Below are 144,179 nucleotides of genomic sequence, written 5' to 3' on the forward strand. Positions count from 1 at the left end.
AGCATCTCTATCACCTTCACTCACAGAGAAATCAAGTTCAAAGGGCAGAACCAGGGAAGCAAAACCCCCCTGCACATCAAGCAGCTCCAGCTTTGAACGAAACTGAGAATTTCTGGGGGTGTTTTGAAGTGCAGATTGCAGCCAAAGGCCTCGGTCAGGTCCTGCTTGCCAGCACCATCCTCACTAAGAGGTGGCTACCACGCTGGGATTGAGCAGCTGAGGCTTTTGAAGCATAAGGCTCTGGTTTATCAGGTAAATAAGCCAGGGAAGTGATAAGCCACTCTCTGAAAACCCTTCAATAATCACACTGATATATGCCTTGAACTCACACTCCTTTCAGACTTCCCCGGCTTTTTAATGACAGAAAAGAAGATTTCAGTTTCAGAAATATTCAGTGTTCTCCATTGTCAGTCTCTAGCTTAAAAAATAATTAAGTTTACTCTCCTGCTAGCCTGTTATCAGGTCAGTGCAAGATGCTAAGAGATCAGTATGCCACGGTAAGAAATATTCCTGTCTATTTAATGCACTAATTCAATCTCAGTAAAGAATGAAACCCATGAAGTATCTATTTATAAAGTAAATATAGCAAGAAGAAATCAAATATTGGTCCTGTTTCAGGCCATTAGCTGAGAGGATGCTGGGAAGGTAATAGCCATGATTTTTATAGTGCTAAAAAAGAAGTGGTTTGGTCCGACCAGCCTTTGTTATTTCTTTTTTTTCATGCCAATAAGTGTCAACCTGAAATGTTGTGAGGAGAACTGGACAAGAATCACCTCAGTTGTAATCTGAGAAAACACTCCCAGGATGTTTTGTCCTCTTTATCACATCCAAAGGTGGATGCACACAGCGTTCAGGAAATTATTGCCCACTCCCAGCAGCTCATTTCAACATTTCCTTCTGTAAATGCAGCTTTGTGGACTGGCAGCTTTCAAAAAGTTATTCATTCTGCTTGGAATCTTCCAGGAATTTGCAACAAAAGCCAGGGCCTCCTAAATGAAAGTGTTTCCACTCAGCCATCCTCCCTTGGTGCCTCTAAGGGTGTTAATTGGATTACTTCATGGAGATTATTTTCCAGTACAGTTTAGATGTAAATATATTGGGATGTAGCATCTCTCATTCCACTGATGGGGGACTCCAGAACCCACAGGAGAACAGTTTTGGCCCATGGAATGAAGCTGACATGGACTCTGTGGTGCTCACAAAGCACCACCAAGGCATCAACCAAAATTTTCAGGGAGGAGAATTAAAAAAAAAATCCAGCTTTTATCATTTAGCACTTACTTTTTAAATTATTATTTCCTTATTTTTTGAGCCAAAGCAGCCCATTATGTCCCCTCTTCATCCCCTAACACCCAGTGCTGAACTGACTCCAGTCTCACTCCTCCATTCTGCAAATCCAGCAGAAACTGTCCTGCATTCTCCACATCCATTCATCACACAAATTAATGCAGAAGTTTCAACTGCCAAACTAATACTACTGTAGAGTGCAATTAAAAATGCATTTGATTCCACTAATATTTCACAAAAAACATTTTCACAAATAGCAACTCCTTTCAAAAGAAAAATAAAATTACACAGTAAACATCACCAGAGCTTTAAATAAAGGGAATTGCTATTGATCTCTGGGTATCCTAAATTCAGTAAAATACTGTGGCAAAATTGTGTTCTAATGAAACAGTAATTTAAATGTCATTAATTTCATAGTTGCCATTCCTTTTCTGCTACACTGATCCCTAAATTAAGGGCATTAATGTCTCCCATGTCATTTAGGGATTTAATTATTTTGATCCAGATTTAAAGATTTAGAAGTGTTTTGTTTGGAATTTCCTATATACTCTCCTAGGAACCATTCAACCTTTTTGAGAAGCAGGACAGGAGCTAATGGCAGTTTCCAAATAAATCTGTATTTTTAAATTTGGGAAGAAACTTCAGGGTTTTCCATTTCAAAGTAACCAGCTCCCCTTTCTCCCTTCCCATGGCAGAGCTGCACAGCTCAGGAAACTTGTCACGAGATGATTTCTGAAACACCTTTCAAATATGGGATTCTTGCTACTTTATAAAAGCAGGCATGAAAAACAGAGTTAAATGTTAAACATCACAAAATCCTGGCTGTACAGTTTGTGTCACAATCAAAGACCTTCTCACTCTTCACAAGCCCCTGACAGGAGGCTGCAGCCCAGTGGGGGTTTGTCTCTTCTCCCAGGTAACAAGTGACAGGATGAGAGGGAACGGCCTCAACTCTCACCAGGGGAGGTTTATATTGGAAATTAGGGGAAAAATTATTCACTGAAAAGGTGGTCAGGCATTGGAACAGGCTGCCCAGGAAAGCAGTGGAGTCACCATCTCTGGGAAGTGTTCAAAAATGTAGAAGTGGCACTTGGGGACATGGTTTAGTGGGGAATGTGACACTGCTGGGTTATGGTTGGACTTTTCTAAACTAAATGACTCTATGATAACTTCAATGCACTGAAGTTACTGCTGCTTCCTCCCCACACACTGCCTTTAATTGTCCTCACAGAGAATTTAAATAGTTCAACCTGGAGCTGAATTCTTCATTTAAGTGGTTTGTGTCTTTACTGGATAATCTCGTACATTTGCTTCATTATATCAATAACAGTAGGAAATTATTGATTTTTCTGAAGCCATTAAGTTCAATTAACTTTTCAATTCAAATGGAAAAATGGTAAATTACCTTCATTTGATGGTAAAAACAGTAAGGGAGGGGAAAAAGAAAGGCTAATACCCTAATTTGTGAAGTATGTGAGCAAAGTGGTAAAGGTAAAGCAAACAAATGAATATTCGTGTAATAGCTCTAATCAGCACTACTCAGCATTTAAAACTGGCATCATTATGCTCACTGGACTGTGCAGCTAGAAGTAGTTGTGATGTTGTTTACCCACTTAATCTTGTGAATAAATTATAGCAGAATAAATAAGAAACAATAGGGAAAAGAGTGGAAAATCATTAGGAACAAATTAAGCTTCTGCTTATCCTCAGCCTAAGGCACACCCAGCACACCCCAAAAGTTGTTGAATATTGAAATGTAGAGAAGTTGGAAAAACGGGCCCAAAACTCTCCAAGGTCTTGGGAGACAAACCTGGGCAAGCAGGTAGGGAGAATCCCTGGATGTGTGAGCCCTGCCTGTAAAACTCAGGGATATGCAGATCCACAAATGATGAAATAAAAACATGATTTAAAAATCTTTTAAATCATATGCTAGTGATCAAGGAATATACAGTAAGTCACCCGATTTAGACTGGGTTTTACTTATTAACAGTTAATGAATATTACATTTTTGCTGCTGTTTACAAACACCAGATAAAAATCCAAGTACAGACCAATGAAATAGTAAAATAAAACCAATTATGTAGTTATTGAAATAACCTTTTTAAATATTTAGATCCAAGTGTGTATTTTAAAAGTTTACTGGAAAACCACAAAAAAAAAAAAGAAAAAAAAAGTATTATTTCATTTCAGTTACTGCTCTGAGAAGAACAGACTGAAAGCTTTCAGATGCCTTTTTCCCCCAGCAGAAATAATATCTGGTTCTTTCTCTGTTTACTACAGCACCAGAAGGAACTTCGCAGCAAGCTTTGGGCTGAAGATTCTCTGAGGAGCTTTTCCCTCCACCCAGCTGGATTTGCACACACTTCAAACCAAGTCCAGGGAAGAATTCCAGAGCTGTGATGAAGCTTTTGGGATTCTGACATGAGAATATACAAAGAAATAAACTGCCTGCCTGAGCAGGCAACACTGAGAACTTCACAGCTTCTGTGTTCAGGCCCTGCAGAAGGTCCTGTCCACCTGGGCAGGTTGGGGCTGGGATTTGGGAAGTCTCCAAGAAAGCTCTTGTGCTGTTCCTCTGCCTCCCCCTGTTTCAGTGCCCAGCCATGGCCAGACTATTGATTTCTGCAGTGACTGCAATCAGTCAAAACGAGGAAACAAGAAAGAAACCATCCATCCTGACACAAACCCACCATCAGATATTATCTGGGGCTTGCCGCTGATTTAATTTCTACTGACCCAGTCATTTGGGTTGGCTGGAGCTTTTGTGCATGAGTAAGAGTTCACTTTGTGCCCAGCAGTAATCTCAGTGTTATTACTGTGTTCATCATCTTCAAGGCAGTCTAGAAACAGCAAGAAAACATTTTTAAAAACTTATTTCCATATGTTGAAGTTTGTTCTTTTTGTTTTACGTTTATGGAGTGATTTTATTAATAATAGGAAAGTGTCTAGTCATTTCCTGATCAAGAATCATGCTAACTAACTGGGGTTTTTGCTGAATAATTCACATTTAATGTTCTTTTCCTTTTCCCCCATGTGAATTCCTCCTCTCCACTTCATATCCACCTGCAATGAACTTTACTGCTTAATCCTATAAAACCCAGATACATTCATTTTTCTGGATGAGCAGTATAAACTTTGAAATTATGTATTCCCAAGGCTTTCCACCACTGGCAGCCTTCTTATGAGCCAAAGAGATTGTGCTTAGATCCTCCTCCACCTTTCCTTTCTTTCTGTCCTCTGCCCTTTCCAGTTTTTGTGCCTGGATACCTCTCCAGTTGTTTCCTTTTAGCTCCACAACACTTCAAATTTTTTGTGATGCTGCTTCCTTTGACCATAGCTCCATAGCACAGAAAGATCTATACTGGCTATATATAGTATCACTATCTACATATAGTGATATAAATATCTATATATAGTGAAAGATCTATCAATAGTGGTATATATGCATATAAAAATCAATTTTTTAGATAGATAAGCAGAGGTATGGGGAGTGTGTACCTGGATCCAAACCAAGCCCTGGAGAATGGCCCACCAGAGAGAAATAAATCAGCTATTCCCACACCCAGTGGTCAGTGGCTGTTCATGGCACAAGATGTCAGGAGCTTGGGTCTCTTGTGGCCATGGGCTCTCACATTTCTGTGGGAAAAGCTTCCCTCCAGCTGCTTTTTTAGGACACTGATGTGAGATGAAGACCAGACCAAAGATACTAATGGTTTTGTCATCTTTTGACAGCTTTGCCCCTGCCTATCACAGCTGTCCATGAGCTTGGCCCAGGGTACTTAAAAGACTGCCCTGAAGTCTGGGATGAAGGCAAAATGCTGGGCTGGTGGCTGCCTACCAAAATCTGTCTGTGACTCAGTGTCTTCCTGGGAAAAGCCTTTCTGAAGCTCTCCAGGATGACTGTGCAGACCGCACGTGCCACAGGCCATCCTCTGGGAGCTCTCTGCACCGCCAGCTAAAGCTCACCCAAGCAGAAGGCAGATGTTCTCCAAGGCAAGCATAAGGCTGTGGAATCAGCTGCAAACCTTAGGAGGAAATTCACACCCACCCACTCCAGATGCAGCATCCAAGCCTCGATTCTCCCCGCCTTAACTTCGGCACCCAGCAACCGATGCGTTAAAAACCAAAAAAGCAACTCTGCCTCCACGATGACAAAACCAGCCAAACAAAAAAAAAATGCTATTAAAATAAAACACCCCATTGCTCACACTTGTCCTCCTGGGGAGAGATGACAGGATAAACTCCACATGAAGGATGCCGGTCCCGCTGCTTAATGTGCTCCAGGACGGCGCTCTCAGGTGAGAGGGATGAAAACAAACTAGGGCAGCAAGCAAGAGGCATCCCAGCCCGAAGTTTTCTGGCCCAGGGCTGCTGCTCATTAAAACTATGCAAAAATTGTCACTTCAACATAAAGCTAAATGCAATTCAGCACTATTGAGTCAGTCAGGAAGGTTTTTTTGCTAAGCCTGATACTGGAGGGGAACCTTCAAGTGCTCCCATGGATAAGCTGAGCTAGGGCTGAAGAAAGCCCCCAGCTGGGGAATTCTGCAGTGTCATCATGCAAACACTTTGTTTGCTCTTTGCTTCTTGTGCAAAGGATCTTTGCAGGTTCTTGCACTGTGAAGTTTTTTCCCAAATCATTCCATCATTTTATTCCACTTCCCCAGTAGGGCCGGCCACCAGATCCATTTCTTTCTTTCCTAATGCAACCATTAGTAACAGAATAATAACAAAGCATCTATCCCAGATCTCAAAACAAACAAGATCAGATCTGCTCTCTAGACTTCACCACTGATTTGATTCCTAGTGAACACTTCCAATCTTTACTGCTCTAAGTGTGGCTCTCATAGGTGTCAGGAAGATATTTTCCATTGAGCATTTTGAAAGAGGTGGTGTGTAAGACGTGTTAAGTTGTAACAATCAGACCAAATGTTTCTCTCTACCAAGGCCAAAGTGAAATTCTAATATCCAATGGGAAAAATAGCCCAACACTATAGATATTTGCCTATGACTGTACTTATTTGTCATTGAACTGATATCTGTGTTTATGGTTGATTCCTGGCTGTACTCTCTTCATCTCTGACACCTCCAACCACATTTTCAGTCACAATCTTTTTCCTAAGTAACCTACTTTTATATGAAGTTTGTTATTTGCCACACAATTACTATAGTTCTACACACACTAGGAAGTGAGGGAGAAATTGTGGTTAAAAACACTGAATTTAATGGATTTAATGTCTTTGGGGATCTTTTCCCCATACAAAGGACTCATCCTCTCAGAGCATCACCTGCAACTGGGATTCTACAGATGCTCTACAGATGCTTTTTCTTTGGAGTTTCTGTGATTTCTGACCAGAGAACAAGTAAAATTAAAAAAAAAAAAAAAAGCAAGCCGCCCTTCTGCTGAAGAGCTGAAATAGCCTGAAGAAGCAGTACCTACTCTTTAGCCACTATTAATTAACTACCTAAAACATGGTATAAGTGTTCAACTACTTTGTAAGTATGCACAGGGGGACTGAACTTTTAAGAACATGGTTCTGTGAAAGCAGAGGGTGATTGGAGCAGAAACATCAAGAACAGAGAAGTATCACACAAACAGGAGTTCACTGCTTAGCAGGTCCAGAGGGAGCCAGGAGAGAAAAAGAATTAACAAGTAGAGGTATCAAAATGTGAGCAGATTCTTAAGCAGCTGTGATGAGATATCCTGTGAAAGACTTCAGCAGCTAAAAGAAAGTGAGGCCTGGTCTCCGCTCAGGGACAAAGTTCACATGTTCTGAATCTCAGTGATATGGATCCCTCTCAATATCACATTTTCTGATCAGATCATAGAACCACAGAATGGTTTGGCCTGGAAGGACCTTATAGAAATCTCATTCCAACCCACCTACCATGGGCAGTGACAGCACCCACTAGATCAGATCTCACAGTAGGGGCTCCCATCTGGGGCAAAAAGCAGGTTTTATCCCTGATTTTTATTTTTGATAGGCAGGACCAGCTGGATTCCCCATCATTTCACAGAAGCCTGGGTGTATTTCTGCAAGGAGTGCTCTGGTTCAAGCACAAAGCATCGAGCCTGATGAAAAGGATGCTGAGTGACGTGCTCTGGCCCAGGCTGTGCAAGAGGCAGGACTCGATGCTCATCATGGCATAACCTCAGCTGGCTTTTACCATCTGGGGACCTGTGAAGCAGAGCCTGAGAGAAGCAGAGGTCCTGAACGTTCCTAAGGTCTAGTTGGATCTGTATCCAACCTCACCAGGCAGCTGCAGGTTCTGGAAAGGAATAGCCAGGCCTAAAACAAAACGTGCTTCTCGTGGCACTCTCCCAAAGGCCATTATTTGAAGGGCAGTGCCCCTGTAAATACACACGAGCTTGTGGCTTGGTTTCAGCCTCAGCCCACACCAGCCTGGTTGATGTAAAAAGAGAGAGGCCACAGGATCCTAAGGTGGCACTTCCACTGAACCCAGCACAATCCCAGCCAGCCAAATGCCATTTAACATCAGATGATGCAATTCCACTGGGATGCACTTAAAACGAGTCCCAGCTCACTTTCCCTAGAGGACTGCAATTTATCTGGGCTTACAGCTGTTGCATTCACAGGATAAGATTATGAAATAATCCTTTCAGGAGCATTAGGAGATATGGGTGGCCAGAGCAATAGAGCTGTGCCGATGTCCCGGGAAACGCTCTGGCTGTGAACGGGATTTGGGGGAACGAGCGCGTGTCCCGCAGGATCTCTGTGGATTCCAACGTGCCTGCTTGAAAGGCTTGGCTTCTCCCAAGGCTGGGAATTGGGAAGGGAGCCCACTGCACGACCAATGATTCATGGGAATCAACAGGAGAATAAGCAGAGGAAGAATTTAACGGGATGGTAACGCGGACTCGGTAGGGCAGAATTAGATCCCCACGATGGTCTCTGTAAATACAACAGCTCCACAGACCCTCACACCTATGTAGTCCGTGAGCACACTGAGGATTCCCAGCAGGTATGGAATTACTGCCTATTATTCATTCCTCCTTAGTAATAATATCAATTTAGCTGTTAGTTTTTGTTTTGACTCAGTGCTTAGGAATCAGCAGGGCGATAAAGCTATTTAAATGGAAATACTATTCAAATACACAATCACCTGATTGGAACACGAACAGCTCCTGCTCCTGAACATTTCTCATATAATAGCTGCTTTTTCCCTCATTAAATGCAGAAATCTGATTAACATTTAGATCACACGTGCTTTACTCACAGCAATTAGGACCAGATAGCGGAGTTTTGTTAAACTATGTAGGATTTTTGTGCTTTATCACGAAGGGGAGAACAAAGAAGCTCCATAGCACTACATCTGGTCCTATCTGCTGCTTCTGTTCTATGCACACTCTCAAGGGCAAGTGTTAAATTTAAAGAGAAGTCTGTAGGGACAAACTTAGTGAGGAAAAAATTGGACACTTGGATGAACTCAGCTTTGTAATATAGTACAGTGATTGGTCACACTGTAATTCCATGCACTCCCTGGCAACACCCAATTAAACAGTCCAAGGGGTTAAAACAGCTAGAGATTAGGAAATAGCTGCTAAAATAACACGTACCAGGCCCGAAAATGAAAACCTTTTCTGTTCTGATCAAAAAATAATAGTAATCTGCAATTCATAAGGTTCAGCTCAAGTTAGAAAGGATCAAATCTCGGTTGTTCAAAAAGCTTCAGAAATATAACTGAAGAGGTAATTTAGGATGTCCACCGCATTATTTTGCTCAAGCTATGTTGTCACATACTTCACAAGCTGTCATGTTGTTCAGCAAATGCAAAACGTGGAGCTCAGCCCTTTCAAGTAAGGAGCACAAACAGAATTAAACGGTAAAACAAAACAAATGAAAGTCTGCCTGAAGAAGCCCCGAGTATATTAACATTTCCTGCAACACCCTGCTCTGACTGGTCCCAGAAGACACTCAAATAATTTTAATGAAGCATTTTCCAAGAGTAAACTTGACACAAATGAATAGGATGGAAATGTGTTTCCCAAGCAGACAGGCCCAACCTTGATGTTTTCCCGGGACAGCCCATGGTTTTGGAGCCATTCCCATTTTTTTGGAGGTGCTCCACCCTCAACACCACGGCAAACCTGACCTAATGGTTTGGCTCTTTTGGATCACCAAAAGCACAGTTTTGTGTCAGGTTCTTGCACTGCCCGAGCACTGCAGAGCCCAGGCTGAGAGTTTCTGTCATCCCACCTCCACTGGATGCGCTGCCAGAGCCCCCCTCATCACCAGGAACCACAAAATGCCATTTTCCACACATTCCTAAGGCTGGGAGCTGGCATGTGTGTGCAGAGGGGAAAAAAAAAATAAAAATCTCCTCTCCACAACACACAAACCCAAATTTAAAACAATGCAAATCCAGTTTCTCTCTTTATGGGTCACCTTTAATCTTTCATACAAGCGCTAACTCAGGTCAAGGTTGAAGCGACTTAAGGAAAGGACTCGGAGTCCTTTGAAAGAGCCTGCGAGTACAACCTTGTGTTTGCATTTAATTAATCAGCTGAAGCTTTCAAATCTCCACTATTATCTCTTTAATAGAGAGGCCCCCTGAAGGCTTTAGCAGCGAGCCCACGGCTCCCGGGGCACTCTGATGCAAACCACAGCCAGCCGCAATTCCCAGATTCCAGGGAGGCACGCGAACAAAGGAGCTCCAGATTTGGGAGACTAAATGTTAATTGATGGTAAACAGAGTGAGAGTTAGTGGCAGTGATCAGCTCCCCCAGTTGCTTTCCGGGTAATGTTGTTGGTGGTTAATGAACTGTGTCTTTTCCTTTCTCTTTTATTTTTATTTTTTTTTTAATCCTGCAGATGTCCGGCGTGCAGGAGCTGTTCCTCAGACAGCTCCCAGATGAACAGCCTGGTGAATGTCTAACTTCCCACGCAGTCTGTATTCCTCAGACACTAATTAGTGATATTTCAGGAGCTGTAAATGATGGAAGAGTCTCCTTCCTCCCCCCCTTTTTTGTTCAAGATGTGTTAATAATCTAAACCAGGCTGCTCCTGCCATCGTTTCCCACCCCACTAACCTGATGCCCACCAAAATGCCTCCGGGTCAGAAGGGCAGACAGGAGCTGCCTCACAGTGGCCTCCTGCCCAGGGGTGAGCTGCAGCTTCCCTTCCTTAACAAGAACGTTAAGAAAACCAGGAAACATTAAGGAACACATCAGAAAGATGCAGCCTTGTTGATTTGTGCTATCACCCACATCCCAAAGGAAGCAGCAGCTCCTGGCCCTGGTGACAAGTGCCAGTGAGTCACTGTGCTTTCCACTCTTGCAGCTTCTGCCTGACAGGGGGACCACAGCATTTCGTCATGACCCAGCTGAGCCTGCCTAACAAAAGCAGATATTACTTTTTTTTTTTTTTTTTTTTTTTTAAATAACTCCACTAACTCTGGGAGAAATTCTGGGCTGGGAAGACAGTAACTATTTCCTCTGCCACACCTGAAATTGTGTGGGTGATAAAACTTGACTGGAACACCTCTCCTGATGTGCACCAGTGGGACACAGGATTTGACAATAGTCACTGACAGAGAATGCCACTCCCCTGAGGTAGGTGGAGGTGCTAAATTCCATTATCATTCCTATTTAAAATGTGTTCCTTGTTCCTTGTTTGCAAGAGGCTTGTGTTTTCTTGGGACCAGTGGCAAGATCAAGGTTCATTTCCCATGGATGAGTGGATACCCTCAGGAACAGGCCAGTCCTGACAAGGACAAAGGGCTTCTGCTCCTCCTGCTGTTTCCAGTTCTGACTCCCCATCTGTCCTGCCCACAGACAGTGAGTGTTTCCCACAGCCTAAAGAAGAATTGAATGTCACCGATTTGTAGCAGAGGGGAAGGAGCAAGACAACATTAATTGAATTAAATTAGTTCACAGGCACTTTCCTAGCAGAGCACGTAGAGCCTTTGGACATCTTCATTTCAGAAAACGCTGCTCATTATTTTGGTGCTGCCACATGAAGCATCCTCTGGCTTTGGCAGATTATCATCAGCAGCCATTCCTGCATCCAAGGCTTTGGGCAGCCCTGTGGGAGGGTTTTCCCCCCACATTTGCCCAATCTCAAGTCCCTTTCCCCCATTCAACAACCAAACTACTAACACGAGAGAAAACCTAAAGAAGATTCTCTTTGTCCTGCTATTCCCCATACTGGAAGGTACTATGCAAATACCTAAAAAATGTGTTTCTGAGCCTGTTTTATTTCACATTTCCCAGTAAAGATCCCCTCCTTTCTGCTCAAGAACCAAGGTTGTTAAACACATGGGAGAAAACTACCCTAAAACAGCCTCTGAGAGCTGATCCCAACTCTTATTTAAAAGCCAAGGTGTGAATTACTGTCACACGGCTGGCTAAATTTGGGTTCCAGCTTCCCAAAGCACTGCATCACATCTGTGGGGTCCCATGCACCCTCTGCCAACCCCAGGAGTTGAGGGGAACCCAAGCACCTCCTCTTGCATACAACTGTGTGAAATCAATATGCCCTTTGATTAATTTTCTCTAACAACAGCACACCACATGATAAATCAGTTCAGAGGAAGAGATGACATTTTTATTGCTAACATCTGATTTGTCATTTAGTCTTTCCACAGAATGGATTAAAAATAAGAACATGTGCATTTATTTGGAGGTTTCCAAGAGAAACAGTAGCAGTTGAAAGATGGAAAAATTTGTGTTGGAGTTTTCTCACCCTGAAATCCCCCTCTTCCATTCTTCCTGGCAGGAACCAAATGGTTTGACTATGGCTGCCTTGCCCTCAAAGGGAAGGAAAAAGAGGCACCTTCCTTGCCTGAAAGACATCCAGACTTGAGGTCAATTATCAGCAAAGACAAATCCTTCTGTCATTTTCATGAGTTAGAAAAATCAAAGCAACTTTGATACCTGGCTTGTCTCCACAGCCTTCTAACTCCTGGGAATGCTATCAACTAATCTGCCTGTGCTTTTTAGTTTCCCCTCATTAGCACTACAGATTAAGGACACAACCAGCACACCTTCAGGAGAAAAGCCTGGAGCCTTCACCATGTGCCCACCACGTGAAAAAATGTGGTTTCATTTCCCTGCTCTTCCCAAGAGGCCTCAAGCCTTCATTCCCTCAATCACAGCAGCTCCTGCAGCGGACCCAGCTCTGCCTCTTCCAGCCAGGCTTTGGCAGGGGATAAAAACTGAAACTGCCTCCATCTTTCATGGAATAAATGTAAATAAGGAGCTCAGAGTAGGGATCAGGGCTGGGGATGCTGCAGGATGGGAGAACAGAGGGCTTCAGGACACGTTTCTGGATATAATACTCATCTCCACATTTGTAAGGCATCAGTTCTCCCCAAACTAACACCTCAACACCTAATTTTGGGCCCTAAATCCCTCTAACACTTCTAAGAGCAAACATTAAAGAGGGGTAATTATTATTTATTTTTTTTTTTTTAGCTTTTACTCCACAGGGCATCTTTGTTTGCTCTTTTTCTCCCTTAAAAGCAAAAGCTTTCAGCAAAAACACCGCTTCCAGGGCTCACTGCATTACAGAGCAAGGTCAGAGGTCTCCCCTTCAAAGCAAGGCTTTTACATTGGAAACACTGGGAATGTGCTCTGTGCCAGCAAGGGGGGAAAATAAGATTGGCTGGAGGACCACTCATCCTAGATTTGTTTTCCCCTACAAAGGCTCCTGCAATGCTGAGGCAATTTACTCACAGCCCTGTAAATGTCACCACAGATATTTGGGGATGCTGGACTTGGCTCTTTCACCTGAGATCAGATCCCTGCTGCTTTGGAATAAAGCAGCCCCTTTAGCCCTTTAGCACCAGGACACAAACCTGTCTGTGCATCAGACTCTGCTGTCCACATCACAGGAATTATTCTGTGCTGAAGGAGCAAGAGTGGCCACCATGCAGAACCTGGGATCACAGGCACAGGCTCGCCCTTCTTGGCAGAGCTGCCCATGCCAAGGAGGGAATGGCAGGTGTGTGACCTGCCTTAGGGACACTCAGACACAGAATCATTGTGGGATGCCCCACAGAGATCCCCATCTCCGCAGAAAAACCGTGTATTGCATAGCAGAGGGCCTTGGGCACCAAGGGTGACCAGAAAAACACAACATGGACACACTCCATTAATCTCCAGGAGTTACATCCATAAACACCCACATGTTACTCACAGTTTCTTCAAAATACCTATAAAACTTTACTGACACTCCAAAAACCCACCACTCCCTCTTCCTTCCCCTGATGACAAACATCAGTGCAATGACTTTTGAAGGAAGGGAAAAAAATCAAATAATAATTAAAAAAAAATAGATAAGTCAACCCCAAAGTAATTCTGTCAACAGAGTAGCCCTTAACTTAGCAAAGAAAAAGGTACTGCTGCACTTTCCTCCAGGTGACAGCAAGCTAAGCAAGCACTGCCAGCAGTGAATATATTGTCCAGACATGCAGCCAAGTAGAAGATGGGAGGAGGAAGGGCTTGTCTTTGGGTGGCAGAGCAGTAATAAAGCCTCGCCAGCAAACTGCTTTAATGGGAATTTCTGTTTCCCTTGGGAAAGGCCTAATCATTTGATTGCCAAAAAAATATTTAAGGATTACTACCCAAAATAATTTCTTCTGCTACTGTGCCATATGCTTGTGGCTCTAACCAGGCTAAAAAAAAAAATAATTACATACTCTTTACTGCAAATATGGCCAGTTGCAACTGAAATATGAAGCTGTCAGACACAATTCCCATTACAGGCAGTGCCTTGCAACCCTCTGTTGGAGATGCTGCATCTCATCACAGCTCATGCATCGTGTGAGGCTGCTCCAGGACCACGTTTTGCCCAGGTGAATTATGAAGCACATCATACCCAAATGTCAGGAAATTCGATTTAGGTTTAAGGGTACATCTATTCCTTTTGGTTTACTTCTCCACCTAAAACCAAAGGGAGATGATTAAATGTGCAGAAAACCTCAGGCTGCTCCTAAGAGCCAGTTCTTTGGTGCAGTGAAATTGCCCCTGGTCCCCATGGAGCTGCTCCTCACCCTCTGGGGCCAGTGGGTGCAAACAGGCTCTGCACACCCCAAACCCACAGGCACCACAAACAGCTCTAGGATTGCTTCAACTGCTGTAAGGAAAACAAAACCCCTGCCCACTGCCTTTATTCTGGACTAAAACCCTGCAGGTCTTGACTGCACCAAAAGGAGAAAACACAAATATTTATATATTTTGTCACCATTTATTTTGCTTTTGTAACTTCAGCACTCCTTAAAAACTTAAAGCTGCAGGCAATGGCAGTTCTGAATGGCAGCTGACTTGTAGAATGGCTGAAGAATCACCCCAGAGGACCTGGGTACCTTGGTTTTTTCCCCTCTCTTTCCTTGTTTTTCATTGGCTAATTCAAGAGCAAAAGCTTTATTTTCCTGCTCATTTGAGCCTGGTGCTGCACTAACACAGAGCAAAGTCCTTGCTCCTAAGACTGCTGCTCAAGAGGGACAGAAGAGCAAGTGGAATAAGCAGGCAGAAGAACAAAGGAAAACCAGCATTTATTGAGATGTTGTGGGCACAAATGTCAGTTTTCAGAAGAGGAATAACAGGCTCTTTTGCAGATGCACGTGGAAAGCCACAATCCTGAGTGATGTGGCCTTGTGACCCTGCTGGAGCAGGGAGTCAGACTAGATCACCTCCAGTGGTCCCTTCCAACCTGAACCATTTCTGTGACCATGAATATGATTTCTATCAAGGTGATGGCATTTTTCCCAAAGAACACCATACATGTTATTGCCAATCCCACAGAAAGCTTGGGCTTTTTGTCAGTTATTTTATTTTTCCTTAAGAAAGCACTCAGAAATGGTGATGTTATCTTTGCAGAGAGAAACAAAAAGATCTTGCATTCTGTTTCCAGCTGGATAATCTTCCAAGCCATCAGTACCCACTAAAACATTTAAAACAATTTATATACTCTTTATACTCTCTAAAAAGGAAACAGCCTTTAAAAGCTGAGTTAAAGTCTATAATTACCCTAACTCTCTGCATCTGGCATTCAGAAGAACCCAAATTAAACACCACAGAGCACCTCAAGTGCATCCATGAAGCAATGAAGGTGGAATTAACTCCAAATTAAATGGGACATCTTTGGAGATTGTCATACCACTATTCAAAATGCATAGATTGCAGCTATTTATATTATTGCATGGATTATTCCTCTTAGAGCAAGGTAGGTATTGTGAGAGTTTGCTTCAACACTTAATAACTTTACTTAGACACCAGAAATGCTTAAATTAGAAAATCCTGGAGCTGAACACCATAAATATCGGAGAAGTTCTAGGCTGGATGAGCTCCAAAGTCTGCAAATTGGAATTTAATCATTGATCTTCTGGTGACTTAAGACTTTTCTTCCCTGCTGATAGAGAAAACGCAAGCAGGAGAACACACACAGCCACTACTGCTCTGACCCACTGAGCATCTCCAGCACGGTGAGATTAGGAGCTGCTGTCAAATTCAAAGTGTGTGACTAAGGGAAACTACAGAGAAATTCTTCTGGGGTTACTTTAGATGTGCTCCATCCCACTGCAAAGGATTTAGAGCTGCTCTGCTCTTTACCCTCAGTGCAATACAGCCAGAGACCCAAACATCCCACAAGGAGAAGATTGAAGATCTGAAGGCAGCAAATCCAAGGTGGGTCACACCAGACTCACACGCTGGCCAATTGATCTGTGTGGATGCAGCAGCCTTTTCCCAATAATCCAGTGTCAGACACCCAGGAACAAGCAGGATTTCTGCCTACAGAAGTCAGATTTACAGGCCTAATAATTTAGCCCACGAGTTTAAAATTCAACTGGGCTGCTCTAAGTTCAAAGATGCGAACAGCACTCACTGTGCAGCTGTATCAGAACACCTGGAAAAGCACAGCTGCACCTGAGGAAGCAGGACAGTCTGTCTGAAGGATGCACATGACATTTTTGAGCCAGCAAGAAAGACAGGCAGGATGCAGAGAAGATTGCACCTGCTCCCAATCACACCCATCTTTGAAGGATTTTGGGTGCTCAGGATCTGAGGCACGTGGCAGGGAAGCCACAAGCCACACAGATGTTTAGCAAAGGGCAGCCCAATACCACCTTCATGGCATGCCCAGGGCTCTGCCTCCTCATCATCTGTCAGAAGAGGACAGAGGTGAGAAACCCAGGATGGGAATTCACCCTGCTCCAGCCTGGAGTAGTGCCATAGTTGGCAGCTGCATCACCAAAAAGGAAAGGAATAACAAGTCACTGGGAAGACAAAGTCTCACTTTTGCAGCTGGGAGAAGGCTGTGAGCCAGGTGAGCCGTGCTGCAGCCACAGAGCAGCCTGCTCACAGCAGCCTGCAGCACAGCCAAGTTCATCAGATTTGCAGATGCTATTGATTTATCTGTGCAGTGCTTTATAAACAGTCATCCCACTCCCCACACAGAAACAGCAACAGCTAATATATTCTCAGAGGATAAATAGCTGAGAGAAACGATCTGGGGGATGAATTTACATTCAGCCAGTAAAGAAATCTCATTCTAAGAGTCTGGAGTGTAATTATAGCATTTCTCCTTGATTCCCTCTCCCTTTGCAAGACCGTGGCAATTGTGTGTGGGTAACCAAAGCCATTACAACAAATTGGTTAATTTCAATGAATATGCAACAACACAGCACATGTAAGTGTGAGGGCAGGACACAGAAAGGGCTCCTAGAGCTCAGGAGGACAACGTGGCTGCCCTCTGTCACACACTGCCTGGGCCTATAGCCAAGAACAACACAAGCCAAAATGTGACTGCAGAGGTCTCCTGGTCCTTAGCTGGGTGTCAGATTATTTCAGCTGATTTAAATGTCACTCTGCTACACGTGCTTTAATATATTGTTTGCTGTAGAGCACTGATGATAACATTTGTAGTGGAGGCAGCATCACCCAGCTCCCTTGCTCACCTGCTCCTTTTCCATCTCCTCAGTGTACAGCCATGGAGGTTATTTTCCTGCATCCTTTTACATTTCATTCTTTGTCTGTCCATAGCCTTATCTTGCTTTACCATAAATTGTGCAGCCTGCTGTCTTGGGGTGACCTGGGGTCACCCCAGGACACCTGCTTATCTGTCTGTGCCCTTAATCTACGGGATGGATCCCAAAGTATTATAAGTTGCTTACCTCCTCAGCTCCAACTCATTGTTTCCTAGTTCTGCATCACTATACATATATATATATATACACACTTTTTTTTTTATCCTGCTGTAAATTCCCCTTTCCAGGTTATTAACATAGGAAGCTTTTACAATTCCTTCTGTTGTCTCCATGCTGATAATTCTAAATTACTTCAAGTCTTCTAAGGGAAATCCTAATCTCTGAAGTACAGGCTAAAGACACCTGCTGCCCAAGGAGGATCAGCCTCTAAATGCTAAAGATGCTTCACCAAACTCCCAACACATTTTGACTCCCTTCTAGGTACTAATACATATTCCTAAAAAGAATTCATTCAATACTGCATATGATTATGTAATTCTGAACAAATATTCAATTATCCCAGTTCAAACCAGTTTCCCATCTTATATCCTATTGAGGTTCTTAGGGGTTTTCTCTAGGTCTCCCACTCCAAAGTCAGATTTAAAAGCAGATTTTTTTCAAGAGCCTGTTTATAAATGTTATTCCCTAAGGGTCCCTGAAAATTTATCAGTGCCTTCCCACACCTAAAACAATACAATTCTACAGTTTCCTCAATCAAGTCATTTACATTACTTCTAACTCTTAAGTTTTCCAGTATAGCTTTCAATACTTAAGGACTGCAGGTAATTTCTGGTGTGATTTCTCCCACTCCACCCTGCTTGCTTTCTTTTAAAAGCTCAGAAATTTACATCTGTTTCTTATGGCATACATCTCCCATTTCCCTGGCAACAAAGCCAAAGAATTATTGTTTTTTTATTTGGGTACTAAGCAATCAAACCAGTCCTACTCTGCAAAGAGTACATGCACATGTCTGTGTTGCATCAATGTAGTTACACAGTATTTCACTCTGGCCTTAGTTAGTAAATAACCTTTACAAGTTCTTGAAGCCCTGACATTTTACATTCAAGGATTTGACAAATGTCTTAATATTTCCATCTATCTTTTATTCACCTTCCCTTCAGTCTCCACATCTGCTTTCCACCTCATATTTATTCCTCCTCTTTGCTTCATAATCTTCCTTATCAGTGTCTTTTATTCTTGATACATGCTTTATCAGTACTGTGATTATTCTTATTTTTCCCTTCTTCATTTGCATTGGAGATATTTTAAATGGCTTCAAGCTACCTGATGGAATAAACTCAAAGCAGTTCAAAATAAGACAATGTCCAGCAGCACTGAGCTTCTGTTATATTTATCACAGTCCTGTTCATCCTTACTTCCAGGCTCTCTTCTAGGGAATTTCAACCTAAAGGCAGACAAATAAGATTTGTATTCCCCCACCCAAAGCATTTACAGACACTCATCACCACCCATCTAAATGTCAATTGACTAAATTACAGCCAGCATCCTTTGGATACCCTCTCACCTCACCCAGCTGTGTCCAGGCATTGTGGAAAAGGAAAGGCCAGATGTGACCCTGATGTGTTTGCACAGCTCCCCAGGGTGACCCATTCTCACACGAGGGCTTCCAGCCTGTCCTGAGGGTGATCTACAGCACACAAAGTGAGGTGAACAAGGACCAGAATTGGGCCCCACACCCTCTGGGGGTCCCTGGACCTGTGCAGGACCTGCTGAGCCCAAACACGAGGTGCAGAACGTGTCACAGGTACCTCCATCCCCTGGGAGCCAGCTGGCACTGAGACATCACAAACAAAAAAACCTCTTGCAGAGGGAGCCTTGAAACTACAGATGGTGAAAACCAGGAAAACCTGAGATGGAAATGGAAGGGAAGACGGATAAAGGGGCCAAACCTGCATCTCACCACATAAAATGACAATTAGAGCCCATCATCTAGAGAGATGGCACACAGCACTTCTGAGGACACATTCCCTCCACAAGGAGTTTACCTCATTGTTTTTTGGCTTTCCCCCGAGCTCCATCCCCTAAAACACCAGGTGACCTCTGGCCTGAGCACACAGCTCACCAAGTGCCAGCGTTTGTGTTCTCCCTGCGAGCTCCAGGTCAGCTGTCCCCACAGCTGGCAGCATAAACCACGTCCCCACCTGCAGCTTCCTTCTCAAGAGGCTTTTAACCAGAGCTGGGGCCACTGGCCTGTGAGTGCTGATCACCCTCCCCTGATGAGGAGGAAAACACGTCAAAAAATGCAGCTGTTTTGGGGGGTTGGGAGTCACCAGCATCATTTTCCAGTTAACACTGGCAGTGATGTACTTGCTGCCCCAATAGATGCTGCCACAGCCCGTCCCTGTGCACATAAATTAATTCATCAGGTTTAGAGGAGGTTTTCATCACCATCTACCCACACAAAACACATTGACTGGAAGATAGTCCTGCAAGGCTGGAGCCAGGGAGCAGCTTGCTGCTGGATCCAGCCCAGCTAATATGGATTACACTCACCAGCCGCCCAAACGAAATTCACGGATGCTTGTACATCTAAGGACCCTGAAAATAGGGTACTAAGTGGGCTACAACGTTTCATTGAAGCTATGACTAATTTTCCAACTCGTAAAACCCAGTGGGTCTTAGTAGGCCATGCAGGCAGGCCTGTCAAAATGTTTCCATACTGCCTGAAAAAAATTGTAATTGCCAAATAGCTTTTTTCTGGGCTTGAAATTCAGTATTAAAACCACGTATTACCCAAACACAGCTTCCAAAGGAACTGGGGGATTCTAATAGTCTAATGACTGTCTCCTAGAGTTCATTTTTCACTTTTCAATAATTGGTTTTTCAGTTGCATTTGCATAGAGTAAAATTCCATAGCCCATTAAGTTAATCACAAGATGAAGCTAATAAGCATGGACACACAAAGACATACCTAAGCCCAGATCAATTTTGGAAGCGGTGATTTGAAGTTGCAGCAGAATAACTGTTCCTCCAGCCTGCCAATTTGATAGGTAAAGGATGTGCTTTAAGGAATTGAAATTTTACACTGCTGAGAATAGTTATTCAATGTAACTTCTTCCGAAGGGGGGAAAAAAACCCAGAAGGAAAAAAAAAATCTAACAAGAAAAACACAACAGAGTTTGAGATGAGGATTTTAGTGATAGTTCAAGTGGTTTAACCTGCAGCTTTCCCCTCTCCATCCTCCACCCAACAGCCTCCCTGGTGCACCAGGCCAAGTGCATTAAGGAATGATATTCCACATCCTCCAGTTCCACACAAGTACCACTCTTTAAGTGCTCTTAGCCACCACATTTCTGATTACCCATCCCATGGAACTCTCCAGATCAGCAACACCCCTCTCTCAGCATCTCCCCCAGTCCTGCCTTGGATTCCCATTTTCCAGCCCTTGCAGACTCCAAGTGGCCACACACACAGAGCAGCACTTTGTTCCAATGCAGCTGGCTCCAAAAGCTGCCTACAGAGCCCAGGCAGGTTGTGCAGCCCTGCCCAGGGGTCTGGAGCCACATCCCCACCAGGCTCAGAAGGCACAAGCCTCCCCTGCCCTTGGAAACCGGGATCTTTCCATGGAAAGTTTCCACTTTGCAGAGCGGTTCTGCGCCGCCGGCTCCCCATCTGCCTGCCTGGAAGGCTTCACTCCATCCTGTTCCTCGAAAACAGGGTTTTTGTTCTGCAAAGCCATGCCTGGGAAAAAAAACACCCTTTTCCTTCTTTCCTTCTCCCTTCTAATTTTTTTTTAATACTGATGAGAATGGGAATTTGTTTGTTTTTTTTTTTTTAAAAAAAAACCATGCCCTTTTCTTCCATGTGTAAAAGGGATTTCCATTTTCTGGCAAGGTCTATATGGAAGGACTCAAACAGAATAGATGATGTCAGAGCTTAAGAGCTTTTGGGATGATAGTTTTGTGGTGGCAGAGCCGCTCTCTTTTGAAGCTTAAGGATTTGAACAAAATTATGGGAACGTAGCCAGAGGCAGTTTGTTCAGTGCTGGCTTTAGAGAGGTGGGGGCTTGGCAAACAAAAGAGAAATCATGGCTTTTTTTCAACAATAATATATAGATTTGAAGGCATTTTCTCTTTATTTGGAGTTCTTGTTGTTTTTCTGTTGGTCTGCAGAGCGATCTGTTGTTTAAAATATAAAACAGCTGAAGAATTGAGGTGTTGTTTGGTAGAAGGTGCATCCCCCTCTGCTGGGAGAAGCACCAACCATTGATTGGAGCTCTCTGGCTTTTCCTGGACCTTCAATGGGATTTGGCACAGGTTTCCCCTTAAATGCCACGGCTACTCTTTATTTCTCCACAATTATTCAGATATGAAGCCTTAATTTTGTTGTTGTTTTTGTTAATCATGACATCATGGGTGGAAACAGGGCAAAGCAAGCAGCCCTGGAGGGAAATGAAAATCAATCCAAGCTGCTCATTAAAAGGTAAACCGTCAATAATCTTTGTCAGGCCTTTTTATCTGGGGTTTTAGCACAGTGTGATCCCTAAGGCAGCATGTGGTATTGAGATTTAAGATGGCTCCGACTTTTCACATCTCCATCAGGAAGATTAACTCCTTCAACACAGGCTGAAATTACCCTGATTCTAATCAGCACATAAAAATGGCACAGGATTAAAAGGGATCATTTTGTAGCAGGGTTTTTTTTTTCCCTGTATCTGTGCTGACAGAAAGGGAAAAGTCAGCTTCCTGAACTTGATTGAAATGGTGCCAGTCAGAAATAGCTTCACTGACAGAGCCTCCACAATTAAAACACTGACCAAAATCTGGTAATTTTATTCTTCAAGCATTTATATTTATAAATAAAATGAAGAAATATTGAAGTGAACATGTGTGGGGTTTTCCTAACACGTCAATTTTTTTACATTAACAACTTTCTCTCTAATTTAGGCAAACACCAATGCAGTTTATTTATCTAAATCCCTGGTAACAAGTCTTAATTTTTTTCCATCAGTTTTCTGGGAACTGAGCCTCCAAAACACGAGTTGTTTTTTTTTTAAATTAGAATGAACTTTTGTCTACTGATTAACATTGGGCTAATTACAGAACCAATGACAGCTCATTTCAGAAGGAACAGTGTTATTCCTTTTTCCACATAAAACAAGCTTCCCAAAGAAACAATTATTGTGTCCTGGATCACAGTGCTTTTAGCAGACTGCCATCTACCTTTGCCTACATCTTCTCCATGGATTTACTGTATATTATTATTTGTGTGTATTATATAATATACATATTATTATTATGATGATATGTATATTATTATTTATACTGTTGTGTAAAGCACCACTAAAAACACTGAGGTTTTGGGGAGTTTTAACCTCTACAAAAACTTTACTTTGGGAATTTAACAGGCAGATTATGGGAAGGCATGACATCACACAGTTCAAACCTAACCCTGGTGCTCCAGCAGGCATTTCCAAGTACAAATAGAATAACAACTGCACCTGGATTCCACCTGCTCAGGACTTCTTGGAAAAAGCATCTCAGTACACATGAAAAAAGCACACCTTTATTAACTGAACAGCTCACCTGAGGAGTAAAAATACCACTTCAATAGGTGCAATTATATTCCTGCAAGCTGGTTTGCTATTGGGATGATCCCAGGATGTTGGCTGATTTTGATGGAGCCATCCAGGATCAGAGGAAAGAATTTCTTTTCCCAGAATCCCACTAGTCTGGCACGGTGACACACGACAAAGGCAGCACTTCAAACGTCCTACATTGGCTGTGTGCCATGAGATCTTGGTTGTGGCTTTTGTGCAAGTATAGAACAAGTGACCAAAGAATCCCCCGGAAGAGGGGATGGTTTCAATCAGACAGGACAGGGTTAGATGGGATATTGGGAAACAATTCTTCCCTGTCAGGGTGGGGAGGCCCTGGCACAGCTTGCCCGTGGAAGTTGTGAATTTCCCCATCCCTGGAAGTGTCCAAGGCCAGGTTGGACAGGGCTTGGAGCAACCTGGGATGGTGGAAGGTGTCCCTGCCCTTGATGGGGTGGGATGAGATGAGTTTTAAGCTCCAAGACAAACCATTCTGGGATTCTATGAAAGCCATGCCCCCTTTCCACAAGCTCTCCATGGGGACAGAGGGCACCTGTTAAATACAGATGTGTCACTCAAGTGTGATGATAACACTGCATTTTCTGGAAACCTCGGGCTCTGACAGGGGAAGTAGCAGAGGGAAAATAAAATCATTCCATTCTCAATTACTAAATACTTTTAGAAAAATACAAGGATCTGAAGCTTGTGTTTTATCAACGTCCTGCAGCCAGGTTTGCTTTGTGTGATGCTTGAACTCCAGCAGCAAGGTAGGATTTAAAATAAAACCCACCATGAGCACACAAGCTCATGATAGAAAACCCTAGTTTTGCAATGTGGGTTTAAAGTGATCATACTAAAACGACAGGAAAAAAAACAAACAACACAACACAAAATAAATGTATCTTACAAGAACAGTGGTATATTTATATATTTATATATTATATCAGAATCCTCCCCTATTTGGAAAAAGCCAAACCAAACAAAAGAGCAAAAAAACCAATCAACACTGAGGTATGCACTTGCCTTAATCAACACTTTTTATTTTAGCTCATCAGTTTGAATAGAAACCTAAAAGTGTGCTGAATTATTTGGCTTGTAACTGCTGGACAACATATTAGGGAAAATAATCTGCTGTATTTACAACACTGAATAGGTTCTGATTTTCCTCACTACTTTCCTTGGGATGCAAACACTGACAAAGAAATGCAAAGTTTAATAATGTTTTATTTGGAATTGGAAGTGCCTAATTTAGAAAGGTGGGAAGCCGAGTTGGGCCAGGGCCTGGACACAGAGGGATGGATGCTCAGCCTGGAGCTGGGCACCATAATTTATCTGGGTAGACACAAGGAAAGTGAGTATAGAAACAAGACTCTCCATAACAGCATGTGCCATGCAAGTGAAAATGCTCAAAATTCCACCTCTCTTGAGCCATGGAAACCTATGTTAAAAAAACCCAAAAACAAATAGTGACAGAAAATTTGGTTTCCCTAACTAAATTTTCCCTGATCTCCAATCTAAACCTCCTCTGACACAAACTGGGATTGTTCCCTCTTGCTCTCTCATTTGTTAAATGTGAGAAGAGACCAACCCCCACATGGCTCCACCTTCCTATCAGGGAATTGTAGAGAGCATGAAGGCTTTTATTGGGAAATATTTCACAGGAACCAACTGTGGGCTGATCAAACAAGCAGTCACCAGAAAAGGCTGCCAGAGGTATGATCCTGGTGTATTACAAGAAAAAACACAAACAAAGAGATCACAGAAAAAAAAAAATTCCATGAATAAGGCAGCCACCAGAAAATGCATGAGTTGGTCAGTTTGGCACATGGGCAAATGCAGCTGCCAAGAGAGCAGGAGTGCCTGGGACCTCTGGAACAACAGACATGGGGCAAAAGGACTTTCCAAACTATGGTTACATTTTCCCTTTTGATTTGTAAGCAGCAAAGGCTGAGCCCCTCAGCCACACCTCTGCACCCACAGGGTCAGGCAGTCAGATCAAGAAATTGGTTTGGTTCAAACTTCAAAGGCAGAACACCAATTTACTGTGATTAACTCCAAAATTAATTGTGGGCCTGTTCCTCACTCAGGTCCACTAGCCAACCCTCCTACAGAAGTATCTAGCTCTAAAATAGAAAGGAGGAGGAAGAGGAACCTGAAGTTGTGTTTCCTTTGAAAAAATGTCATATTCAGGAACAGCTTGAGTCCAGTTCCTTGTCTATAATAAATTGATAAAAATACATAGTGCCAGGCAACTGAAATCAAACTCTGCTACAGTGAGATCAGCTGAATCCTGGCCCCATGTACCAGGGTGGGTATGAAAAAGACCTCAGAGGAAACAGAACAAAAAAGAAAATCAGTGTGCTACACATTTCTATAGGCTATGAAAACCTCAAGTTGTAGGAAAACAGATGCCCAGAGCATTTGACACAGTTCAGAAGCACCAGGAAGAATTAGTTCCCTCTGTGCTGGCAAGAATGAATACATTTGACAGAAGAGAAGCACTGTACAGTGTGGAGGCAGAAACTGGAACCTCAGGCTGATGGACAATCCCACTGTTGCTCACTACTGATGCTGTGGAATTCATCTGTTAATCAGATATAGTAATTTTTTATGTAATGCAGGCCCTGAAAGCAATTGCACTTCAAACAAACAACTCATAAAGGCAGAGATTTCTATCAGTGAATTTAACCCACAACTTATCTCTGTCTGAGCTCTCGTTATGAAATGCAACAATACCAGTGAGTAAATGAATATCTTAACTTTGGCATTTCAGACGAATGTTATGTTGAAAATTGGGCATCTTTGCCTGAGAGATTTCTGGAACAGTCAAAGTACTCCCAGCAAGTTATTCCATAAACTATCTACCAGACCATATGTTTGCTGCCTACAAGTCTGGGCAGGAAATGTCCAGTACGAGCCACATCCGAAAGGAGGAAGAAGCAGCAGCCAACAGCGCTCCTGTCACTAATCTGCATTTGCAAATGCCACATTGGAGTTGACAAATGAAGCATTTCAAGTGCAAATAGCTGTGAAGACATTTGTATGTAGCACTGAGTGATGGGGAGATGCTGGGTTTGTTCCTGTTTCGTTTTCCTGAAGTTACCTGGGTGCTGGTAGAACAATGCCACTTTTCCCAGGATTTTTTAGTGTATATAAAGATGGTGCTTACATGGAAAAAGCCCATTTCACTCCTAAACGCTCAGTTTGAAGCACAGATACTTACAATAATTATAATTGCTCTGATTTTTGAGCACAAACACTCATCCTGTGAACAATTACAGGCAAATGTCTCCCAGCAATATGGTCCTACAAGTTTAAAGCACACGCATTAAACATGGTTCTAAAGTTTATAAAAACATATGTATATGTTGTACATGTAAGAACATATACAATATGCTTCCTTTACAAAATAATTTTATATCAAAACTGATTTTAGAATCCAGTTATGTTTCAAAAAGCCTTAATTCTTTTATATATTTATACATTATACCACATATAATGTCTGCATTATATGTGTGCAGTTAGACCACATGATCTTAATGGTTGGACTCGATGATTTGAAAGGCCTTTTCCAACCTAAGCTATTCTATATGTTTCCCAGTAGCAAATTGATATAAATAGTCTAAGACTGGGATAAATCAATGCAGAGATGAAATATTATGATCCAGGCTTACATTTACAGGATGCAATTCCCAAGCGATGAGACGGAGTTTTAGAAACGCGTCTCTGCCACTTATCATTAACACTGACCAGACACAACCCCAAGATTATGCTAATAGAAGACAACATTCAATTAGCACATAGAGTGCTCTCTAATCAAAGCCCACACACTATTAGAGAAGTTTGAGACTGTGGGGTTTTTTTTTCCCCCCTGTTCTGTGCTTCTATTCTGCAAAGAGATTTGAGGAGCCTGGGCTAGAGGGAGGTGTCCCAGCCCATGGCAGGGGGTTGGAACGAGATGAGCTTTAAGGTTCCTTCCAACCCAAGCCATTCTGGGATTCTAGGATTCCATTGCAGAAAATGTTCCACTTTCACAAAATTTCCTTTTAAAAGCCAACATGTATCCTTCAGTTGATCAGCAGTCGATAATGTATTCGCAGAGGAAATTGCCAGACCCTACTCATGCAGTAAATTTCTCTCTTCACCTACCTGCTCACCTTCACCCTACCCAACAGGCTCATCAGTCTAACTAATCTGCTAAGATATTTTAAACATGAAATGCACTCAGGCCACGGGATGTTTTCTTTGTTGAACCAAAATATTTTCTTGATACCACTCAAGAACCTGTTGTAATAGGAAAGGGGATCATGGATTTAAACTGAAGGAGGTTTGATTTAGATTTGGTATAAAGAAGGTTTTTTACAAGTGGTGAAAGTTGGCACAAGTTACCCATAGAGGTGGTGGATGCTCCATGCCTGGATGCCTTTAAGGTCAGGCTGGGCAGGGATCTAGTGGAAGGTGTCCTTGTTCACTGCAAAGTGAGCTGGACCAGAGGGCCTTTAAAGGTCCCTTCCAGCCCAAACCACTCTGTGATACTGGGACTCCAAAGGCCCCACTGATAGCTGGTGTTTTCCCTAATCCCCCCAAGAGGTTTCCAAGGTGGGACCACCACGATGGAGGAGACAGGTGAGATCCAGGACTCCCAGACAGAAGCAGGAGCTGACAGTGCTGGGACAGAGCTGAGCAAAAGTAAACAGTACAGGCTCCCTGATCCCAAATAAGGATTTATTTTTAAAGGGATATTCTTACAAACACTTCAGTTCCTAAAATAACCCGCCTACCCTCCCAGGACTCCACTTCTGTGGAGCAGCTGTGCCTCACCCTAGGAAGGAGCCCAAGTTATTAAGCTCTTTGCAAGAAAACTGTTCAGCCAAGCGCTTGCCAGAGCATCTTGAGCTGTTCTCAAAACAACACAAATCCTCCAAAGCCATCTTGCAAGTGCAACCAGGCAGTTTTATTAACCTTCCTCAGCAACATTTTCCCCATTTTATCCACACACAGCCCATGGCAGTGCTGAAAATAATCTCTAATGACTCCATGGATTAAGTGGCTGTGGTTTGGCTCAAATGCAACCCCCGTTTGTCCCGTTGTTTCATGGAGCAGATTTGAAGAGAGCTATCAGGAGGACTAATACGCACCGGATTTCAGTGCTCGGGATTTTAAAGTCCACTAAACACAGAAGTAATTAAAAACTACTGTTTCCAGTACCTGATCCAACGAGTAACTGAGTCACAGCACAAAACTTGCCTTTTTATCTGTGTTTCAAAGTAAACACTTGTGACTGATCCCTGTTTTATCCTCGCCTCCCACATTGCCATATGGCTACGGATGTTTCAAACAGACATTACTCCAATAGCTCATTACTCACCATATTGCACCCAGGAAGAGAAGCTACAGACAGTTTTGACAAAAACAGCAATTGCCTAAAAATGTGAAGCATCACAGTCTTGCGTGGTCTTAGACATTTTTAGTCTGGTAAGGAGGACGGGCGCTAACGCCACGCGCAGGGAAGGGTGAATCAGCACGTCTGCTCCGACTGTGCTGTGTCCCCCAGAGCTTGCACAGTGGAGGCTCTAATGCTGCCCAGTTTCCTGTGTGGATTCAGCACACATCCAGCCTAATTAAAGGCAGAGTTCTCTCGCTTCAGTGTGTTTCAGTAGTTCCTTAAGTGGCACACAAAGGTAAGACATTGATCGGGGTGAGCCTCCCGCTGTGCTGGGACAGAAGAAAAGCTCCAGTGTTCACCCATCCCAGGAATCTGCTGACTGACAAGGGGCACTTCGACACAGCACATCTGAAGAAGGTTTTGTGATCATTAAATGCTGTATCTTGTGCACTGGTGAAAGATCAGGAGTTTTGGAGAAATTATTGACTGGTCACAGCCGACTTGCTTTTCTTTAGCAGAAGGAAATTCAACAGGGAGCATGTTTTGGACTGAGCATGTAGCAGCTCTGAATTTAATGGCTTTTCTTGCTGATCAGACCTTTCTGGCAGTGAGGAGAAGACAGGTTTTGCTCCTTCAAGGAGGCACAGGCTGCTGCAAGCCATCACATTGCTGTGATTCAACTCTTTGTTGGCCAACACGCACAAAGCATCCATGTGCACAAGGCCCTCACACCTCACCTGCCTGGGTTAGAAAAACACCTTTATCAACCTCTTGAGTAAATACATTTCACTTTGTGCAACAGAGCTGGTGTGACAGCCTAAACAAGGACAACTGCAACAGGCATCCGGTCTCTAAATGATAATGATCCCATAATAAACCCATTTAAACACCCTCAGTGCAAGCTCAGGACAACCCAAGAGGACTCCAGGTCTCCAAGGCTTCCTTCATGCTGATGTTTAAGCCTGGGTAGACTTGAGGAAGGGAAGAAAAGGCTGTGAGGTGGAAGAAACAGAGAACATGAAGAGATCCTCTGTCATCTTCCCAAGAGATTTTACTATTTTACCACCTGTTATACAAGCAGATGAAGAATCAACATCAGTTATGGGCAGGAGGAGGCCCATCAGCTCACAATTAAGTGGTGCTGATTATATGTATTTTCACCTCTAAAAAAACAGTGTCCACCCATCATTTTTAGGTCTCAAATAAAGCACTCAATTAGCAGTGACACTTGCTGATGAACACCAGGCCAGCTCCTTGCTCCTGTACACCATTCCACACCACCCCCCATTTCTGGCCTATCCTGCTCTGACAGAACACTGAACACAGGGATCATTTTGCTGTGGGGAGGCCCAGCTCCCAACACACATCAAAACCTGCCCAGAGCCAGCAATGTGGTTTCCAGTCCCTTGGCAGACTGTGTTGAAGCAACCTGGCTCATTGGACACACATCTGGCAGACCACTGCCAGGTCATTGATGAAGAACGTCTGCATTGTTTCAAATCAGACATTTTGATACTCAAAATATACCATTGCAAGATTATACATAATTTTTATGCAGCTATAATATTACATTATATATATGTATGTGTATATGTACATAAATATGCCCTAAAAAAAAAATTTAAAGCCGTTTCTTATCTCCTTGAAGGGCAGGAGCAAGGCAGACAAGGAAACCCAAGTGCACTAACACAGAGTTACTTTTTCCTACCAGATCAGAATTATGATTATTGACCAAAAGAATTAACAAGGGTCTTTATTTTTAAAAAACATTGAAGGAGGGCTCCCAAATAGTGCCTTCAAAATTGTACCAGAAGGACTGAAATCAAGATATATCTGCTTTTGCACCAGCTATTTCCCTTGCTAATACCTAGGGCTCAAAACATGTTTTGATCACTATAGGACCAGCCAGGCATTTGACTTCAAAGTACAGTGAGCTGGAGCCTGCCCTCAGGTTAGATGCTCAGTGAAATTAACTTTTGATTAAGTCCTGTATTTAATGTCTGTGACTCCTCAAAAGGTCAGCCTTTGTGAGAGTGCGAGTTTTCCGAGCCAGTGGCTTCAGGAGGAAGGATTGCATCCTTCCCACCACCATCTCTGGCACAGCTTTCCACCTGAGTTAAGAGATGCTCATGTTTGTGACATCAGCTGTGCCAGAGCTGCTTAAGAATAAAATCAGAAGAAATTCTACTCCTGTGCCTTCACCCCCTCTCATTGGAGACTTCACCTTCTTTTAAGGAGGAGGTCTGGTGTTGCTGTAACAATTAATCCAGGATAAAGAACATGCTTCATTTATTTCAGTCATTTAAGAGGATTAAAGTGTTCGTCTCTAGATCACAGGGAATAATGCCATGTTTATCCTAAAAAACAGACGAGTGAGGTTCCTGGGGGCAGGACAGTGGCCAAGCTGTGGGAACCCTGACTTCAGGTGGGGGTTCAGTGAGGAGGTGCAAAGGAAGAGTCTCCAGCAGAAGAGATGGGCAGAGTTGAAAGCACTCTAACAGAGGAAAAGACCCAAAGCACTCCCCTTTCACAGCTGGCAGGACTAGAAAAGCTTTCCCAACTACACAGTTTGTAGAAGTTATCCATAGGAAAAGAAAGCAAAATGATCAATACCACCTTCAGAAAGAGCTGCTGCTCAGGTGAAAATGCTCTGGGGCTTAGGAGGGAGTGGAGTTTTCCACTGAGCTGCTCCATCCTCACCTGCCCTGGCTGAGGACAAAACAAAGCTATTTCAAGCTCTCAAGTTCAGTCTAAGACACATCTGCTTCATTTTCTGTAATACCAAGTGACATCACCTCCCTTCCCCTACTGCTGCATCAAAAAGATGGGAAAAAAAAAGCTGCCCAGAACACTGGAAAATTCCCATGGGAGCAAGAGGCACAACTTTGTAAACTGATGATAATAAATACGTAGGTTTCTGGTCCCAAACCACTCAGCTTTCCAGTATACCAGATACATCATCACTGCTTATCTTTTTAACTTCACAGAAGCTGTAACCATCACACATTCGTGCAATTTTGACACAAAACCTGCTTAACAAAGCCAGTGGACACAGGGGTGTGAGAGGCAGAGCTAGAGGTTGTGGGAATGGGATTTAACAGAAGCATGGGATAAATTTGACAACTTATGCCCCTTCCAGAAAGCTCTTCTGAATCTGAGGAAGTTCAAAAGTTCACATGAACTCTGTTTCCAGGAGCTATATTGTGGTTAAAATTCTGACAGTTTTTCCATTAGGGTATGGGGCTTTTTTTTTTTCTTTTTCCAAATCAGAAGTACATTAATACATATTGTAGTCTCTTCAGTACATTACAAGCTTAAAAAGAAATGGCAAAAAAATATTGATGGCTTTTTTTTTTTTTAGCCAACTAAAAAATAAAAATCCAGCCAGCAGCCAGCTAATAATCTTATAATAAATTCAGCTCTGCATTTTCCAGCTCTTCTTTTTCTCACACACCAAGCACTTTTATATGGCACTTTTTGTACTATGAATTTTAATAAAACCAGCAAAAGAATTGGGAAAGAAGCTAATTTTTCTATATGCCTCTGGCAAACAGGAAGAATTCAAGAATAAGTTAAAAGATATCTTTCTACTACCAAAAATTCATTTTCCATAACAAGACACTGTCATCTTCCCGAGGAGCCTGTAATTCCAAGATAAAGATGAAAAGATGTTGTTTTATCATAATGACAAGTATCTGCATCCATATTTATTTTGTACTCCGACATCACCGTACAGTTTGTATTGTCATGGTACATTGGAAAGTGGGAAAACATTTAGCTCTTTCAATAACAAGAGAATAAAGGATAAAGTACCCAGCAGAAATAGCAGAGCACAAGCATTTCCGAGTGTCCCTAGGAAAATATCTGACCCACATAGAGGGAATACAGAATGTGCTTTGCCTCCTTGCAACTGCTTTTTCCATTTTCCAGTGGCCAGACCACGCATTTTAATCACTGAGTAACACAGCTTTCTCCATCAGGCAGCCACTGTGCTCTGGAAAAAAAAACAGGACAGAAGCCAAAAAGCTTCTGGGGGAAAGCCCCAAACCAGGCAGCCAGTTTGGGATGCCCCAGGTGCCCAGATCTCCCACGTGGAGGGTTTAGGGCTACCTGGCCACAGGATCCACAGCACAGGGATGAACACAAGGCAGCAGTTTGGGGTATGGCAATGCTGGGGGGAAAGATGAAATTTTGTCAAGTATCAGACTTCTCAATAAATGGCTTGAGCACTTTTCTAACAAAATTCCTAGTGGCTGCCTTGGAATGCCTCCCCTGCCTGTTACTCCCTTCTATCCATGTCAGGTGGCATTATGGCAGAGGCTTAACTTCCCCCTTGTTTATGAGCTGTGCTGGGGTTATCTTTTCACCTTCTTGTTTAAATAAATTCCAAATGTGTCAGTATCAGTGCCTCTACCACGGATTAATAGAATCAGCCAAAAGGATAGCTGACATTTTTGTTGCCATAGAAACTGGTCATGATGTTACACAGCTTGTCTAGTTCCCATTTGCCATATATCTAGCCAGCTTCTGAACACGGTCCCCTTTTGTTTCACGAGGAATTACATTAAAATATAATTCCATCTTAGTTCAGTCCCCATTCTGTAGCAAAGAGGATTATGGAATATTAAGATACTTCCTAAGGAAAGTGCAAAGTGATGATAATATTGCTGTATGGCTTATGTGCATTCTAGATTAAAAGAAAAAGAAAATACAAGTGGAGTAATTTATCCCAGAGCCCTGGATCCCAGTTATCCTCCACTCAAGTATCTCCATCAGCTTCAAATAAACAGGCATTTCCTCACCAAACCTCAAAGTGGATGTACTTCAAATTGACTGTACAAGACAACAAAAATAAAAAGACATTACTGGAGATATTTGAGATATTTTTTTAGTACACCATCAACATTTCCCTGCATAATGTGTAACCTTCTCAGTGCTGCTATCAGGCTCCCGCTCGGCAGAGGCATCGCAGCCTCGAGAGAAAACCACTCACATAGAATTAAGATGTGAAGTTTCAGCACTTAGCAATGCAGTGGGGATGGATATTGTGCCACAGGGCGCTGTACACTCAGAGAAAACGCAAAGCAACTCAAGCAGGAGCAATATCTGTGGACTCTGAACTGTCATGGTCCAGTTGTACCTCACCCAGACACACGAATTCCTGGTGTTTTAGAGGAGCCCATTTGCTGTTACAGAGCTTAAGGTGAGAAATTGGTTTCAGGCAGTTCATTTTCTCCTGTTTTTATTATACATGGAAATTAAAGGGACAGGTGAACTCCACTGGGGTGCTACACAAACAGGTGGCAGCTCCTGCTCCAAAGGGACTGATTGCTGCCAGAGCAGCAGCACCTGGACATGGCTCTGGTAGCCCAAACCCCCATCCTGGCTCCTTTCATCTGCAGGGATTTTTGCCATGGTCACCACCAAGACCTAACCCCACCACTGCAATAATCCCAACACCAAGGCTGAGCCTTGTTTTTGCCGCCAAGCACCATCTCAATTTGATTGTCACTGTTCAGACAGGCAAATGCCACTTGTCACCACAGCCAGGGGCTTCCCTGAGCTGCTCTGAGGTGCTGTGACCGTGAGCACAAGCAGAAGGGTGAAGTTGAACAAAAAAATCCTCCCCATTTTCCATACTTTTAAGTGTGCTCATCACAAGCAGTCTCTCAGGGCTTCCCATTGTTGCAGCCATGCGAGAAATGCCTGAAGAATCTGTTTTACTTCACCCAGGAGCACACGAGGAGCCACTGACAGATGTCAGATATTAAGCAAAAATTTTGCCCCGAGCAAAGCACTGGATGCTCACACGTGGCATGTCACAGCCTGGGACTGGAGATATTCATGCCCAACATCAGCCTTTTCTTCTCCCTCAAGTTCATGGTTACGCTTTATTCGGGCACAGAGAGCAAACATTCGATGCTGGCAACTTCCAGGGTGGCTGCAGAGGGTCCCACAAAGCAGCCCCACGTCTGCCAAGCAATATTTCTGTTTTCCTCCCTGGATGGATGACAGGGAGATGACCTGAGTGCCTCACAGGATGTCAGAGGAGGAGCAGAGCTGCAGCAATGTCCCTCTCTGTGTCACTCCACTGAAGGATTTAACCACAAAGGCTGGGTGGCAGCTGGTGCTCACACAGTGTGTGGTGGGGCAGTGGAGAAAGGGGAATTCATACCAGGTTTGTTCAACCCACAGCCTCTCTGAAGGACCCTGGAGGAGTCCTAAGAGCTGGTAAACGAAGTGCAAGGAGCTGTGCAAACTGCAGCCTCTTCCCACTGTTGAAAGCAAGCCCAGCACAGCCCTGGAAGCAGCACAATCAGCTACTCCTTCCCAAGGGAGCCCAAAAGCCACCAAGATCCCTCTCTTTTGAACAGCCTAAAACAGAGAAACTCCTTCAGTTCAACCCCAGTCCTGCCTGGAGTTATACACATTCCACAACCATTACCCAAACATCTCTTTCAAAATACTCCATCCTCATCATTTGTACAGAAGAATAAGAGGGACGACAGGGAATAATGAGGTTTGTTGAACAAGGCAAGCTGCAGAGGAGGATCTTGTTGTCTTAAATTCCCTGGGTTTGGGGATCAGGTTAATTTTGCATGCCTGGTTGCATCAGCATGTTGAGTTATGCAATGTAGCAAGCTGTCGCACTGTACAAAGCATGACGTATCATCTCATTGATGCATGAAATTAAAAAGATGTGGTTTGCTGGGTCACCCACAGATTGACTGAAAAATCAGGTTTCGTTTATCTCCTTTTAATTATGTTTAAAATTGCAAAATGGAGGAAAAGGAAAAAAAAAAAAAAAGGAAAGATTGTTCATATACCTGCTCAGCCACTAATGGTAAATCCAGCCAGTCAACACTAGAAATAGGTGCAGCAGTGTGGGGATTTTCTTGCTGGATTTGGCAGCACACTGGGAAAGAAATCATGATGCTTGTTCACCCATCCCAGCAAGGAAAGGAGCAGCCTTTATGAGGTTAGAAGAATAGCATAAAATGCCCCTGCCCATGGCATGGGGGTTGAAATTAGATGATCTTCAAGGTCACTTCCAACCCAAATCATTCTGTGATAAAGAAGGTATAATCTTTTGAGCCCAAATTTGCACTCTTGAAGGATCAGAGATGGCAGCAGGTCAGCAATCAGCAGAATAAAGCTCTTAGATGTAGACTACAGGCTCTCTGCAGCAGGACTCTCACAGCACAGCCTGGAAATTCAGCAGCAAAAGCAGAAGTGACTGCGAGAGGTTTAAAAAAAGTTCCTGCAGCCTTAGGAATAAGTCTGATCACCTCATCCCTGGTGAGGAGAGATGAATATTTCCCATGAAACAAGGATCCAGCAGGATGGAAAGAAACCACACTGCACCCAGCAAGCAGGAGAGACGTTACCTGTGCCTTGCCCTGGCACTCTGCAAACTCAAGAACTCAGCCTTGTAAACCACACTTTTGGCTTCAGGAGGAGTAGAAACAGGTTGCAGACCTCTAAAATAGTTTAGTAAGGGTGCAGCTGCAGGAAGGGATGAGGCTGATTGGGTTTTGGTGGGGGGTTTATTCCCCCCTTCCTAAAGAAAGCAGAGGGGAAGGAATAGACAAAGCATCCAAGAGACCAAAAATGGAGCTTTTCCAGCTCTTTTTTGTAGGGAGTGTTGGACTTTGCCCCATCCAGGCACAGTGGCTGGCAGAAGATGCAGCAGATTCATGTGTTACCTTCCTGGAACATAAATTATCCCTCCCACAGGAAAGGAGACAAGAAGTAAAAATTAACTTAAAAAATTTATTACTGTAATAATTTTTAAGGACTTTCAGAATCAACTGGGCTTCACTTTGGGATGAGGGTGGGTTGCCAGTAGTGGCCAGTGCTGATGTTGCCATGGCAACAACTTGTTGCTGGACATAGAAATAAAAATGCTCTGTCACTGAGACTATAGAATCAATAATTGCCAGGGTAAAACAAGAGTTTGTTTTCCCATCTCATATAATGCAATTTACTAATCACACCCAAGGTTTTTTCCCCCATGGATGACACAGACCCCTTGGAGCTGGGACAGCATGTGGCCTGTGCATTACTTAAATCCTATTTTAAGCTGGTGTGGGGAATTCAGTGATCTAGGGCCCACATATTTGCTTCTGCACAGTGAAAATACATTTTTGCCATTCGTGGGTAAGAGGGTGTTTTATTTACACATCACTGTCCTGTTTTGATAGGAACTAAAGCCATTGAGGAAGAAAAGAAAACAGAGAAGAAACTCGATGAAGTAGCATTGTCAAAAATACAGTTTACAATGTTATGGTAGTTTTTTCACTCATGCAAAACACTGTTCAGAGCAATGAAGACACTGATCCTTACTAAAACCATATTCCTGGCACAAAGTGCAAAACTGCCTGTGAACCACAAACATCCCTGTGAAACTCCAAACTTCTTCAAAAAACTAATTTAAAAAGCAGGTAATTTAAATATCTAGCCTAAATGACTCCATGTAACGCTGCAAATACAAATTTCAACTTTTTGTTTGTTTTTTTTTTTCCTATCTATTCTTCCCCTCCTTCAGCAAACAAACCGATACAATCTGAGGAAGAGATGAGAAAAAACAAAGCTTGAAGCACTACTGGAGTCAAAACTGCTTCACACGAGGTGGCCCCAGGTCAGAAAACCTCTCCTGACTTCCAGCAGGGTCTGCTCCTCCAAACCTGCCCAGGACAGAGAGGACACAGCTTGAAGCCATTGCCACTTGCTCCCTCCGTTTGTTATTTTGGCTTTATCTCCCCCTAGAGAAGTGACAAATAACCTTTCTCTCCCCGTGTCCTCTGCTAATCATCCAACATTTCCATTCCGCAAGTGGAGAGCTGGGAGGTTAATGAGATGCAGGAGTCACATCTGCAGCCTAAACACACCGGAATCATTCCAATGAGTCGTGTATTTATAGCAAGGAGTTGCTATTATTAGAAACATAATTAAGAGCCTGAGATTCATATGCACAACTCTAAATCTACTTGAATGGAAGAACTTGCAAGTACCCCAAAGCAGAATTTATCCTCCTGTACTCAGATAAAAATATGCTGGGTTTTTGGCTGGATAGAGTTTTTACAGGAAAAAGGAGGGGAAAAATGAATGAGGTTGAGTCCAACAGGTGGCTAAAAAAATTAGTTTTGAAAGCCCTGAACTTGGCACCCATGAAACTCAGAGAAAAATTATAATGTTTTTTGTCATAATCAATAATCAAGAAAAATAGATTAGTGGCTTTTAGAAAAGTACAAAGTAATAAAATATGCAGAAACCCATTAATTTATCTATTATGCAAGAGGCTGTGAATCATAACCTTTTGTATTGTTGAAAAAGAAACATTAAGCTAGAGGTTTGGATTTCAATAAAGCACATAAGTAGCATCTAATATGATGCAAGTGCTATAATATGATAAAACATATCCCTGTCTTCCAAGAAATTCCATTATAACGGAACATTTCTCATTTTGATAACTTTATCTTGAGATTAAAAAAAAAAAAAAGTAACTTTTCACATTGAGCATCTGCTTTAAGGAAGCCCAAAAAATGTTTCCAACAATGTCCACTTAGCTGCCTGCTAATGAAAAAGAGATCACTCACTGCCTGTCACAGTGCTCATTTCCCTTCCTTTTTTAACTAGGAATGACAGCAAATTTTGCTAATTTTGAACACGGACCTCAAGTGTGGTCACTTCACTTCTGCCATTTCCACACTAATAAATGCATTATGAGAGTTTAGAATGAATTACTAGGCAGAGTTTGACTTCTGACTGGGAATCTTATTAAAGCACAGCTTCAGGGAAAGGTTTTTAATGCTGCTTAAATTATCATGGCAGTTTTTACAGATGGCACTGCAGTTTCCCCCCCTCTTATTTTTTCCTGTCCATTTTCAGATTAAACATGGGGAATTGAGCAGTTTATGCAAAGTGAAGGAACCCACATCTTTCCCCTGCTATCCCCCATCTCTCTAACATATAAGGTTTTCATCTTGGCTTTTAAAGACTTTTCCAGTGTTGAACTTTGCCATTCAATCTCATTATACATATAAATATATACAATTATCCAGAAAGTGAGAAATAGTGTGATTTTCTAGACAGAATTTAATACTTCTATAATATATATAAAAACAAATGGATTTGTTTCTACCAGAACAATGTGTTAATTCATTCCCAGCTGCTCCCAGAGTACCAAAGTGCTTTGCCAGGCCACAGGAGCCAACCAAGAAGTTCACTTGGTTGTGAACTTCTCAAATCTCTACACATGGAAAGAAATGCATTTGGGAGAAGGAATCATAGGCTCATCTTAAAACCTTGTAATTTCCACAGCCACATCTTGAAGCTGATAACTGCAGCAGCTTTCCTGCTAATTGGTGACATTTCCTTGGGGACATCACCATTGGTTGTACATTAGTGTCAGCCTTGTTTTTATCCCTGTGCTGTCTGCCAGCAATAACCAAGGTGGGAATTGCCAGGGATGTCACTGGAGCTGCTTTTCTTTTCTCTACACGTGGTTACTAAATCCACCTTTTCCATGACACTCCCACCACCTCTGCTTGTAAGTTTGTGGAGTATCCTTAAAACAACCACAGCAAAATTAAACACAACCACTGAGGAGCAGAGAACAGTTTGGTGACATCCATTTCCATGGTCTGGGGATGCCAAGCCACTCACTGGGAGGTGAGGCAAAGCAGAAGCAGCAGCAAAAAAAACCACAGCAGTCCAGAGAAAAGCTCCCCACAGATCCCCAAAGCCAATGACATGATAAACACACATTCTCCTTCAAAAAATACACAGTGCAAGAGCTCATGCACACAAAATGCACAGAATAACCTGGAACAGGATAAAAAAAGCAGAGCTGTACAGACTACAAAAGCACAGAGCAACTTTAACCCTACTTTTAGAACTCTGAGCTTCAACTCTCCCACCACTAAGCACATCCCCACACTTTTGAGCATTAAGCACAATTTCTCTCCACTGACCCTCAGCCCAGGCCCTACCCACAGAGGTGAGGAAGCCAGTTAAACTTCAGGGATTCAAACCTTAAAACACAGAAAGTGGCTGAACTGCTGCACCTTTGCACAGAACTGACTCACATAAGTCTGTATGCAGATACTTCCACAATGCCTCCAAACCAACAGAACTGCTCTTGTTTCAGACAAGACAGCATTTCTATATCACTGTGCTCCAAGAAAATAGATAAATAAATAGAAGTACCTTTTTATACTGCGGAGCTGCTCCCACTCACAGCATCCAAATCACTCAGTAATGCAGGCAAAGAGGGGAGGAGGGGAAAAACCATCAAGACCCCAACCATTCCAGCAACAAGCTAATCTTCCTTGTAACCCACACATGCCCCAACCAAGGCAGCATTTAAGGGGGAGCTGGGAAAGCCCCTTCTTCTCAAATGTGCTCCAGCTGAGCAGCCTTTGGGGAAGTCTTTGCTCCAGACCCCGATGAGGTCTCCCCTCAGTCCCCTCTTCTCCAGGCTGAACAAACCAAGCGGCCACAGCCACTCCTCAAGGCTTCCCCTCTAGACCCTGCACCACCCTCACAGCTCCCCATGGATGTGGTGGATCCACAGATCAGCCCTGTCCTGCCCCATACGCTGTCACCATGGAATGTTGTGACATCCCAGGAACTCCCCTCCCTGCTGCCTTCATGGAGACCCTGCAAGTGTTTGGGCTGTGGGGAGTTTCAGCGCCAGCTGAGCTGAAGGAGTTACATCCACACTTGATCCTGTGAGATGAAAGGCTGGTAAATGCACTATCCCTGCAAGGAATCACTCCTCAGACCCAAACCAGCACCCAGGAAAGCCCAGTCTCAGCCCAGAGCAGCCTTTTCCAGAGCCTTCCTCTCCAGCTGGTCTGGAGAGCCATGGCCACTAAACCCTGCACTGATTCCTTCACGGTGTGTCACTTTGAGACAAACCCATCCCACAAGCTGCAAGAGGATGTGTTTGTGGACAGACTGAAAATGTTTACAAAGATGCAACCAGCAGTTTAGCTCAATGTAAGAGTTCTCAGGGGGGCTCAGAAGATCACTGCACATAAACTATGCACGAAGGCTTGAGACAACAACCTGGTAACATCTTCCATAATTTAAACAGGCCTGAATAATTTCAATTATTATAATTTATTCAACGGCTTCAGACCCTTCATTGTCCATAAATTGTCTTTTAATGAGTTACAATGTTCATAGATTTGCTGTTCCTTTTTCTTCACTTGCTTTGTTTCGGTCAGCAATGGAGCGCAGTGGAGCCACACTAATGAGCTTTGTAGCCAAACAAATCCACATCCCTGGTTTGAAGGCTAAATTGTAACACTGACAAATTAACAACAACAACAACAAAATTGTGTTTCTCCTGTGGTCACTGAAAAATTAACTTTTTGCATCTCTGTGTTGCTGGCTGCCAGGCTCCCAGCTCCATCTGACTCCTGTCCTGCTCCCCATGGGCACTGGGATGAGCCAGAGACCTCTGCTCTGCACATCCTGCTCTGGTACATGGGGACACACTGGAAACGTCTTCCAGACAGATTCCCACCATCACTTCACTAAATCTCCTGCCTTAAATTGTGCTGAAAGCTCAGGTGCTACCTCTGCATCAGTCCTGACTTCGATGTCCTCTAGAGGGTTGTCCAGCCTTCATTTAAAACAAATGGGGTTTCAATTCTTTTTAGCTATGAAGGCATAAGTAACCCATAAGTATCACCAGCCTGGTGATTCCTAAGAAGTAAGAAAATGAAATCAAAATGGAATCTACAGAAAGCATTAATAAAAATTATCGCTCACAACTGCATCTTGCCTGTAATTTTTTTTTTTTGTTTCTGAAGGATTTCTGATGTGGATATTTAAGGCAAGGACACAAAATTCATACGCAAGTGTCTAAGTATCTAATCCACTTTTCAAGGGAGCTCAACACTGTCAGCACCCTGTAACACCAAGAGCTTTTCACTGCAGGTAGATCTGTCTGCTGTGGTTACTGGACTGGGAGAAGCTGCATTTGGGGCTGCACAGGAGGAGCCACTGACTCAGTGACCTGTCAACATACTTGGGCTGTTAATATCCACCCCCATGTTCTCCTGGAGGGCTTCAACCATGGGAGGTGCTGGATTGTCCTTAGGCCATTTCCTGGCATCTCTGCCAGGTCCTTGAGGGACACAAGTCATTAATGGAAACCTGAGGGCTCCTAAGAGCAAATTAATAGACATATATATTTTATACATTCATCAAGAAAGGGAAATATGCCTGTGCAGCCATGTATACAGCTTCTGCTGGAAGCCAAATATTCCTGGTGGAGACTCAGATCCAGAAATGCCTCCACATTTTTCACCCTGTCAGAACACAAGGCCCTGCAATGCCTTCAGCTGTGGAAGTCCCACAGAGCATCCAGCAGGGATTTCAGGTGCTGCTGAGCCAGCACTGCCTTCAACAAGGAACAGCATTGAGAAAGTTTGATCTGCCTCCTTTTAACATCACCTGAAATCGTGGTGAGACCACCCCCTGCCCCAAAGCCACAGAACTACAGCCACTGCTGGGACAGACATGGAAATATCCACACACAGGTTTAGGGAGAGGCAGGATTTTCTCAAACTCAGGGCCAGCAGACTTATTTCATGCAGGACACTGAACTGCAATCAACAGTATCAGCTGCTCTCTGTTATCAGGCTGGGGCTGGGCAGGTGGCACAGAACAGAGATGATGACTTTTGGCTTAGAAGTGGCCTGAAAAAGGCTTCTGCCCTTGAACATGCGGGTGGTGATCACAGCTTATCCTCAGCATCTTCGTGAGTTCTTGGTTCACAGATCTTAAAGTCACTTCCTGACCTGCAAAACTTAAATTACACATCAGTACTGAGGGGTAGGTTCAGACTAAGATTTTATCAATAGGCTGTGTGAAATGTTTATTGTATGAGCAGCAGTGCAGGCTCTGTGTGGGTCAGCTCTCCCAGCTCCTGGAATGTTCTGCACCCTTCAGCAGGGACTCAGCTGAGACAGCCTCTCTCAGAGCTTCTGCACCTGCATTTCTGTGCTCCAGCACGCAGTTACACTGGATTCACACTGGATTCAGTGACATAACACACGTTCATACCCAGGAATTGTCTGTCTGCAAAGGGATTTCCTACAGTGCCTCCTAACCTGCGATCTTGCTGCACACCGAGGCAGGAAGGAGACAGTGAGTCTGCAAGGTCTGGGTCCTGGTAAACTCCAACCAGACACATCTTGGGGAGAAAAGCACAGCATAGCTCAGCATTGAGGCTTTCAGCAACCTCCTTCTTTTATCATCTATCCAGATCCCCTCTACCAGACTGGTCCTATTAAAAAGGACACTCAAGAAGAGAGGAAAGCCTCATGCTGAGTGTTCTTTGAAGGATGGCAGCCACAAGAACGGCAGCTCCTAGGGAAGGGAAGAGAATAAGATTACTGGGATGGAAGAGTATCAGTCTCCAGAAGTGGGAAAAGGAAACCTCCAGTGCTCCAGTACTTATTGTGGATTGCAGATTATTTAATTCTGATTGAGACACAAAATGTTCCCACGTGGGACTCACACCTGGGCACTGAGAACAGAAAATTCTCCCCTCATGCAACAGCTTTGTCCTGGACGAAGCAACTCTGAGTAATCACCACAACTTGTTCCTACAGGAATGTTTTGGGTTCTCTTATGAGGTTTTTTGAGGGTTTCATGTTTTTTAAAGGTTCTTGCTCTTCTGCTCCTTGCCTTATTGTCTCTGCCTTAGAGACTTTATGCCATGGTTTCAATCTGCATTCCCCAATGAACATATGATTAGCAATTGCATTTATAATTAGTAGTTTTGTCATTTAAAGTTCACCAGTTTTGCAGCCAATTATTGAATAAAAAAAAAAGACTGTTTATTATTTTCAATATATTATTACTTTATTATGGCTCATTGCTTTAAAATACTTAGCTTAATCCTTTGCAGGTCCTTAAACACAAATATGGCAGCTATTAGCAACCTCTTCAGTCAGGCATAAAATTGTACCCACAGGCCTCATAAACAACAGAGTGTTTTGGAGAGATTAAATCAGTGTATACAGCTGCGAGGGAGGCCATTAGCAAATACATTCTCATTTTGCCTCAGTGTTATTTTGTTTTGCCACTGTGCTCTTGTCAAATCTATCAACTACCTGTGCTCTCCTCTCCATAAATAAGAGATGTCACCTCACTAGGTCCATCCATCAGGAACATTTCAGTCAACATACAATTACATCCTGCACTCTCCTGCTAATATCCTAATTTCTATCATTTGTATTTCAAAGGGGACAAGCTGGATGGCAAAGAGTGGAGCCAGGCACAGGCCAGTGATTGATCTCTGCAGCCAGGACAAGTGCTCAGCTCAACCAGCTTGGTCTGGTATAGACATGGGGCACCTTCTCAGGGCTGAACTTGGGAAAAATCTCATTCAGACCAAGTTGGGAGAGCTCCGCTTTAGCCTGGCAATTCCCCCTAAAGCCTGGAGCAAAATGGACTTGGGATATGGAAAGTGTTGACAGCCTGCTGAGAGCACAGGTGACACCTCAGTTTGTCTGTGCACCTTCAGACCAGGTGCATCCCAAACATCCCTCCATCCTCCTTCCCTCTCAGGCAATCCCAAACATCCCTCCAGCCTCCTTCCCTCCCAGTCAATCCCAAACATCCCTCCATCCTCCTTCCCTCTCAGGCAATCCCAAACATCCCTCCAGCCTCCTTCCCTCTCAGGCAATCCCAAACATCCCTCCAGCCTCCTTCCCTCCCAGTCAATCCCAAACATCCCTCCAGCCTCCTTCCCTCTGACCCTCTGCAGCACTGTGAAAAGAGATGTGCTGAAGGACAGGCAAGCCAACGATGACAGAGTTCAATTCTCATTCTGCTCCAGCCGTGCTTGGTGGAATTCTCCTCCCTTTCCCATCCACCAGATATTTTTCCTAAATCTGTAATCCCCTTGAAATCATCAGGTGAGCCATTTTTCCATTATATTTCTGACTCAAGATTGCCAAGAGCTCCCTGCAGAGCCAACAGTAAGAGCACTATTTGCTAAAGGACAGAACAATCTCAAATGAGGAGGAACTTACATGAGAAGTAAAAAAAATATGACACAATTATCATGTAAATTATAGTGGCTGTTTTAAATCCCCTGCCAGTGAGACATGAGGTTATACCACATGTTTCTGAGGCAAAGAGAGAATTGCTTTCTTGCCTGAAGACAAGACAGCAATACTAGAAGAACAACCACACACACACACAAAATCCAACAAAGCAAATCCATGTCTTTGGTGCAATAAATATTGCTATTTAATATGCAATAAATATTACTATTTCCCATGTAGCACTTTCTGTGTTGATATGCAGAGCTGCAGGTCATGTGGGGCAATACTCACTGTGAAAAATCAAAAGCAAAAGGAAAACCGTGAAAGACAAAAATAAAATAAATTTCATATTCTCATTTTCCTGTTTCAAGCTTAATTGGGCCACCTTGCCTAGTTTCTTTTCTCCTGTCTGCTTTGGAACAATGCTCTAAGTAGGAAAGTAGATAGATATATAGATATATAGATATATAAATATATAGATATATAGATATATAGATATATAGATATATAAATATATAGATATATAGATATATAGATATATAGATATATAGATATATAGATATATATAGATATAGGTAGAGATAGATACAGACATAGATTTATATAATATGATGCATTCTCTGTCTCCTCCCCCCTGGAAAAGCCTGAAGAGAACCAGACCTGTAGCTATCAAATGCCAGCCAATTCCCAAAGCTCAATGAACTTAGGTAGTTCAGGAGCTAGAGAGAAGATTCCAACTCAGATGTCTCACATTTTAAGCCACCTTTAAAGTTTGCAGTCTGTACAGGACACAGATCCTACAAAACATTGTTTTCCAGACCCTTTGGCCTAGAACTTGATCTTGTCAGTCCAGAAATCTCTATTTAGGAATCTGGACCCAGGTTACTGTCCCAGGGTTCCCACACCATGGCTCCTTGCAGAAAGTATGGATAAACTATTGGAAAATGCACTATTGTTTCAGATCAGCCTCTCCCAAAATAGCTCCTTCTCCTTCTCAAGACGCCACCACCCTGCTTAGAAAGTTTATCTGCAGGACCTGAAAATCTATTCATCAGTATCATCAAATGAGGACTGCAGTAAGGAAAGGGTGAAATCCCACTCCACAACAAAAAGTCAATTATCTTCATGCAATCTAAATGAACTTGGCATCAACAATGTTTGGGCAGAGCCAGCCATGCTCCCCACCACAAAAACCCACAATTGCTTGCTGGGAAACGCTGCAGCCCAGCAAGGCACTCCCAAGAAAACAGAATGATCTGGAAGGGAAAGACCTGGGGCAATTTTTGTTTGAAACAGCAGCAGCTCAGCTCCTCTGAAATAAATGCAAAATTGCAAATAAAAGGGGATTTAGGTATATTCTGCTAATGGTTCTGCTTATATGAACTCAGATGCCACATGCTACAATGGGCAGAAACAGGTACTTTGCTCTCATATTGCATTTCTTGATAATGTACTGGCAGGTCACTTTCTCCTTTTTTTTTCTTTTTCAATTATTTTTCCACAAGCTATTAATATTAAATACATTTATTTTAGAAAGCTTGAGCAATAGGTAGGACCTAAGACTTAAAATCAGTCTTTAAATCTACATGCTGGTCAGGCTTCCTCTGGCCATGATATACAGGTTGGGCTGCAGGACAGAGGGGAGAAGGAAGGAAAAACACTTACCCAGAAGAGACACACACAAAAAAACCCCTACTGATTTATGAATGCAACACTTGGAAAGTGTTGAGCATGCAAATCAAAGCTGCCTTGGAGCAGGTTCATTTTGTAGCACCCACGTTTGTATGGCAGGTTAATCACACAGATGCTGACAAAGCAATGCCAGGGTAACTTTAATAAAGGTTTGGGGCTTCCTTTCTTTCTTTTTAAAGGTAGAGTTCCAAATCATTTGGGTCCCAGATTTAGACTTCTGAGTGTGAAGTTTAAAAGGTAAAGGAATGGTCATAAATACATGGTCAAAACAAGGAAAAAAAAAAGTTTAAGATGTAGTATTTCTTTAAATTCACTGCAGCAGGGCATTACTAGAGGAGAAATCAGAATTAAGGAATCATACTTAAACAGGAAACAACACAAAGGTAAAAAACCATCTTGTAATGTCCTCTGGCATCAGTAATGCAAGATGGTGCAGAAAGAGTTAAGGGTGTTTCCTACACTGGTGCTTCACATTTTCTTATGTAACTTCCAGTGTTTTTGGAACAAGACAGGTTTTGGTCAGAGTCTTCTCAGGGTCTCCTTGGTAGAATATGATAACAAGTCCAGACCAGTAACACACATTTTCTCTGCTTTCTCTCCACCTTCCACACAACTGTCTCGAGCTGGTCTGTGGCAGAATTGTGGCATCCTTGGTAAGACTTCAAGAAAAGGAATGAGATACAGGGGCACAGCAAAAATGATTCACCAGTTCAGTCCAATTTACAATTGTAGATGTGATGAGAAATTTCAGGTGACAACAGATTAGTTACTACACCCACAGCCACCAGCTCAAACAACTTCTTCATTCTAGTCTCACTGCTACATCTACATTACCAAGTAAATTCACACAGCAGAAGTAAATAATTAGATCCAATCTGGTACTGAGGCTTCTATGCCTACACTAGATATATATATATATTTCAGACATTCACTGGGGATTAGATTTAATCTGCTCCTCTCAACCAAACATGCCCACCATGCGTGTGGTTCAGGACTTATCACTGTCCCAGACCTTTTATCTCCATTAGATGTTGGTTGCCCAGGGCTGTTGCTGCACAGGAAAACAGAGCTGGGAATTGAATCAGCACACCATCAGGGGGGACAATGAGGGCACTGCCTTCACAGCCACACCACTGCTGGAATCACAGCACAAATAGATGTCGTTGTATTACCCACACTTCAGCTGGCAAATGGATGGTGAATAAATTTGCTGGCTTTCCCTGAGTCGCTGGATGGATGTTCTATTTCATTAATGCAGCCACCCCAGCCATCCCTTCATGCTGGAGAAACACAGTGTATAAATAAGAAGTGAAGCCCCTGCAAACTGCTAGAAACATGCCCTACGGATGGCATTACGTAACTTTGTATTGTACACAGAGCTTATGCTTTAAATGAGGGGAAAATTAAACTATTCAAGACATTCCTGCTATTTGCTGTAAAGCCACAGGTTAGCCAAACACAGCAAGATCTCTGTTGTAGCAGCTATTTTTGCTCCAGTTGCTTTGTATCACACATAAGAGGTTTTCCTTTCGCATCAGATCCTATAGAACATTCTTATTATATAGGCTACAGGCCTCGCTAGATTTCTTTTTAATAAAACCTATCTCTTTCAATTAACTTGATTGGATGTGTTAATGTTTTGGGACTTGATTAATAATCCTGGGAGATAATTCTGCAAAGGTCCAGAGGCACTAAAATGTCCATGCAAATGGGGAATGATGGAGGAATCGTGAGTGCAATCTATAACACTCGGCACAGCAGCAAGCCCAGATCTGCCACGCTGCTCAGCTGCAAAAAACAAACAACCCATATGCCACAAGTATAAACTATCTGGTAGCTCAATCTATCATCTCTCTCATGCAACTGAGCAAGGAACAGAATTAACAGTGTAATACCTTCCTGGAGGACTGCTTTCATCCTTGGGCTTTAATTAGAGATTTATCTGAACTAGAGCTCTGACTGTAAGCACACTGAGATCCAGATACATAATCCTTAGCTTTTATCCAGTTCCTAAATGACACTGGAGTTACCCAGCAGAGAATTTGCTCCCCAAGTACAGCACAGGCTTTGGATTCCTCTCCTGTGCCATAAGACAGACCGAGCACCTGACTGAAACCACCTGAACTCTGGTGCCTTGTGTGAGCCCAGGGCTGGATGACAATTTCTGCATCTGCTCCTTGTCTCTTTTGCAGAGCAGGGAAATTTTCAGAAGAATGACTTTCAGAGGGTTGTTTCCTCATCACTGTTCACTCAGATGAGTTCCTGACAGCACACACAGAGGATCCTCTGCTGACAGACGAGGTGAGGGGTTGGTGGCTGCCCTCTGCTCATCCTCGGGCCTCTGTACAACTCCCCAAAGCCATTGCAACCTCCTCCCCGTGCTCTGCAAACCAAGGCATCACTTCCAACTCCCCTAGGAAAGGGAGAGAAAGGAAAAATCCATGCCAGGACCAGTGCTGGGTCTTTCCAGAGAGGATCTTCCTCCCTTATCCAGCTATCTGTCACAAGTTCCCCCTCATTTCCCAGCTTTGGTGAATATAAATGAAGCCAGTGGCCAGATGTGCTCAGCAGAGCCACAGCTGCATCTCAGCACAGGTACCCTCAGCAGAGCCACGCTCTCATCTCCAGCCCCATCTCCAGCTCCCTTTGCCAATCATGGTCATCATCTCACACATAAAGTGATAAAATATTTACAGCTAGAAGGCTGCTAAATTTATTCCCCTGTGCCCACATGCACGATTTGCACAGCAATTCCTCTCTGCCTTAAATTCTGCACACTAAACCTTAATTATTGCAGCCTGACAAAGTGAGAAATTGGACAGGAAATACGATTTTGAAAAGCATCGACGTGACAGAGGTGGCTAACAACCATTTTCAAAAGCAACTTCAGGCAATATCTTAAATAAAACAGTTCATGACTTGGTTTTTCTTGAGCTGGAACTCGTGTTTCTAGAGGAATGATAAGGGGCAGAAACCTCAAAGTGACCAGGAGGACGTCCTGCAGGTTTGGTGTGTGACAATGAGCAGTGCCATCAGGAAGCCACCATCAGCATCCTGACAAATGCATCTCAGATTAATGGCTAATCTGATGCACAAACTCCTCACCAAGCCAGTAAATGGAATATTTGGGAATTCAGAATGCAGTTTTCTGAAACCAGAAAATCAAGAGATTTGTTAAAATGGTACTTTAAAAGGAAAAGTAATTTTAAATTAATTTATCAACCAGTTTTGGAAATAGTTATCATTATTGCTTATACAGACTTTGTAAACTCCTTATCTCTGATTTCAATTTAATTATTTATACATACATACAAATTCTTACCAAACTTGGCTTGAAAGAAAGCCTTCCCCTCAGCTGATTTCTGTCTTTCTACAGATTTAGTTTCCTTTTCAGTTAATAAAAATATTCCAGGCTTCAGCTTTTCAACCACGTGTTAACATTTTCAAAACTCCTACTTTTTTTTTTTTCTGTGGTTGGAAAAAAATATTTCCTTTTCCACAAAGATCTTAACAGTTTTCTAATTTTAAAACTTCAAAATACAGATTTGCAGATAATGCACAACTACAGCAAGGCAGAGATTGTGGTCACAACCTTCCAACCACATCGATGCCAACTGTGGTGCCAAGGCCACCACCAAACTTTGTCCCTCAGTGCCACATCCACACTTTTTTCTTTAAATTCCACACCCTGTGGTGAAGAGCACAGGATTAAAAACTTCTTCATGGATTTGACCACCAGAAAATGATGCCACACACTCACTGGAAGTAGTAATGCAAATGTATGTTTGGTTTTTTTTAAATTAAGAGTTAGGTTATTACGGAATTATTAAGATTTCAGCCCGAGCCCAGCAAAATGGCTTAAAATAATACATCATATTTTAATCTAACAAAAGCTTCATCTGTTATCCTGAAATTCAGAATTAGCTCAATGTGTTTCATCCAACTCACTTGTCCTGGATTGTAAAATAATGATGTAATTTCTAATAAATTACTAACACAGAGTTTCAGCAGTGACAAATTGTTTACTTAATTCAATAAAATAGTGTCCCTTTGGTAAAGTGTATCATCTCAGAGAACTCAGCTGGTTGTGAATTGCAGGTTATGAAGAAAAATTCATGTCAATCCAACATACAGAAGAAATAAGATCTGAAGCAAACTAACTGCATTCCCTCAGATCACTCTTTTGCACTTTGGTGTCGCTCTCAATTTAAGTTTTTTCAGGAAATCAGCCAGCCTGGAACAGGCAGGATCATTCTCGCTCACAGAGCCTAATCTGACATGACTAACAAAAGCAGACACGATATGTCATAGCAATGAATGACTCATCAGGCTGGGAAACACAAAAAAAATAACATTTTCTAAGATACAATTTTTGACCTTTACACTCAACCCCAACCCCCTGCACACAGGCCTTGCAGAAACAGCCCTGAGAGCAAGGTGCAATAAAACTTGCCAAAGGAAAGGAAAGTCTGGGGGAAGGGGTGGTATTTACCCACCTCTGGCAGTATTTTGTACAAGAGACAGTACAAAATCTCAGCCTTTCCCTGTTTTAAGCCAGAAATTTCTCCTTTACAAATCCTTCCCTTCTGTCAGCTGTTTGGGGGCCCAGGAAAAGTGATTTATCCTCGTTACCCACGTTTTCCATCTCTGTAACGAGGACCAAGGCACTGCTCTGTGCCACACCATTGCTGTGACAATTCATTAATGTCTGTGAAGTGCTCTGGAGACGTGAGGGATTATTGCTGGTACGTTTTGCACTAATTTTTATGTACCCAGTCAAACCCTGTCCCCAAATCCCTGTGCTCTGCAGGGCCTAACTGGGCTAAAAGGAAAGAGTTATTGCAGCTTGCCCTGCTGTAGCCAGAAAAAAAGGGGAGACAATTAATTGATTTTTACTTTTTCACACTGATTTGGACTCTAGTGGTGATTAAAGCACCAATCTTGCTATATATTTATTTCCACATGAAATTGCTCTGAAGCCAATGAGGTTCTTGATCTGTTTACCCAAATATTATAGGATGAAAAATTAGGACCTAAGTCATCTTCCAGACTCCCTGTTGTCATAATTTACTTTTTAATTTTCCTTCCACAGCTCCTATCTAGAAAATCAGCTTTTAAAATAACACTGAGAAAAATTTGGCCAGAAAAAGAGGCAGAAAACTGAGTTAACATATTAGAGTAATAGCCAGCAAGTAGCCTACACATGACATATTTTAATTTAAATTCACAGAATGGTACTTTTCAGATTATTACAGTATTTCTTTGAACATGAGTATTTCCAAGCAATGAAATCCATTTTCACTTAAACCACTATTTGAAACCCAAAAAGTGAGGCCATCTGTTGTACATAAATCTGCTCTGCTTTCCCCCACCGGACCATGCAGCATATTTTGTTTCCCCTTGTGCTATGAGGTAGTTGGGAGAAGTCTCCAGACAGCTTGGAAGTCATATCTGAAGAGATGAGAGAAGACTGTTAAAAGATAGAAAGGAAATGAGGAAGGATCTGAATGCCAGAACGAATTCGGGGTCTGCGCGTGTCAGGGAAAACAAAGATGAACGCAAGATCAGGGCAAGCAGCGTTGAGCTCATCAAGAAAAGCAAGGCAGGAAACCAAAGCCTGGAAACAGTGAGATGAAAAAGGAGCAGTGACAGATCTGTGCTAAGTAAAAAATAGGAAGGAAAGAGGTAATAGTGCAAAGATTATTAGGAAACCTGAGGAAATCGATGATGAATTTTCTCCCATCATTTGCTTCCCCAACCTGTCTGAAACATCCAAGAAATTAGATTTGCCCATCACAGGAAAAGGAAACAGTGAGAAGAAGGAAAAGTAGCAGGAGTATGGAATGCCACTGGAACATGGATGCTCACTCCAAGGGTCCCTTGTTGTAACTGCACCACAGATTTACTCCTGAGGAAGTGCAAACTCAGTTCGTGTTGCCACAGCCCAACACTACTCTTTGTATTTAAAAAGCAGAGAGTGCTCAGCTCAACTTTACTCAAATACTTTACTCATTAGGTCCATTCCTACATATGAGTCTGTACACAGATAACTTTCAGGCTTATCAGTTCTCAGCTAGCAAAAAACACGAGAAGAGACTCTAATTCTATCCCTACATATTAAATCAGATTCCAATCTTTCCTTCAACAATTTGATTTTTAGGAAATGATAAGGAAAGCATTTACATTGCGAAGTTAAGAGTGCTTTTCAATAAATCATCATTAATTATACATGCACACTAAGTGCATCAAACAAGTTTGGGCACACAATTAAGGAACTAATTACGGTGACTCTGCAATTCCAGACTTAAATGGACTCACCTGCCCTCAGATTCACCTGATCATTTCGAGGGGGGGCTATTTAGTTGCACAGTGGTTTCTCTGCTATTAAGCGCCAACTGTTGAAAATTTTTAAGCAACTGCATTTCCATGCCTAATTAATCATGTAATTGCCATCATTATTGGGACACCTTTTGGATAACTTAGCCTTTGCAATGCTTCAGTTGTAAGGAAGGCAGATGGGAGAGTGGAGCAGCAAGTGTTGTGGCCACGCACAATCAGGTGGGTGCTCAGCTTGCACGGCGTGGAACAGCCCCAGCTCTGACGGCAGCCATAAGGAAGGAAATGCTCCAGCAGCAATCCAGGGATGCCAAGGATCCCTCAGGATCTTCCCCCTCACAACCCACCAGACACTGAAAATCATAAAAAGGACATCACAGAACAGTCTGTTGCTGTGTCTTAGCGCACGCGCTTTGCCGTTTCTGTCAGTACTACCGTAACTCCTCCTGGAGATCTGGAAAAAGCCCAACACCAGCTTTTCCCCCGTGTCAGATTCTGCCTGTGCCTTCCCAAACACCTTCAGCAGAACAAAGCCCATTGTTCCAGCAGGGGCAGGTTTGGACAGGGATCAGTGTGTGTGATAAGGGCCATCCAGATCCATATGTGATCTCAGCAGGGTTATTCCGTGGACAGATAATCAATGCCTATGGACAAGCAGCATTTTCCTTGTATCTTACTGTGTGCTACACATTTCTAAGCATGGACATGCACATATATGTGTAAAAAGGAATATACACAAGGAAAACTAAACTTACCCAAGCTTTCTCCACACTCAAACCTGTTTCAAAGATGAACAGGAGCCATTAACTTTTATTTCTTCCCCACCATTTCTCAGACAGTTTTTCAAATCTCCAACAAAGCTAGAAGTGCAGAATTCAGGAGAAAGCAACATCTGTCTTGGTGGCACTTCCAATTGAACTTTGAAGCCTTGAAAATTTCAAATTAGGTTTGAAAACCATCACCGCTGGTTGGGGGTTTGTGATTACCCAAATACAATGCGAAAACTCTGACAAAGTTTTTCCCGCTCTGGGTTGAAATCTGAGAGAATCTGAAAAGGCTGAAAATGTGGCTACTCCAGAAAAATATTAAAATAAAATTACAAACTTCTGCGATTTGCTTGGGTCGGGTAGAGGCTACAAACACCAGACGATTTCTGATGTCACGTGCGCCATTTCAGGAGCTCAAAATGAATGTCCTGCAGTGGCAAAGTCAACAATGGGATTTTGTGAGAAATGAGGTATTTACCAGCAGAGGAAAGGCCACTCTACCCTTTTCACTGCCTTTTTAGAGCAATCTACTCACGTTTTCACCAGGTTCCATGTGCAAATTCCACTGAATACACGGTGATTTGTGTATGTGTGTATGAGAGGGGAAATATTTGTGTAAGATTCAAAGAGCAGAATCTCTCTAATATCTAAAGGGTTTTTTCCTAACTGGCTGGCACTTGGGGCTCAGCTCTGCCTTACTCTGCAACAACTAAAACTATTTCCTACTGATACAGCAGTTTAACAGTTTGTTCTCCCTGATGCATGTGATAAATAAAGCAGCTTCAAACCTTTTAAAAATATTAAAGGTTTTATGGCTGGATGTGTGACAGCCTTGATTAATCCTGTGCTGACAGCACAAGTCAACGTGTGCAGATATCTGCATTCAGGACCTTCAAAGTTGGAAGAGTTTTCTTTGATAAAGGTAAAGAAGCTTTGTAAAATATGGCTTGTGACATGCAGCACTGGGAGAGAATATTAATGCGCAGTAGACACTATAGTTCACTAGAAAATAAAACAAAAAGCTCTTCTGTGACTGAAAATACCGAGCTTTTTTGTCTTTTTTTTACTTTGGTCTGGTGAAGGACATGGACTTTGGACAAGGACTTGAGTGACAGGAAAAGGGGGAATGGCTTCAAACTGACAGAGGGCAGGTTAGCTGGGATATTGGGAAGAAACTCTGCCCTGTGAGGGTGGTGATGCCCAGGCACAGGGTGCCCAGAGAAGCTGTGGCTGCCCCCAGATCCCTGGAAGTGTCCAAGGCCAGGCTGGACAGGGCTTGGAGCAGCCTGGGATGGTGGAAGGTGTCCCTGGCCATGGCAGGGGTGGCACTGGGTGGTCTTTATGGTCCCTTCCAACCCCATGATTCTGTAATTCTCTGCAAAAGAAACTGGAAAATGAGAAAGAATGATCCAAAACAGAGCTACCCATGCATAGCTTAATGGGTATCTGCATAATTTTTCACCCCAAATTTAATGATTTTACAATAAAAAAAAAAAAAATCTAAAATTGAATCAGTCTCTAGGGCTCTCAGAAGTCTCTAACTGAGTTAAACCCATACCTGTCCCATCCTGCTGTTAGCAGATGAAAGCTGGAACATTCCCTTTTGGAGCACAGCAGCGACTTTCAGCTCCCTTGGACTAATACAAACCCTGAAGGCAGGAGGATGCTCAGGATTTATTTCACACCTTATTTACCTCAAAAGTATTTCACTCTTATTTTGGTATCTGTACTGTGTCTGTGTGCTGGATTGCTAAAACACCAACAAAACGGTCTATGGGTTTAAATTCAGAATTTAAAAATAACAATATCGAGTGGGAGATAGCTGCCTTGGATAGACCATGGGGCAGGCTGCTCTACTCCAGGTCCAGCTTGATTCTGATGACAAATGGCAGAGGAAACCTTCTTGTTCGCCCAAACAAAGATCACCCACTCTGGTTTTCAAGTTTCCATAGCAATGTGATAGTCCAGTATAAGCAGAGCTCCGGGGAATATGGAGAAACAATACAATTCAATTATCTCCATCATTTCAAATGGCTGATTGGGGTGGGGGGAGCCTTAGGAAGCCAGCCCACTTCCAAGAGAGGGAAAATAATCTCTTTATCTCTGGTTTTTTAATTCTGTCAGGGATGGCCTAAATTAGGGAGTGACAACTTGCAAAGCAGGGACATATTCTCTTCTTAAATCAGGTCTGGAAATGCCGTGAGATGAACTCTGATAATGCAGCCTGCAAGCCCTGGGAGCCAAAGCTGTGCAAAATTGTTTAATATGGTCAAATCCTTTAATCCTCATATCTGCTGATGCAGAAAACAGAATATTTCTACCATTTATTACCAGAAACATTATTTTCAAACTCCATAAATGTTGCCTGAAGATCTTATGCAGTGGAGAGAGCAGAGGCCTGCATTTTCCTCACTGGACAATTTTGATTCTAATTTATTTAGGCACAAAGCAATACACATAAATGAACAACCGTTGATTTTTCTTCCTCCCCTTCAAAGATTTATTTCAAGAAGAACTTTATGCCTTTTCACCTTATTCTTTCCTATCTGTAAAGTTCAGGAACTTGAGTGCCCTGAAAAACTTAGGAATTGATCAGACTTGTAATGAAAAAGGATCTCTTTCTCTCTCCCGTAATACAGGAAAATAAAATATCATTAACTCTGCAGGGCAGTGTACTGAAGATGGATCAATCCCTCTCTTTTCCTACCATCCCATAACGCAGGAGCAAAGGGGTCAGTCAATAATTGCCAGTAAATTTGGAAGGAATAAAAGGAAATACTTGTTCACACAGCCAGCCTGAGGAATTTCCTATCACGAAAGGCCATTGAGTCAAACGCTCCAGCTGGATCCTAAAGAGGCAAGAGGAATTTTGTAAGCACTGATTCCCCAGCCAAGAGGCTGGGATGGAAGGCACAGCACCCAGGGGAGATAAGAGAGCAATAAGGTAATGATGATTACATTTCATGCTCCAAAGCACGAGGCAGCAGGAGTCGGGCCGGATGCCCACAGCCCACGCCGCGCTCGTTGCCAGATGAGTTAGCGGTGGCTGCAGGTTCCTCTGCACACAGAGACCTCAGCTCGGGCCCAGAAACCACTACTGGCAAGAACATGCCCTAATCAGGGGAGGATCCTCACAGGAATGGGATAAACCATCCCGTTCTCCCAGCACAGAATGTGGTGGGATGCTCCGGCGCTTACGGTGCCGTGAGGCCTTTGGGGAGAGCGGGATGGAGAAGTTTTCCTCAATCTCCCATCCCGGGACATCCAGGCTGTCTCCCCTCCATGGGGTGTTCCAGGGGGCACATTCTGCACTCCTGCTGCTCCTTAACTGTCTCCCAGCACTGGGCACAGGTCATGAAGAGCATCAGTGGGCACGGGTAACAAACCAGACTGTGGAACTTGTCATGGACTGCTGCTCCAACTGTGTGAGCAAGAGGCATCCCAGAGCCTCACATGAGCCTTGCATGAGCCCATGGACCAACCTGCCACATGGACAGCCCCACCTGTGCTCTCCACTGGGGTAACACGGGCATTTAATCCATCCTGGAACATTTTTTTTCCTGGGAAAACTCCTCTCTGTACTGCAAGGCAACAAGTCCCACTGTCAGAGATGTCTGGGGTGGTCCGTGCAGGTGACCAAACACAATCCCCACAATAACTGTTTATTTGCTGCCAGCCAGCTCTGGATCAGAGGCAGCCCGGCCTATTAACAAGGCACTCAGCAGCATTTGCTTCGCAGACCAGAGCTGAGATATCGGTGTGCAGGAAGAGGGACATAATTTGTCCAGATGCAGCGAGGAACCCAATGACTAATTCATGAAAGTGCGATTGATTTTGATGAATCAATGCATTACAGGGTCCAGGGGAGGAGGGGGAGGCACTGGGCATTTTACAGGCTCAACGACAGGATCACACTTTGATCTGAGAAACAAAGACAACCTTCTTCTGTATCAGAAGGAAAGCCCTGAGATTTTTTTCAGCCAAAAAAATGTGGCTTCACTCTTTTAAGAGACAAACATCCCCTGTCCGTACATTCTCCAAGGTGCAGATGCTGTGAATTAAACTGTCATGGATAACCTCATTCAAATCAGCTAAAACACCCAAATTTTAAGAACTACTACCCCCAACTGGGGTCCAAACCAGTTTGGATAGGAAAAAGAAATACATACAAATCAGACAAAATAATGTCAGCTGTTAGAATATGCCCATCCATAAATTGTTAGGTTTTAAAACAACCCCTTTCAGAAGGAAGAGCCTGAAAAGAAGAAATATAGATTTATATTTTAATGGGAAAAAGAAAAGCCCAAACAGTTTCTTACAGCAAGAAGAGATAAATGAGAAATGCCCCCATTTATGTTAAAAGGAACAAGAAAATCTTTGCTTTCCCCCTACTTTTATTACAGGTAAGTGGGAAAGCAAATCCATTACTATCCTCACATTTCAATCACTCATTGTCTATCAAACTTCATAATATCCACTTCCCTGAGAGCTGTTCTCTCTCTCTTTTTGCAGATCATGAGCAAAACTGTGACGCTGCCTGGTTAGGGCTAATTCAAAACCCATTCTCTGCTGGGATACAAATACATCTCTGTGTATATTAGGATGGGGAAGGTTTATGGTGAGTGACTGACTCCGAGGCTGATTTAACATTTGCCATCAAGCAGAAATGCACATTCACAAATACACCAAGACTAGCAAATTGCTCCCTGATTTCTATTCCCCAGGTGCCAGCCTTCAAGGAAACCTATTTAGGTTTATTCCCCATATTGATATACAAAGTAGTAGTGACCAAGCTCTGATTCTCTGCACTTTACTTCCCATTGAGCCAACCATAGGGGAAATCATTAGCTTTGACCTTTTGGAGGAAAAGAGAGGAGAGGTGGATTTATCAAAAAGGAGATTTTACTCCAACCTTTGGCTCTTTAGGCCTCTGAATGGATCTTCCTGACCCAACAAGTATCTGTGGCACTCAAAAAGAGCTCACCTCTATTGAAGGTGAGAGCAAGGGTTCACTCAGGCTCATGAGCATCTTCTCCTCTGCTCAAAGACAAGGCAGTCAAGGAAGAAAATCAATCTCTGCTCTAAATCATAATCATGGTTTCAACTAAGACCGACGGCTGAGCAATTGAGTGCATGTATTTCCAAACCTGCCCTTTGATATCTCCTGGTTATTTAACCTGGTAATTTGAAGAGAAGAAGTCAGAGAGAACCCGCATGCAATAAAAAAAAATAATTATATTCTCATTCCTAAGCACACTGAAACCTTGCAGAAGGGGAAGGGACACACATGGGTCAGAAACCAAATTGGGAAATTCCTGTTTCTGAAGAACAGTGCTCCAGGAGAGGCTCAGAAATGAATACCCTATGTGCTACTCCCGCCCTTTTAGGGTCACCTCTTATTTCTTTTTTAATAAAATAAACATTACCAAGATTAAAGATGTTCCTCAGGCTCCCAGGTAAGTTGGTCTCCCTGAGGAAGTGGTCTGAATGGCTCTGAAAATGAAACTTCAAATTAAATGCCAAGATCATTCCCCTCCTAGCGGTGCTCCTCACACCGATGGTGTGGCCCTTTTTTTCCCCTCCTCTAGCAGTGAGGACCACGGGGACCCCCCAAAGAACCTTTGGAGGTACAGCCTCTCCTTGTGTCCAGCTCTTGTCCTTCCCTTGCGTGCCAGCAGCACCCAGGTTTTGAGGACACCCTGGAGACTGGGAAATTCTCTGATGTTTCAGGTTCCTACTTGACCTTTTACAATTCTCACACATCCTGTGAACTGACAGATGCCTGGGGGCTGCAGCCACTGATTTGCAAAGCAAGGTATCCAAAGGATTTTACTCTCATTAAGAAAAGCCTAAAATCCATGAATAAACCACCTGAAAATGGAGCAGATGGAGCAAGGTTCTACCCTGCCTGGCAGCCCAGGCACCTGAATCCAGTGGGGAAATGGGAAATAGAGTGTTGGAGGGGATAACTGATTCTGCCCCATGTCAGGATTGGAGGTCTGAGTGAACAACCCCAGCAGTGTGAGCACCCAGAGCTGCAGAAGGAATAGCAGTGGGAGAAAACAGAAGGATGCTGAAAGGAGGAGAGGAAGAGCCTGTGGGAGGAAGTAAGAGAACTGAACTAGAAAATGAAGAACAAAAGCACCAGAATGATCATTATCCATGGCTTCAGTGGGAATGGGGCAATGGAAATGGTGTGACCCAGCAGAGCTCCCAGGGGAGCCACCCACTGCCACCACCACTGTCACCCTGACTCCTGGAGATGCCTTTCCAGTGCCTTCCATTCCCACTCTCATTTATTTATCCAGCTAAACCCAGCTCCCACCTCTGCCCAGGACCAACTTTCTCTGCTTTCCCTCCCATATCTCCCTCCTGCACTCCCTCCCTGCCTTCCCTGCACCATTGTTCCAGGCAAATGAAGGGAAGGAGTTGTCACCCCTCCACATGGGGAGAGCAGGAGCAGGCACCAAGTGACAGACAAGATGCACAAACATAACTCACTGCTGTGAAAGCAGTTAATGGCACTCCTGAAACATTTTTCTCAGTAAGAGACATTCAAATTCAGCCAATCTGTCACAACCCTCCATTTGTCATTGTCATTTTTACCATTGTCATGTTATTTGATGCCATTAAGCAGACAAGAGCGAGTCGTAGGAACAACTGAAATAAGCATAAGTTGATAAAATAAATTAGCTCAGAAATTTGTATACACAGTTATTAAGTAAAAAGCAAAATGATGTCAAGGTTGAAAAAATTAGGAATTGAATTTCAACCAGCCCACATGTTTATGGCTGATTTCCTGATGAATATTTTATTTTTAATAACCTTCCTATCACATTCACTAAAAGGTCTTACCAAGGATGGATCAGTAAACAAATCTGAGGGGGAAAAAAGGCTGCTCTGAAACATAAAACACTTTCAAAGCTCCAAGTCCCTCGAGAGAAAGAGTCAAAAGGAATAAAGACAACTCTTAGCATGAAAAGGGAAGACATGGTGTGACTAAATAAAAGGGCCATATTTGATAAGTACAAATTGGATATGTTTCCTGCTTCATTCCTGCTGTTTAAAAATGTCAAGCCCATATGCAGATTGGCCAGAATAAACACCTCTTACTCATGGGCAGGGGCTCAGACTTGGGCCTAACTCTGAAATCAAAACCTTTCCAGGTTTTTCTTTCAGTTCTTTCAAGCTGAGCTAACACACACCAGAGTTTGGGATGCACCATGGAGCACATTCCATCCCATGCCAAACCCCATTCCCGCTGCCACAGGATGCAGAGCTCTGCTCCTTAGGAAGTCTCCCCACATACATTCATTTCATCAAAAGATAATCTCCATTTTCACCTTCAAAAAGGGTAGGTAATTATAAATGCATTCTTTTTACTCAAATATTTTAAGCAAGTAATTGTTGCCCATGGGAGAGAGTTTAATTATTTCTGATGAACAGCCAAGACACGGAATCAGGAGAACATGACAGGAAGAGTGTGGAAAATGTGTTCCAGTGCTTAATTGTGCGGCTATCTTGCCTTTTCATCCTGAAAAACCAGCCATTGATTTTTTTTTTCACCCCCCTCCCAATTGATTTCACACAATCTCCAGTTTAGTAGTACAAAGAATATCCAACTGCAAAGGCTCCCAGCTCCCTGGGCCAGGGCATCTCTGATTTCCCACCAGGAACAGGCTGATCACACGCAGATCTCTGGGTAGCTCAGCACTGGGACAGCCTGGGATGGCCTGGCTGACACTGGGCTGGAACAGAGGAGCCACTTCTTGTCCCCCACCACAGTGTGTTCAGCTGAATGGCAAATGGGATAAAAACAGGCACAGAATAATGCAGTAGAATCATAGAATGGCCTGGGTGGGAAGGGATCTTAAAGATCACCTTGTTCCAACCCCCTGCCACGGGCAGGGACACCTTCCTGTTCTTCAACCTGACTATCCCAGGTTGTTCCAAGCCCCATCCAACCTGGCCTTGGACACTTCCAGGGATCCAAGGGCAGCCACAGCTTCTCTAGGCAACCCCAGGACCTCACTACCCCCACAGGAAAAAACTTCCTAATCCCCAACCCAAACCTACTCTCTTTCAGCCTGAAGCCTTTCCCCCTTGTCCAGCCACTCCAGGTCCTTGTAAATCATCTTTCTACCTTTCTTGTCAGCTCTCTTCAGACACTGGAAGGCTGCAATTAGGTCACTCTGAAGCCTTCTCTTCTCCAGGCCATAAATTCTAACACTTTATGGCCTTTTCTAAACAGGAATAATGGGACAACTACAAAACCATCCATAAGCAGACAGGTTCAGACACTCTGGAGAATGCACAAACTCCCCATCTCATATGGAATGTCTTGTCCATAATAGACTGATCCTTCTGATTTTATGTCAGCTGAGGTTTGCCATGTGACCTGGAGCATGTGGGTTTATAGTGCTTTTAAAAGAATTAACTATTACTACCACTCATAAATATTTCCTTTGGTTTCCTGCTCAGTAGCACACATGTACAAAACCATCTTGTTTATGGAGAAAGGCACTATAAAAACTTCCATTCATGTTGTTTAATTTAAAAAGTATTTTGCATCAGTTGCTCAGGTAAGTGATTCATATGCAACAAAGAATTCCTTAATGCATCTGCTGGATAAAGGTTTATCACACTCTGAACACTTGAACCTAATCATGGTGCATCCTGTAAGGGCTGATTCTGCATTCACACACTAATGGTGCCTACAGAGAGGGCTGCAGGTCTGTAAATGGCAGGGCAAAACCAGCCCTTAATGTGAATGGCTGCACGAGACTGAATTGTGACGAGTGAATGCAGCAGCAGGTTGGACTTGAAAAGAAAAAAGATCAAACAAGGAGCTACAGAAAATGCATCTCAGCACTCTGCGTTCCAGGGCTGGGAAACTGCGCCTGCCTCATGCAAATTCCCCCCAGCAGCCATGGAAATAACGCTGAGGAAGCAAATACCACATATCCTCCCGTGAGTTCCCACTGCCCTCTTCCCAAGAGGTATTCCAAAATGTTATCTCTCACTAGTGCCACCGCAGCTCGCTTCCATCACGTTCTGGAAAGGCTTTTCCTGCTCTGTAAGGAAAGAGTGAAAATGGGAGAAATGACAGGGAGCTGATGAAGAAAGTCCTGCTGGAATGCACCCTGTGATGGATGCTGCAGGTCCCAGAGGAGCACGATGGATGTGTGAGTTGGAAGAGGCAGCAGTGCTCTCCTGGTGTGTCCCAGGAAAGAGTGGCAGCAGCAGAGGGAGGCAGGAGTTCCTGCAAGGGGAAATGTGGGACCAGCCTCAGCCCTGCCTGCCACCAGCATAAACTCCTCCTGGAAATACAACACGAGTTCATTGCTTTCCTTGGTGTGGGGAAATGCCCTAGACATGGTGGAGACCAGCACAGAAAAACAGCAAAGTACAGTTGTGACAAGCCTGCGTCACTGAGAAATGCCTCAAATTGCTTGGAAATTACTGCATGCTACATGTCCTGCCTTAAAAAGCCACTCAAATTCAAGGAAAACTCCAAGGAAGGGACAGGAGCAATGCTAGGAGACCTAAGGAACAATTTGCACATCATAAATTATGAAGAGTGAAGAATTCACCAGCACTTACAGACTAAAGCAGACCTGTGTTGTTTGCCAAACTGAGGGAAATACTAAAGGCAATTTCAAAAAGTCTAAATTCTCATAAAGACTGAGTTGGAGACGTTAGAGTGAAATCAGTAAGGAAAGTTTATATATGAATTTGATTGGAATCATAAAATCCCAGAATCCCAGAATGGCCTGTGTTGGAAGGGACCTCAAAGCTCAGCTCATTCCACCCTCTGCCATGGGCAGGGACACCTTCCACTATCCCAGGCTGCTCCAAGCCCCATCCAACCTGGCCTTGAGCACTTCCAGGGATCCAAGGGCAGACACAGCTTCTCTGGGAACCCTGTGCAGGGCCTGCCCACACTCCCAGGGAAGAATTTCTTTCCTAATATTTAATCCAAACCCACTGTCTGTCAGTCTGAAGCCATTCCCCCTTGTTCTCTCACTCCAGATTCTTGTACAAAAGTCCCTCTTCATCTTTCTTGTAGGCTCCTTTCAGATATTAGAAAGGAATATTTCCTTAAGGAAAATATTGGTAACTTTACATTGCAGCAGCTCTCCAAGGACAATTATCTACCTTCCCAGAGAAAACACGGGATGAATTTTTTGATCTTCACTCCTGTGGTTAAAATGCTATGGTGGGATGCACTTCTGCTGGTTTGTTGGTGTTCTTATCAGAGATGACGGCTGAATTGCAAGCTCTCTCCCTGCTCACACATCATTCCACTTCATGAAGTACCTGGATAAATACAATTTGCTGATGAGCAGAGCTGGGGGAGTACAGAGCAGGGAGAGGATGAGCTGGTGTCTCTCCATCCCGTGTGCTCCTCACCACCCCGCCCCTCAGCACAGAACCAGAGCAGCTCGCTCAGTTCTCTCTCACCAGCCATCTGCAACTAAAAAATAACATTTTGGGAGCTTTGATGGCCTCTTTGAACTAACAATTGCCCAGGACTGTTATATCCGTTTATCTCAACTCCTTCCAAAAAAAAATCACTCTGGAGCCTTCCTGAACATAAGCCTAATTTAATGAGGCACCTGTTTCACAGGAATCTCTGCACCCTCTGCAATCACACAAAGAGGGTTTGCAAGAAATAACCCCAGAATATTGTTACTCTGCATTTGATCTCTTTATTTTTTTTTTTTTTAATTTAAGTGGTTTTTTCCCATTGTTGTTTGTAGGGTTTTCCTCCTTATCCCAAATCCTTCTGATTTCCTCCTCACACCACAGTGCTCATCAGCCCCTCAGAAACTGCAGAGCACATATAAATAAACTCCCTATGAAGAGAAAAATTCACTCACAAGAGCTGGAAACAGCATGTACCAAGCATCAGGCTTCGCATTTGTTCCTCTTCCTTTTCATCCCTTTTGTCATCTGTGTGATTTACCTCCCAGTCTGCATTTCGTGTGGCTTTATGGCATAACAAATCCAGGCTAAAACTACTTGTTTCTTTAGAGAAGTACAGGATACAGGTAAAACACCAGTATATCACTCCAACCATTCCACCTGCCAATACAAGAATAATTTTCACAGTGTATATTTTAATACTTCCTCCCATCTGACTATCCAATGTCCTGAGGAATGAGTCACGCTGCCACATCCTCTTCACTATGATGAAGTGCTGTCAAATACACCCTAAATTTATATTTATTTCTCATATTTTCATACTTCATCACCAACTTACATCTAAATTGTCCTTTCTATTGCTCCCTCAGTCTGTTCTTGCAGCGCCAGCTGTGCTCCCATGCAGCTCTGCTGAGCTCCAGGAACACCTGCATTTTTATTTTCCAGGTGAAAGCATTTTGTTATCTTCTCGCCCACGTTCTTTATTTCCCTCTCCTTTATTATCTGCAGATCTTCTCGAACCGAGATCATTAATTTGCACACTTACACTCTCTCTCCCAGCTCATTAATGAAGAGGTTAACTAAAACTGGACCTAACACCTTTCCTAGAAAACCCCATTAGGTGCCTCTCCTGCCTGCAATCCTTGGCTATCCATCATTCAGCTTCTGCTGCACGGTCTGGCTGTGCTTCACACTGCAACCCTCGCTAAACTAATTTGTCAAAGAGATTTCTTGAAATGCGATACCAAATGCTTTGGAAAAATCCAAATTTATGACATTAATTACATTACCTGCTGCCAAAAGAGGCAGTGATTCTGTTTGAAGGCACAGAACACTTTCTTAGCGGGATTCACTCTTTGTAAACTTGTATTCCTTGCTGCACTCGGTTTCATTAGCCTTCTAACACCACTGATTTTAGCTCCATTTATTTCACTGATGATAGAAGATACTTTTCAAATGGAACTGCCAGAATCACTTTACATACTGTTTTCAAACTGATAGTCTATTAGCTTTCCACCAGGTAACCCATGATTCCTCCAATTTTATCAGCTCCCCTTTACTGTAATTCTCCTGTTTTGTTTACCCAGAGACTTCTAATTAAATCCCTGCAGGTGAAGTTCATTCCTCTGCAGCAGACCAACATCAGTGTGTATATCTTTAAAGTTTTCTTTCAAATGGCAGAAAAAGATTTCTTTCTCCATTAAAGAAGAAACAAGAGGGGGAAGGAAAGAGTTGGTGGAGGGTGTGTGTCTGCCACAGGCACATCCTGCTGCTCCAGGACCCAGCCCAAGGGTGCTGTCTTACACCCTTCTGCTGAAAACCCCACCTAATTCCAGCTTGGACATATTGTCACACTTTTGGCACCCTCCTAGATACTCTCCATCACTTCATCCACGAAGACATCCCATGGCTTGCCCCAGCTCCAGCTTCAGAAGGTGCTAATTAGATCAAGGCTTGTAACATTTGCACCTCTAAATGTTAGACAAGCCCATCAGCTCTTCCACTGCTGAGTCACCAGTTTAACTCCTTGGGCCCTGGAACTCCACAGCATCTGGCCCTGGAACTCCACAGCATCTGGCCTTCCTCAGCTGCAGAGATCTCACTGTGCTCCTCCCCAGCCTTCACCACTTACATCCATTTATTACCTCCAGGCTTCCTAGGATATTTTTGGATGCCAGAGGTAACACACATAACACCCCTTTCACAACTATTGGGCAATATATGGCCCCATCAAAACCAAATGATGATCAATACTAATTCCTTGGAGCCAGAAACTAATCTTTCTTTTCACTATAGTAATGTTCAGAAAGTTTTTTAGCACCGTAGCCATTTGAATTCCTATTAAATAGACCCTTCTCATAATTTGTTATAGGCCTGCTCTCCACCTTGAACTTTCTTCTCCTTTATAGATTATTTCTGAGGAAGTTTCTTTTTCTTCTTTTTCTTCTTTTTTTGCTGACTCCAACTCCAGCTCATCTTTGTTCTTTCGCATTTAACTCAGCTCTGTATTCCTCCTTCTCTACTCTGGACTTTCAGCATACACTTTTAGCCTCAGTTTCTGAGAAGTCCCTCTTTGAGGCACAGCATCACTGATTGCTCATAAATCCCTTCCAGCCATCCCACTTTACCTCCTAAAACTTGTGCAATTCTCCAAAATACGGTTTCCTGGAACCTTTGTATTGCAGCTGTCTGTGAACTAATACATTGCTTCTTTCATCCTGGGTTTTCATCTTCGGCTCCATTGTGCTGGGTGTGTTTGTGGCTGAGCAAAACCATCTTGTACAATTTCCCAGATGGAGCTACAAAGGCTCTGAACAGGGCAGAGACACAGCCCAGCCTGGTGTCATTATTAACCCATTATCTTACAACCCATCCACCTTCTCCTTCCTCTGAGTCTTGGCTCATCCCACTCCTAGAGAGAGAACTGGGATGAAGCATGTGGCACACCTCCCTCTGTGCCATGCAGTGTGGAAAACCCCAACAAACTCCTTAAGAGCCTGTAATGGAACTAAATGTAAACACACCTAATACAGATTAAAAAAGAATTGAATGGGATTGGGAAATTATGGGCAAAGTAGGAGCATTAAGGACAGAATTACAGAAGTGCCTGGTGGAGGCATCGAGGGTTTGTATTAGCAGCTTTTCCAAGCAGCAAACAAAATGATAGATTTTCTTTTATTCTTAGTAGCAATTTTTGTTTGGCCTAAACCAGCATGTAGTTTGAGATCTTTTGTGTTGTGCAAAGAAGAAAATGAATGAAGAAAAAGCCTCAAAATGAAAGGATGGTTATGTACATCATAACAGCTAATGACTCGCACATACTTCAGGGATATGGAAGCTGTGAGGAGATTACATTATTTTCTGAGTGTAAGAGATGATGGTCATTTAAAGCCATGTATATTCTCCAGCTGTTCATTGTCTTGTTAGCTGTCATTCCAACAGTAGAGGAATAATTCCTGTATCCTTTTAATGGGCATCTTAGATTTACATTTGTGGAGCCTCACGCAAGTTTTGGCATTATTTGGAATAAACTCACAGCCCGTCCTTACTGCTCCCTGCAGTGCTTTGCATTCCTGGCAAGGCCTGTTCCTCATGTCCTGCCCTCCTTGCACAAGGATGCAATCCTGGATTCTCAGTGCTGTAGCATCCACAACTCAGTGCTTCAGTATCCCTGCTCGAGCAGGGTCTCCCCTCTCTGTGATGCTGTGCTAACACAGACTTAACTTCACACAAATTCACAGGCACAGTTTTTGATTCCACAAACACTTAACAAAGGCAGTTTAACCGATATGGATTTATTGCTCTGGAAGGGCAAGCTACAGCCCTCTGAGTCCTGGGCACCCTCCTGCCCTCTGGCAATCCCTGCTGCTAATTAGCACCGAGGCTCCCTCGGATGCTGAGGATGCGATCAATGTCCTGCTCCTCCTGCCAGCACCACTGCTGAGCAAAGCTGTGCTTCAGCACAGAGGCTCCTCTCCTCTGCAGCCAGGCACAGCTCAGCAGGTGACAGCTGAGGTCCCACAAGGACCTTCTCCCAGGCTGTCACCCAGTCCAGGACCTCCAGGTCCTTTGACAGAAGCAAATGCTCTGATGGGGACTGCTGGGCTGAGCACATTTATCATTAGGGATGGAAAACACTTCCAAGCTGCTCCTTGAGTCCAACTGTTCCCCCAGCACTGCAAGGTCACCACCAGGACACATCCCCAATCCCTCCAGGGATGGGGACTGTTGCAACGTTTGACAACCCCTTTGGTGAAGAAATTTCCCCAAATATCCCATCTAAACCATCCTGGCACAACTCGAGGCATTTTCCTCTTGTCCTGTCACTTGTTAACTGGGAGAAGAGCCTGACCCCCACCATTTACCTACCTCACAGCTAGATGTAAGGACTAAAGTGAGAAAAAGTCATCACCACACCAAATTTTGGGTGCAGACATGGTCTGCAGATGAATTCCTTCGAGGGACCAGGAGCTGGAGCTATTTCCCAGCCCAGGGGAAGCAGGGACTACCTGGCAGAGAGATTTAAGCAATCACTTTTGTGCCATACAGGGAGGCTGGCATGGTTTCAGTGCTCCTCACAGTTATGCTTTGGACAACAGAGAATTAACTCGAGCAGTTCAGAAAAATCTGTATTTTCACGAGTGAGCTGTTCTCCTGGGCTGTAAACCCTGACACACAGGCACAGGGGAGGAGGTGGGACCCCCCTCACCTCGTGCACTGAGTTCCTGGGGCTTTCTCAGGCTGGGCTGCTTCCTAGCTAAAAATTGAATTACTAATAATATTCAAAAGAAAGAGGATTTAGCTGGAAAATAAATAACCTTTTACCCTTAATTTGTTCTTCAATTTCACACTCCTCCTGCGCTCATCTGGACGTCCCTCAATAAATAATAAACTCACAGTGCCACAATGATCTGCATATTCCCTCCCCTACCAGAGGCTGAGTGCTCCGAAGAATCTCATTTTTTTCCCCAGCAATCACTCTGAAAAGTGATCCTATCCTTCTCTTCCCTCTTAACCCCTCCCAACACAACCAGAAGCAGTTTTCTCCCTTTTGTTTTGACTTATTTTAACATTTTCTCTCCTGAAAATCTGTTGAGATTATAGAGAGCTACAGGGTTTTGCAGTTCATCAATAATTTCAGTTTGGTTTTAGAGCTTTGTAGCCTCATCCTAAGAATCCATGACAGAAAGATATAAAGCACAACCAAGTTTTTTCAGTAAATTCTTTTTATGTACGATTGAAATAAAAGAACATCCAAGAACTGTGAATTTTTTTGGCTCACCATCTACACCGAGGACATTTTTTCACATCTATTCTCTTGTATCTCTTTCAGGAGGCTGATAATATCTCTGAAAGGAGCATGTAATACCTCTAAATATGTAAAACATATTGTCTTAGGAGTCTGGCTCCTTCTGAAGGACAAAAGAGAAATATTGTATCTGTGATGACTCACTGATTTACATTGTTTTGTGGGGTGTTCAGATGATGCAGAGATTAATTCATTCAGATGTGCATATTAAAATAAATTAATAGAGGCTGATATTTAATTACCTCAGGAATAGGGACTTTAATACCTTCTCTACTTTATTTTTATTCTGTGATTGCTCAAACAGACTTGTGAAAATGGTGCCTTAACAAGGCACCAAAACAAAAAGGTTAAAAACAGATTAAAAATAAGCAGTGGGAGAAATTGCTCTTTCTTGCAGTAGTTGTCTACTGGGTAATAAATGCTGCAGAATTTATCCCATTTTGGAAAAAAAAAAATACTGCAGAAAACAAAATATTGCAGGTTTAAGTATCTTAATTACAAAAATTTCATATTCAATGAACTCTCGCCAAAATAAACTGCGCACATTATCTAAAAAGCAAATGTTAATTAAAACTGTATCTTGATAGCCTTCCTGGCTCACAAGGCATCCTGCACATGGGAGATTAAAGAAGGTGCCTCAGCTGCAATCAGTCCTCCAGCAAAGGGTTTCACTTCATTTTTTTGATGTATGTGGGGCCAAAAGAAGTCAATGTGCATTGATGGCCCTTAGCAGCACCTCATCTTTTTGTCTCTAACATTTGGGATCTACAGTACATATTTCACAAACTCTATTACGGCTGAGAAGAGTTTCCTGCAAACCCCTACAATAAACAGAAGACTAAGTTCCAAACATTAATTAGCTGCTTAACACAAAGATATCCACTTATCACAGTGCCCAGCACGCACAATAATTAAAGCCATAAAGAAAAGGGGAGGCTTTAACACTCCTGTGGAGTGCAGGATCTGAGGAGGAGGGATGGCTCTGGGGTGTAGAACAGGCCAGCAAGTCCTCACCCAGCTCCTGATGGGAATCAGAGAAGTCACTTATCTTCTCTGCATCCACTTGCATCAATCCAGGAGGAGCATGAATACAACACATGGCAGGCAGGAGAAGAATGTCTCATTCCTTGCTTCTCCAGGTTTTGTGGGGGACAGGGTCAGTGCTGTGCTCTGGCCACCCCTCTGTAGGTTTGTCTCTTTGAGCAGATATAAAGGGTGCTGCATAAAAGCACAAGCAAAGCACTGCTCCAGCAGCAGAATCCTGCAGCAAGAAAAACGCAGGTACAGGGCTGATTAAGGCACATAAAAATGCATCCAGGGATGCTGGAACCCTTTACAGCCTGCAGTAAAGCCTGATGTACCATGCCCTCAGAGCTACAGCACTCAGAGAAGGCAATTAGGGAAGCACAGGCCAATTTTGTTCAAGTCAAAAAATGGCCATTCCCTCCACATGCACGGCCTCAGTTCCTGCCTTCCAGCAGGTGAAGGAGGCCTGGAAGGTGGGACCTCAGTTGTTCCCACTTGGAGGAGAAAGAAGAGTGATCCTTCCTCTGAATCCCTGAGGACTCTTTCCTCTCCATAATCTGCAGGTGAAATTTGGCCAATTATACTCCTACCTTATAAGCCCTGAGCAGGTGAGGTGTGCAGTTATGAGTTCAGTTTACCTCTCCTCTCCTCTCCCCAAGAAGAGAACTGTGCTGTCTGCCTCCAGATATTTTTGGAGAAGGAATTCAAGCAATACTTGGAGTTATAAATCATGGACTCATAGAGCAGGACCTTCAAGATCATCCAACTCCAACCCCCCTGCCATGAGCAGGGACACTTCCACTTTCCCAGGTTGCTCCAAGCCCCATCCAACCTGGCCTTGAACACTTCCAAGGATGTGGCAGCCACAGCTTCTCTGGGCAACATATTCCAAATAAAGACCAGATTAATGCCTATAGTCACTAACCAGAAAGGTATTAAAAGTCTAACAAAACACAGTTACCAAATAAAGCCTCCTCTTCACCCTCCTGAAGAAGCTGAAGGCAAACCCACCACACCATGAAAGTTAACAGGTTCATGCTGGTAAAAGATGAACACATTTCCTCAGCAAAAGGTAGTACATATATTAGTAGTGGTAACGTGATCAAGCTGTGGCCAAATCTTCCACATCCATAAGGCTTCAGAGCATCCTTGATACCATCTTGGTTCTGCCTGATTCAGAAAAACCTTCTTGTAAATACACACAAACATGATCTCAAATGTTTCACAGCCAACCTCTCAAGCAGCTGGTTTGGCAAAGATGCAATCCCAGACTTTGGGAGTTCAGCTGGGGAGGCGATGACACACATCAGCTGCAGCCCTTCACACCTGGCCAAGCTCTCTTCTCTGGGGTACACAGGTTTTCTTCTAACGTGATTTAAAGCAGACTGTGTACAACAAACTAAATATTTCAGGACTGGGGTCATTCAAAGGTCAGGCCAGAGATTTTGTATATCAAATTTCCTGCAGTCTAAGGTGAAATTGTCAGTATTTAGATTCCTAAGCAGGGCTCTTCAGAGCAACATTTCCATGTGGAGTTTCATGAAGAATACTCATAACCTGCAGTAGGGGTCTAACCATGCTTTACAGCTATTTCCAAAACTGCTTTTCCCATGGCAAATGAGGAGTCCTAAAATCCACCTCTAAACTCATGCCATGAAGTGAAAATCTCTCCAGATCTATTTATCTGGGTCTATCAGACAATACTGGCTGACAAAACCCTGAGCAAAGCCAACAAGTTGGGCACCTGAGTGATTTTCCAAATTGTTAACGGAATCATCAGGCATCTAAACACCTTTTAAACTCCAGTCTGGAGCGTCTATAATGCTCAGAACACCACACTGAGACACAGGTGTGCTTTACAGAAGACAAAATCTCAGAAGTAGCTGTAGTTTGAGGGATTGGAACTGAGGTGTCCCATGTCCAAGGGACAATTTCTAACCACTGGCCTCCCCATGCAGCTGGTCCAGAGCCTTTCTCAAGGGCTGTGTGTCAAACACCAGCCCTGCAGCCCTCAGTGGGAATGTCAGCTTGTAAAGGAAATGCCGAGCTCAGAGCCTGCACTCATGACTCCCATATGCCAGCAAACCCCACTGCTCCACAAAGCTGACCCCATTTTATTTGATCTTAGGTTGTTCCTAAATCTTGCCTCTTTCTATGGTCAAGGGATGGAATTTAGTTGCTAGTAAGCAGTTCTGATTTCATACTTTAGGACATCAAAGTATGAATGATGTTTTTCAATTTTCTCCACTTAAGCTTATTATAAGAAATATTTTAAGGAGCATTATTTCCTGAAGATACTGGACACAAAAATCTGCAAAACCTTCCCCTCTATTGGCTTTGGGTCAATTCTGAACACAGACACGCTATTTTTTTTTTTAAGGACACAGAATTAAACATCCATCACTTAAACAGAAAACACCTCCTGAAACAAAGGGAACCTCGCAGCCCATTTGGTTAAGGGATGCTTTAGGGAAAATGCATCCTAATGCAGGAGGATTTACAGTCCACTGAATCTTTTTTCTGTCTTTTCACAAGCTATCCCTTCCCACAGTATAAATTGCAACAGCATGATGACACCCTCTCTCTACAACCAGTTTCAGGTTCCTTTCACTGCCAGTCCTGCCTGCTCCCGTTGAAGGATCTGCTCCAAGTCCCCAGGTCAGCACCACCCTTGTGAGGCTGTGAGTCAGTTTTCCAATCCCTCAGCACAGCTCTGCTCCCAAAGGCAGCTGGGAACAAACCATATCATTCCCATTAGGCTAAAAAGCACCAGTATCTTGTGAAGTTGCAGCAATATTGTCGGTGGATTTAAACAAGCAACATAAAAGCTTGCGGCGTGCGAGGGCTGGCGCGGCGCTGTGTATCACTCTTTATTATGCTGTTGATAACAATTTATATCAGGATGTGGAGCACCAGCCTCACGGGCTCACAGCAGCAACACAATGCAGAAAAGCACCACAGTGTGTGTAGTTTAGGGAAGAGACAGATAGGAAGCTTTGGGTTTGTTTGCTCCAGGGACATTGGGATGGGACTGGAAAGACCAAGGCTGTCAGAGCATTTGGACTTCTATAAGATCATTCTTTCCTCTCTTCTTTTTGCCTTCTCAGCTCATTTTTGCCTGTATTTGGATGAGACAGTGTGAGTGACCAGGGTGCTGCTGTGGCCAAGAGAGCCAGCAGGGGGGTTGCACTAACAAGGGCATCCCCAGCAGAGGTAAAAGGTCATTATCCCACTGCTTGTGGCCCATGTTAGGACACACCTGGAATACTGTGCTCAGTTTTGGTTCCCACTATGCAAAAAAAAAAAAAAAAAAAAAAGTGGATGGGCTGGAGAGGTCCAGAGAAGGGCCACAAAAATGATCCAAGGAGTGGGAAGCTGTCATATGAGGAAAGACTGAGACCTGGGTTTGTTCAGCTGTGAGAAAAGAAGGCTGAGGGGAGACCTTATCACCATATTCCAGTATTTAAAGGATGGCTAAGGAGAGGAGACTCCCTTTTCACAAGACAAGGGATAATGGGTACAAATTACTCCTGGGGAGATTCCACATGGACACAACAGGAAAATTTTTCACTATGAGAATAATCATTATATATCATTGGAATAACTATTGGAATAATCTCCCCAGTGAAGTGGTGGATTTCCCAAAACTGGACACTTTAAGATTCAGCTGGACAGGGTGCTGAGCTTTTCCAGACTGTGCTTTTGCCAAGAAGAGCTGGACCAGGTGATCCTTGAGGTCCCTTCCAACCTGGAATACTGTGACTCTGATATTTTTGTTTCTGGAAGATGTGGAGTGGCCATTAAGTACCTAACATCAATGTGTGGCAAGCTAACACACCAGTCCATATCCCAAAAAGCATCCCAGAAGTTCAGGCTTATCCAGAAGTGCCCCTGGATGGCTCCTCCACGCTGCTGCTCTCAGGACCGTGCTCCATCATGTTCTAATGAATCCTGCTTGAAGATGGCAGAGGAGATTAATCCTTACTGAAAAAGTAAGTCCTCTTCCCAAACCCCAAAAACCCACACAAAACCCCTCTTCAGAAGTTCCTTCCTCCCACACAGATGGAAGTTTGCACACTTCAACCTGATGGCTGAAGGAACAGCCTGGATGGCTTCGGGAGGCAGCCAGGATTCGGAATCGGAATTTCACGTTCCAATTTGAATGGATTTCTACATTCAGCAGCATTTATCCAAGGCAGCACTTGCAAGGCTGAGGTTATCCACACTGCTGAGCAAACAGCACACAGCTCATTTATCTGGAGGGGCTTTGTTCAGCCTGGTTTCACACTCCCAGCTCGGACACAATGTTTAGCTCCTCCAAGACACACCACTATGCATTTAGATAGCAATCACATAAGCCATCACTTTAGATGCCAGAGAAAGGACAATTAAATACCACGGGGATTGTATCAGAAACCAGGTTTAGCTAGTATTTCAGCTCTGGGTCATTATTTCATATGTATATATCAAAGGAATGTGAATATGGAATAGGCTGAGAAGCAGACTGCAGATGCAAATGCCAAAATACTAGAAGACTAATAGATTATTTTTAAGGGGAGGGAGTAGACTGAAAATATAGGAGAAAGTTGCTGAAATAAATCAAAGGTGAGCAGATGCACTTGGCCAAATGGCTTTTTCCTTCGAAGTACAGCGATTTGTTTCATCCTTATGCTTCCCGAATCCAGTCAATAAGACTGCATTAAAAATGCATGGGCCAATTTGATGGCTACAACAAGGGGGTTTTCAGGAAAGCTGGGGCGTTTGGAAGGGCACAAGCACAATATTTATGTACAGAAAAGGAGAACAGAGCTCGGGAGAAGGAAATACTTGTCAGATGTCAGGTTCCCCATGTAGCAAAAATAATAAATTCCTCTTCTTTTGGGAGAAACTACATTCTTTATCTAGAGAAGCTGCCACACTCATACCAGGCACCCACAGGGGGGGGCAAGGAGAGTAATAGCCCCTACAAGAAGAGAGCAGCCCCTATTTTACCACTTCACTTTGCCACGTGCTGTATTTTAGGACTCCTGTTGATGCAGGCTGGGGCCAGGCATTACCAATGGCTTTCAGGAAAGCTGGCAGACAATGAATTGTCATCAGAAAACAGAGCTGACAGTCCAATTTTCTGTCTGGACAAAGAGCAGGGAACTCTTCATTTGAGGGAGCCCCTGCCCAAGTTGGGGTTCTCATCTGCTGGGCTCGGCTGAAGCAGTTCAGTGTTGGCTTCAAAGTGACAGCACTTTGTACCAGGAGCTCTTTGGGAGCATCCCCACCTCCACACCCCTCTCACCCACACCAATTCACTGTTTCTGCCTCCTGCAGCCTCTCCAAACCCATGGAACCACACAACCTGTCCCACAGACAGCAGCAGCTCTCCTGGGGCAGGCCAAGGCCAACATCCCCTCTGCAGGGCTGCTCCCCTTTCCCAGCAAAGCCATGGGGGCTCAGCAAGCTGCCAGCAGATAAAGAGGGACCCCCTGCTCTGCAGGGCCCTGGAGCACACCCAGGTCACCCTGAACTAGTTTGCAAGAGGCCAGATCTGTCCAGGAAAGGCTGAGAATTAAATTAAATGAAAGGTTAAATTAAATGAAGGTTATTCAGAATGGCTGGGTCACTGAGCAGGAATTCACAGAGGTTTGCCAAGCTCTTTGGTTGGTTATTTTGGATTTTTTTGAGAATTTGACCACATGGGCTTTTAGGCTTAGAGAAAAATCAAGAGAAAGCATCTCTGTTTGGAAAATGCATTGTCCAAGGCGAGGGGAAGCAGAGAGAGGGGGATGGAGGGAACAAGGCTTATGCTCTCCTCATAAAATGTGTCGGAGGATACACGGCTGGTAGCAGCTCTGCCTTCCCCTGGGATGCCAGCAGCCAGCCACCGCTGCACAGGAAGGTCTTCCCCAGCAGGAAGGCAGAGAACACATTCTGTGACACAGGAAAACATTGAAATTAAATTTAACAACAGAGGGAAACAACTTCTGAGAGCTTCTCCGGCAGCACCAAGAGGTTTGTGCCACTATAGGAACATCTAAATTTGCATGAAGTGTAAACACACTCACACACACACACACACACCCCGCTCCTGTTTGCACCCAGAGCATTCAGAAAATAGCACATGTTCCTTCCCTCACTTCCACCTCGCTGCAGCTGTGGCAGCACCAAAGCCCTGGAAATGGCTGGAAGGAAGCAGGGCTGTCATCCAGCCGCTCCGCAGCCGCGATCCGCTGGGACGATGCTGCTCCAAACTGTTGTTGGGGACCACTCGAGCGGCAAAACATTAAATGTTTCTATTATTTAGTGTATGCAGCTGGTTAAACTGAACAGTCCTAGCAGGCTGATGGGAACACAGGAATAACCAGGTCAGCCAAAGAAGGTGTGTGTGTGTCTGTGTGGATGAGGATGTGTATTGCTGGCTGCTGCTCCTATCGAGTGGAGATTTAGGAACAAATAGCTTGTGTTGTAGCACTTTCTACCACTGAGAGCTGTACAAGGTACTGATTAACTTTTTAAAACCTACTGGGGAATGAAAGGATCTCTGGGAAGGTCGTACAGGGGAAAAGCTGCCCTTAAAGGAAAAAATAATGCAAGAGGCTTTGTGTTGCTTTAGGTAGAGCAGGACTGTGGTGCAAAGGCCTCCTGGATTTGGGGCTCAAAGACTTCACAGAAGGAATGTACAAAGCACAGCTGAGGATGGAACAATATTACTCATGCACTGTCTGGATCACAAATCATTCCCTGTAAAAATCCAATGTTTCCATACTATCTTCCAACCCTTTGGAAGCTATTCCCACCATCTGGAACTACACCATCCATCATAGCTCCTCTCCTAAGCATCTTCTCTCTAAGCAAAACCACGAGGTTCGTCACACCAATTAAAAAATTACCATCTTTGTTTCTCTGTTTTGAAACCAGCCTGTAAACCATCCTAATATTTAGGGTGACATGAAAGAAAATGAAAGCAAGCAAGCAGAGGCATTTCCATAACAGCAGGACTAATTGCTCCATTGTGGAGCCATTTGATTTAGAAACAGTTTAAAAAAGAAAATCAAGTGGAAGTCCTCAAGGTTTAGGCATTTAAAGAGTGGGTGGACAGAGCAGGGGTGTGAGAGCAGACACTATGAGCACACCCAGACTGAAATTTTCGGTGCTGGAAAATTCGGCATGAAGAAGTATTTTGTACAATCAGCAAAATGTTCCCTAGCTGAGTCATTCACTTGCATAAAATTAGAAAACTATTCTAATGAAAGTAAATGAATTCTAAATGAAGGTATGACTGCACATGAAAGTCAAGAGATTCTGTTCTAAAAACTTTGAGATATTTAGACATCGTAGCATCTTTCTCCAGATTTTTCTTAAACCGAATAATGGCAAATTCAACCAATTTCACAAAATCTTTCCATTCTAATGGAAATAGAGGTCTCAATACAGGATATGGTTTGCCAATTTTTATTTGGAAAAAAAAAAAAGATAAAAGAAAAAGACTTAAGATGGCCTAAAAGATTTGCTCTAGCACACCAACACCAAGTTTGTCAGCTTTCCATTTCCAACGTTAAACTTATGCAGTGGTATTGTAGTACCACAGAATGGTTTGGGTTGGAAGGGACCTTAAAGATCTTCTATTTCCAACCCCCTGCCATGGGCAGGGAACATTCCAGCAGACATATTCTGGTATACCAGTACACCCCAGTACCAAGCTCAGAAAAGGGGGGCTGTCATTCCCATCCTACCTTTCCAGTCCCCTTAGAGGAGTATTGTTTTGCAGCTCATTATTTTTGCAGTTCATTTTTAGCTCATACCTGTCTGCCAAGGTAAGCAAACAAAACTTGAAGGACCTATTTCTGCTAAATCAAACTTATGCTGCAGGTTCTTTTCATCCCTTCTTTAGTTTCCCACTCCTTCAAGATTCAGATTCTCACTACAACAGATTTCATGGCTTTAAAATCTGCTTTGAGAAGAAACGTAACATGGACTCCTTTTGGGACAAGCCCCAAGTTTGACAGCACTGGAGAAGGAGAAGGTTAATGTTCCCCATCAGCAAACTACAAAGGCAGGTGGGCATTCTCCATCCCACGTGGAAAACCTGCAGCTCTGACATGCAAGAAATACAACTGGAAATTGGTTCCTGTGTTTCAAAAATGGAGGAAGAGTTCCAGAGTAACCTTGATAGAACTCCAGTTTTTATCCCAATGGGACATCCAGATCTCTCTCCTGAGTGCTCAGGGAAGTACTAATGTGCACTAAAACCCCTTTCTCTTTTTCCCAAGGAGAATCCCCTCGACTGGGGGTGGCAGTGACAAATGGAAAAAGTACATTTCATCGAATCATAAAATCATGGGATGGTTTGGGCTGGAAGTAACCTTAAAAACCATCTCATTCCAACTCCACTGCCATGGGCAGGGACAACTTCCACTCTCCCAGGTTGCTCCAAGCCCTCTCCAGCCTGGCCTTGGACACTTCCAGGGATCCAGGGACAGCCACAGCTTCTCTGGGCACCCTGTGCCAGGGCCTCAGCACCCTTACAGAAGGTAAATCCAAAGGTGGGATCTGCCTCTTGATCTCCCTCATTTTTATAGGGAGGGGAAAACAGCAGGAAAGAAACATTTCTGGAAGGCTTAATCCATAGAGGTAATCCATAGGTAACACAGTGGGAACAGAATAGAGTAACTAATTACATTTGGAGTGTGTGTGCAGAGCACTTTATTGACCAGACCTCTTAAATTGGTATTTATGTTATTGCTATCTGGAACCCCCAGGCCTTCTTTGAGTGATATTAGTAGATGAGATAAATAGGAATTATTTTACAGTTCCTGGTCAGGTTACTGACACTTATGTTTCTTGTTTGTAAATGTCAATTCATTAGCATACGAAGGATAAACTATACTCACTTCAATAACTGCACTTCCAGATAAAACCATTAAAAGAACAAAGCAAAAATCCAACCCAAGAGCACCTTTCCACAACCTCTGAGACTGTTGCAAGGCTGCTTTGGAAGATACATAAACCAAAGCTGACACTGCACTTGATCTCAGCCAAAAAGCCTAATAGCAATATTATAGCCCATAATGTTTTACATCTGACAAGGGTAAAGATCCTGTTTGTGCATCTATCCATAATTTATCACCTTAACTCCTACCACACCCCCAGCCCTGCACCAGCCATGCACATTGTGGGGAGGGTGGAATTGCCACCTGGGATGGAAAAACCACAAACCACTCAGCCTATGGGATATTTTCAAAGTCAGGGGATGTTTTCATCACCTCAGCTGATTTGCAGTCAAATTACTGTATCAGACTTGCAAAAATCTCTAATAAGAGAGGCTTGAAGAGTCAACCAAAGAAACCATCTCTTCTCCCCTCTCTCAGGGGCTGCAGCACAGCTCAAGATTATCTGATCTTCCCTATATTGCCAATTTCATAAACCATACCTTTCTCTGAGTGGGTGGATAATGGCTGCACACAGGAGCTGTTGGCAAGAAGTTCTTCAGATCTCTACCCCACAGATATCTCCTGCAGCTCTCGCATGCGCTGGCATTCACAGGTGGCTTTTTCCATGCAGGATGGACAAACCAGTGTTGTCCCCTGCAGAGAAGAGGCTTTTCTGGTGGAAAGCATTCCTATTCATTCCAGCCTTCCCTGAGTTACCTGAAAGGAGCAGGTTTCTGTACCATGCTCTGTGTCCTGGCCTGTGTCAATGGGTCCAAAGAGCAAAACCAATGACAAATACACACATGCTCTCCCCAAAGGTTACAAAGATGAAAATTAAGAACCATCTCACTTTCAACAACTTTTCCTCTGGATATTGCAGAAATTTTAATACTTTTCACAGCCTCTGGATATTGCTGACAGAACAGCAGTGCACAGGAAGACTTTCTGCATCCCAGACCCTTTTCTCTCCACGATGCCTGCACTCCACAAGTAAAAAATTAAACAGCAGCAGTGGAATAAAGCTGTAACCCATGCAGAAAGGCATTTTTAAATGGGTTTTTAAATAAATATATATTTTACAAGAATGGATCAAAAAGTACTTTCTGAAGGTGAAAGAATATTGAATTATCAGTGCTCAGTGTGGGTGGAATCACTTGCATTGCATCTGCCTTCCATCTGACTACCGAAGTCCTGCAAATGCTCCACAGCTCCAGTGAACGGAGAGACCTGTCCATCTCCTACTGATTTAAAGATTAAAACCCTGCTTGGAAGAAGCCACCTACCAAGACGTGTTCCAAGTTCTTAGAGTCCTGATTCAACCACCGCTGAAACCAGTGGGAGTCCTGCCACTGATCCCAACAGCGCTCAGATCACATTTCCCACTGAGAGTTATTCAGGAATACTAACACAGACATCAGAAAAAAGAACATAGCTGCAGAAAGATAGATGAAACACCCTAATAGGGTTTTTTTTTTTCCCTTCTCTGGTTTCTATTATTCTTGGGACTCTAATGATCCCTTCCTGCACGCAAGACGAAAGTAAACCAGAGCCTGGCACTCTGTCATTAATGTGATGTGGATATGTTAATGCAGCAGTAATTGCCTACCCTACTGCACTCAAATCACCTTGCTCTGCAAGTGTATCACTGTGAGAGTTTCACTGTCATTAAGATGATTGTTTGGTTTTGTGTTGTACTCATGACAGTGAGTATTAACAGAATTGGGAAGGAAATGAGAAGCAAACCCAAGAAGTAGTTAAATGATGCTCTACCACTGTAAATAAATCGACGTGGTGACCTGGCACATCTCTCTCTGGACTGGCCATAAAGAAGCTGATGGCAGGTAACTCAAGAGGCACTCTGCACGTGAGTGTTGGCTTAAACTTTCAAAACAAGCTGCAGTAAAATCTAATCAAGTGAATTCCAGTCAATGCAGCCTCTAAACAATCAAAAATCAGGAAGAATCACAATTTCAAGGCAACATCGACAGCCAGAGAAAGCATAATCCATATTTGCATTGGGTCTTCATGCATCTTGTCACGTATCTGCACTGAGATCTTCTCCCCATTTGGCACCAAACTTCCTTACTTTGCAAACAACTACTGAAAAAAGTCCATAAGTGATTTATCAAAAGAGCTCCGAGCCAAAACACTGAACCCTGTGGGCCACGGTAACGAATTCCTGACTCCAGCAGGAAAAGTTTGAGACAGCTACGATTAACTTTCCATGCTGGAAGCGTGGCTGCCCTGAAAGGGCAGGGAGTGTTGGGAACTGCAGATGGCATCCCGGAGCTCGGCGATGAATCCGGAGCATCTTACGTTCCCTGGGGGGATGTTCGCACCGTGTCTGCGGCTAGACCTGGGAGACGCCATGGGAATGGCAGGACCCATCATCGGCTTGTACGTGATGCAACTCAGAAACTGCATGGGCTGCAAGGAGGGGAGCAGAAATGGTAAAAAACAAGTGGAAAGCAACAATTAAAGCACCAGCGTGGAGGGTTTCTGTATCCAAAGGACCCGCTCGGTTTTGCCGAGGTTATCTGTAAGGATGCTCCTCGCCCATGAGGATCCAGCCAGCCGGAGTTGAAACACAATTTTATTTTACTTTTAGGCTACAAGGGAATAGTGCAGGCGAGGAGGGATGTTGCTGCAATCCAGCTCTGTAATGGAAACCTGGATGAAACGGTGGCTGCATCCTTATCACCTCCCTGCAATTCAGCTCAAACGCCAGCAGCCCAACCACGTGCCCAAGAGTCGACGGAGTTTATGTTGGTTCAGCCATGTGTTGCTATTCTGATAAAGGAAAAATTGACTCGCCATTAAAAGCCAACAACAGCCTTAGAAAATGTCCTGTTAAGCATGTTTTTTGGTTAAAGAAAAAAAAAAATACATTTGATGCATTTTGAAATGAAAAAAACAGGCTGAATGTTCAGCTGTGTTTTGAATTGCAGAGTGCACGCTCCACCTGAAAATAATCTATGCCTTGCTGAAGTCATTCATGGACAGGCTTAAATTATTTTTATTCTCTGTCAGTGGCAAAATGATACTTAATATTTTATCTCTTTTGTTCGCAGCAAGGTTTTTCCCCTTGTTTTGGAAAACAAATGTCTTTCCCTGGGGAGCAGAGCATCAAACAGCTCCTGCAGCAAGTAATATTTTCTGCAGCTGTTGAGAGCAGGGTTCATCTGTAGTTTGACTCAGAAGTGACTTGTGCATCACTGAGGTCAGAGATCATACGAGTGGAGAGAATGTCACATATGAAAGCACCAACAAGGACAAAGGAAAAAAATATGGGAATGGTTTCCCATGTGCTGGGAATGAACTGATGGTAACTAAAGGGCAGTTACACTCCCAAAGTAAAGCTTTTTCTAAATCAAAGTGGCACAGCACAGTTTATCGTTACAGGCTCACGGCACGAGCAAAAAGAGAAACACAATAAATAAAACCAAAATTCCATACCCTGTCTGCTTGCTCTCCAAAGTGAAGCATCTCAAATATTACAGCAATATTTCCTGTATTTCATTACAGAGTCTTCATTTGCTGCTTACACACTTTAGCAGGGAGGATTTGAGTGAGAGCAGTGAGTCATTGGGAGAGAACAGGGTGAGTCCAAAACCTCAGCACAGACACACCAAAGCATCACTAATCAAAAGGTGGAAGCAAACCCTGGAAGAGAAACCTGAGCCTATTAAAAACTGAGGATTCTTACACACCTATGCCACCGGTGAAAGCAAGATGCTGGGAGAAATAAAAAATATGGAAATATTATCATTTTTTAGAGAGTCTTAAGGAAGCAAACAGACAGATCAAAGCACAGCTGCTTTATGAGCAAATCCTACCTATTCTTTTAAGTTCTTTCCAAAATTACCACTGTATATTGGGGCTTTAAAAACAATGGATGAAAAAGTAGAGGTGCAAGGGATTTCATACTGCACATAAAATAATCTCTGTGTGGAGCATATTAATGTTCCTTTGAGGGGCTCTATGAAAGCCTCTACATTAGAGAGATAAGGAAATGCATTGAAATGGGCCAAACTAATCCACAGAGCTAAAAGCCACAACAAAATGTTCAAATACCTACTCTGCAAGTTGTTCTGGGCTCCATTGTAAAACCTGGATCCCTTATAATCAGACATAAAGAATAATGAGGAGAGGGCACTTTGTCCTTTTGCCACGTCTCTGTAATTCCCTGGTTTGTAAGGAGCAGGTCCTGCTCTGCTCAGAGAAACAAGATGCACAGATCATGTGTCCCAAGAGATGGAAGAGGAGAAAATCCACAGGAAGAACAAGCACGTCCATTCTTATGTCCAGCACTGTCATAATTAATGACAGGAAAAACCCCTGAAGGGACAAAACCCCCTGTGCTTCAGGGGTGAGGTCAGCCTCTAAGTATTATAGATCCAAAGAGACCATGCAGGGAATCACATTATTCCACATCTCCCTCCTGCATGACTCTTACACTTTCCCCCAAAAAGAGACAGTAATGAATATTGTCAGAGACAAGATACTGGAATAGATGGACCTCAGGTCTCACTCGATTCCTGTGCCTATATTGTTATTAGAAGACAAGCTGTCACAGGCATCTAAATGATGATGGAGCCCCTAAAAATGAAAGGGCAGGAGAAAAGGAATGATACAGCGGTCATCTCAGCCAGCATCTGCTCCTATTCCTCTCTTTTTACAAGCATGCATGGCTTCATAGTTCTTTAGGCTATGACTCCAGAAAAAAAGAAAAAAAAAGGGTTTGTGTACAGTGTATTTCACTTTTTTATAACTATTTTCCCTACAAGTTCAAAAGAAAGCTCTGCAAACATAACTTAATGCTGCCTCCCAAATGCCTTGTTCATCTCAGCTACCTTCCAGGAGAAACCACCTGGCCCACCATGTGGAAATGGGAAAAGAAACTGCAGTCACCCCCCTGGCTGGTAACAGAAGAAATTTATTACATGTGTCCACAGTCTTCAAGGAATTGGTGTGTTTGTGCATAATTTAGTAGACAGTTGCAGGAGTTCATTGTTAGAGGCTGAACATCTCCTTGTAATGGTTATAGATGCACTCTGGGTTTTCAATCTGCTCCTCTTTTTCTGAAGGGGAAAACAATGTAAATAGCTACAGGGAAACCAGGATATAAATAACAGGGCAAGGGGTGGGATTTGGAATTTATTCACACTGCCAGTTCCCACCTTCTGCCCCCAGTCCTTGCCTCGTGTCCTGTCCCAATCCTGCCTCAAGCAGGTGAGGTGGATGTGCTGCCTGTCCTGGCCACTGCTGCAGCTCCAGCACAATCCAGGCTTCCCAGAGACCCAGCTGCAGCCAGAGCCCCACCCAAATCCCAAAAACCCCCTCCTCTGTCTCTTTACCATTGACAGGACTGGATGGGGCCAAGCTGGATGGGGGCCTGAGCAAGCTGGTCTAGAGTGTTGGAATGAGGTGATCTTTAAGATCCAACCCAAACAATCCTGTGATTCCTGTGACAAGAGAAACCCCACTGAGAACCACGAGGTGAATACTACAGTCAATATTTGACGTTGCCATAGCGTCAAAACAGCATCTCCCATGCCTCCCTCCCAAAATCCCAAGTCTGAGAAGTCACCATGTGATCTTACGATAACAAATGTGGCTGGGAAGTGTCAGAAGTTGGAGGGTAGGAGTGAGAGTTCAGCCAGTGAGGGATGCTGCAGCGAGGAACGCTGCCAGCACTTCGGTTCACCGGGGCGATGTTTCCAGCTCCAGTTCCCTGAAAGCCCAAGTTTAACAACACCTCAGCCCCTTGCAGGAAGAGCTCATTAACTCACTGTCACAGTTTGGTAAATCCTCCAATTGCTACCTTTAAAAGCCTGCAGAAAACTTCAAAGACAGTGAGGCTGAAGAGCAAATATTCACTGGTGTCTTAAAATGAAATCTAAGGTAGGGCAATGAGCAGAGGAACAGTTGGTGAACAGTTGGTGAATGGATATTTTTATGCAAGGAATGCCTGAAGGAAAGAGAAGCAAAAAAACTGTGTAGGAAGAAGGAGCAATTAATATGCTCCCTTTTCTCCCCCCCCCTTACACTTATTTTGATTTAAAAGTCTATTCTTTCAGTTTCACAGATTAAGGTCGCTCTACAATTTACCATGGAAGAGAAAGTGGTCATAGGGTTGGACTGGAGAAATGAACGAGTGCCTATGACAGAGTTTTTAATTATTCGAAAATTATCACAAAGATACTCTGAATTAATTTTCACATTTTTGCATTTGTACATTTCAAATGAGAACGAGCATGGATGTCACTCAGTTCACTGGGAAATGGCACTCATCCTTAAGACCAGTTCCCTCATTAATGTCATTCTTGATTGGGAAGGCCACCAACTGTAACAACGTCTTGCTAAAAACATTAAACACTTCAGCGTGAGCTGCTTTTACCAAAAAAGCTCTGACTTCCCTTGGAATTTATGCAATGGCAAGCCTTTGATGCCAAAAAGCTATTTAAATAAATACAAAATTAAAATACTATAGAAAAGCACTCTGGATCCAGATTCCTTCATGCTAATTCCAGGGACCAGGTTGTTAGGTGTGCATCTCTTTTAGCTGAATGGGAGCTGTGAGGCAGAAACTACATCCCAGTTGTTTCCCCCTCCCTGTTGTTCTACAGCTAAAAAAATTTAACTACAATTAATCAATTGTTCATTTCCTGGTTTTCGCCTCCCAAGGTAACACTACATAAAATTCCAGTTATTTTAGAGAGACTCAGCAGAGCCTTAGTGCACAAAAGCCAAGGTGAGCACAGCAGTTCCTCGCTGACAGGAGCCACCTTTGTGCCCACTGAAAAGTGGGGATGAGCTGGACTGGACCCTCCCAGAGGAATCTGTCGTGGGGGTGATGAGTTGGCTTCCAGCAGGGATGAGGAGAGAAATCTTCACAGCCCCAATATTTTTATCAACACAGAATCAACCAAACTTCAAGGAAGTTGTAGATGTGTGCGGGACATGGACAGTTTTGGGGGTAATCATCCGAAACTTGGCATGACTGAGAAGTATCAGTATCATGTTCACAAGGTGGCAGAGGGCAGATGTAGAGTTTAACAGCTTCTATTAAAAACATGTTCCTACAGCCAGCCTACTGATTTTTAATTAACTTTTTTTTTTTTAAACTATCACTATTTTTAAAGGAAGCTCCACTTCTGAGAGAGACACTTCCACATCTGGAACAGAGATGAGCAGATGGGGAGAAGAAAGGAGAACAGAACAGTCAAAGGAAAAACTCTTTAAGAGTAGGACAAATATTTGGCATCAAATATTTATGGACAGTCATTCAATCAAGGTCCACAAGCTTCCTTTAAAGTATTCATTCCCCTTTTTATTCACTTCTTGAAAAAATTCACTTCATGAACATGGTTTATCATGATTAGATCTTCGTGTAAAATATGTTCACTTGAGAAGGAAGTTTTCATATAGGGGAAGAATCAGACATTTGTGAAGGCAATGAAAATGCTGTTGTGGGTTTCAGAAATACTGAGATTTTTCCCCAGATGTCTTCTAGCTGATTTCAAAGCAAGAACAATCAATTCTACTGGCATCAGGAATAGCAAACCATTCATAATCTTTCACGAAATGAGACAGCTTTTGAAACAAAATCCATTTTCCAAGTTACATTGAATAACATGGGCACTTAAAACCAACTCCAGGCTGAGAGGAAATTCTATGCAGTGGCTATTTTTTCAGACAAGGTTAATGGAATACTGCAAAAAAAACCAGGGAAGGCTCTTCCTGGAGCTATTCTACACAGACACCCACACATTAATACACTGATTTTTTTGTTGTTTGGGTTTTTTTTTGGGGGGGGGGTGTTTGGTTTTTTTTTTACTTTTTCCCTGTTCAGACTTATGATCTAGGACATAACTCCCCATATCTAAACTTAAAATTCCAGCAGATTGCAGAGCAGTAATTCAGGGAACTGTCTGTGGCTTCTGTCTGAGGATATGAGCCAGGGATTCTCAATTCTCCCATCTTTTACAGACCCAAGCCCTCAGTCACCAAGTCCATACACACTCTCAGCTCCTTGAAATGTTGCAGATGCATATCCATGACTTGAAATTTAATTTTTCATGGTATAGTTTTTAAACACACACATGGATTGCAGCCCCAGTGATCACCAGGTGCACTTCCCTCCTACACTGTCATTAAGAGCTCTATTGACAGCAAACAAGTTACAGATCTTTTTATTTTTTTTTTTTAACAACATGTAATTTTGCTGTTGTTTGCACGTTTTCTCCAAGACATATTGGATACCATTTGCTTTTCATTACAAAAAACGTGCTGACAACAAAATCACATATTCCTGACACACAAAAGAGAGGAGACATAGCCACCATTTTTTGGGCCAGGGGAGCTGTTCCATGGGAAACTCGATGCATCATTCCCCAGGGATGCAAAGCTCACCCAACGTGGAGAACGTGCATCTATCACTACACAACAGATGGGTTTGAGGCTTCCAAAACTCCTGTCCTTTTTTATTCATATTGCAGCATATTGATATATTATTTTCAATTATCTGAAGATAATTAGATCTGGATATCCAAGGGTAGCCAGATGCAAACACGTCTGAAGATTTATGCAGTTGGCTGCCACATTCATAAGTGTGTTTATACCCATAAAGGCTGTGAGACAGCATTGCAGTGGAGCTACATTAGCCAGGTTAATTCATCACACAAACACCCAGCAGCAGCAGCAGCGCCACATCCAACTTAGTGCCAGAGCTAATTTCTGATTCTCCACATTCAAGATAAACCTAAAGCAAAGATCTGCACATAGACCTAAATCCAAGATGGGGGTAAGTGCCTTTGGAAAAGCCAGTGCTCCTACTACAGGGTGTAGAGCTTCAGCTGAGGGGAGATTTACAGCTCGAGGGGTAATTCTACATCAGCTGGGCTCCCTCTCACTGGAATTCTGTTTGTACACTCACAGTGCCCATGCACTGCTCTGCTTGAGCAAATCAATGGCTCCCAACTGCACTGGGAGCTGCTGCTGGTGGTTTATCAGGGGAAGGAGAGAAGCTGAGGAAAAGAGTCTGTGTCTATGTCATGGCAAATGGTATCTGAGAGGATACCCCAGTACCTCCTTAAAAACTCCCAGCACACACTGGAAGGCAGACCCAGAACATGGCTCAGTAGTCTATGATTTTACATCCATTTTTTGGTGAATATTTGAACTCCATCTCCCATAGATCTTCATATTCAGGCCTTAGCCTCACACTGCTCCATGCAAAAAACAGCAAATCCCAGTAATTCAGGACATGCCTCTTAGTCCAAACCCTCACTGGGATGCCCAGCACTGAAGACAACAGTTTTGTCCTTCCATAGCTTCCAGGCAGGATGATTTAAAAAAATCATATATAACTACACAAAGAAAATACAGTGAAGTTAGCCAAAAATGTTGAACAGCAGAAGAAATTCCCTAATGAGCAGCAGGTCCCTGAGGCTGTGGCTTTCCAAGTTCTCCCACAGCTCAGGATACCCCACAGCTTTATGGAGCCTATTGCACACATCAACATGCAGCAGCTTTTCATATTGCAAAGCCCATTTAGAGACAGCAAGAGAGTAGAAGAAAAGTAGCAAGAGGACGAATTTCCTCCTCTGGCCATTTTTAATTGCCATTTCTATAAAAAACCCTCAAAAAGAGTAAGAGTGTTAAAGTCAAACGGAGTCACCGGAATTTATTGATGAAGTTAAAGCCAAACAAATCCAGCTTCTCTTTCCTGCATGAGCTGTATTTCTTAATTATTACTGTATTTCTTTATTATTACTAAAAAGCTGCACTTCTCTCTCTGGTTGCACTTGAGCTTTTTTTTTTCCCTTGTGTGGTCTCCCTCTCTCAGCTCCCTTTCCCTGTCCTCTGCCAGCTGGTTGGTAGCTAGTGCAGCTGGCAGTGATGCCAAGTGCCTCTCTGCAGTGGAGCCCTGGGCATGGAGCAGGGATAATAATCAGTGATCAGGGGAGCAGGGATAATAATCAGTGATCAGGGGAGCAGGGATAATAATCAGTGATCAGGGGAGCAGGGATAATAATCAGTGATCAGGGGAGCATGGATTGAACATGCCGGTGGACACTGAGCGCTGGGCCCACTGCTCCACCCCGCAGGATGCAAATGGAGCTGTGCAGCAGGAAAATGCAGTGCTTAAACACTAGAAAGATGTTAATGGCACTGGTGACCTATGGGCTGTGCAGGCCTGGCAGCACAAATCAGCCAGCAGCAAGGACAGCACTGGAGGAAGGGGCTGTGTGACTGTGCCCACACCCCGGGTCAGCAGTGCCGTCCTGCTGGTGCCATCCCTGAGCCCCCAACCCTGCCCAGTGTGGGTGCCTGATGGAGGAACCACTCGTGGTACTTCCTTTGCACAGCTCACCCTTCTCTTTATCCCAGAACCATGCTGCCATCCTGGATTTTATACCCCCCAGGATGTGCTGGAGCAGAAGGTTTGGGCATCGCACCCTTCTCCTTTACACCCCTGCTCAGCAGGACTGCAGTCATCAGGGCTGGGATTTCAGTGCAGAGGAGTTTGCTGCAATTCTAGTGATTTCAACACCCACTTTCCCTAACAAAAGTATAGTTTATACTGTCAGTGCATTCCAGGTGAGTGTTTACTGCAGCACAAACCACTCATCCTGACCAAATGGATGAGCAGCATCCCTAATGAAGGAGCCAGGAACAGACTGGCTCATGTATTTAAAAGGCTGGCTGAGAATTCAGCCATCATTTGAGAATACTGTTATTACTTTTATTTTTTTTCTTTCTGCAAAATTCAAAGTCATTAAACTGATCTCCTTTTAATATCTCTTGACTCTTGTGCTTTGCTGAAATGAGTATTTCCCTCCTGTGCAATCTGCATCCTCTCCAAACCAGCTGCACACCCACTGCCTCAGAGAAGGTCTGAGGGATCAGTGACTTAAAAATCCCTGGGAATATAGTTTTAACAAAGTAGGAATCACACAAACTACAAGCAGCAGGTTTGTAGAGCACAAGGCAACACATGAGTACAGCAGTAGTTTAATGGAATGATTTCCAAAAAGGAGAGGCCAACAAACAAAGCAGCAGAAATGAAGTAACCCTTCACCACGGAGCTCACCTGGCCAAGAAGGAGAAGCCTGAGACCTCCTCCAAGGGTACCCACACGAAGCTGGTAAACTACAAAGGCACAGTAAACAAAAAACTAGGGGACAGCAGAAAAAGGCTCATTCTGCAGGACACCACAATCTCTTACTGGCCTGGGATAAAATGTAGTTTTTATTCAGGTAAAGCCCTCATTAAAACCTGGGAGAGTATTGAGTAAGTAAAAATAATACCCTCAGGGTCCAGCCAGCCTATCCTATCTTACTAATGAACTCTCAGATAGAGAGATCAACATTTTGCCCACGGAGCATCTTCTCTGCTCTACTCCATGATCTCCTGTGAGCTCCCAGGAAAGTTCTTGATGGTTCATGATGTTTAAATCAAGGTGTAAGTTGATTTATTGTAGCAGAACAACACCGCCTGTGTATGTCTGCTTCAGGATTCCTTCTCGCTACAATTATCTTTTTACATCTCTTCAGAGCACAGGAAACATATGACACAATCTGAATATTTATGGCACGCTGTGTAAAAGCAGGAGCCCCTCTTCTGTACCCATCTCATTACAGGAGTTTACAATTTTGGAAGGGATTCCTGTCTGGGACCAACCTGAATGTGGTATTTCTACTCCACTGTTAAACCAGACTAATATAGTGATATAAATCACAGAGGATTTAAAATCTTCCAGCAGCCTTTTCCAAACCAGAGCCCATGTAAAAAAGTTCAGCTAGCCACTCTCCTTCATCTGAGGGGAAAGCTTGCCTTAGGCACAAACAAAGCTTCAAATGGATTTAATTTAAAATTTCAAACTTCTGTATGCTGCTCAGCTTCCGACTGCCATCTGCTTTTTCAGCTTGCCATGACAGAGAGCACATTTTTTAGTATGTTTGTTCAAGCAGGTCCATCAGTACAATATTAATTTTCAGAGTTTGGGAGTTCTGTATGCTTTTAAAAGCTGCTAGTTATAAATCAATATAAAATACCAATGAAAATACCACGGCTCATTCAGCCAGATTTTAAAACTGTGTTTCCTCTCCCCGATGCCCCCTGACTCTGTTATGTTCTCAAACTGTCCCTTCTACTTTTTTTGTGCAGCACCAAACACAAAGGTCCCTCATGATCTTAAATTGGAACCTCTTCTATCATCCACAAGTCTCCAACAAGCAGAACCTGAATGGATTTTGACTACATCAGGTGAAGACACCCCTGCTCAGATATTCCAAGAGCAGAGCACTGAAACAACCTTTCCAGTAGAAATTCAGTTTATCTCAAATCAGACCTCTCTTGACATCCTGCTCCAGCCATTCCAGGGCCTTTCCCCCCACTCATTTTCTTTTCTTTTAAAGCTTCCTTTATAAAACTGATTTTGCAAAGAACAAATGGTGTCACTTGGGACCTCTCCGCTAAGTTAATCTACTTTTCTAAACTGTTTAACTGATGTGTTGCATTGTGCCAAGGCAAGAATGAGCAGAGTTCTTCTTCCACTTGCAAATGCACTAAAATTAAGTTCCTCACTAGGCTTTGCACTTAAAATATGGATCTTTTGCATCCTTCAAACACCCTCCTTCCAACAAACACGTTCCTAGAGACAGGCATATGTTACAAACATTCCGATAAAATGAACTTTGGAGGAAACTGCAGCTTGTGCCTGTCCCTGCTGAGAAGCCAGAATTGTGCCAAGTCATGGCTAAAACTGGAAAACTCCATTAATAGACAGGATGTGAGACAGCCCAGCCATGGGTGGCTGTGGTTTACTCCTGGGCTCACCCCAGGCCATGTCCAGCCCTCCCCTTCTGCCAAAACCACAGCAGTGCCTTGGACACTGGACCTAAAGTGCTTTGCACAAGGAACTGTGCAGCAATTAATAACTCTTCTACATGACAAATAAAACCCTGTCCACGGTGGTCACATAACAGCTCAGTGCTCTTTACAACTTCTTCAGCCTTACTGAAATTCCAATTTAAACTGGAATAAGTTCTGTCCTCCACCTAAACTCTCCTCATGCCCTCCAGCAACCAGACACCAGTGAGGGATTCACTCCTTGATCCCCTCTGACCCGTCCTATTTCTATTCAGCAGTGAACTAACAACCCCTAACAGCTCTGTTCTCACACTCACACAGCCCTCCAAGGTCTCCCTGAGAGCCAACACATAAATGTAAATTCTATAATTATTTGAAAGCAGAGTCTCTTCCAACCTGAGTGAGATCTGATAGCATCTCTGCCTTATAAATAATGTAATGTGCTGGCAGGGTTTGCTTCTCTGTACAAGGCACAGAAGGCCCAGCTGGAGCACAAACAAGAATACAAGGAAAACACAGTTGACAAAAAATGTACTGGGAGACCCAAAAATATGTTCTCTGTAGATCTCAGCAGAGATGGACATCAGGGCTTTCTTCTGATTTAGGGAAACATCTGTGATCGGTGAAAACAGCGGCAATTTGGGCAAGATGAGAAAGCAGAGCTGAGCTGCACTGGAGATGTGAGATCTGCAATTACCCCAAATATTTCAGTCAAATCTCTTTTGCAGTTCTACCTTCAAAGTCACAGACTGTAAAATAATAAAACACTATTGTCAAGATCCTGAAAACAAACAACCACGGGGGGAAAAAAATAATAAAAATTCAGAGGTGTCTTCCCAACACCCTTCCACTGAAATTGGCTTTTTCACTTGTAGGTTTAGAAAAGAACTTGGACACCTCACAGAGCTCCCAGAAAGCCCTCACCTCTTGCTAACCACCTGCATTTTCTGAGATAAAAGGCTGAGGGGAAGGATCTGGTTTACTGTAAATAAACCACAAACCACTGGACCATCTGGAGCTTTTCTGTGCTTTCTGCTGGCTCGGCAATTTTAAGGAGGCTTGTTTCCAAATGATGACACAGTTTGGGGGATTGAAACCATAATCTTTAAAACACATATTTAAAAGGTATTAGCTAATTATCCAGGCTGTAACTGCCGCAAAACCGGCAAATAAACCAAAGTTCTTTGAACTGGTGGTTTTGTAGTTACTGGGTGTTTGAAATGAGTTATAGGTAAGACCATTTGATTGACTAGTGTGGAGATGGACTGTAAATGAGAGGGGAAAAGGTGCCTGGTCTTTGTGAAGGGAAAAAATCGATATGGAACCCGTCAAGGAGAGTTCACCCTGGAGGGAACAACCCCAATGGCACAAGAGCAGCAAAATTTCACCCACCGTGGCAGGAGCTGCTGTGCAGCTTATAAACCACTTACAACACATTTAAACTTTTCCATGGGCTGCCTGAATAGGAACACATTTTTCCCAGAGAAATTATGACTTATCACAAATTTAATGCTTATGTACTACAAAAATTTCTCACTTCCTTCTGTGCCCGCAGCTTTATTCGCTTTGGTTATCTGCTGTTGGACTCTCAGCCATGCCTGCTCCTTTTTCACTTGCAGACCCATTTTTTCCCCTGATGTGTTTCCAAAACAACCATCTTAAAGACAATTTTTTGGGGGAAAAAGGGATCTCAAGCTGAGTATTATTAATTTGGGGTGAGCACAGTTAGATCCAAGCACATTCCCACTCACCGTGAATCCTGTGTGAGGCACTACAAGTCAGTGGGTTTATCTCTATTTTGCTTCATTCCTGTAAATAACATAAATAAAATTCATTTTCCAAGTGTCCAGCACCCAAATCTGAACCAGACAGCCCTGAGCATGCCTGTAAAGGTGATGCTTTTGGGACTGTTGGGGTTCAGGGGAGCCCAAATGGGGCAAGGTGAGAAATCCCCCTTCCAGAAGATGTTCAGCTTCAACACAGATTGACAGGGGATAAAAACCTGATAGGCAGCCATTTGTTGCTATTAATGTTTAATTAAGAGCAGATGTTATTAGTTTGGCATCAGAAAACCAACATGTCTTCTATGCATGGATGGAAATTTTGAGTTTGGTGATAAATAAACAATTCATACATGAATGCAGCAGAGTTTCTAACAAGGAAACTGGGAACCATGCTGTTCCTAAGGCCTGAAGAAAACAACATGGGTCTGATTTCCTTTCCTTCTTCATCATCCTCTGGTGTTCATGCTGGGAGAGATAGAAAGATGGATGCATCTGCTTTTGGCTCTTATACAAATCTCTAACCAATTATATATTGAAAAATACAAGCCTCTTTTTTTCTTTCCTAGAAAGCCATCAGATTCTGCAGCATTTACTGCATCTCCAGACTGCCCATAAACATAAAAAATTCTATCCCAAATCTTTACTTCCTTTTTTTATTATTCCACTTTTTCTTTTTTTTTTTAATAATATTAACCTGCTCCATCCAAGTCCTTATTTTCAGCATTCCATTTCTTTTTGGTCAAACAGACACTGGAATGAACTTTGCACTTAAGCCATGTACTTCAGAAAGAAGATATCATGCAGCCAGCAAACCCATCATTTGTCCATTGTATTTTGGAACAGGGTTAGAACTGGGTAAAGCTCTTGTGAGAGGGATGAAAATGTTCCTGTATGCATATAAAGAAGTTTCAGAAAGCCAATAAACACAGCAATATTGTGGCCCCCTACAACAAAATGACACGGCTGGAAAACGATCTCAAGAAACAATTTTCATGCCAGTGTAAGTCTTATTAATGATGAAGAGTTCACTGTTAAAGGCAGCAAAGGGAAGGGAATGCACTGGCATTACATTTCAGTAACCAGGGACCCTCTGGAACTGGAACTTCAAAATAGGATTTCTTAAAAGCTTTTTCTTTCCTAAATTCCCTTTGCAGAAGCCTGCTTATTCTTTCATAATCACTTCAAAGCAATCCCCAGCCTTGCAATAAAGTAAATTCAAAGCAATTAGAGAGTAGATCTACACAGCAAGACCAAACAGTGCTTATAGAGGGTTTCTGTAAAGTGCTTCTGCATACATTTTCCTTGGAATGACATTATTTGTATAAAGAAGTAGGGGGATATTTTATGAAGGGAAAAAAAATACGAAATAAATTTATGGCGGGGAATAGAAACACTGCATCTCTGGAGTGTGATATTACATTGCAGTTTGCAAGCACAGAAAACACAGCACTGCCTCACCACATTCATGCATTTTAGTGAACAATAACAGAGAAGGGGAAAAAAAAAGAAAGGAAGGCGTCTCTGCAGCGTGCTACAATAAAAGCCACCACGTCCTACAATAACAGGCTACATATGTTCAGGAATAAACAGAATAAGTTTGCATTTTCCTGCCCCGGCTCCCAGCGGCCCTGCCTTGCTGCTTTGCCAATTGACGTTTTCACAAGGCAACCCTGTGAAATTCAAAAGTGCCTCTTGCCTTTCACCGGTGCTGCTGGTGCTGGGAGGGGAGCTGACTGAGGTGTGGGGATTTCATTGTGATGCAAATAAATGTAACAATTAAGAATATAATTTTGGGAGATGTCAGTGGCGTAATTACTCACATGGCTTCCAGCCAATTAAACAGTAGGTGAATTAGCCCATTTAATTGGGTTTGGAATTTCAGTGCAAGGTGTTTTATGCTTTGTATTCTGTCAACATTTAGCTGAACTATACGTTAATAATTCTGATTGCTCTCGAAATAACATCTGGATAAATTCGGTCTGGAGTACAAGAACCACTGCTTGAAAGGTTGCACACACCTGTGATCCCAGTTGTGCAAACAGATTGATTCCAACAAAAGCTCCATTCAAGGAAGATAGAAGCCTTGATTGCCTGTAAGCCCATTAAACACTCTGAATGGCCATGAAGATGAAACAAGGAAGCGCTTTAGGACTCTGAAGTTGGAAGTCTTGGAGGAGGAATGGCAATAAAAGAACAACACGAAGTGATTATTGCCAGTATAAAAAGACAAGCAGTGTAACAGTAACCAAAAAGGAAAAAGGGGAAAAAAAAGTGTCGTAGCTCTTGCTTGGAGACTGCTGTAATTCAGCTAATCTCCTCTATTAGCAGATGATCACAATACACATAGTCCTCAGTAAGATGTGGAAGCAGAGGCACTCAGGGTTAGTGGAGAAGTACTTCACAGCTACCCTAAGGAAGCACAGAGCAGGCACACGAGATTACAGTTAATGACAATAACAGCATACAAATGAACCCTCCTACACAGAGATTAGCTGGAGAACCAAAAAAAACCCATTTAAAAAGGGGCTGATGAGAGCCAAACTAACACAGCAGCGACCGTCTGTCTGCTAACCACAGAAATGAGAGTACAAGGTCCAGATGAGATACTCTTTTTATGCCAGGACCTGGTTCATTTTGCTTTCCCACTGTCAATCCCTAAAACGAAGAGAGTCCTTGGGTGTGCTTACCATGTCTCATTGAAATTCAGTCACTGTTGCTCAGCCCTGATTGAGTCACTTCATCTGCAGACTTCATTTCTGAGAACTCTAGGAGTAAGTACCAGGCTCTGAGTTGGGAAACCTCCGTGTGAGAGATCAGCCCAGTATCGCTCCAGGGTGAAGCAATGCAGTGGCAAGGAGGACAAACACTGGATGGTTTTACTTCAGGTGTACAGCAGGACTGGAATCCCAGGGATGCTTTCAGGGGAGTTGCTGCATCAGAGTTGGATCACTTTGTCCATCTTACACAGCTTCACAGATCACACAGATCCTTCCAGGATTCCTAACGTTAGAGAAGATAAATCAGAAGAGCAGCTACAGATCTTCTCGGTTCATGGGGAATATTCTGCACGTTCAGACACCCCTGTGTAGCTGAAGAGAAGGCAGAGATTGGACTGTGCTGTCCAGCATTGCACAGCCCAGAACAGCCCTCAGGAGTTACACCTGTAAAATCCAAGTCTGGGATCTGAATTGCAGCCTTGGACTCCTCTACTTGTGTATTAAACACTTTAATCAAACAAGTTGTTCCATGCCCCCCTCATGCCTCATTCCTCCCATTTCAAATATCAGAATAAATCAGTGATTCATATTTCAAAAGCATTTTGAGATCTTTGCATGTAGCATGCTCCATGGCATTATTGTTATTTATAATTAACAGCAGGGTTGCTCCACTATTAATAACACTTAGCAGCAGTGCTTTTCATCTTCAAATCACTTTCTGAGCACTAATTAACTTCAGACTTCTGTTGTTCAGAACATCTTTCTTGTTGTTCTGCTTCTCTCAGTTCCCTGTGTTACAGGGGCAACAGGGAAAACCCTGTGATCAAATCAGGCAATTTGATATTGAATGTTTAACTTTAGAGGGTCACTTAATAACTCCCACAGCAAGAATTGGTTCCACCTTGACAAATTTTCTCCAAGGTGTCTTTGTGAGACACTGGAGTGGACCCACACTGCCCTTTTTAATGGGAACTGTGCAGACTGAGCAGCACACAGAGATTTCCGTGAGTTTCCTTGATTTTCTCCCCTGCCTGAGCACTGCCCCTCTCTCCTTGCTGCGATGTGGAATTACCAGAGACTGCTGAGGGGTGCTTGGGAACCCCCAGAACAGCTCAGTGCAATGGGAACAGAGATGAAAAATGTCTTTTCTTCACTCTGCACTTTATCTCACCCAGAATTTCATTCCAGCAGCAACATCTAAGGGCAGCAGGTCCCATTTGTTTTCTTCATTAGCCATTTCTCAGGTATACAGAATGTGGCACATAGCCCACTCTTAGTGAAGGATTTCTTACTCAGTAATGTATTTTCTACCTTGGCATCTGCAGGAGAAGGCAGCACAGGACATCCCTTGATCCTTCAGGATGAGCTGGTGCAGGGAGCAGCAGAACCCTGCTTTAGCTCCCCTCCTGCCAGGTGGGTCAGAGCATCCCATCCTGTTTAGCTGCTTTAGGTGTAACCAACATTTATCAGGGACATGTGGGCCCCCAGTGTCCTCAGAGCAAAGGATGCTCTCAACTTTGGAAGGGAAAATGAGAGAAGAGGGGTTGGAGAGGGGAAACTGCATCTGTAGGAATTTAATAGGGAAAAAATAACAAGAATGAGTCAATAATAGCAAAGAAATGTGGATTCTTACCAAACCATTCCTTTGGCTCATACAGATTTGAACCAGTCATTTATTGAAGGAATGCTGATTAATTTTAATTTACTTAATGCTAATCAATCAGCATCAAACACAGATCAATACAAACCCTATTTATTAGACCCAACTTTAAAAACTGCCACCTCCCTACAAGTTCTTTCTGCATCCCTCCCATCCTTCTTTTGCATGTCTCTCCCAAGAGTGCAGGAAAAGCAACAGACAACCACCAGCAGCAGTGAGAACCTGCCCTACAGATGTTCCTGGCGTGGACACTGCACGCTGCCTTTCCTGCACACTTTCACCACAAAATGGGGATTGGCATCACCAAGTTTGCACATATTTGTAAAGGGACTGCATTAGCTCACTGTGAGGTATGGCTTCAGTTCATGGAATTTTATCTCACCCATCAAACTAAATGCAGTTATTTATTCCATGGCTTCCATTCTTTTATTTTTTTTTTTTAATGAAAAATCTATAATAGCAAAAAAAAAAAAAAAAAAAGACCCAATCAGTGAAACCATCCACACTTTTACATGATTATAAGAGGGCACTTCAAGGGGTACACTGATTATGCCTTCTCAGCATATAGTTGGCCCTGTAACAAAAACATAATATAAACAATAACATCAATTCTTCATTGTGCTCTAATTTAGCATCCAAAGATTAGCATATTCCACCCCTTTTATAAATGAGAGTTTCCAGCAGACTCCGCATTTAAAATCCAGAAGTGAAATGTATATATTGTTGATCAGAAACAAGAAAAGGCTGCTTACAAACCGTCAGGGCTCTCTCACCCAGAGCACTGGATTAATGTCCAGTGGAATGAATGTCCATTGTGGGCCCTTCCAACCTTTCCTGTTCTGTGATTCTGTGAAACAAATCACGTAACCAGCTGCTGGAGTAACAGCCAAACACCCAGACTAGTGCACTATATAATTCAATTGATTGCCCTGAGAAACAATAATATAGTTATAATACTTCTACTGGCTTGATCCCCAGGGGAGCAAATTTACTCTGGTCTCCCTAACTGGTTGATAACATATTTAAATGCCAGTCAGTCACTAATCCGTTGCTGCTCCATCCTCTGAGAGCTGCTTTATTGAACACTGTAATTGCCTGGATGTTGTTTTTCATTTCTGTAGCTGTTGCTGTTAATTAAATATTTCATAGAAAGCTCTCTCTGACATTTCTTCCTGCATTCTTGAATATCTGATAAGATATACAGGCCGAATATTTGTACCTGCTGCTCTCTGCTGATACTCTTGTCCTAGATTCGAACCCCCAAAACACTAAAGAAATGACACACTTTTAGTGAAATTAGGACTCACACTGTTAAAGGGCTGAGGGGAGCAGAATGAAATAGAGGCATATGCCATGTCTGCTGGATCACAGATGTCAGCTCAAGCAGGATGTACATCTGGAGTGCAGGATTTACCTTCCTTCTCCCTGTAAATGTGGCGGACGTGGGCACTGCATCAGAGGCAGGATTGATCTGCTGGAGTCAAACCTTAGCAGCAAATGTCAGACTGGGCATTCTTAAAACTAAAAAAAAAATCTTGGAGGAAGGTAAGGCTCAGAATTAGTTGACTTTGTGTGCAGTGGTATAAGAGAAAGGCAGCATTCTGGCAGCTCCTGGGGATGGCAGGTGGGGTTCCCTATTAACTGAGGGCACAGATCCAGCTGTGGACAAGCAATGCCAGTAGAAGAAGAGGACCAAGAGGTTAAGGCAGAGTTGGGGATGTCAAAGCACCCAGAAATTCCCAAACACTTGAGATACAACGCTGTTGTTTTCACACTGTACTCCAATGGCTACTGCCTCCCAAATTAACAAGACTGTTAATGAAAACAAACCACTGCTAATGCTCTGAATTAACTTCTCCAAAGGGGTCTGACAAGCAAGTCTGGAGCAGTGAGAAAGTGTGTGGGGCTTGTTTGGCAAGGGTTTGGAAGTGGTGGGGGGGCTACACAGGTGGTTTCTGTGAGAACTGCCAGACATTTTCCTCATGTCCAAGAGAGCCAGTTCCAGCAGGTTCCAGGATGGACCCACCACTGGCCACAGATGAGTCCATCAGCAATGGTGGGACTGCATCTGGAATAATATCATAAAGAAGGGGGAATGTTGCTGTGCAAGAGCAATTGCAGCTGTGAAGAGGAGTGAGAACATGAGAGAAACAGCCCTGCAGATCCCAGGCCAGTGGGGAATGAGGGGCAGGAGATTCTCCTGCAGCCCATGGGGAAGATCATGGATGTGACCCAGCAGTTTATGGAGCTCCATGGTGGAGCTGAGATCCACCTGCATCCCATGGGAAACCCCACACCGGAGCAGGGCATGCCCAAAGGAGGCTGTGACCCCATGGGGCAGACTCCTGGTGGAAGAGATGTGGTCCCAGGGAGAGAGGAGCACGTTGCTGGCAGGACTTGTGACCCTGAGGGAACCCTCAGTGGAGCAGCCTGTTCCTGAAGGACTGCAGCCTCTGGAAGGACCCACACTGGAGCAGTTTGGGGTGAACTGCAGCCTCTGGAAGGACCCACACTGGAGAAGTTCAAGTGTCCCATGGGAGGCACCCCACACTGGAGCAGGGAAGAGTATGAGTCTCCTACCTGAGGAGGAAGGAGATACTTCCATGCCAGGCATTTCCACAGTGTACATCCACAGGAAGTGTTGTTTATGCACACACATACACCTGCTGATCTTAAATATCTGGATTAGTTAAGCTTTTAACTAACACAAATTTAAATTGCAGTTCAGATGTTCTAAATGTTTAAATAACCAGGATGAAATCCCAGCACCACTAAAGTGTTTGACAAAGCCTCTATTAAGTTCACAGGAATGCAACATTTTATTGGCTTTTCCATTCCTAATTTGTTTAATGCCACCAGTATGATTAGTGAGCCATCACATTTAGAAACTAAGATGCTGCATGGATAATCTAAGGAACAGTCCCTCAGGAGCTGCTTATTACCAGCTCCTGGATGTCCTCTTAGCAAATGGAAAACATTGGTGTGTGCCAGAAGTCCCAGAACATTGGATGCTGGGATGCCAACAGCTCCACACAGCCAATATAGGAGACAGCATGTTGTGGAAAATTCATGTAAGGAATAAAGTTGTTTCTGGGACATTATTTTGGAAAGTCTTCTAAGTCCTTCACCAGCCCATCTGCTGAAACCTTATTCTGTACATTGTCTCTGTTTTAAGCCTGGTGTGTGGATCTGCTGCTTCCCACGGTCTAGTTGCACTGATACCCTTGCAGATGATTTATTCTCCAAGAAGCCTCCTAGATGCCACTTCCACAGCATCCATCTATTTTTAACATGGTCTGGTTCAAAATTATTCACCTTTTAAAACAAACCTTTTTCATCCCACTGTCCTGGACCATGAGATTTTAGAAGCTGGTGGCTCACCCCTCACTGAAAATGGGCAAGAGCTGCAGCACGTGAGCACACAGAGGCCAGGAAGTGTCTGGGCACTGGGACACTGAGATTTTTCTCTGAAAACTGACACCAAGATGGATTTGAATTTTGGTTCTACTGTAGGTTAAAAGCTTGCACAAAGCCACTTCTGCTTGGCTGACAAGATATCACTTGATCATTAGGACGAGTTCAAGCCATCTTTTGAGCATTTTGGAAAATTCTCAGCCGCCTCTTGCTCTACATTTGTCAGCAAGGGGACCAGGGAAACAGGTGATGCTTCCCACCACTCTACCCATGGCACATCCTAGGTTCTGTTAGAATGGCATTTTATCTCTTTGCCTTAGTGATACCATCTTTTATGGAACCTAATATGAAAAATGGGTTTTTCTTTCATCTCAACATTGCAAGTTCTTCAACTTCCAGTTATTTATTATTTTAATTTATGCACCACTCTGCGCCTGCACTCTGCTCTAATTTACACCACATGCTCTCTGCTGTGTAATTCTGTTAGCTGGAGATACCTGCAAATGAAATAATCCATATGAAATAAAGCTATTTCTTATGGCCTGAAGAGCTCTTGCTTCACTTGCCCTAAGTAGGCAGTACCCACTCCCCAGGAGAGACCACAGGACCAAAATTCAGTTTGATTCTGAGCCTTAAAGTCTTCTTCCATTTGCAAGGAAAAACCCACTCCTGAAAACATGTAGAGGAAACTCCCCATGGGAAACAGTTTGTTTTTCTAAGAGGATCCATGGGGACAAACATCAGAGCAACAATTAGAGACCTGGCTTCCTTCCGCGTGTGGGAAATGAGCAGAGGAAGGGAATGTGGCTGGGAAGCACTTTCTGTGCTTCCTTTGAGCTTTGTCTCAGATCAGGAGTGCCTTTAGGAGGGGGTATGACTTTAGATGAGGAGAGGGTGACAGAAAAGGGAGGGCAGTGCCCATGCTGCTGCTTCCACCTTGGCACACAGCATCCCTGCAGCTCTCTGGGGAGACGAGCAACGCACGACTGCGTCCGCTATGGCTTGGGTTTGGTGTATTCATCACTCTGCAGGTTCACTTCAGCTCCTGCTGGCAGCCCCTTATTTCTGCCTAGTTAAGGAAGGATTCAGTGGAGCATTCTCTCAAAAAAGAAATGTTCTCCTTTCCTGCACCACAGGTGACAATATCTTGGTGTCTCCCAGCGCTGCACAAGATGACTTGTAGGGATTTCAACAGCCAGGAATCCTCCTGGAGAGACCCTTTTCAGTTTCCCTGCCAAAGTTTAACCTGCCATGTTCCTAATATGATTAAGAGTCTCAGTTCCCTGCCAGAGTGACAGCATGAGACAAGTGGGACTTGGCAATGATGTGGGAGGATGCGGGGTGGCAAAATCCGGGAGCGTACGGCCAAAGGATCAGGGTCCTTTGCATTCAAAGTAGCAAAATTTCCATCTCCCAGTGACCACTGCAGAGCATCCTGACAGCTCCAAACTGCCAGATAACAACAGATTTGTTACAGACCTCTGGGCCAAGAATTAAGGGAAGATATATTATGTTCCTTCTATTTAAAAAGTAAGTGATCACACAGACAAGCAAGCAGAAAATTCAGTGGAAAAAACACATGCAGCCATGTATCAAGGAAGAAGGAGTTTACAAACTCACAAGAGCAATATGAAAAGATTCTTAAACTACAGATTTCTTTCTGTAAAATTAACAAAAAACCCCCACAAAACAATGAAGACAAAGAATTTAACCATATTTTGAGTTTGGCAAGTATTCTTAAGCCTTATGAAAGCTTTCTGGGCTGGATCTGTAAGCCTAAATGATATGGTGATTTTAAAGCCAGATTATTTCAATTTGTCTTCCTCCCCACCCCCAAAATCTGAAATACAACTAGAGATGGACCAGAATATTTCCAAATTTGTGTTAAACACAATGATCTGTTTCAACCCACCAAACAGCTTGTGATTTAACCAGTAAGGATTATTAGATTAATATTTCAAACTTTTAAACATGAAATTCATTTCCAAGGTTCCTTTGAGTAAATAGTAAAAAACTTTCCCCCAGCATTTTCATTTTGGTAAGAAACGAGAATGTATTTCCTTTAGGATTAAAACAAAATGATTTCAAAATAAATAACAGGATAATTGAATAATTGATTGAGGTACTGAACCTGGATGAACAAATTCATCACAAATCAGTCAAAAGTGGGGTTTTTCTCCTCAATTCTTCCAACAACTGGAATACTTCAGAAAGGGGACAGAGGGTGTCCCTCCCCTGTCCAAGCTGGCACCTGAACACAGGTGTCCAGAAGCCACTGACTGGCACATGTTTGTGCATTAACCTCAGTGGCTGAGTGGCCAGTTTTCTACAAATACTCAAATCTGGTAATTATCATCATAACGACTCAGTATTGTCCTTGATTTGTGTTTTAATCTCCATAATTAAAGTGTCTAGCTGCCACAGCAACAGACGCTATAGAAGCATGTCTGCTGTGTAATCACAAAATTAATTAAAACCACAAAGTGGCTGCACAATAAGGAAAGCACTAGACGGGATAGGAGACCAGAGGCTTTAAAAAAATCCTTTGGAGAACCTTTCACTCCAGTGTGTCTCAGCCAAGGAGCAGATGCTGTCCTGCAAGGCCATCCCAGTTTGCAGGGGCTCATTCCAGCTCCCCGTGCATGTGTTTGCATCCCAAATAATCAGCAGACTGGCCCCTTGTGGACACTTTCAGCAAAGGAAAGAAAACCCAAACAATACCTAAAATTAGTAAATCCTCTCACCCTGAGAGAGGGAGCCCTTTTTTAGAGATGAAGGCACTTCTGTTGCGCGTGATAAATGCTGTCTGCCAGCAGGCACCTCCTCAAAGATCCTACCAAACTGGAATTAGCCTGATGATTCCCAAAGCAAAAAAGGAGCATATTCCCCTAACTCCAAGATGCCTTTCTCACTCCAGCTCTCTCCCACACAGCAACATCCCCTGCTGCTTTCAGGATCTCCAGCACCCTGAGAGACAGGCTCTCTCTGTCCTGCCAGAACTGTCAATGTAAGGGACATTCCCTTGCCCAGCCCGGCTGATGGGGTGCATGGGTGTGCTCCTTAGGGTGTGTGCACACAAACTGGGCTGTAATCCCAAGGGTGTCTCTTCCCCACTCTTTTTTGGGCATCAAATGGCCCAAACCAATTAAAGGAGAAATCAAGGCTGAGACCCCCTCCAAGAGAAATGCTGAGAATACTGTGAGAGCAGGGAAGCAGGTGAGTACAGGGGGAAGGTTCAATAAAGCCCCTTTTATTTTCTAATCAGCAGCAAATACAGGGGAGAAACCAGCTGTGAACTTGTGAGATGTGCTGATGATACACAACGATGGGGGACAGTCAATACAGGGCCAGGCAGCAAGGGGACTTCAAAGGGAAACCACACTCGCTGTGTAATTGGAGTGAAACATGGCAAAGAAAACGGAAAAGGGGAAAAAAAAGGAAGGATGCCTGCTGGGGAGACCTGGGGCTGTGGGGAGGGGGCTGTTTGGTTTTGCTATAAGCAGTAAAAGGGCAGGTATCACGTGTTGGGATATTAATTCCTGCCTCCATCCAATCTGGTGTCTCTGACCCAGTGGTTTGTCCCTCTATGGCAAAATTTACTGCAAAGATTCAGCCTGCACATGTGTAGCCTATATAATGGTCATCTCTCTGACAGGAGCTGCAGTTTGTAACACAGCTGGATGCTCGTGTTGATTTTCATTCTCCACAATCCTCAGAAACAGAGGTAAATGATGCTGAATTTTTGTACCACTTGGAAAGAGCTGGGCAAGTACAAAGGAAGTGTGGAAGTGACAACAGCTTTTATCAAACTTATTGAGCTTGCTTATCATGCAAATAAAGCTGATACTGCCCAGAGGTGGACACCTGCACCTCAGTTAAATACCTCCACTCCTGGGAGAAAGGGAGCTGGCAGGGTCATTGGCAGTCTGTTCTCCAAGGCTGCAAAAGCACAGGCAGAAGACTTGAACTCGAGGATGGATCCGTGGCACTGTGGTAAAGCAACTCATGGAAATTTGTCAGAGCCTGCAGAATGAGAAATGAGGTGCTGCTGGGACAGATCCGCTGGCACGAGAGGAGCTTGCACTTGTCATGTGCCAAAAGCAGGGTTATCCTTTTGGAATCAAATCATCTCAGGAGGAATTCCAGCAAGAAACTTGATCTCATGAGGAACTCAAAGTGCCCTTTACACATCCTATTCATTTCCAAGCCCAATTTCTATGGCATACAAGTAGTGGGACTCAAGGCACCACCTGATGGCTCTTCTGCCAGCCAGTAGGTAACTCAGTGTTTTCTCTTGGCTCTTTTCTTACCACAACCCCCCGGGTTTTAGTGCTGCTGTTTCTTCTGGTTTACCCCAAACCACGGGCCCAGATCATCAGTGCTGCAATTCTTTAATTTGGTGCATCAATCCCTTGGAAATCCCCACTTTGCACAGCATGTTTCTGCTAGTGCTGGGCACCTCTAAATTTTGGGAAGGGGCCTACTGTTATTTCAGCTTTTAATTAACAAAATGGCAATGGTGGTGGCTGGCACCTTGTCTTACAAGTGTAGGAAGGTTCAGTGTCACCCCTGAACCTCCCCATGGATAAGCAATACTCCTCAGCAGAGCAGCAGGAGGGTTGGCACGCATCCTGATCAAGACAAACTCCAGAAATAGTATTTGCTCACAAGGAGGAACTCAAATAGATCTTCAACTGGATCCAGACTTGCCTACAACAGCGCAATCAAAACCAAAGTGGGTTTTAAATGAAATCTCCAGCTCCAAGTTTTCCCCTGCACACACAATTACATTTATCACTCTACCATACACATGCACAAAAAGCAACACCACTCACTCTCCTTTCTCCTTCCTCTCCTTTGACCTTTCCTCTGGCTTCTCTTCTCAGCAACCATTTTCCAGGCAAGGAACATGTAAGCAGTGCACGGCACTTGCTAAAAGTGGTTTTACTTTGTCAGCAGATAAAAAAATATTTCTTTTTCTGGTGGTTGTTTGGAGTAGTCTGTTATCCTTTGAGTGACCTGGGCTTCCCACAGAAAGCAGGAGACCTAAGAGATCAACAGGGAGAGGAGACAAGGAAGTCTTTTGTTAGCAGCTAAAGAGAAAGCTGGATAGCTAAAGGAAAACTGGATTTGACACTGAAAACTGTGAAAAAGCCAGGTGTGTTCCAGAAAGAAACAGCATGACATCTGCAACCTGGAAGTGCAGTAGCTCTTTGGTCCTGAGAGGAAAGACTTTGGGGAAACAGAATCATAATTATGGTCGCTGTCACCTCCTAGAATCCAGAAAAAACACCAAGACTGCATTCAGCACTGCACATCACGGGTGCATCTGTCAAGCTGGATCGTCTCCAGTCCCGTTTTCCATCTGGATTTAGGCTGGTGACTATTCAGGGGAGCTACCTGGGAAACACAGACCATGGCCAAACCTTTCAGCGGTGCCCAGCAGCGCGTCCTGCTCGCGGCTCAGGCAGGGGCTCTGTCCCTCTCCCAGGACAGCAGGGACAGGTTTCTCTCTGTGAACTCCTCAAAGCTGGGGTACAGGCTCAAGAAGGACAAGCTACACCCTGGAAGTACCTGCACTGCAGCAGGAGAGCACGAAAATCATCGGCATGAAGCAGATCTGGATTTACTCTGGAGCAGAAATTAAAGATGTCACTGTGACTGAGTGTAGGCTGCTGATGCTGCTCTCTGTCATTCAATTCATTTATTCTCTGTGATTTTTCCAACAAGCCATTTACTCATCCCTGAGCATTTTACTACCCTTTCCACACATTTGCTTCTGGAAGCACAGGCCTGAGTCTGTTTCAGGTTTCAGTGTTCCTGCCGTGGGGCTGCAACCCCGTCCATTTGCACTGACAATTTAATCACCTTGCACTGATTTGTCATAAGTGATCACTGACTGCTGCTAACGATGCTCTCATTGATTGCTTTGAATGGAACAATTGACAGTGACTGAAGGTCAGGCTGACACGGCCAAGATGAAACATCAGTAGAACTATACAGGATTTTATTTTTTTTCATATATGTACTATAAATTATTTTGAAGGTGATTCATATGAGCTTACAATGGAGTCTAAGAGCATAATTGTCTTTCATTACTATGCAAATTATGCAAAAAAATCATCTAAGATCAAGTCCTATTGATGATATACTGCTTTATCTTCTTTCTTCTCTGACAATTCACATCTGCAGCCTACAGAAGTCAGATTATTATCTATACCATTATTAACTTCATTTACTTTTCAAGGTGGTAGTTGTGGCTTTTTCTTGGAGCAGCTATTTTGACACCCAATACTTAGAAACTGTGGAATTCAAAGCCAAAAGACAACAATTACTTCAACTGTCTTCACACACTTTCAAGGCAGTGTTTAAACTTTCCAAGTCTGATGGATAACTAATATAATTATACTAAACTTGGCAAGAAAGCAGTTGGCATAAACTAGGCAAATGAGATATGCACCACAAATAGTTATCAGCTGAAAGAATAATGCAGCAGGGTGGTTTTATAAAGATGCTTTCTGAAATAGATTCACTCTCATATATTATTTTCTACTTTAGAGCTCTCAACTGAGCATGTTCAGCACCTACAGAATTACCCAAGTAGAAATCTTGCATTTTACAGCTCTCCTCACTACAGTAATGATTATTTTCTTTAGGAAACGTGCAGACATTTTAAGAATCAATATTTCAGATTACTTACCCAGCAGCAAATCACAGTGTGCCCTTTGCATAAGTCACTTGTGAAAATAAAGTTGTCCCAACTGTCCATTAGAACAGACAATGCTCCACATTAATCTTTCCTGGGGTATCATCCTCTGACCACGTGCAGCTGCAGAACTCATACAATGTGATTTACTAAAGACCACACTCAAAAAAGGCTCTGGGGAGTAGACCAAAATCAGTAAGAGGTGTAATACCAAAATCCCCTTTATTCAAAATGTGCCCCCCTCTTCCAAGAAACAAAGATAGGAGCTTGACTCTAAGTAAAGTGAAATTTACATCTCATATATGTTCGGAAAAAATCCATTTTGAGGGCACAGCTGAGATTTTGTCAAAAGGGAATTCCTCCTATAAAGAGTTATTCTGACATGTTAAAACAAGCAATTCCAAAGAGTCACTTCCAAGCCAGTGCTCCCTGCTCCCATCCCTGCAGCCTTTCTGCACAAGGAGTATCCTGGGACTGAGGAGCTGCTGACCCTCGATGAGCACCAAGTGAGCAGGGAAATGCCTGGAGGGAAAATCCCACCTGTGAGAGGAAAGAGTGAGTCCCAGCCACAGCCAGGAGCAAAGCTCTGGGATCTGAGTGCCCAGTTCCACCCCAGCACAGCAGGTGACACTGGCTGGAGCAGCTCCATCAGCCGTGGCCAGCACAGCTCAGGACAACAGAAATACCACCAGACTCTGACAGGTGTTCCCCAAATAGGAAAATCCTCAATTCTTCATAAAATCTCTTCATTGTAAGCAGCTGTGGGAGATCCCCAGCACTGCTGGCTGGATTCTACTGCCCCACTCAGTAAAAACCCTTAAATATAATTGCACCAGGAGGAATCTGCTTCTGGTAAAACCCAACACAACATTTGTGCCTTCTGCTCACCCTCAGAACACACGGGACATTTGAAGGAACAGACACATCCAAATGCTACATGAGCTATTGTGATTTTGCCCTTCTTGGAAAGACATTTGTTTATTAATAGTTATTAATGGTATCTTAACTGTTGGGTGTTTTCAAAAAGTTTCTTTCCTATCAAGTGTCCTAAGTTTTATTTCACTCAAGTCTGACCTGCTGAAGCAAAAAAAAAAAAAACTTCTTTCAATTAAGAGCTTTGCCATGGGAAGGACCCCTGGTTTCAGTGCTGAATTATTTAAAGCTGAGAAACTGCAGTTCAGGCACATTTTACAGAGCCTTGGAAATTATAAAAGAGGTAGAAAACACACTTTTCCCAAAACACTGCTCTTAAAGAATTTTACTAATGCCAAAAGCCATCAGTTCAAGTGAACTGTTGTGCTATCAGCCTAAGAAGGCAACCTTTTCCATTAAAATATCACCCAGCACCCACAAATTTTCTTAAGAGCTTTTTTTCCGTGGTATTTTAATGTGCTCATGCATGGCTGTCGATTGTCTCAGCCTTGCTGGGATTGCTGGAGGGGGAGCTACTGACATCTGATACCAAGGACAATTTCTGGAGCAAGGAAGATTGTTTTTTTCCAGCCCCCCGAGGACCTGCATTACTTCCAGGAACAAGCTGGGTTTGCAGGCTGAAAAGGCAGCCAATTCTGCTGATTTGGAACAGCACATGAGGGGAACTTTCCTGTACTCTCAGCTCCCCAGGGTTACTTCTCTGCTCAGGAACAAGCACACACGTGATTTGCCCTTGTTCGGTGACTCCTCTGAGTCCAGGAGACTGTTGTAATATTATTTATGCTTCTTAGCCATCAAAGCTTTTTTTAATCCCGCTTAGGTGTGACATCTTGGGGCCAGGTGAATAGTGGGGTAGAAAAAACCAGCCATGGATGCACTCTGCAGCAGGGCTTATCTTCTGCAAGTCAGGCCTGATTTGAGTGTGCAGTGGGATGGAATGAGCTCCTCCAGTATCTCAAAGATCAAGGGCTGGGTAAATCCCAAATGTGAATGTGACCACTCTGAGCAGGGCTGGCTGCCTCCCTGCACACTGAGCACAGCCACATCTTCATCTGAACTCTGCTCACGTCATCCCCACCCAGATTTAGCTCTCATTTGCTTTTTTGCCACAGGTAAAAAGTTGGATCTCGCATGCATCTGCTGAGGAAGTCACAGACATTAAAAAAAGGGTCCTGATTTCAACTCTGTCCATTATGCAAATGCAATTAAGGTATGTTATCTTAATTTGGCTTAAAACCTTTAAAACACCTTGAGCAACCAGACTAATTATACTTTCTTCATCATGTCTTGAGTTCCAAACACTCCTTGCTTTAGTGTAAAAAAATAAAAAGATTAACAAGCAAGCAGAAAAGCCTCTCATAAATATTTCTCAGATAAACAGCAATAATCTTTTATGCTTATTTTTTCCCATTTATTCCAAGGAAATGCTGTACAAATTGTGAAGCCAAGATCATTTTACCTACCTCTGGGATGGAATGTCACAACAGTTTAATCACACAGCAACATTTGAGGATCAGGCACCAAGAACAATACTAACTGGAACTGAAATTACTGGGGGAATTAAGGCATACAGAATATAATTACCCATAATGGATTTTGGCCAGTGCAAACTGGAGCATGAGCCAGGACACAAAGTCCAGCCACCTCGTTCCTACCAGAAGTGCCATGAACACAAGTGGCAAGATCCCAGAGTACAGCATCCTATAAAACGTGGCCTTTCTAGAGAGAAAACAGCCACTGAACCAGCTCCAATTTTCATGTGAGGTCTAATGCTGAATAAAAACAAACAAAACAAAGAAAAATCTTGCATCATCTACTAACACAAACAACATTCCAAAAATACAGGCTAAGTAGTGGCTTGGCAAACTTCAGTGTGTTTAAGCACTATGCACCAAGCATTACACCAAACTCTAGACAGAGTCTAATGAACCTCTTCAATCAAACTTCCCTCGGCCCCGTGAACATCAACATTGTTCTTTATTGTGGGAATAAATCTGTCCTAGTGAGATCCAGCCTTGCAGAAAGAGGTGCAGTAGGGAAAGCAGAGCAAAACCCCAGTTTTAAAATGATATGATTTTCATGGACTCAGAGGCTCTCAGAAATACATGGCCCTTGTCTAGAAGCAGAGCCAGTTTCTCTTCTCTCTGCCTGGACAGGTACCACCACCTCTGTCACAAGTACTCACTGTGTGTACATGGATTTTCTCCAAAGAACTCCTTTCCCAATGTGTTTTTTGATGGGTCACAGCACTCCCTTGTGAGAACAGCCCTTTATTTCAGGGCAGATCCCCCATGGGTGTGTGTGGAGAAGCTCCAGGAGCTGTTGAGACCCAGAGGAAAGTCCCACCTTTGGCTCTTCATGCACAATTTCTTATAATCCCTGCAGCAGCACCAGCCTGCTGTGGTTTTATGTGGCCAGGTCTAAAGTAGGAACATGATTTTATCACAGAGATAATGTTTGTCTACTTTTGTAGATGTCCTTGGGATCTAAATCTAAAAGGAGTGCTAAGCATTATTGTTATTAAAGCAACAAAACACGTCCTAGGAGCAGATACAAAGGAGGAATTCTCAAAGCACAGAAAAGCATTAAAATAAGGTCACATTCCTTAAAGTCCCACGGGATCTGAAATACAGATGCTGTGAGTAGCTAGCAACTAATTAGTTCCAAGCAACTAATACATGGTGCAGTGCTAGCACACAGATACACAAACATGGCCTCGTGTGCACAGGCAGGGTTTGATTGTGTTTTTAAATATTTCATCTTGCGGGTCAATTACCATAAGGGAACTGATACGTAAAATTGCCAAATTCTTAATTATGCTATCCTTTCTTCAACTCATTTCCATTTTGACCATGAAACTCTGTGCCACCCTAAAACAATTCATCAGTTACAGTGAAATGGAATTCTACAAAGGTGGGGGGATTTAATGCAAGAATAAAATCCCTGGCTGAATTGTTTGCTCTGAAGAATAAGAAAAGTATATATTTAAAGTACTTTTTATAAAATAACAGAAGAGCAGGAAATTTCTGCCAATTTATCTGTATCTTCATAGGATCACAGTGGGGTTATCTGATCCCACCTCCCTCCTCAAGCAGCATCATCCTGGAAAACACAGCACAGGATCTTGTGCAGACAGTTCTGGAGTATCTCCTGTGAGGGAGACTTCACACCCTCCCTGGGCAATGTGTTCCAGTGCTCTGTCACTGCACAACAAAGAATTTTTTCCTCACGTTCAGGTGGAACTCCCTGTGCATCCATTTCTGCCCATTGCCACTTATCCCATTGCTCAGCACCACGGGGCAGAGCCTGGTCCATCCTCCTGGCACTCACCCTTCAGATACTGATAGACACTGATAATGTCTCCTCCCCGATTCCACCTTCCTCCATGTGAAAATATAACCTGAATGCAGGTGGGAGAAATCCCAGCAAAGCCTGGGAAGTGCTGCACAACCTTGGCTGATGATCCTCAAGGTCCTTTGGCTCAGGGATGCTCCCTGTGCACCACAACAGCTCTTCCCAGAAGGATTCACTGGGTTGGCTTCCATTTGCAAGGAAAACTCTGCCATTCAGACAAGACACCTTTGGAAGCTGCAGAGAGCAGCCACACTAAAATCTTGCTGTTTCAAAGAGGTGAAACACAGCGGTGTGAGCAGAACCACCGAGCTTACTCCTGAGGCCCTGCTGGTGGCAGGAACACCTCTGACAGTTCTTCCTTTCCCCAAAAGCCCTCTCATTCCCTCTCCCCCTCCTCTGTGCCTACCCTTCTTACACCTCCTCTTTCATGCCTCTTTACCCACCACTCTGCTATGCCTGAGACAATTTCCACTGCCTTGTGTCCTTCCCCAGTGGCCTTGTTATTTCCTTCCCATCCTCCTCCTCTAGCCTTGCTGTGCTCAGCTGGCCTTCCGCTGGGAATCTGCTCTTTGCACCCAGAAAAGGTGGATAACATTTACAAAAGGATACAAATAACTCCTGTGCTAAAGCCTTATTGATTTTCAGTGGGATTTTGGAACCTTGTGGTTTTGTCTCCTTCTAATTTTTTTTTTTTTTTGTCTCCCCTTCTTTTAATCCCTACATTACCAGGTTTTAATGCTAATGGTTTAGTTAAAGAGGAGTAACATTCCTAGCATGGGATCAGCTATACATACACTTAGAGTGACCCAGTAGATTTCCAGAGAGCTTTTTTCCAGAGATTTTTTTTAAAGAGGGTAAGATATAGGCTGTGAGTATAAATCCCATATGAGCCAAGTTATGGATCTGATCTGTAGTGGAAGCTACATAACACAGAGGGTGAAAGGAACCTGACCAATAAAGGACCAATACATCATTATAAAATCCACATTTACAGGAAATCCCATTACTGCAGCACTGCATGCTATCAGTGGATAGAGAAGAAAATTGGGGTTTTTCTTCCCAAAACTATGCAAAACCACTACTTCATCAGCAATGGAAAGGGATATGTTATCTACTGTTAACTGTAAATGTTTATGGAAAAAAAGGGCTAATTTTTTTTGTTAAAAACTGTATGTGCCAATCATAATTTTCTATTTTTGTATTACTCTACACCAAAAAATATTAAATCCCTCAATAAAGCTACTGACAAGAGACTCAGGTGTGTTTCTTTAAAACCACACAAAAAAATCTTTATTTGTAACACAGGCAGAGCTCCTGTTTTCTCCTCCCTTAAATATTTCCTCAGAGCTCCTAACAATCTTCAGCCCTTGAAAAAGGGGGTCACTCTCCCAACATTTAGAAATCTTGCCTGGTTTTTCTTTATCCTTACTCTGCTCTTCATCTTCCCTTTCCCAAGTAACTCTGAACACCACAGGTGTCCAAGACAAACCCCACCCTGTACCTGAAGAAGAAATTATGTGAGTTCTGTACAGCTCCACCTGAAATTGAAACCTACCTCTGCATTTCCCAGCCCTCAGCTCCTGCAGCACTGATAACACAGCAGCTAACCTGAGTGGAAAGAACACGAGGAAGAGAAAAAAAAAAATCTTTTTTGCAATTTAGAAAATTACAGGATCTTTCTTCTTTTTTCTGTGGTTTTTTTTTTTTTTAAGAGAACAGGAATTGTTCAAGCGTAATGGAAAGTGACCTCTTTCAGGTGTATAATTTTCTGGAAACCCCTTAAAACAATAGGCTTTTCTCTTCTTCACAAAAGGTACTTAGTCCATAATTGGCATGCAGGCATGGAATCAGTATTTTCCAGCAGTAGAAGTTTTCTCAAATAAATTCAGTGTGTCAGGCGCAACCACGAATCTGTGAGATGATTATTATTTATCTGTTTAATGCTGAAAGAGCCTGGGCCCAGCATCTGCACAAAAACTGCCTTAAAAAGGAAAAAATTCTCATTTAGAGGAGGGCCAAAGCTGGCAATCAAAATTTCCAACATTCCCTCCTCCTAGGACTGCCTTAGACATTCATTCTCCTCTTTAAATATGCAGCTCTCAGTTTCTTATTTATTTATAGTAAGAAACTGGTAATATTTAACACATATGTAAGAGCAGAGAGCTTTGAGCTATAATGCATCATTGTGACCTTCACCTGCAAGCAGCTATAGAAAAACAACAAATTCACATTCTTTGCTTTACTCTCCTGCTTTCTGCTCCTTTTTAGTCTGTGCTCATGTGCTTTACAGAGAATTAAAGTTTATTCACACAAAAGAGCCCATAATGGAGAAAATCAAAGCTTCACTTAATAAAATTTCCTTTGATGTCACTACGTTTTCTTTCCATTAACCTTTCAGCTGCCATGGATGTTCTGCCTACATGCATTTATTTGTCCAGCAAAGTGGAAAATTGCTGCCTGGAGAACATCAAAAAAGAAACCATCAGATGAGATAAAAAGAGAAGATTTATGAAAACCTGCTTCATAGCTCCATGCACTAGAGAACTACAAACTGAAAACTTTGCAAATTACAGTGTTAAGTTATGGCTTTCAATTCCCATGTCAGCAGAAGCTATCATACCTGTAGAGTTCAAATTCTTGGAAACAGAAGTTGGCAGATCATGCCCAGGATCAGAGGTGACCACATGAGGCACAGCACACTTCAAACACAGCTGACATGGAGTTGGCTTTTGGTTCTGATGCTTGTTATGGAGTCAGAGGTGGGAAAAACAAAAATCATGGAGACACAAATGATGACGAGATTATAAAGCTCTTCTTGGGATTTAGAGCAGGATCCAGCTTTGCCCAATGGCATTTGCTTTACTCTTCAGGTCCTGCCCAGCCCCTGCAGCCCTGGCTCCTGGCTGCTGGAGTGCTGTGCCCTGTGGGACATCTCAGCTCCACCTTGCTGGATGGGAATTTCAGTGTCAGCTCCGTGCCCAGCCCCGCAGCCGGGGAGCCACAACCAGATGCACTCATTTACCAGCACAACCCAACAAATCCAAGTTCTACCTGCACCCTCAGCTCTGCCTCAGTGAATCAGAGTGATGCAATTGCAAACACTGGCTGCAGCTCGGTTTTTTCCTAGGGGAGATGGAGCGCTCGCCGGCGCGCTTGGCTTTTCAGGCTTGTTGCCTGCCCTGCTCAGCGGGCTGCCCTTTAACATGCTCCATCTGGCAGATTGGTGCTGACACCCTTCCCCCTCCATGCTGGTAGGCTTGTGATGGCAGGCTTTGGGATGCCCTTCCTCCCCTCGCTTGCCTCGAGCCAGCAGAAGAGCAGCCTGCTACTCCCTATTAATTTTCCAGTTGGGAAAAACATCTTGGGGCTCCCTTCCGAGCGCATTCGGCTGCTCAGAAGCTGCTCCTGCCTCACACGAAAATTAACTGTGCCTCTCTAAAGGCTTTTCAAACAAGCTTCAGCACAGACTTTCCTCTGGGTGCCTCGGATCTGGTCACATCCCAATCTACTTTCCCAATTCTTCCCAGGCACTGCAGAGGGGACAGTCTATGATGGGTGAGGATAGGGACATGAAATTAACCCATTTAATCTGCTTTGTCTGCATCCCTACCACTCACTCCATCCTTCTGCTTGGAAAGGAATTTTTTTCTCCTTTCTAACTATTCTGTGGATTAAAAAGAAGTTTTCTTCCTGAATAAGCCACATCCATCTCCCATTTTTCCCTCTTAGTGTTGGGTTTTCATGTTAGAGCTCGCTGTCTCCGTTTGCTTGTTTCCCATTACTCAGGCAGTGCTGCATCATTCACCATCTGAACATTCTGTGATCCTTCTGTAAAAGGGAATTGTTTTCCTTCCCATTTTAGTGAAGAGACACCAAATCAAACCAGGTCTTACTGGACAAAAGCACAATAAATGAGGAGTTCACACATTGCAATCCAAACCCTCCTGAGCAAGTCTTGCATTCACCAGAACCACTGGAACAAAGTGAAGGTCGGTGTGAAAAGACATCAAAACAGGCAACAAAAAGTCAACACAAATCTCTGGGACACAGAATGGAGTGAAGGGCAACAACCACAGTGTGAGTTTCAGATTTCTTAGCTGGCAATTTGTCAAAATTACAAGGGGGGAGTAATTGGAGTTTTGCTTCAATTCTTTCTTCGGCTGTAATAGAAGCTTTGGGAAACAGTCAAGAGCTGTGACAAAGTAGAAATAAAAGATGGTGTAAGGCCAGTGTTCACCTTGAATGAAAGCACAGCAGCCCCACAGAATCTCTGTGCTCTCTATAACCAAGTCATCACTGGTAATTTATAAGTGTGACATGTTTGCTACTGAAAGCGGGGAAGATTTGAAGAAGTGGCTGTTCGATATTTGGGTTCAGCTGTTTCTGGTATGAACTGCCCTAGTGGTAACTAATGAAATAAAAATAAAGCCTTCGCCTTCAGCCTGACAGAGCCAGCCCTGACCTTAATTTGCCACAGAGATCTTTGATGAGGATGGAAGTGTTTCCCTCCAATATCTTAGAAGGACAGCACGCTGCCTAATGAGCTGGAGGTCTCAAACCCACAGGCACCACGGTAATTACAAAGGGGTATTTAATTATCTAACCCTGGCATCTAAAGGATTAACAAACCTTGATAATGAAAGGAAAGCAGAGAGGAAAGAAGAAATCATTGTCTAATCCACAAAATGCTGGGAAAATCACTATAGAGACAGATTTCAATAGATTCATATCTGGTATTTCTAAAAGCTTACTGTGTACTAAAATGCCAGATGTTCACACATTATGGTCGTTATTACTGTTAACAGCATTAATTGGGAGAGAGAGGCAGTTAATCCAATTTAATTCTGAAAACTAAGTAGGGAAATATGAGAAAACAAATGGAAGTCTGTAACAAAGACAGATACCCAACACTTTGGCAACCTGCACATTTCCTACACTGCTGGCACAGCCACTCCAGAAGTGGCCAAACAAGAGAAATGTCCCTCCTTAGGAACTATTCCGTTTACATTTGTTCACTAGACAGAACTGCAAAATAGATAAAATAAAACAATTCTGGATGTTCAGGGCCCTTTCTGGCCCTTCTCTGGCAGGGACAGAGCTCTGTGCATACCTCAGCCTTTCTTCACTGGTGTTATTTCCTCTGCAGATAAACTTTTACCTTCTCCATGTCAGAAAACCACTGGTTATTTGAATTTCAGCACTTTGTCAAAAATAAAAGGCACCATTACATGTAGACCGTGTCTCCTTGCAAATGTATGCAAATGCATGTGTATAACAAAGCAATTTACATCTGCCCAAAGCCTCAAAGTGAGTGTATTTGCTTTGATCAAAGCTTAAAATGGGATTTATCTGTAGGGCATAAAAACAATGTTTGCCTTAAAGAAAACAGCAGTGGCTTTAGATCGCTGCAATGAGGCTGTTCTGTTCATTGTGGCATTGCTGTTTGTAATGCTGCTAAGGTTGTGTGAGCATTTCCCTATAATCCTCTGCATCCAGAAGCTTACAGCTTGCCAGTGAAATGTCTCTCCAACTTACACTTAGCGTGTAAGACATTAATCTATCTTCTAGCCTTTTATTTCTTCACCAAATTATTTTTTAAAAGCCCCAAACCCATGTATTTCTTCATAAATTGTATTTTATTATTAATGTTCACAGCAATATTTGCAAGAAGCAAGCTGAATTATCTCAAGATGTTTTAAAACAAGGCCAAAAAAAAGCTGTTTTATCTGGAAAACATTTGTCTAAAAATAAAGCCTGTAAATGTATGATGTACAAAGAAGGTGCCAGTGATGTATTATTTGGTTCACTAAACAGCTGCCCTCAAAAAAAAAATAAAAAAAATAAAAACAACAGTACAAGTATCAGGTAGCCCATGGAATTCTTCCTTCAAATTCTGTCAGTAGAAAGAGATATAGTTAATGGTAAGTGCATATTTCAAAGGAATGCAGAGCTTGGTGATGATTTAATAACTGACATGGAGATTCTCAAAGACATTTTCTCATCTCACAATAGGGAATCCTTCTGCAATGTCCAAATAATTGAAAAAAATATGCAATATCCATGAGTTCATCCGACTGACAAAAGTCCAGGCACATCTCTCAGAACAGGTGTTTCAGCTGACAGATACTTTGGAAAACATGGACTATTCTGCTCCAGGGAGTTCTCCAAGTCAGCTGGCAGGAGAGTTCAGCTTTAAGACAAAGTCGTGCAAGTAAGAGCATTAAAGAACTTTTCATGTTGCTACTGAAAGCAAAGGAAGGGATGTTTCCAGGTGAAAGCTGTTATCTGAAGTTGCTGACAGCAGCTCTAAAACCAAGTGGGGGAAAAAACCTCACATTTAATAATTTTATGCTATCTATTATCCAGCTGCAGAGTGGAACAGAAGACTCTTAGGATAAGAGGCATTCAGTGTTAGCTGTTCCTTTTTGTCTTCAGCACTGGGATTTGATTTTATTCCCTGTAAGCATCACAACACAAGGGGAGATGTTCCTCACAGGGATGGCACCCAGGTAAAACTCCTGCCCATCAGCATTTAGAACCCAAGGACAGAATTTTACCCCATAAATGTGAATCTGCTCATTAGCATTTCCAGCATCATCTGCATTCTGCATGTTAAGGATGTTACTCTGAACAAGGAGTTTCAACTATTGCTTGCTTAACTCCATGCAAGTGTTTCCCAGGCAGACAGAAGACTGCTCCCAGGCAGGAAACAGGCATTGCATATTCCTAAGTATCTCAACACACAATTAATTGCTGAGTGATGAAAAAGCAGCAATGAATAGAATGGATTTCTGCTTTAACTCTGAACGAAAACCATACAAAGTGCACACAGTGTGTGTTACATCCCCAACAAGTGTCCTTGGCTTCACACCTGCCACACGCTCATCACTGCATCACAAAGCCAAAAGCTTCAGTTGCTTAATAAAAAACAGAGACAGCATGTCCTTCCTCATTTACAACTACCACAATCACACTGGATCTTGAAATAACTCATAATAAGCAGAGATAAGTGTTGGAGTTTCTTCTTTTGATGCTGCCTCGAAGCAGAGGCAAAGTGCACAGTAATGGGCTTCAACATTATCCCATTGCTTCCCACTCTGGCCCTCAAGTCACAGCTATAATCCAGCAAAGACGAGTCTGCTGATGGCTTTGACACTTCCATTTTCACTTTCTCAGTTTTGAAGCTTCTCATCATTAAATTAAGTGTACTCTGTAATTGTTGCAAAATGACTGCCAGCCACAGGGCTGGGGAAAAGCACTCCAGTTTTGTGTGGAACTTATTAAGCCATTTAATTGGCACCTGATTAGGCCAGATGATTTTCTGCTGGATCAAAAACTACATCCCAGTATGGGAAATCACAGCACCTTTCCTTCCAATAATATCTGGTCCTCGTACCAGACTGCTCAAGCTTCCATAGTTACATTTCCTACAAAATTTAACACAAATACATTGCCCAGTGTATGTTTCCTGATGTTCAGTTTCCAAATGTCCAAAACCCTTTGCTATACTTTGGATCCAGATTTAATCATATAGCTAGAAAATGTATTTGTATCGAATTTATATTGCTCTAAATTGATGCATACAAGGAAAGATGTTAGCATCAAGATTTAGTACTTTTTAACCTTGAAGGTATGCCATATAATAGGTATTGATTTTACCTTTTTTTATTACACAGAAAAAATAATAAAATATGTCTGCTGGTGAACTGTTATATGACAGAATAAATGGTTAGCAGTGTATGTTATAAAATAGCATGGTGACACCACGTATGTTTGCTTTAAAAGCTTATTATAAAAATCAATGATGATATACATCTTGGTTAGGCTCATTTTTTCTAATTAAAGAGACAGTGTTAAAAGAAAGGTTTTCAGTGGTTCAATCTGTAATTCTTATTTCTCTTCATCATCTGTAATATTTTCTCTTACTGAGGAGGCCTTGAAAAGACTCTATAAAATTTTGCTCATTTTCACTCAAAAATAATTCTGCATGTGGCACTGAGGTTAATGTTGTTCTTTTATGTATGATCCTCATAACGTGTGATGCTTCAGATTAAATCATCTGGTTTTCCTAAGAGGCCTCTAAGGAGGAAATTCTGATCGCCTTTAAGTCAAAGAAAAATTTCCATCCACCCCAGCAGAGCCAGATTTTACACCCTGAAGGTACAAAAGCTGCTTCTCTCTCCTCCAAGAATGCAAGGAGAAACCAAGGGGAATAACTCAGTGGAAAGGAACATAAAAGAAAACTGGCAGGATCTCCTCTCCAAAGGGAACCCTCCCAGCAAAAGAGAAGAGAGAAATACCTTGGGAGAAATGCATTTCCACCTCCTCTGGAAGTGCATGGAGTCACAGTACAGATTTATTTTTTACCTTCAGTGATTAAGGTCCTATTCAGGGCTTTAGAAGCAGCTCTGGCACTCAAACATGGCTCAGCTCAAACTCATAAATACCCCTGTGGTGCAGCTGTATCTGTGGCTACTTTACTTGGTGTTCACAGCATTTCCAGGATCCAGCTTTTCCAGACAGAGTTCATTTATATCCCTGTCAGTACTTTACACACACATAACTTTTCTAAAAAGCCCTTCCTGTACCTTAAATATCCTTGAAACATTTTTGTTGGTAGTTGCCCCTTTTAAGCTGATTGGTCTTCCATCAAAATGAAATATTTCAAAACTATTTTGTTATTCACCCAGAAAATTCCCTTTCAGACACAATCATCTTTCTTTCCTGAATTCCACCTAATTTGTTAACCTGTTTCTATTACTGAACTACCTGTAGATAAATGCTATATTCCAGGCCAGAAAAAGGTTCTTTGTAGAGGGAATATTACATCTCTGACTCCTAGACAAAGCATCCCTGACATTCCTTGAATCTATTTTAAATTGTAAGTTTGGACATTAATAATGCCCCAATCATTAAAGATCTGCATAAAACTGATTGTGGGTCATGGGCCCTCAGCTACCATGGGGCTACAACCACAACACCAGGTGGGAAGGTTCACACTGGTTCCTCTTCCTCTTAAATTTGCTGCTATTCAAGCCACAAAAAGCAAAGAGCAGAACCCTCTCTTACAAGTAAATCCATTCCTGCAGCAAGGCAGAGCTGGTTTGTGGTCAGACCCTCCCTGTCTCTGTGGTGCCTTTAGATTCCTCTCAGCTTCTGAGGAGGAAAGTGGTTCCTGATGAAGGGAACCAGAGAGAAAAGCCCAGTGCAGCTCTCAGTCACCTCAGCCTGCCTTTGCCCTGCTGGAACCTCGGCATCAGGCAAAAAAGGCAGAGCTTGAGAAGCCTGCCTCTTTCATCTGGTTTCCATTTTCCTGTCCTCACTTGTCTTCAGATTCCTTTTATGAGAACTTGAACCACAGACTGCGTGGCATTTTGTGTTCCTACCGTTTAAACTACTCTCAGGTTTCCATATGGGCTCCATTCAGGAAGCATTCGTGCTAAATCATATTACACACACATATTAATATCCTTTTGAGAGTATAATAGTGACTTTATGTAGGCAATAAGTTATCAGACAATTTTAAAACTTTTTTTTCTGACTGTAGCAGTATTTTACCTTTTTTTGAAAACAAGTCTATGGTAGGACACACAGAAACATCTTGCAAAAAATATAAAGGTTTCAGACATACAAGAAATCTGTCTTTTTATCCTTGTCTGAGCCTCAACTACTTGATTTAACCTTTGCTAGCACCACTGTGTCAGCCCATATCCCATTTCTTCTTACTCCATCTCCTAAATCTGAACGTTCTTCGAGGCAAAATTCACAAATGCCAAAGGTTTGGAGAGTCTTGGGAATGGGAAGTGCTGCCATTAGGACTCCAAGCCATGTTTCAGCACCATGTTTTGTGTGTTTGGATAGCTTACTTCCTCTTCTCACTCTTTAATCTTAGCTGAGAAAAGATTGTGACTGGGAATGATAAATTGTGTGAACTGAGGGGGTTGTAGTGCCCTTAAAAGAAGAAAGAGGAAAAAAATGACATAGCATTCTTTGCAGTGGTTATCATCAACAACCATCCTTTGTGCTCGAGCACTCACAAAAGCATGAAGTAACTGCAATACATCCCCTCTCTATTGATTCAGGAAAGAAAGGTAATTGATTCACCCTCAGGATTTCCTTTAAAAGACACTGGGTAAGAATTATCTCTCCTATATCATATCACAAAACACACTAAGCAAAGCTACTTGAGATTTGTATACTGTCATCCATCACTAGAATCCCTGAGCTCTTTTCAAGCATAATTGAGAGCAGACAACTGTATTTTTGGGGTCATTGAGGGTCTTTCTCCATCTTTCAGGGTAAAACCCTCCACTTGCAGCATTTGGGAAATGGTTGGCTTGAAGTGAGGGAGGGTTTGTTATTTTGCTGATTGAATTGAGGCTTTAAAAGATGCAGCAAATTGATCAAAGTTGACACTAAACACTAAAAGTCTCACTCCCTTTACCCCACAGCCCCCATCATGGTTTCTGTTTGCATCCTTAATTTCAGGACATTAAAACTTGCCCAGGGACTGAGGTATGTGCTGTATAGGTATGGAGCCTTGAACTCCAAAGTCTGCCACTCAGCAAACACAGACTTGATGTTACCCTGACCATTTATAAAAAGGGCTTGATTTTTCAACCTCCTGAATTCTCCTTTTCTATGCATTTGCACATTTTTAACACATCTTGGCCTAATTTTTGAAATGCTGTCATTTCTCCCCTGCTATATATTACAAAACATCAACCCCACTTCCAGCCACTGGCAATTGGAGCTAGCTCTAAAACCTGCCAGATATTTGGACACAAAACTCTGATAGCATTTAAAATTTGACCTGATGGAGTGAAACTTTATCTGATAATCAAAGAATTGGAAAAACTGACAGAGAATATGGAGAAAACTGTGTTTCCAGTCTTTATGGACAAAAAACATGGAAAAAATTTGGGTTCCAGTCTATATGGACAAAGAATATGGAGAAAATTTGGGTTCTAGTCTATAGCCTCCAAAAAATCTTTGTTAGATTTCAATGAATGGCAGTAGCAGTAACAAACAGCAAGAAGCAGAGCCAGTAGCTCCAGATTTTCATGTCTTCCCACAGTAGAAATGTACATCTCCAAGCTATTCTGTGCAGGACAGCAACTGATAGCCAAGAAACTGCCTCCTGTAATTAACATGCTGCTTTTCTAGATGAGCCTCTTCGCTGCAATATTTTTACTCTGAATTCCTGACAAGTTAAAAAAAAAGGAGAATGGGCTGAGTGCTCAGACTGGCAGATTGCCTGAACGTACTTACAATCATTAACTGATCTCATGTTGTCTCCTGCTGCCACCTTCCCACAGGGGAGCAGATGTCCCAAAACAAACGGTGCTGCTGGAGGGGGACCGTGACAGTCAGGTGAGATGCAAAGGGCACTCAGAGTCACCATTTCTCAGGGGACTTAAGCCTGACCAAGCACCTCTTTTGGAGGATATGATGGTGCCCTACCCAGCAAGAGAGAGGAACTGTAGAGGTGTGCATGCCACTGTCCATTAGATGTGGGTGCATAAACATGGAAAAATGCACTGAAAAATCCACATTTTCCATGGTGCCAAGCAATGGGACAAGAGGCAATGGGCAGAAACTGGTGCACAGGAAGCTCCATGTGAACGTGAAGAAGAAGTTCTTTGTTGTGCAGTGACCAAGCAATGGAATAGGTTGGTCTGGAATACTGGAGATATTCCAGAACTGTCTGGATGCAATCCTGTGCTCTGAGATGACCCTGCTTGAGGAGGGAGGTGGGACCAGATGACCACACTGTGGTCTCTTCCAACCTGACCCATTCTGTGACAGTGTCCCAGACTTGTCTCCAGATGCAGCTTCAGCCAAGTGATGGGTGAGGAATATCTAAAGTACATCAGCTGCTTTTCTTTCTGCAGAATGTCTGAGAACAATTCATGAGCATCCTGACCTTATGGCAGCAGACACTGAATATTACCTGAAATCAGTCATTGAATACCTTCTGTGGATACTCCCCTAGTCTGTGACAAGTTTCCAAGTGTTTGATTGTGTGAGATCCCAAAGTGGATCTTGTAAGACATAAGTCACACAGTGTATCTGTTCCTTGACTGGAAAAGACAAGCTCAGAGTCAGGTTTCCAGGGTGAACAATCACAATTACCCATCCTAAATGTTCCTTCTGGGAACATTTTTCAGTCCTCCTATCTCAGTGCTAACTGCAGCCAGAAAACCTACTGGCTAGTACATTTATAGATAATAAATGTAAAAGGAAAATAAACAACTAAAGCTGATTTACTGTCATATCTAAAAGAACATTTGTGCAAGCTTACGCAGTCCTGGGAACCAGACCAAGCCCAGAGCCAGAGTGGCTGCCTTTGGAAAACACGCCTATGGCTAATTCCAGCTGCAAAGCAGGGACACAGGGACTTTAACCTCTTCCAGGCACCAGCACAGGACTGATGCGTAGCTAAAGAGCTTACCCAGCTCCAAGTTTGGGTGTGTGTGAGAAACCAGTGAAAAAAAAAAACCTGATTATCCTAAATTTGTTCTCCTCAAAACACATACACAGCAAATTCCTCCTGTCCCTTTGGGCCGTGCAAGAAAGGAGGAGAAAAATCCAATATTTTCTGTAGAGCACCAGAACTCCTGCAAACCCTCATTAAAGGCCACAGAGAAACCATACATTTTAATGCCTGCAATGTGCTGATGCATTCCTCTTTATTACCTGGGAATAATAAAGCTATTGTGTACATTACCTGCATGCAGGCCATCCCTGGCACACTCCAGGCACGCCTCTTGGTAGATGGGGATGAAACATGCAGGGGAAAATAAGATTTTTAAATCCACATGGAAATGGCTGGCTGGAGATTGCCAACAATTTATATAATTTATCCTCCTGCCATATAGATGATGCATATCATTAATGAGCAACACCCAAAACTCCTCCTGATGGCTACAAAAGGCGAGGGAACAAGCCCTAAATTTTGTAGAACAAATATAAATCTGTCTTTGGTTGAGCTCAACCATACATCAGGCAGTGCACAACCTAAAGCTTGGCTCTCAGACAATATTTTCAGGCTAATCAAGAAGAGAGGAGAGTCCAGGCATTAATAGTTCCTCACTACAGAAGGAACCATAAGGCTTCATAACTCACCTAAATCCATGCAGGTGAGAGTGGTGAGTGAGATACTGAGCCTGTCCATCCCTACTGGAAACAACATTCTGCTTGGGTGAGCCATAATTTCATCAAAATTAAAAAAAAAGATCCACCTGATTATGTCTTTTTGGTGTGTACAAATAATAAAGTGGATGAACACTCATGAGGAAGGGTGTTAGGAGAAGTAGAATTCCCTGCATGCACCAATTTTATGTGCTCCAATTACCTTGTGGGGACAACACAGCTTTAAGGGCAAATTTGCACCTCTGAACAAAGCCTAGGGATCAGGACAAACACACCCTGCCTGGCAAACCATCACATCTGAAGAAGAACACTTTGTACATCTCATTATGAAAAAGATGATGTAAACATTGTTTTGGTGGGGTTTTTTTGGTTTGAAAATAAAATGCCTTTCTAGAATTGCTGTGCCACACTTGTGTTTCTGCACAGCCATTTTTTAATCTTCCCTCACTGAAACTTAAACTCCAACAGACAAATTCTTAATTGCTTATCTTAAGCACCTCAAAGGGCTTCATGGTCCTGCCCTGTGCAAGGCACAAGTCTGTGTGAGAGCCCATCCAAGTCCTTCCAAACATCAGAGACCCCCACATTTCCAGCCGCAGTGCAAAGAAGTGCACAGTCCACAGTAATTTTTTTAAGAGAATGCATTTTGAATCCCATAAATAATGCATAGCAAACATACACTTGGCTTGCTACCTTCTGGGAGAGCGGTGTTTGATACACAGGCTGCAGGGTCTAAGCCTGTCCCCAAGGCAGCAGCCTGGGATGGATAATCAGCTCCATGGACAGAGATGAAATTCCCAGCTACTTTTCTCCTACCATTAATGAGAGCTATACAGCAAAGGTTTTATTCTAAACCAGCCTCCCAAAGATGGTTGGTCCTCATCAAATTGGAGCAGACATGTGCCAGTGCACTGCAAACACAGCCAGGAGGAAGAAAGACAAAGAAAAACTTTAAAGAAGGAATCTTGTAGAAAAATGGCTAATTCCCAGGCCTGAGCGAAACACAGGAATCCCTTACTCAGAATTATTTCACCTCCCAATGGAGCTGATGAAGGAAAGCAGAATTTGAATGCTTTGGAAGGTTTTCTACTGCCAAATGGAATGTAAAATCAGTGACTTTGGGGTAATTTTGTCAGGTTTGAGATGCCATGGCCAGGAGCTCTCCAACTGTTCGACAAAACAGAGATCAGTTCTCAGAGATTTTTACCTCATTTTTTTCCCTTCCTTGCAATATTCCACTGCGTGTTGGGACATCTGGTCCCACTGTGGGAAGGTGATGGAGTCTCCCTGCATGAGGTGAGGTGCATCAGGAAAGCTGCCAGCAGCAAGGTCTGCTCTCCATCGTGGCTGTGTCAGGGAGATGCAGGATGTGCAGTTCCTCGAGTCCCCCCTTCTGAATGCGTTAGGTATGAAAAATGTCTGTGTGCCACCTACTGCTCTGTGCAATTAATCACTGGCTGGAAAAAGCAGGGCCCTGGTTGCTCACCAAAGGACACAAACATGTGGCTGTTTAACTCCTTTGGACAAACAGATCCCTTGGTTGAGAGTGGCCTTCCTGTTTGGAGCAAGGTACAAATAAACACTCAAAGTACACAGAAAGTCACATGGAGTTTAAATGAAAACCACTCATCTTGAGGAGACAACACCTCTGCTCAGGGGCTTCAGTTCTGATGCCCTGGTTGATTCTCGTTTAAACAAACAAAGGAGACCAGAGTCAGATGGAAAATTTCAGACCAATCCCCCCTGATTCTCGAGTATAACATCTTGAACTGTGTAACATGAACTGTTGAAATGGCACTTCAGAATTAATCATGATTGTTTTGAGTCCAGAATACAGAAACCTTCACCATGGAGGGAAAATTCCCCACTCCAAGTCACATCCTCACCTAACCATACCCAAAAGTTCATTATTTGGTCCCAGAGCTCTGGATTGCATCCAACCCTTAAATTACCACCAGTTTGATCATAAAAACAAATGCTGTCTATTTGGCTACTAATTAGTCAACAACGATGAAGGGAAAAGAAAATAAAGGAAAACTTCTCTTCCCTGACAAGCTGTCATAAGGATATGAAGAGCACAAACAACAAGTAGCTCCTCCAGAGCACAAGACAACACGACAGCTCGCTCCGAGCGTGATTCATCCCGTCTCACAAAGGAGCAACCCATGAGGAGACAAGTATTACTCTGCCAATGAAAAAAGAGGCATGGGAGAGTCCAAAAATATTCATAGTCACAGCAGATCGGTTCATGAAGGGATGGTGAGAGAAGATGGAAAAAAAAAACAAGTTTGCAACAACAGTTGCTGTCCAACACTGCAGCCATCACCAGCAGGACAAGGGGGATAACAGACGGCGTTTAGAGCTGGGAGAGAATTCTGGGATTTAAGCAGTCATTTTGTGAACTGGAACAGAAAAAGTAAAAGGAATTACATTCCCCACTGTGGGCGAGCCGAGTTCATAAATTCCCTAAACCTCTTCAGCACACTCCTGTGACATCTCCACTCCAAGCACGAAGGGCACGCTGCACGTTATCTTCATTAAAACCAGTTCCCTGAAGCAGAGGCTGGAAGCCTGCACAGAATCCTTCTGCCTGCACAGCAGGTGAGCAGGAAGAGAAGGAACCCTGCTGGCATCTCTTCTCTCCATTCTGAGGTACCGTGTCCCATCACAGCTCACAGGACACAGCACCTGATGCGGCACAGAGGAGGATGGAGCTGAGAAAAAGCACAAAAATCGATGTGCACATGGCAGCAACTATGAGAGCAGGTAGAGGAAGCCCAAACAGTCCAGAGTGCCCCAGGAAGCACGGATTACAGAGTTTTGATGGTGTCAGTGGACATTCCTGAGCTCCTCAGGAAGAACCCAAAATGCAACAGCAGCCCAGGTGCACTGGCTGCATCCCTCCCAGCTCTCATCTGTGAAACAACCAGTCCCCTGCCCCAGAGTCTGGCAAAACACAAAACAATTCACCAAAAAACCACAGTTCCAGAGCAGTGAATTCCAGGCACATTGCAAGGAGGTGTTTGGGGACTTGGCAGCAGAACAAGCCTGATTCAAGGTCCTGTGATAAAAGTGAAACGAGCTCACATCTCATCACTGCACACGCAGTTTATGAGCTGACATATTATTTTACATGGTACACTCACTCTATCCCAGATGAACACAGAGCAAATAAACCCTTGAAGGATTCCTGTGAACTGTACAAATACTGGAATCAGACATTAGCAAGATATCAGCCTTCAGAAATGCAGATTGGGACTCACACAGATCTACACTGACTAAAACCCACAGCATTTAAACAAAGCCACCATGTACACACCTGCCATGCATTGATGTGCTACAGCATTCCCACAAAATTATTTCACTGGTTTGGGATCCAGCAGTTTGGTGATCAAACTCAGATTTTCCAGTTCCCTTGGCAAGCTCCCAGGCTGCTTAACAGAAGGTGACCAAGGGCTGGAGGGAAGCCCCTGAAGCTTTTAGCAAAAATTGACTGTATTTTATATGATAGGAAGCAGTTTCATCTATTACCATACTGTAAAATACATTTAGTTTAAAATGCTCAAATCCTTTTTTATCTTCTGTAAATGGAAGACAAAGGCCTTTGTTAATCCAGGTGTTAAAACACTCTATAGATGTCAATTAGGCAGCAGCAGGAAGAATACAGATGAAACAATCTATATCCCAGGTAATGATCTTCCACTGCAGTCAGGGAAACAAACACCTTCTGGAAAGTCATCTGTTGACAGACATTCAGAAGTTATTGCTGGCATTCAATTTGAGAAGTATTCAAGGAATTTCCAATAGGAATCATCGAGCCCTGTTCCTTATCTGGCCACCATATGTCAATATTATTTTAATTTATATGACATACTTTGTAGCAAACTCTATTCTGAAAGCAAACCTGATGTAACCCAGAACTGCTGCCTTTGGGAGAACAGCAGGAATGATCTCCTACCAAAACATCATTTTCAGGTGCCATTTCATAAGCAGTGAAATGCACAGCTAGAAAACTAGGACCTCTGAATTTCCATTATTTTGGAGAATTTCAGTAGAGACTAGTTTGAAGTTAATATAATATTGACTTTCCAGCGCTGATGATTGAACTGTTGGGATATAGTAAATGATCCACTGGTAATATTTCAACTCTCTTCTGTACACTTAATTTTTAAAGATACCCACAGTGAAAGGATATGTGGTTGCAGAAGCAGGGACTGGGACTCTGATTTCTGGTTGCAGCCTTTAATCTTTGGGTCAAGCATTGCAATAGGAACTTTATCCTGTTCACACCAAAATTAAAGCATGCATGCCATTATACCTGACAGCAGCTTTACTTCTTAACACAGGTACTCCCCATTTGACTTACAAAGAAGGATACCTTGAGCTGGATATATTTTATTTTTAAAAATCAAAACCTGGTTCATACCTGTCACTGATCTCAGGTGTGTGGGCCCTGCTGCATGACTTATCTGTGCAGATCCTTATGTGTTTGGTGAATAATGAGTATTTTACATTCCTGTACTATCTTGAGGAAGCTTTTTCTTCTGCGATGCTGTTTCTGGCAAATTAATAATTCAGGGATGTTTTTGTGGTGGTTCTTTTACCTTTATTTATTGCCCTGACTGGAAGACACAAAATTTCCCATTGGACAATGAAGACTAAGAACATTTCCTTTAGAACCGCTGCCTTAAAAAAAAAAAGGGATTTTCAAGTTCCACTGTAAATTTTCCATCTTCAATTACCTTTAGCTCTGCTGGTGATCTGTCTGCACTATTCAGAGTTTATATTTTAAAAAGTAATAACAGTACAAAATGTCAGGATCACAGGTAAATAAGATTTTACAAAATATCACACAAGTGCAATAAAGACCTACTACTTCTTATTTCATATTTACTTTTATTTATGTGCTTTCACAGCTTCAAAGGGGAAAGGAGTTGCTTCACAGCAGCCCTGGGAAAGTTCAGGATACTGGCTGCAGAAGTACCTCCTTATGCCTCCCAAGCTCTGCTCAAGATCAGCACAGTCAGTAAATTAAATTGGTTTAATAAAGTGAAACTTTACCCCAAAAGAAGTGGAAGGGTTCTGTGAAGTTTTTCAGGAACATCACTGGAATTTAAGGTTATATCCTGAAGTTACCTTGAATAACTTACAGCAAGAGCCAGTATAAAACTTTAAAGAGCATAAAAAAAAGAAACACCATCATAGTACTAAAGAAACCTCACATGACATGAAGGTGGAAACACTGGAATGGGTGATTTGTAGCATTTTTATACCAGTGCTTGTCATTACACCCTACTTAAACATTCCATTCTGGCAATACTGCTGCTATCACAGTTCTGTTGAATTCTTAGTGTCAACAGCAACTCCAGATACTTTATTTTTTTTAATGTGTAACAAAATAAGTGAAGGTTCAAGGGGCTGGATAGCAAACAGCACCTTGAGCAACAGAAGAGGTTTGTAAGGTTTAGAGCAAGGCCCTGCTGAGCTGCCATGACCTGAAATGGCCCATGGCAATGGGCTAGAAAGTGTGTCACTCCACTGGGCCACTTCTGTTTTTAGGCCTCTTCTGAGACTGCTGATGAGCACAGCAATTAATGACCTGTTTTTGGGGAGGTTTGAGGAGAGGAACAGCCTTGCACGGGGAGCAGGAGGGAGCCCAGCACACGCAGCCTCCAGCTCCGAGCAGCCGCAGGCCGGAGCCTCAGTTTGGCCTGGATACACAGAAAATAAACATTCCTCTCACACATGAACACCTTCACCTAATGCTAGCTCCCATCTTTTCCTCTTTCCAAAGAGCTTTTTCAGTGGGTCACATGGTGATACAAAATCCAGGGAAGAAATGTGGTTATCCCCACTACACCCCTCCCTGCTGGACTTGGCAGGCAGCTTGAGGAGGCAAACAGACAACCTCCCAGTATCCTCATAAATAAAGTGTCCATCTAAGATTTCAGTGGGATTTATAGCTAAGTCATTTAACATTTTTTAAAAAGTGTGTCCCATAAATATGTGTTACTCTCTAAAGTCCATATTACCTAAAATATGCAGGACTTCGCTGCCTGGCACCAGAGTTTCCTCCCTGCAACATTTTGGCTTTTGGAATCAAGAAAACACACCTGGAAAAACACAGCACTGTGGTTTTCAGTGAGCTATCCGTGTCTGCAGCAAGGTCACCAAACAAATTAGCATATCCCAGTATGAAATATTGAAAACCAGGCAGCACTACCTTATCCTACAGACTTCTGAGTTCCCTGGGGTCATTCTCTTCAATAAGCTTTATTGCACATAAAGGTGCTGTTCAGAGAGGAGTCTCTTCATAAGTAAAACAAATAAATTATTCTCCTCTTCTGGAGAGATGCAGGACTGTAAACAGCAGGCTGTCACAACTGATTTCCATCCTCAAAGTTTTCAGGCCAGGTAGCTTATAATGGATGTGCTTTTGTGACACCTGATTAAGGCTGGTGTCATCGTGGTTTTATGGGCTACTTAAATGTGGCAATTTCCATTAAGTGTTTTTAAAAAAGCAATTAACAGTTTTAGCAAGAGTTCAGTAGTTCAAATCATTTCAGCAGTGACTGGTAGATTGTCCTCGTGGGTCCCACGCTTGACATTTGCAATCTCTCAGCCTCTCACAAGTGGCGTTTTGGCAAAGTAGGGGGGCAATTATGAACATCACTCAGCACAGCAAATACACCTCTTTTTAGGGGAAACAACAGAATAACAGCAAACCAAGGCACCATCAATGAGCAATTAATAAAACTCACAAGTAATGCTACCAGGGAAGTTTCTGCTGAAGGGTTTGAGCTCCCACCTAGCATGAAAGCAAATCTGTCTGCAGCAACCCACCGAGAGAAGACAGGGAGGCAGCTCTGTGTGAAGCAGAGCTTGAGAAAGACAGATCACACCTAAATTTTTTAGTGTGATTGACATTTGCAAGAAAACCCAAAAATCAGTAAAAATTAGAGCCTGCAGTACTGATGGAATTGAAAGTAGGAGATCAGGGCTGTAAAGTGAGTGGAAAGCAACGGGTCAGCCATGAAGGTGTCAGCCTGATCATTCAGGAAACAAACCAGAAATCACTGTGAAAACAAAGACTCCTTAGTCATTATTTTTTTTTTAAGAACCCTTTTGCTAACACCTCCTGTTGTGGTGTCTCAGTGCAGAGGTCAGGGGTTTGCAGTACCAAGTCACAATTTAACTCCAGGATTTGAGTCTCCTACACTTTCATGTGATGAACTATTGTGTTCCACTGGCACAACGATAGCAGGTCAGAAAATCTGATAATGTGAAAACAATCCAAGTGATACATCAGAACACATTTGTCCAAACTACAAATGTACCTTCTGCTGGGAAATCAAAAAGCTGCAGCTACAAGACATAGAAGGGAAAGAGGAACAGGACAATACCTTTGTGGCAGGACTACATTTACACAGGGAGCTTCAAGTTGTTCCTCACTAGCTGCATCCATAACTCTGAATTCTCCCCCAGCTGACTGCTCAGCACAGCTGTCCATGACCTCCCAAAAAGACAGTCCATGCCCAAGGCCAGGCCAGAGCACAGGACATTTCCTAAAGAGCAATAAACTTGTTCACCAAGCCAGCAACCCTCCTTCAACACTTCACTCTTCTTTTTAAAAAGACCTCTTTTTAAGGTTCTAATGTGTTTCAGTGCAATTCAATTGCATTGAAATTGCAATTCAATATTCAATGATTTATCTGTATATCAGGAGAGACACCCACAAAGGAAACAGTACAAAAACAATCTGCTTTCCTGTGCCCTCCTCCTCAGGTATCACAGCCAGGAAGTCCCTGCACAGGGAACTCTTATCTTTATGCTTCTCCCAAGGGCACAGCAATTTCAGACAAATGCAAAGGAACAGTTGCTTTTTTACAATACTCACTTTGGCAGTTTTATCCCAAACCAACATTTCTTCCTTTAATTAGCATCTTACAAGGAAACTACAAAGAGATAGTGATGTTTCACGGTGGCAAAGGAGGAGCAGGAAGACCAGGGGCGGGAATTGCCAGTGGTGTGGAGCAGGGTTGTTCTTCCACACCTGGATGTTTCCTACACTGGGGCAGCAGGGCCAGCTCCCTGAGAGGTGACAAACCTTCTCTGGCCACACCAGCTGCTGCTCATGCAGCTTCTTGACTAACACAGACCCCTCCTGCAGCAGATTACGCTACTGCTACATTACAGGCAAATGCCACTGCTGCTCATTGCACAGGCAGCTTAATTAGTGCTGCCTGTTCCTAAAAATATCTGGGCCTAAACAGTTCACAAGGCTCAGCCACCCGTAATTGCTCCCCTAAAAAATCGACCCACAAATCATGCTTAAGTCAGTTGCTCCAGTCTGCACTTCTTCCATCACATTAAGACAGAACTAAAAGCGTACAAGGACGTGGCTGAAACTCTGGTCTCTCAGGGAAAGCTATTAAACTGTTAAGACAAATATATTTGACTGGAAGACAGCAGAAGTTCAGAAATAAGAACAGTTTTCACTACATAATATTAAAACAACATATTATCTATTTAGCTTTTTAATTGAGACTTCTTTATATAAATTAAAACAGAGCCTTTCCTTAGCTATCATGTATGCTCATGGAAGTACTAGGAGCACTTTTAATTAAGCCATGAAAAGGAATTTGTTTTCAAGGATGAGGTGGTTTCATCATACTCATTATGGCCTATTCTTAACAGGGGATCTTACAAGAAGCTCTCATTAAACAGCTGCTTGAAATGAGAGTAGGTTGATTCATGTCAGCTCCTCCCGCAATTGCAACTTCATATTTACAGCTTAAAACTATTACAGCTCTACAGTGACCATGGAATTTCTTTATGTTCTTCTTCAAGAAAAAATTTACCCACAAAATCTGTGATTGCTACTGAAAGGGACGATGCCATTAACTCAGAGTCCAAAGACAACTTACTTGGGTGTTTTCTCCATCCAAAATCTTTTGAATCCCAATTCTTTACTGTGAGGGTGGTGACCTCTGTCCATGGAATAAAAGCACCTCCTGTCCCAGAGCTGACAGAAGCACCACACAGCACTCCTTGAGATTATCATGCTGTAACTTTCCCAATTCTTTGATAGGATTCCTTTCCTTAGAATATTTGTCACTGTGTGACACATTTCCAGAACAGGTCCAGAGGCTGCAGAGATTGTGCAAAAAAATGAAGGGAGCAGCTGAGTGGTTACAGGGAGAGTACCCAGCTCTAGGGTAGCTCACATACAGCACTGGATGCTTTAAAGACAGTTAAAGTCAATAACAAGGCTTATACTATTAGAAATTTGGTGAAAGTAAGACACAGAAAAAAAATTTGTTGGAAGCCACTCAGGAACTCAAGGACTGTGCTGAAAAATTAAGCCTAAACCAGCAAAGAAAACAAAAATACCCCTAAATAGTCTTCCAAATTCCCTCAAAAACTCTTTGACCTCATTAAAAAAATTCAGTTAGTGAAACCTCTTAAAATCCTGGATTCTATCCTAAAAGGCAGTTAAAAGGAAAAGCCACCATGGGCACAAGAAGTTTAATTGCAGAGATGAATGAGGGAAGTTCTCATCTCCCAGCAGTAAACCTTTTAGTATTTATGACATTGAAATTACACTGCATAAACAAAGAAAAAGTCAGAAAAGGGCTGGTTTCATAAATAACAGCCCATTTTTGTGCCAGCCTGATTAGCTCATATTTGCTTCCACTGCAGTCCCCCTCCCAGGCCAGGGGAAGGGGAGAAGTCTCTTTTTACCAAAAAGAGAATGATCAGATGAAAATACCACCTTGACTAGGAAACAGCTTTAAAATGTATGTGAAATTCTGAAGATAAGTTGGGACAGGCTGAAGAGCATCCATGTGGTTGAAGTGTCTGTGGATTCTCTTGGCTCTGAGCACACACATGGCAAAGGTGAAGGGAGGGCAGTGATTCTGACACAGGAATTCATTCATAGGGTCAGATTTGCTTCCTGACTCACTGGTGCCGAGTCCTAACCTCCCTGCCAAGAGGCAACTGCTGTTCAGCAACACCTGTGCCTGTGAGATCCCTTCTCTTGCACCCCACCTGCTAAAATCCCAGAGGTTACAGCCAGCTGTCCATGGAAAAGACCAGAGAAGCAGCACTTCCACAGGAATATTCAGTACCAAGTCTTCCTCCGCACAGTTCGCTCCCCAGATAAAGAGTTTTAGTTACAAGTGTGCATATGTTAGAGAATTAATTGCATCATTTTTAAGGGTGATAAATAAGCAGCCAGAAAGCAAGGTTGGGAAGGGGCAAGGAAGGGAGGACATGGGATATGGAGCAGAAGAAACCTGAAGTACACAAAAATCTCAGGCTCTCAGGAACCTCTGTGCTCCTGTGCCTGCCCTAAACTGGAGCTCCTTAGGAGCACACAGCTTCCAAATGGATCAGGACACCTTCCATGTGCACAAAGCCTGCAGCAATTGCTCCCAAAGGGCCTTTGGGCACTGCTGAGATAAAATCCTTACAGAGCTAATGGTATTTCCAGCATGGGCCTGGGAGAGCGAGCACAGCATCCTGCAAACATGCAAGGGCTAAATGAGGGAATAGATGAGCTCCCAGAACCCACTTCCAGCCATTCAACAGAAAGAGAGGAAGAGTTATTCCAAATAAATTAGTGGAACTAATTAGGCAGCAAGCAGGAATCCAACTAAACTACCACGTTCCACAGTAAATAAACTCTGCCTTAAGTGCCCCCAGAGAAGCTCAGTGGAGGTGTTGTGTTCCCTCTTGCAAGAGCAGAGCCAGCACCAGCAGCCTCCAGTCACCCAGCTGGATTTTAGGCTCTTTCCCCGAGATTTTAAAACTTAAAAGAGGAGGTTGAAGGCTGATCCATGGTGTGACCTGGGGCTCAGTTTTACAGCTCTGCTTATCTTTGGGGAAAGAAATTGCAGCTCCAACAGCCTGACCAAACATTCTTCTCTCAGACAAAAACATCTGGGACCGTTTTCTCCAGCATTAAGCAAGAAGAGTGCAGTAGATTTCCCTGCAAGGGATTAACCAAACTGCTACAGCACCTCAGCACTCAAGGGCTGTGACAGACAGCTCATCCAGAGGCAGGAGGGGAGTGGGATCTTGCAGCTGCTGCCCAACTGCATTTTTTGTGCCCAAAAAATGGGCACAGTCCAACACACAGCAGAGGCATTTTAACTGACCAGTTTAATATGCTCCCAAGTTTTTACCTGACCTGTTAATGCATCACAAGGATTTGTAAAATCTTCCCACATGCAGCCCTCCGTGAATACATCACAGCCAAGGCAACGCCATAGCTCATCGTCACCTTGTTAATCTGAATTTTAAAGCCAGCTATAGGTTACCCAATTCATGGTTTTATCAGACTTTGAATCTTCCACCTATGCTGAGTTAAACTGCGCAGCCACTGGTGCTAAACCATGTCAGACACTGTTACTGTGCCCTTGCTGGAAGGTGAGGAAATTCAGAACCACGTTTAATTGCATGGCCCTTCAGATTTTGACTTGCCAACAGCCAAGCCAAGTGTCCAATAATGAGCTGCATGAACCAGCAGGACAGAAGAGGTGAATTTCTTTAAGCACAGTGCAGAAATCATGTGAGAAATTGCTTTGCTGGTTGTTTGATGACCCATAGCTGTACAGCTAATAGCCATATTGATGCCCATGGGGGAAAAAAAAATCTCAAAAAAACCTATCCTCAACTAAATTCTAACTTTCAACTTGCACCATTTTCCTTAGGATTATGAAGTGTTTATTATCAAAATGCTGATCTACAAGTGGAAAACATTCAGTCTAATGAGTACGTGTGTATTTGCTGGAGTCCCCAGGAGGTTTCTCCAAATGAGGTGCTCACTTTAATGAGCCCAACATGCTAATTAATAAACTCACTAAACAGACTCAGCTGCTGAAGATGAACAGGATTGAGGGAAGCCCTGCCACGATGGAAGAGTTTTTTCAAAATACTGTGAAGAGTACACAGAAGGAAAGACATTTTGAAAAGGGAACTGAAGGTAGCTCAAGTGAAAGGTAAAAAGTGAAACAGTGGTCAGCAAACCAGAGATTTTTGGGTGGACACAGAGCTCCCAGATTTTGAACCAAGGCATTCAAGCCTCCATATCATCTCATGCTGTACTCTGGACAGGCTGTGAGATTTTGTCTTAATCCTTATTTTACAAGGTTACATTAGTGCTTATTGTATTTTGCCTGCTGTGAAGTTTCAATGCCTCCCCATGAATTGCATTAAACTGATTTTTGTGTCTATTTAATATGGTGATTTCTTCCTGGGTTTGTCAATAAATTGGATTCCTAAATTAGACATAGCATTATTAAATATCCCAGTCAATTATTAAAAAAATACATCAGCGATAACTATCAAAATTTTATTTGGTACTAAAAAGACATTAACCCATCATTGCTGGAGGAGTAATTTTTATTTGCTATTTTTCCATTACGAGGCACTGACCACAATACTGTTCACAGTATGACTTAATTCATTTTCACTTAAGAAGGGGAAACAATTTTGCAAAATGACTGCAGATCTTAACATCAGAGGTTTTTCTTTTGTAGACAGGCCTGCAATAATGGGAATAACTGTCTGTTTGATGGCTTTTCCCTGCAAAGTCTCAGGTCTACCTGATCCAAGCCCTGCCTGCCCATGACAGACATTAATGCATCAATTACTGCTGCTGGGTGACAGTTCTTGTTCCCCACCCTGAAAGGCTGCTCTGATTTCCCCACTCCCAAATCCTGTCATTGATCCTGATTCCAAACCCAGGAACTTTTTTACAAGAAGTCTGTAAAACTCACAGTGGAAGAAATATTTCTCACCCAGCTACAAAGATCAGTTGATGATGATGCATTTTCACCTTTTGCTCTTTCAGAGAGTCATGTGTGAAAGCAAACAGAATGTGCAAGGGGACAGCAGCTCCCTGGTGCGCGTGCTGCGTGCGACACTCGCGGCGCGAGAAAGCCTGACACCATGTCACACTCTGACTTTTCCAAACAGCCACTGAGGGTTTGGACAAGCCTTTAATCCATCAAGCCGTGCAGGATGCCTCCAGACTGTTGAAAGGCTCCTAAATGCTGTGTAATGCCGCAGCATGGGGTGTGTGTGTGGCACACAGAGCCTATCTCCGGTCCTGACAGCAGCAGAGGGGAGAGCAGACACGATGACAGGTGTGGCTCTGGTTAACTTGTCCGTGAGGCTGGTGGTGAAGACACAATGCTGCCCCAACAGGAGTGCTGGGAAGGGATGCCAAAGCTGTCAATTCCAAAACTTTGCCCTCACTAAAAAATGAAAAGGAAAAAAAAAAAAATCCAACAACCAAATGTTGCTGCTGTTATCAAATGTTAATTTTCAAGATAGGATAGCCCCAAAATGGGGAAAATGAAATTTAAAACAAAGCTTGGTTTGGAATACTACAGGTTGACCTTCTTAAGAAACAGAGGAAACTTCTCTCCCCCAGGATTTGCACAGCCCTGTGGCCATTCCATGTTTGAGCCGCCTGGCCACCAGCCAAGTCTCCATCCTGAATCCTCGCCATCAGCATGGGCTGGGAATGACTGATGGAGCAGACAGCACACAGCTTGATTTCTTGGAGAGCAGGTTGCTGCAGAAAAGCTGGCAGTTGAGACAAATCCTGTGAATCTTTAAATGGACCACATTTGATGAGGAGGTCACTGAAGGAGCAGGAATGAACATGAGGCACCAGGATGGAATAGAGAAGAGTTTCATATTTCACAAGTGCCCTTTGCAGAGTCCTGGCATGGATTGTGCTCAGGGATATTCTCACAACACCTCCCCAGCTGTGCAGGGGTCAGTGAACCCACAAAGTGTAGCCAGTGCAGTCTCACACCTGAGGAAGAAGCTCTCCCTACCTGGGCTCTCTGTGTATGAAATCCAGACTAAATATTCCCTGCCAAGCACATTCAATCACTTTGCAGGGCATCTCTGCTACCCTCCTCCCTAAAGCCTATTTTCAAACAAGCCACAGGTCAATTCTGTTCCGTATAAGCTGGGACAGAGGATAAGGGAAGGCCAGGAATGACACATTTCTAATCCTAAATCAGGCAAAAGGCAGCAGCACTTCAGAAGTTGCCAAACAGAGGGCAGGAGGCTGAGGAGACATGGCCAAGAGGAGCTTCAGAAGCACAATCTTGTCAGAAGCTGGTTTTAATCCTCAAACCAGTGCAGGGTTTATGGGTCAGTCTGTATGGCAGGAGCTCTGCCATTCGTGACTCATCCTCGATCAAGGACGTGCTGAACAGCTTTGGCACTCATTAGTGAGCACAGAGACGAGAAGAACAAAGAAAAAGGCAGGATGGACTTTTTAAAAAAAGCGCAAAAAGGGCAAATCAGAATCACCAAGTCAGCAGAGAACACAGAGTACCTGGCTGCAGCTGCCCACAGCATGACTGAAGCATGGCCAGTGTCCATACCCAGCTGGAAACAGCTCCCACAGCCCTGGAATGCACGAGCTGCAGGTGCAGCTGCTGAACTCAACCTTAGAAAATGACTCACTTGAAGCTTTGGAATAAACATTATTCTTTTCACTGATAGAGTCTACAGCTTAGCAGGATGCTGGGGAACATCTTTGCTTTCCTGACACTGTTCTCAATTGGAAAAACACTTCTCTTAGCTGCAATATGCTGAAAATCTTACCGTGCTTGAGCCCCAGTCTCCAGAATCAGATCTCATCCCTAAAATTCCCAGACAGCTCCCCAGGGAGGGAAGGAGAAGCTGCATGGACAGAAACCTATGGTTTTCTTCAGGGGTTTTCATTTGCATCCGTGCAAGGAATGCAGTTTTGGATCCATCCCTACTGTACTGCAGCAACACACCTGGGGCCAAAGCAACAACTTTGTGCAGTTACTGAGTGAGCTGGCAAACAGGAATTTGGAGAAATGCTGCAGCATCCCCAAGAGCCTGACAGTCTGATCCCTTATGTGTTACTGGTGCTCAAGCCCTGACTACATCCCAGTCTCTTCATCCCAAATTCCTCTGACTATCCTGACCCCTAACCTCTCTCCTCTGTACACCTTTTCAGCTGCTCCCTTAACCACACACACACAATCCCCATGACATTTATAATAAAAATTCACCTCATAAAAACAGGGAAATAAAATTGAATGCTGAACTCTTGACATTTGCTATCCATTACTGTATTTGTACGCACTGTCTTTTCCTGCTGCTCATTACCATTTGTCTCCGAATCGGCCCTCGTGGTTTTTTAATCCAATTCTCACAGTATTTGATACTTTATACAATCACATACTTTGAAAAGCTGGACAATCTCAGCTTTTAATGTGAGAATCTCTGCTTTAGTCAAAGTGATTTTCTACCTGCTGGGTTTTAAAAGAGGAATGCATGGAAGGAAGAGAAAATTCTGAATATGTTGGGGCTGAAATGACACAATGCGAAAAGTAGACCAAAAACTAAAGGGAAAGAGAAAACATTTCATTTTAATGAAGTCAGCTTTCTAAGCCAACCTCACAAGAAAACAGGCACTAAGAGTGTGACCCACACTGCCCCTGTAGCTATAAAGAGACTGGTCTAGATGAACACTAATGTCAGGATTAGCCAATATCCTGCGTCAGGAGAGGGTGCAACACGGCATTAAAGCCTTCAGAAGATCCTGGCTCCCTACCTAGACAGATGTGGACAGAACTGTCTTTAAGCAAAACATTTTTCAAAGCTTTCCAGGAGGCACTGAGGTGAATCTTTGTTTAACTGTAATTGGATTTCCAGTGGCAAGAGGTTCTGCAGATAAAGGATGAGCAGGGGGCACGGGGGAGAAAGCCTCCAGTCAATTCCCGGTTCCTGGGCAGTCGTTTTCTCGTGAGCACATCAGGGGACTGCTATCTGCTGAAGCCTCATCTCCAGGGCTCAACAAGCCTGAATTATTCTTGAGATGACGTTTTTCTTGGGATTGGAAAGTTTTAAAATTCTCCATCAAATCTCTGCTAGCGCCACAAGACGTGGTTTGTGCTACAATAATCTCATTGCAAGGTTTCCAAGGGCTCACAGTGTGCCCTGGAGTTTACAGATGTCTCCAGTTGTCCTCAAACACCCCTTTTGAAGTTTGCACGTTCATGAGGTGTGATGTGTGAAATTTTCTTTATAACTCCTGCTTTGAGATAGTTTCATAATTTCCTTTCTGCTCAGGAAGGCATTGAGGGACTCAGTTACAAAGCTGATGTGCTCAGGGAAATATTGGAATGGTTTTGATATGATAAATATTTACTTTTTACTTTTTGCACAATAAAAAAAAAGCTATTCCATCCATTTGAAGCAGGAGCTATGAATCTGATTAGAAATTTGCAAGCAAGCAGGCAGCTTCTAATTACCCAGTTTTTGCTTGTTATTTAGTTCTTCACTTCAGCCCTAAACATCAGCCTATGAGGAGAGTTGCAATATCTTCTGAGACACTCAACTCAGATACAGCTAATTTTAAATAAAATATTTTTACATATCTGACAGTCTAACTGAAAAAAGAGATTAATCAAAGGTTTACTTGTCCGCTAATAAACAACTTGAGAACCTGCCACATCTGCTAAACTCACTGAAATACTCTGGAACCTACTATGCCATGCCTGGTTTATAGTAATTTGTTTTTCCTTCCCTATTAAACCCTAAAAAGTCATTATAGACAGTTTCCCTGACCCTTTCAGCTGTGTTTGCTTAATCACAGCTTTAAAAAATCATCAATGTGATCTCTGCATCCAAAATTAAAGCAATGTATGTGTTACCAGTGCCAAAATATATTCACAGAGAAGTACATCTGCATCTACAGCCCCTCTCATCAAAATCAAATATCGGATATACGTATTACATAAAATCAACTCAAGGATGCTGTTAGGCTAGGAATGTAAAATATGCTCAATGCATCATGTTTTGATGCTTTCCCCTGACTATATCATAGCTGATAGGTCATTTCAGATTGGACCTGAATTTTGAATACATGCATTAAAATGTAACCAGTCCTAGGGAAAGAAAAATATCCTCGTGCTTCAAACGTGACAGCGAATGAAACAAACTCAATTTTTCATTAATAGAGAATCATTACTCAGTGCAATGTGGGAAGTCTACAGGAAACTTGGGGCATCCCTTCTGCAGGGCTAATCTGTCCCAAGGACTTACAATTTGACAGGTGGTGTATAAAAACCACCCTCAAAGAACACAGAAGAGCAATAAATCTACTGACTCAGCAATGCCAAGAGGGTCACAGGTATTTTGTTATCCTGTGATGGCAACTGCTTCACTGACATAATTCTGGAAGCTGTGGCTGTCCCATCCCTGGAAGTGTCCAAAGCAAGGTGGGATGGGGCTTGGAGCAGCCTGGGATAGTGGAAGGTTCCCTTGCCCATGGCAGGGGGTGGAATAAAACAGGATTTAAGGTCCCTGCCAGCCCAAACCATTCCATGATTCTGTGGTACTTATTCCTCTTAATAATTCCCGTAGAGCAGCTTCACACGTTGTGGTGCTGGTAGCAGACTCAAGGGAAAGATTAAGAGTAAACCCAACAAATTAAGGGATGGATTCTCCTCCAGTTTGGCATCAGCATGAGACAGGCAGGACTGAAATGGATACTCTTGATCAGCAAATGTTTTGTCAGAGTTCCATCACCTTCCCCCTTCTCCCAGCCCCAGCAGGGAGACTGACACCAGGTAGGATTTCCCAGTACAATAAGAACAATCTGCATAAGCATTAAGCAGACAAAGGGAAATCAAATAGCAAGGGAAAAAGTGGAGATAGTGATTTTCTTTAGGCATTCATTGATGTCTATTCAAATATAAATACTGAACAAAAATCTACATTTCATATTGCAGGAGAGCACACTTGTGCCAAATCCTTCGGAGATTTGGTTCAAGAACAGTTCATCCCTATCTGAAGATTCGCCTGAAATACTGCCAAAAACCACTAAGGCTTTGTGTTAGCTGAATTAAAAGCTGCTGTTGCAGGAGAGAGAAACGCAAAGGAGCTTCACAGGACCATGTTCCCCCTCTTGTCTGTATGTTCATGTACCTGATCAAATCCTCTTTGGTCTTTGCCTTCCTGCTACAACTTCAACTGTGCCCATTTTGAAAAGCAGTGCAATACACCAATGACAGATTTCTTCCAAGTCACCTACATCACAGTCATCAGAGGAGACACCTCTGAGTCTTCCATTTCTTTTCCAGGTTGTGTTGGTGCTTTTCATGTTGTCCACAGGAATTAAATTGTGAACAGTTCAGGAAAATTTTTCTGTCATCCCTGTTCTCTCCCACTCACCAAGTCAGGGGCTCAGACAGATGATGAACATCAGAAGCTGAAATGTTAGCAGTCATTTTGCCATAGTTTGTTCTGTTTTCTTGTAAACAAAACTCGTTGGAGCAAACAGGATGCTCATGGATTCATTTCCCACAATACCAAATTTATCAGAGCAATACTGAATAAAATTAACCAAGGGAGATGCACAGACCTGCAGGACTGAAATCCTGTCTCCTTCACTGGTCAAATTAGGGATCTACATCCTCTTGGAAAGCAGGGGAGGAGGTTTGCTCATATCAATTTATCCAGGGTAATGAGGACAAAGGCTGACTGTGAGGAACTGCAGAAGGACCTTATGAAATGATATGACATATGAGATGGCAGATGAAATTCAATAGAGATAAATGTCAAATATGCATGTGGGAAAAACAGTCCTAACCTCACATATGAAATGATGGACTCTGAGCCAACCACAAGTGCAGGGGAATGAAATCCTGGATTTATGATGGACAGAACCATGGAAATGTCAGCCCAGTGCTACCAATAGGCAAAGGAAAAAAGGCAGCAGA

Source organism: Pseudopodoces humilis, chromosome 10 (genome assembly GCF_049639895.1).
Source record: "Pseudopodoces humilis isolate 2021_Gansu_Grassland_sample_001 chromosome 10, ASM4963989v1, whole genome shotgun sequence".
Lineage (NCBI taxonomy): Eukaryota > Metazoa > Chordata > Aves > Passeriformes > Paridae > Pseudopodoces > Pseudopodoces humilis.